Source organism: Thalia democratica, chromosome 8 (assembly GCF_965202585.1).
Source record: "Thalia democratica chromosome 8, ktThaDemo2.hap1.1, whole genome shotgun sequence".
Taxonomy (NCBI): Eukaryota; Metazoa; Chordata; class Thaliacea; order Salpida; family Salpidae; genus Thalia; species Thalia democratica.
In genome coordinates, this window is record NC_139172.1 from 23,694,062 (window position 1) to 23,838,240 (window position 144,179).

Here is a 144,179-nt window from a genome sequence, read left to right on the forward strand (position 1 = left end):
TTTATTTGTTTTTGAACTCGTTTATTTTTATTTTTTGCCAAATGCTAAACATCAATTGTACGAACTTTCAAAGGTATAAAATCAGTGAACACCAACACAATTTAACTTGATTGCTTACATTATATCATGCTTTATTCAAAAATGCCAAATTAATGTTCTTTCAGCCAAAAATAACATAAATTTAAAATAAAGACCGACACAAATGTGTGTTACAGAAAGAGTTTGTGCCTCTAATTTTATAATTTCGTCATTATTAATCTGTGTTTGGGTGACTTTTTGACTTGAACTGGTTCGTGGTTGTACAAGTGCCGAAAAAATGTTTCAAATTAATTTGATTTTAATCATTTCCGTATACAAACCAAAATATTGTTTTGACAAAATTGAACTTTTCTAGCTTTAACCATTTTTGTTCGTGTACCCAAAGTTTTTACATACAAGCTTTAATCGTCGAGTTTTTGCGCCTTTTTGTTTGTGAAGGCCTTTTTGTTAAACAACACTTTTTTTAAATGTTGTTGTTTTGATAATCTCTCTTTTTTCAAGTTTAAAATTAATTTGAACTAACACCTGACTTAATTTTACAAAATAGTTTTGTGAACTAAATTTATGCTTTGAAAAAAAGAGTAAATTTTTATGTCTAAGTTTTTGTACAGCTTTTAATCGTTTTTCATATTAATACTATTTCATTTAAGGTTTTTTTATTTTTTTTATTGCAAAATTTTAGCTGCCCATAAAGTAAAAATTAACGCTTAATAACGTTCGAACTACCCTCTACAAATCAGGTTCTATTTTTACATCTATCAAAAATTACATTTCATTTCTTTTTTTTTTTGTTTTTCCAAAAGAAAAAGTTATGTATTTTTTGTTTTAATTTTAATTTTAGTTTAATTTTTCAGACGTTTAAATTGTCATTTCACTTAAAGTTTCAAGAATAATGTGGACATTTTAGTTTTTAAAGCTGCTGCTTTTTCCTTTTAAAAACTATGGAGCTAAAATAATTTTAACTGTGTTTAGATACAAAATTTAGGAAGTTATTAAAGTTATACTATCAGGCTTTCAACATTAACTTTTATTTAATTGCTTAAAACAAAACCATAGTACAAAACAGGCTTTTCAATTGAACAGTCTAATAAACCACAGGTTTTCTTAAAGGTGCTTGAATTGCGTCCCATTAGTTTCGTTGTGTTAATTTTCTTTTTTCATTTCGTTTTCATTACCGTTATTTTCGTTTAAGTTTTATGAATAAAATGGTGTTTACACAAAAAATGGTGTTTAGTGTTGACAATTTCAAATAAACTCCCGTGGGGAGTGTTTAGAAATAAAATAGCTTTGGATATTACTAAGTTAGTGTTTTTCATATTTAACGAAATTAAACTACTTTAAAAATATTTTTGCTGCGAACATATAATATGTGCAGGGTTGCCACAAAATCAAGAAAAAATGACAAAAGTCAGGAAAAAATTGAGGTTCTAGAAAAAGTGTCAGGAATAGTCAGGAAATTTTACATAAAAATGCTTTAAATAAGAAAATTTATTGTCACTATAAACTGCATTTTGCTAATGTTAAAATTTTTTCAGGGTCTAATTGAATTTTTGGAATAAATTGAAATATTTTATGATCTCACGTGTGTATTTACGATGTGGTAAAGATACAAGTATTTTGCTTATAGATCTCTTTTTTGCATATACATCGACCGTACACAGATGGTTCAAATGGTGCAACAAAAGTTATATTATTGAATCAGCAAAACAACTTGTTATAACCTGTATAAAATTATGATTTAAAATTTAACATAATTTCAAGTTCTTTGTTTATGTATTTTTGAATCGGTTTTAATCAAGAATTAGATCAAAAAGTAAAAAATCAAAGTCTGGAAATTTATTTCAGCTCGGTCTGTGGCAGCCCTGTATACGTGTAGTTTCTTTTAAACATAATACTTATTTTTTTAAAGATGGCTAAACTTGGACCTCTGTTTGAAAAAAATGAGTTTGAGTTTTAGCAATCAAGTTTGCAAATTTAAAAACAAATTTTAAATACAGTTAACTCTCGCGAATCTACGCTCATTTTGTCCACAGCAAAAGTGCGTAACTAAACAACAGGCAGAAAATATACCTACTGTATTGGGTGTTTTCTTATAATGCATTTGGTTAAATACAGTTTGGAGGTTTTTCCATTTTTTGTGTTTATAAAAATAGTTTTTTTTTTCAAGTTGTGCATAAATACGAAAAATTTGAAAATAAAAATTGATTATGTGTACAAAAAGTTTTATTTCTAATTTTTTACTTAACCACCTAAAAATAAACTTGTTTTGCATAACAACAAAAGTTTAATCTTTGGTTGGAAAACAACAAATTAGTTAAAAGTTAGAGATTTATTGAGTTGAAGTAAAACTTTATGCCATTGATATTGTGAGGAATTGAACATTGAACCTTATTTGACTTTAAAGTATAAAGACGGACTAAGACGCCTAAAATTTAAAGAGGAAAGTCATAAAGTTCAATAGATGTCTTATAGAAGGCACAAACTGAAAGTGCAAAAATGACAACTTTATTAAAAAACTATATTTTTAATCCTTCTATATTTTTAAAAATTTATATTTTAAATTTTATATTCATTGTTGTTGCCAAAAAGCCACGAATCATATAAAACTCTGTAAATACCTAAAAGTTAAAACAACACTTGTTTTCAGTTGATATAATAACTTTTTATAATTCTAAAATGCGTAACTAAACGAGAGTACGTAACCAAACGAGTGTGTAGATTCGCGGTGGTGACAGTGTACTAGAGTGAAAATTAGTTTTCATAGTGTTTATTTTCACTTATAAAAAGTAACAGTGTGACATAATTGAAATAGTTACTTGCTTATATTCGACTTTTAATAATTATCATTAACTACATTATATATATCTGGAAGAAAAGTATTAGTAGTTTTATTAAATGTTTTAATAAATAACTTGAACTGACAGCTTAGAGCAAACGTGCGCATAAGTATTGCCTTTTAATAAGTAAATGACTAAATTTACTAAAAAATTCTTCACGGCAAGGATTTTGAGAAATTAAGTCTTTTCGGAATGAGAAAATTTTGAAAAGTTACTAAAAAATCCTTTTAGAACAAAAATGTATAATAGAGTGATTAGTAAATAGCAAAACTGTTAATTCAATTTCACACTAATATAACATTTGTAAGTCTTTATTACAAAAAGCTCAATTTGGACTGTTTTCCACAAGTTGTTTTCAAGCTAAGATTTCGTCGCGGGCAAAAGCACTTTGTTTGGCGGATTGTAGTTTTCCTACCGTATCTTAGATTAGTAGTTTTATTACCAAGTTTAGTTCAATATTAAGCCTACTGATATAAACAGTATTTGTGAAATTGTCAGTGTACTTAACCTGTAAAAGTTTTGTTTTGAAGTTTATTTTTAGATGACCATTTTTAGCTTTTAAAACAGTAATTTGATTAAAGTAAGTTGACATACTTACAAATCAATACAAAATAGTTTATAGTATTGTAATTTTTAAAAACTAAATTGAATGTGTAAAGTAATAAACTACTTTATACATGCAGCTTTTAATAAAAAACACTTTTTAATTTTGTAAAGTTTGACTATGTTTAAATAAAATATATTTGTATTAGAAATTAAAGTATACGAAACTAAAGGTAAAAACTTTTAGTAATTTTAAGCTGATACTAATAAAGTATGTTTTTACAAATTGAGAAAACTGAGTAAATAAGTCTAAACACTTGAACTTAATTAAATTGAAACAGTTATCGATACAGCTGAAAAGCATTAAAATTATTGAAAAGCTCAAATCATATCCAAACATCTTGTAGTTGGTGATCTACCGGTTACTCTCAATTAAACTTTTATCATACTTGTAAATACTTTTAGTTTATTTTCGTCAATTTATTTTCTTAGTACAAAATTTTGTTAAAATAAATTTAATTGCGGTCGGATCCTACCCGAAAGCCATAATTTATTCATCCTATACCCTAACGAAGTCGATTAAATGGACTGTAATAAAAAACGAATTTGTTTTTCTAAGTTCATATATTTGTTATTATTGTTAATTTAACGACAAAAAAAAGCGCTCAAAACGTTTTATCCAAAGACCTGGTTACAAAAAATCTTTAGGTTATCGAGTCATAAACAAGGACTAATTTATTGACAAGGACAAGTTAGCCATCAAAAAAATTAGCTTTTATGTTATCAACAAAAACTATATTCAAAGTATAATTAAACCTTATCATTTATCTAATCATGATCTGGCTGGACCTTGATTGAAAAAACAAGAAAATTTTTATTTGTTGATCCTGTAGATCACTTATTGCTAAATACTTTAAAGCAAAATGTTTGAGTTAAAATAAACTCTAAAATTCTTATTTTAAGGTACTTTTAAAATGATAAAACTTATCTAATATTTCTAAAGTAAAAACAGAACAAAATTTCAGTAGTAAAGATAATTTAATATTTGCATTTTTACCATACTAAACAACTACAAATTTTTTGTACACGGTAGTTAAAAAACTATGTTAAAATCAGTTTAAACTAGTTTTAAAAACTGAAAAAAGTACAAATGGTTGATACTCTGGTAGATTAGAGGATTTATTTTTGTTTTTTTTTTTGTTAAAAGGTGGGTAGTAAATAATTTATTTTAAAGATCTGGTTAAAGAATATGTACTTTATCTAAAATTTTAGAATAACAGCTAAGTTAATGGTAAAAACTTATCTTTCAATATTTACATGTGATTATAAGAACGTATAAACTACAATTCACATATTAAACTACGCATCATAAAAAAATAAATAAAATGAAACAAATATTTTAGTTAGTTAGTTTATTTTTGATGTTTTTCTTTCTAATAATATTTTGAAAAACTGTGTAAACATTCTAGCTATAACATTTGTTTTATAAAAAAATGTTTAAATGTTTTGTCTTTTTTTCATAAATTCAAAATTTATTTTATCTTCAAGGACCAAAATGATTATGTTTTACTAACATTTTTAATAAGTTAATATTACTTTACGTTTATTTCCATTAACAAACAGTAAAATGTAGTCTTAATATTAGAGTTTTGACCATCAAGGCCCATTTAAAAGAAGTTTAATACCGACTTTTCGACAAATGACTACATTGCTATTAATGAAATTTTCTTAAATCAATGTTATAAAAGAGTTGAACTTTAATATCATTTGTCATAGTACAGACGTTTCAATTAACCACTTTTAGAGCGGTTATGTTTTAGATTTTTACTTTTCAATGTTTTTCTGCTATTGCTGCTAGTTTACACTTAAACAACGAGGAAGAAAAACTGTGGCTGAACAACATTTTATCGGCTGAGACCTTCTAAGCGTATAGTAGGGCGTTGGTTATTCAGTGAAAATCAAAGATTATTTTTACTGGATATATTGTATATTGAACGGCAAAAAACGCTCAAAAAGTTTGGTATAAGGACCTGGTGCACGAAAAAACCTTTCGGTTATCGAATCATACACCAGAACAGTTTAAGGTCATGTCCAGGACATAGTTTAGTACTGCTGTTTATTATTGTTTGATTTGGTAAGTAGAAATCGATTTTTTTTTTAATAAACATTTGCTACTTTCAAAGCCATCTATAGTACTGTAAAGTACTTCCACAGCAACACAAAAGCTCCAGTACAATGGTTATTTTTCTGATTCGTATAAAATTCAGTAAATCAAGACTGTGTTTTTGCACCAACTTTTCTAGAATTTACAATTTATATTATTAAAACATGTTTTATATTTATCAACTATATCCTGGACAAGACTTTAAAAAGTATGCAAGTAGTATGATGCTAGACCATTTTAAGCGTTTTATTTTATTGTCGTTTAATAAACAACACTAATATAGACGTTTAGCTTTGAAGAAGAATTGTCGCACACCAAACAAGTCTAAAAGCAAAGCAATTTTGCAACGAAATACATTTCTTATCAACCTAATTGCTCTAAGATTATTAGAAAATGAACTAATCCAATGGTTAACGTTCGATTTAAAAAACTTTCTACCAATGAAAAGTGTTTAATAGTATAAAAACTTCGTATAATTAGCCATTATTTAAGAGTGAAATAGTAAATTAAAATAATTTGTACTCAAATCTATTGTAACTTAAGATAAAAAAAAGATCAAGAGACTTATCTATATCAAGCAGCTTTCTACAAACTAGTAGAAACTAAAATTGATAATTATTTTTTTTAACTCATTAAAATCATTTCCAAAAGGTTAATAAACTAAACAATGTGTTCTACAAAATCACATTTAAAGTTTTTTATAGTTCTATGCCAAACATAATACGTTTTATTAGTCCGCATAACAATAAAATGCTAAATGCTATAGATATATCTCCATTTAGCTTCAGCTACACAAAAAAAACCGATATGTCTATTTGATAACGAATGTCTTTATAAAGTCCCTGATTTCTGTGAAAAGAGTGTAGCGTATCAACTCTTGTATCGTTCAAAGTTAAGTATAAAAACTTTAAATAAAAACAGCATCACAAACGTCAGTTGATCAGTTTTGCTTGAACTTCAACATAATTCATTAAGTAAAACTGGTATGTGCTTAATTTGTAATCTTAAAAGGATGTTTACAGCCGAAACTAAAAATAATAGATCGCTGAAACTGTTTGCCTGCATAAAAAGTCTAGTTATTTATAATTTTTTGATATGTATATATTTTGTGTTGACTTGTATTTCTTTTTGTTGTGTGTTTTTTAATATTATAAAGTTTTTTAATTAGGTTGTTGAAGTTAATTATAACTGTTTTATTTAAAATCTAAAGCAGAGTTCCCAAAAGTAGGCATATGACCCTCTTAGAGACTATTCGATAAATGTAAGGGACCATAAGCTACAAAGAGGGGGTGCAACTATTAAAAGAGTCATAGGGGGAACTATGATCTAAAATTTACACTAGATATTCTGGTGTTCATGATGAAAAGCAAAAAATAATAAAAAAAAGTTTAAAACACACACTAAATCAGGGTTTCCAAAAGTGGGCCGTTTTAGAAAGTTAACTGCAAAGGGATGGGCTTATGGTCATAATTTAAATCTTACACAAAATAATCTGGAGCTCATGATCAAGAGAAAAAAGGTCTTGAAATAATATTGGAGGAGGTCTTTGTTTTTTAATTTTTTCAAAGGACGCTTTATAAATATTTTTTTAGGAAACCCTGATCTAAAGATTAATACTTTTTTGATAAACAATTATAAATTTAATTAATTAAATTTTTGATTGAAGAGTGCTTATAAAATTGCGACCTTTAATTTTGAATCTATAAAGACTTTTTTTTGAGGTATCATAATAAACCTTGTAAAAACTTTAGCCGATTTAAAAAGTTTTTTTAGAGGACATTTATGATTTTATGAAAACAATCTCAATGTAAACTGGGGACGGGTTTACATTTTATTATCAAATATGCACAAAGGATCATTCTTCACGAGAGTACAATGAAAAAATAATTAATGAAAAAACATACCAAAAACAATAAATTACTGACCAAGGGTAAGGGGTAACAGTCAAGGTAGAAAAAATAATAATAAAAAAAAACGATAATAAAAAAAAAACTACAGAGGGTAACAACGATACCAATTGTAAGGGTAACAGTGAAAAAGACAAAATTTTAAGAACAAATTAGTTTCCAACCCGTGCAAAAATGTCCCTTCGTGCATGAATATTTGACACCTACCCACGTAAACTTTATGGGTACCAATTATACGGCCTTGGAACTTTAAGCTGAAAAATGTTTTACATGTCTCAATCATAACATGCAACGTGTATAATAATTACCATTATATATTTATATTGCGCAGAATATTTAAAGAAAGTTTCACGGAGACACTTATTGTAAATTTCGATGATGTTTCTTGAATTTTAAGATTTATTCAAAATAACGAGAATTGCCTCCGTTAAATTTTTTTTACGTTTATACTTTTACACAAAATGTTTATATGATAATTGCCACATGTTCAACACTTTTCAGCTAAAAACCTTAACGTCTCTGCATAAAATTACTATGGGTCCATGCATAAACTTTTCCAATTGATAAAATCAATAAAAACATATATAAAGTGAAAAAATATTGGTTTAATTAGTTTTGTTTAATATTTGCTCTTTTATTTTAATAACATGCAATTTATTTTAAAGTAATGAATAAGATATATTATTAAATTACTATGAGCACAACTAAAATTAATTATAATTGTTTAATATACTTCCATATATTGGTACTGAATCGAAATTAATTGAGAAGAAAATAGTGGATATATTAAGTGAAACATACCATGCGGTGAATCCTAGGGTTCTCTTCATGTCCAAACCAATACTTCAACGTTCGGGAAAAGACCTAATGACACCAGAAGAAAAAGTCTTGTAGTTTACAAGTTTAAATGCTGCTGTGACAGCAGCTACATTGGTCAAACTTCTCGACACCTCACAACTAGAATAAAGGAACATGTTCCCAAGTGTATCACTTCGTATATTAAAGACAAAAAAGACGAAAAGAGTGTTGCAGTCAAAAATGCAATAAAAAAATCTGCGATAGCAGAACACCTTGTGAATAATCCAAATTGTGGAAAAAAATTTGCATTATCTAATTTCAGTGTAATGCGACAATGTTCAAATACATTGGAATTAATTAGACTTGAAGCCATTTTAATACATTTAAATAAACCAAGTTTATGTAAAAAGAAAAAATTTGACTACACTTTAGCCTTATTTAGTTAAGACCATTTTGTGTTGATTTTTAAAGTTTTTGTTGATTACAATTTTGTTGATTACATTTACGTTTACTAAATCGATTAGTTAATTAATTTGTAAAATTTTTGTATATATACTTGTTGTGTTTTATTGTATTGTTTCAATTGTAATTTCCCTGAATAGAATTTGACGAAATATATTGGGAAGAAAAAAATTTGAGTGCTCCTTTATTCATAAAAATTTATAATTGTTTTGTATATGTAAGCAAGAATACTACTTTATTTTTCAACTAACAAAATAAATTAAAACCTTCTTAACAACAATTTACTCTTTCGTTTATACGTATTCATCTATAAAATTGCTAAGAAAAATCATTAAGCTTTAATTAGAGTTTCATTAATAAATTGAATTTTTTAAAAATTATAAAATATAGAATAAAAAATAAGACACTTTCAAAAAAGAAAACTCATATAAATGAAACTATAAATGCCTAAATACATTTGGAACTTTTTCTTGAAATATCTTAATATTAATTGAAATAAAAATATACTTAAAAACAAGTTTAGCATTACCAATTAGAATTCCATCGAGTATTGTATCGAGTATCGAGCAAAGAATTTTGTAAAACTAGTTGAAGAAGTATATCAGCTTGTTTTCCATAGAAAACCTCTGCTTATACATTTCACTAAATGTCTATAAAGCAACTAATACAAGTAAACTTTTAGTACTTTTAAAAATTAAACGATATCAAAGTACAAAAACAACATTAGTATACTAACTCAAATAAGGGGTTTAATAGTTTTGTTTATACAACTATTTCTAACATTTTATTAAATCGGGTCAACTTTCAAAAATTCTACAAAAGACTGCAGTACGAAAAATAGTCCAATAAATGAGCTTGCGAATAAAAAACATATTGCTAACATAAAACAGTTTTAGTAAACACGATGTTAAAAAAAAAGGAAAATAGCAGATACTATGAACTGTAGAAGTTATTAAAGTTAAGTCTAATCAAGAAGTCATCTAAGTGAGGCTGGTATCCTTTTTCCACAAGACTGCTTACAACTGAAAAAATATAACTTCAAAATATAAAACTTTGTGAAAGTACCTTATATTAATAGTTTCATAAGCTTTACAAGTATCTTACATTTAACTAGATGGAAATTATACTAATTATATCTTTAATAAAACTTTGTACTCTATTAATTTTGATAAGGGTTGCCAGAATTCCAGCAAACACAATTCTGAATACTTGCTAGTTTTAACTTAAACTGTCATTCTCGAATAATTTTTGGCTATGCGATTATCGCCATAATGGCAACTACGCTTCTAACTGTATTTAACAAAATTTAAATACAGTGTCAAGTATAACCAAAACAAACTTTTAAACAGAAAGTGTGAAACGTTTTTGAAGTCTTGGTAAATGTTGTTCAAACGAACGAGAACATCTTTGTTAGGTGAGGCCAGTTGCTTGCGGAACAACAATATTTGTTCCAGAACTTTCTTTATTACGTCCATGACTTTTTTGGCCTTATTAGTTAACAAGCACCTAAATTTTGATAACAAAATTTTATCTAACTCCGCTGCATATATACAATTTTAAGAAAGAAAATTCCAAATTTAAGTTTTTTAAATAGTTATAATAAACAAACTTTTAAGAACAACAGTTTCGAACCATGTTAAATTAACTTTAAAATTAAGTTTTTTAATTGATCAAAATATACCTTAACAAGCATTTATTGACGTATTCTCCATGTGTTAAATGTAAATCTTCCAAATTGTTAACTTTTGTTTTGATGTTTTCGCAAAACTCTTCCCAGCAAACGTGTAAAATCTTATCAAAAATTATTTTAATGAAAAAGTTTTTACTCATTTTACAGTAAGTATTTTTAGTAAAAGAAAGAATTAAATATTATTTTATACAAGAGTCTCATCGTTAAGAAACGTCAATGAACCAGCATTTTAGAATATAGAATTTATTTTACAAACATTTTCTAATACCAGTGTTTAGTTATGAAACATTTGAACTATACTCTTTTCAAAATAAAGCAGTTGTACAGTATTACATGAAAAATATATACATATATTAACAAAATATATGTTATCACTAAACAGTCTTAGGCAAGAGTAATAGTTACCAGGGTTGCCAGCTGTTTTTGGAAAATTTTCTCCAGGTTTTCTAAATTTCCTCCAGGTTTTTAAAAGTACATAATTTTGGGTCTATTTCTAGTTTAAAGTTGAGTTTAAGGTAAAAAACTGTGTAAATTCATTGAAAGATACCGTAAAGCTACTTCAAATGTGTTTTTTAATAAAAAATATTTAGACGATAACAAAAATGTTTTATTTATATGATAGATTTTTGTGTCAAATCAAAATTTTTCTACTTAAAATGTAAAAATTGTTTAAAATTCTGGTTTTTTAGTTATTTTTGTTCAAAATTCCAGGTTTTTTAGCCTAAATTGTCAAATTCCAGATTTTTCCAAGTTTCCAAGTTTTTTGCCAACCCTGAGTTACTGTATAAAGCATTACAGCATTATTGTCATTTTTAATTTTGTTTCAGAAACAGAGACCAATAGCTCAAAATAAGGAAAACAATTGAACTAAGACTAACTTGCGTGGAAACGTATCCTTGCATTGTTTTGACAAAATTGTGCATTTCATGGCGGTAGATGTGCAGTAGTTTTATGTTCTTGCTGCCAAAATTGTGTTCAGGGCACAATCCTTTAGCTTATTTGTTTGTTTAAAGGTAATATGAAGTTTAAAATTTACTATTTAAAAACACCTTATAATCATGTTTAAAAATTAACTAAAATTGTGGTCCATATTTTGTTAATAATATTTTCAATCAAGAACCATTCTTGTCAAAAATTTATATAGTTAATGCTTACCGATGTTTTCTAATGTAGTTCTGATATCACGCAAGGCCCAAACAGAGTACTTAAGCTTCAGAAAAAAAGTGTTGAGTTTCGCGTACTTAGCTTTTGCGCTTGCTGTTACTATGATGTTGCACGGCCACTTTACACTGTACACAAGCTGCGTTCCTTCTAACGAACTTAAACCTGCGACAAAATAATGTTGATGTATTTATAAATACTTTATCATAAAAAAACTTAAATATGATAACTTAATTTCCATATTGGACTTAAAATTTAGTGTAAAACAAAGCAACAATTTGAATCTTGGTTTACTATTTTTGTTGATGTATACTCTTGAAAAAATCTACAAAGTAGTTGAATTTTAGTTTGCAGAAAAAAAAAACCTTTGAGTTTTTTAATGATTTAGTGTTTTTAACTATTCAGGAATTTATTAATTAGATACTGTTTATTAAGTCATAAAAAATACATTAGAAAGTCTCTTTTTTATTTTAACGCCAGTGTAATAGGAATATATTTGCTTGAATAAAAATTTACAAGCATAAAAGGTTACTTATAAAACTAGCTAAATATTCTTTAATTTGAAAAATTAGAAAGTGAATGTTAATTTGATGGTTGGAAAAACTTACTAGTTTCGTTGAAAGTAGTCTTTAAGGATTTTGTAGCGATCAACACTAAATTGAACATGGTCTTGGCTTTGTAATCACAGCATGAAGTAGCTCGATTTAACAAGGACTCTAAAGCGACTGGATTAAACACGTTTTTCAAATTTCCTCTTCTATGATACTAAAACATAAAAACATCAGGTTGAGCTAACTATCAAATTTCAAAATTTGTTATCTGTCCAAAAAAAACTACTTATATATGCTATCTACCTAAGCTTGTTAAAACTTAAAAAAAAAATTTTATAACCTTAATATTTATATTGCTCTTTCAATAACTTTACAAAAAAAAATCAAATAGCTTTACAGTTTAACGCTGGGATTGGCAGTTTTACGCAAGTTAAGGACGAGATTTCTTAATAAGAAATTTGTGGGTCCCACAACTTAGAAAAAAATAGATTGAAAAATTCATTTTTATGAAAAGCTTAATACTGGTTATATTTCACAAGTTATTTTGAGTCAAAAAGTACGTTGGGGGGTTCTGCTAATTGGCTGGATCTGACCTACGGGTCTTAGTTTGCTGACATCTGGTTTTTAGCCTATTTACTTCTACTGCCAACACATAAACTTAATTAAATGTAAACAGATCCATTTTAAAACTATCTACAATAAATAGCGTCATAAATCTGAATTTTTAGTAATCAGTAACGCTTCAAAAATGAGATATTTGTAAAAGAAAAACAACCTAAAAGCAAACACATCAAACTAACCATTTCAAACAGACCGTCGCTTAACACTTGTGAAAATTGTCCGTCTTTCATCAGCACGAAGCTCCGCAAACACTTGAGATGCGACATCAGTTTCAGGTCAGTCATGAAGTAATTGACAGCACACCTGAGGTTAATGATACCAAAAAATAAACTTAAGTATGTACTGTACATATACGGAACATCTATATGTTAAATCAAAACAAAAGAATATTAAGGCAACTCGTTATCCTTTAAATTGTATTTTTAAATTAAAAGTAATATAAAAACTAATAATTTAAAAATAGTAGTAGTTTTTCTATTCTACTATAATTTATAAACATTGAAACTTTAAAGATTAATCACTAGAAGTATAATACTATTTTTAGTTAACTTAACTAAATTACTTAAAATCCAAAATCCGTTAAAAACTGTAAATTACTTTGACTTCCAAAAACTAAAAATATATAATTTAAAATAATAAACAGTATAAACTAAGAAGCTCTCACCAAAAGAATCCATTACAGACAGTTTTTTAATTGCCTGAATCTATCATTAAAAATAACAAAAGTATCTAATAAAATGAAACGAAAATCGAGCTTAACATGAAATTTTAATTAAACATTAGTTACTCATTCTGGAGTTACTTATAAACACGAACAAAAACCTGTTAACAAGTTGGGTCTGCTGTACAATGGGACGAAGTATGCAATTTCTCATGGCTATGGGCAGCGAATAAAAATCGTCCAAATCCCCACTCAATTCTGATTTATCTTCTTCGTCGAAACAATTTGCTAATAGCGGCCTATTTTCTTCAAAATCTACAAAAAAAAACTAATATAATTCATATATTCATGATAACAATGTTCAGTGACTGATAAACTTTTTGAAAAGTTAAATAGATTAATGTATAAGAGCTATTATAGCGTAGATAAATAAATTGAAACTGCTTACAAACTAGTTTTCAACAAATGTACATTACATTACTAAGGATTACAACCTTAGAGAAATATAAGAAAATATCATTTAAAACATAGGAAAATTACATTACCAATTTTTAAGTTATTTGATATTTTCTTCGAAATAAAATATAATTTAAAATTTATAAAACATTTTACATTTGAAGTTTGTGAAACACTCAAATTTTTAGAAAGTACTTCAATTATTATATTAACTAAAAGCAAAATAGTTCCTGTAAGCTCAAATTTTGTAAAACTATGCAAGAAGAACATACTTAAAACTTTGTTTTCATAAGAAGTGTTCATTTCCTCGTAAGCACTCAACTGTGGTATGTTCAACTGGAAGTCTACAGGTTCTTGCTTATTTAAGTCTGAAAATTTAAACATAAGTAATGATACAAATCGATATTATTCACAAAAAAAAATAGGACCACATAAGGAGCTTAAGCAATATACAAGTATCAACATATCATTTTCAAATAAAAAGGCTTTTAAAGAAATTGTATACTTACGAAAATAAAATACCTATTTTTCTTTTTTCAGGACAACTTTTCGGATACAGAAGATTTTCTATTGTTGACTGCGAACATTTAGGTTTATTTTGAAAACTTTTCGTCATGACGTGAGCATCATTTAGAACATTTCTTTCCTCATTTTTCTTTAAACTCTGTAGTTTTTATAGTTAAAAATTTCAGCAAATTCAAAAAACAAAAAATTCATAATAATAATATAAATTATAAAAAATAAATCAAGCAGACCTGTACAGAGTCTCCACAGGCAATGTTGTCTTCAGTATTAAAATCAGTATGTGTAAAATAATCTATAAATTTTTTTTGTATAAATAAATATTATAAAAAGTATACAACCAAGCACTTTAGATAATTTTTATTAAAATCAACAGTAAAGAGAAAAACGAAATAATTTTTTGGATTAACTTATATTCAGCTCAAATAAATCTTTCAGAATTAGAATATATGTAAATATAATATATATAAATAACTTAAAAGTAGTTGAAAATTACAAAGTATACATTTTATAATTTACATAAACTTTCTTGTAATAAGACCCTTAAAGAAAAAGTATAAAAAGAATTGAAACTAAAAATACTGTACTTAACATAAAAACAATAAAATTTATTTTTTCAAACTTTTACCAAATATTATACTCTATACCAAATAAAATTACTTAAATACAGGTAGAATGTTAAGATTTATAATATATATTAGTAAAGGAAGTCAGGCGTTAGTATAATATTTTAATTGAAACTTAGATTTTATGTTAAAGTAAACTGTAACTTAGTATAAGTTCAATGTTAAACTAAAAACTCATTCATTTTAAATAATAAAAACTAAACTTTAATTATAAGTTTATAACTTTGTTCCAAACATTATTTTATACTATAATATTTGTTTTCAAACCTTTGTTTTATTATTTTACACTAAAAACTAACAAAACGCTTAGTTGTTTTAAAATATACTATATTGAAACTTTAAAACTTCAAATTTATAAAAAACATCTAAAAAAAAACTATTGTACCTGAAGGCCTCTCAGGAGACTCAAAAGTTACATGCTTGTTTATTTCTTGTTTTTTGTGCGAAAGTTGATTATCACCTTGCGCAAACGAGTCAGGTTGATGATAATAAATGAGGTTTTGAACACAAGAATCGGATGTGTGAGGTTTTAAACGAGGATTTTCAACAGAATCTGATAGTAACTTCGGATGTTTTTCACTTGCTGTATTTCATAAATGACTTATAATATTTAAAAACTATGTAGTTTTGTAAAAGCATATTGAAAAAAATTTTACAGAGCAATCTTTATGATGTTTTAATTAAAAATAGAGTTTTTTTAAACAATTGAGTAAAAAATAGTTTAGACATCAAGCTAGCCTGACGTAAAAAAAATTGCTCTGAAATAAATTCTAATAGAAGTCAGTCTAAGTTTTAAAATTTAAATAAATTAAAATAAGCTCAATATTTTTAAATTATAATGTAACTAGCATAATTCTTACACCGTTCAATTATAAATATTAATATTATTCACCGAAAACCTATCACTAATGCAGGATCACTGTTTAATTTCAAAACACAAAATAAGTAAATAACTAAAGTTCCAACATTTATGTTAACTTAGAGTTTATATAAAAATTTGAATACAAATATATTACAAACTTACGCTTCCTCAGAGACATCGCAGCAACATTTGGTTCTGGATTTTTCAACTCATTTTTAACAACTGAATTAGGATTATCTCCTTGCGCAAACGAGTCAGGTTGCTGATAATAAATGAGGTTTTGAACACAAGAATCGGACGTGTGAGGTTTTAAATCAGGTATTTCAACTGGGTCTAAAGGTAAATTCTTGTGTACTTCACTTGCTGTATTTTAAAGCCAATGTAAATTAAAATGTAGTTTTGTCTAAGATTAATGATATTTATGACTAATGAAAATTATAATGTTTGAATTCAAAACAAGGTTATCTTTCGAAAACAGCTGAGTAACAACACACTAGCCTGGAATTCAAATTAGCCTAAGGTAATTTGTTAAACTATTAAAGTATCAATATAATATTTATAAAAAAAATACTTCAAATAACTCTTTTATAAAACAATGTTTCGCCCTGTAGGCTCTTGAGTTATCATCAAGTTCTTGTTCAAACAGTATATTCTATTTGAACGAAAACTTAATGATGAATGAAGAGCCCTAAACTGCAAAACATTGATTGCATGATAAAAGAATACTTTTAAATATCAAATTTATATTTATCTCCTTGAACTCAAGTTAATCATTCTAATTTTTGCTCTTAAAACAAACTAAGAGTATACAGTTTAATTTATATACGTAGTGGTAGTAAGTTTAATTCATTAATGAGCTTTAATAATATAAAATTTATAAAAACTAAACAAAGAAACTTAAAATAATCAAAAAACATCAAAAAAAAGTTGCATGATAAAAAGTGACCTTTAAAAAATAACTAGGAGTCAGTCTGAGTTTTTTTATTTAAGTAAATTTGAATGAGATCAATTTTTTAGCTATAATGTAACTAAAGTAAAAAGCAGTACTCTAATTGTCCAGGGTTGCCAAAGATCGGGCTGAAAAAAAATTCCTGACTTTTTGATCAAACTCTTATTTAAAATCGATTCAAAAATACATAAACAAAGACTTGAATTGACTTATGTAAAGTTTTAAATTATTACTTTATACAGGTTAAAACAACAGTTCTTTTGCTGGATAAAATTATCTAACTTCCATTGCACTATGTATGATCGATGTATATGCAATAAACAGCTCTACGGGCAAAATACTTGTATCTCTACCATAGTAAATACACACGTGAGATATTTGAATACTTCAGTTCATTCAAAAGAATCAATTAGACTGTGAAAAAAAAAAGAATTGCAAAAGTTTTTTTTTGATAATAACATGAGCAAAATGTAGTATATAGTGATGATTAATTTTCTTATAAAGAGCATCCTACATAAAATTTCTTAACTTTTCCCGACATTTTTTCAAAAACCCCTATTTTTCCTGACTTTGTGGCAACCCTGATTGTCACACTCTACAATCATAAACGTTTATATTATTCAACGAAAACCTATTACTAGTGCAGTATCAAATTATAAAACTTTAAAATACAAAATTAATACACGGAAGTTTAACCTTCAAGTAAACTTAGATTTTATAAAAATTTGAATACAAATATATTACAAACTAACGCTTCCTCAGAGACATCGCAGCAACATTTGGTTCTGGATTTTTTATCTCATTTTTAACAACTGAATTAGGATTATCACCTTGCGCAAACGAGTCAGGTTGCTGATAATAAATGAGGTTTTGAACACAAGAATCAGATGTGTGAGGTTTCAAATGAGGAACTGATTCTGACGATATACTCTCGTGTGTTTCACTTGCTGTATTTTAATAGTTTTATTTTCGGTGAAAATTTTTAGAGAAAATAAAACTATTAAAACTGTTTTGTATTACATAAACCAATTTATACACAAAAACACATTTAAAAAAGCAGAAATTTAACAGTAAAAACTCACTTTGAAGAACACTGCAATTTTATACAACGTTAAACTAAAAGTCACTTAGTAGACTAAAAACAAAACAAAACTTTTAAAAACTTACGCTTCGCTAAAGGAAGTTCATCAAGTTCTTTTGGTTTAAACTCAGATTTAAGTGAGTCCATTTTGTTTTCGAGTGAACTAGTTAGTGTTTCGGGTAACTCATCATTTGAAGACAATCGTTCCAGCTTGGTGTTTGCATAACTTTTTCTCTTGTTCGCATTCTCAGTGAGCAGATTGTACTTGGCAATAATTTCTTTTCTGAAAACAATTAATAAAACATACTTATGTTACTTATTTAGAGATTACTTATTTATTATGTTAGTTACTACATACACTGTTTTAGAAACTACAATTTACAAAAACTTAAAAAACATTAAACAAGTACATAATCCAAAAAACTCTTACTTTGCTTCTTCGTGAAATTTATTTTTTTCTTCGTTCGGATGAAACAGTGTGGTATGGGAATATTTTTTATCAGACTCTTTTTCTTTCAACCTTTCATCAGCTTTTCTGCGGTAAATGAATATAATTTATTGTTGATTAAAATTTTATATGTTTTTAGAATTTAAACTGTTCTGCTATAACTTTATGTGGCACTTGCAGGTATGAAGTTTTAATGAATGAGATATAAATCATTATTTTACTTACAAGCAGTAAATAACTTATTAACAAAATATTTATATTTAAAGCATATAAAATATACTTTTTTTTAATTCCAAATAGTCACTTTTGTAAAGATGTGTACATATTAAGCTTTTAAAAACATATTTTTATATTATTTTTCATGTAAGGAAAGAATTTTACTTTATAAATTTGTTAGCAGATTAGCAAAATAACCATTTGTTGTTTTTTGAGTAGAACTTTAGTTATTAATTTTTTTTCTTTAATTAAACTTTTTCATAACTATTTAATTAACTTATTTTAATATTCTTTTATAATTTTATTTAATTTTTATTATCTAGCTGTTTATCGACTAAATTTAAAATACGTAAAGAAGCATAAACTTCAAAAATTTTACTAAATTTTTTGATTTCAGTTATCTTTATATTTAAAAAATATAAGATACATCAAAAATAAAAACTAAACTTAAAACATAAAAAAGTATTTCAAAATATGATAAATTTCTTAATATAGCACAATTTAAATTTATTTCAAACTATGAGTGCTTTATTAAAACTTAAATGAATCGGAATCTAATTATATTGTTTTTATTAGTTTAACAACAAATGTTTTTTTTTATAAATTAACTTAGTTTATTAAAACCTTAACCTTTTATATATTTTAGTAATTTAAACTGTTTTACTACAACTTTATGATAGTTCTTATAGGTATGAAGTTTTAAAGACTTTATTAAAATAAACAGCTTGTATTTAGAATATCTATTTATTTCATTTGAGAACATTTAAAGTAAACCTTCTATCTAAAAAAAATCGTCATTTTTGTAAAAACTTGACCATACAAATTTATAAAAACAAATTAGTTTGCTTTTAATGTAAGTAAAACATTTAACTCTATAAACTTATCAAAAAAATTTAAAAAATAAATATTTGTACTTTTTAAGTACAACATTTTTTTTGTCTTTATCTAAATTTTCCCATAATCAATATTATTATTTATCTAGCTATTTATCAACTAAATTACAATACTTGAAGAAGCATAAACTTCAACAATTTTACTGACTTAGTTTTTTGTTATCTTTGTGATTAAAAAATCTACAACATATCAAATAAATATATATTCAAAACTATAATTATAGAACTCTTAATGTAGCAAAATATTAATTAGTTTTTAATTTTGAGTGTTTTAAAATATACTAACTTTTTTGAAATTCAATTAATGTTTTTTTATTAGATTAGCCCAAAAGTATAAATTCATTGATTGACTTAGTTTATCAAAACCAGATTTAAACATCATAATAACTACCAAGAATTATTGAAAAACTTAAATGAAAGGTTAAAACACTAAACTTTTACATGTAAACTTAACGGTAGAAAAATTATTTCAATGATTCATAACACGATTATATTTTGTTTTGTGTAATTCGACTTATCAAAACCTCTGTTTGGACTCAACAGCCTGCTTTCTCAGACGATCGTACTCAATTTTTTTGTTTTTCACAAATTTCTGACGGTCTTCTTCAACTGCCTGCTCTATTTTTCCGACTTCTTCATCGTACAACTTCTGCTTCAACTTCAGCTTTTGTTTTCGATGCTTATTTTCTTCTGCTTCCTTGAAAATTTATACACTAAACTTTTTATATTACACTTTGAATTAAGTAAACTAGTTTATGAATTATGTCGTAAAGTCGTAAAAGGTTAGAGTTACAAGCAAGGTTTAATTTTTAAAATTTAAAAAAAAGATTTTTACTCTGTGTTTAAAAGCAAACATTTATTTATTGCCTACTTTAAGATTTTCTTGAACTTCTTCAATTTTCATTGATATTTCTTGGATAATTACTAACTTCTATTTAACTATGTGTATATAATGATCTTAATTGATAAATATTTGTAAGCCTATTTCTACACGTAGTAATTTTTTTTTAAATACTTCAAAATATCACAAAATAAAAATATAAATAACTTCTGATCTACTGGATCCACCCGGATCTTGATCAAAAAAAAATTATAAATAAGTAGTTTTTTGCAAAAATTAAGTATTCAAAAATCTAATCAAATGGTAGGTTTTTTTATAAAACGATTAATAATAATCTTAAAAACTTGTCGTTTTGGAAAATTAAGAAGAGATTCTAAAAAAAAGATTTCTGTCTATTTCTGGTAGATAATCATTTGTAACTGAGTTTATAAAAGTCCTGATTATTACCAGAATAAAATCTGGATTAATATATACTATTTATGAGATTAATTTAATGGACGATATTTTATTTTTATTTGAACTCATATTAAGTCAGCATAATAACTTTTTCAGAATTCAGAGTTAATTTTATGTCTTCTTTTAAAACAACTTTTTTAGAAATAAACTTAAACACTTTTTTTCGTTTCTTCATTATAAGTTGAACAGAACACTATAAAACTCTAATTGTAAATATAATTAAGGGCATAGGGGAGTTAAGTACTTTTTACATGTTGGTCTTGTTTTAAGATCTTTAACTTAGCTAACAGCTGCTTTTTACCGTTTCGTAAAATTTAATTAGTTTTTGAAATATAAGGAGACAAAGTCGGAGAGTTTAATAGAATCCTTTTGGAAGAGCCAAGTTTAAAAGGCAATAAAAAACTACTTTTTCACTAAAAATCTATCTTCTAGTTTTAAGCTGTTTTTCTTAAACTGTTTGGCTACAATCTTAACTTAAATAAAGCAGTCTTATTAAATAAATTTTGATTTTTTTTTCTTTAAAAATAAAAATTAAATGTTTTTTTTTTCTTATTTTGGTCATAAAATTCTTATTACTTCCACAATATTTAATTTAAATCGTTACAATACGATTTTTCTTATAATGCAAAGAAAATTTCCTTAAAGTTTGAGTTCAAAAGCTTAGAAATTAAAGAAGAAAAAGTTATATATTTAGTGATTATTTAAATTTTCGAGTAAAATGAACACGATTTTACATTTCATAAAAACAGAGTGATAGTTTATAGTTTAAATTTTCATATATAAGTCAATTTAATTTAAGTAAAACAAAATCTCCTGCCTTCAAGATAAGGATGGTGGTCGGACTTTACAACATGCCACGTGGTGGTGATAAGTTAGGTTGCACTTTTTAACACACAATATACTACTAATGCCTTACTTTTTTGGGAGAACACAATCTTGTAAAAGTATACTTAGAGTCTGAATATATTATTTTAAAACTATGCAATATTTGATTATAATAGCGAAAATTATAAGCATAGTATAACAAAAAAATGTTCTAAAGAAGTTAAATACTGCATAAAAACTAACTTTTTTAGTTTTTAAGGTAACAACTTCATTTTCCATAGCAATCATATAACGGTTGTAATCAAACCAACTTTTGTAAAGTTTGCTGGTTTTAGTCTTGGTAAATAGTATTTCTAACTCCGGAACTTCACTAATGCTTGTGCATATAAAATGCTGTAAAATAGATTATTTTTAATGGTACTTCTATAATCATGTTTAAAACTTATAAGGATTCGTGAGTAAAAACATAGCTATTAAAATTAAAAAATCCATTACTTACATGGAAATATATACATTTTCACAAAATAACTTATTTTACATAGTAATTAATATAAAAAGTTTATAATTTACCTGATAAAGTCTTGTTAAAAATTTTAGTATAATTTGCTTGAAAAATATGTTTTATAATTAATAACTCTTAACTTGAACGTTTTCCCAAGTTTGGTAATATTCATAGCAGCAGTCATACATAATTCTTTAACAAATTAAAATTTCAAAAACAGAAACAGCTCTACACTTTGACCATATCGAAACAAAAAAAAACCTGCGGGCAAAGCAGCTTCAAAAGTTCAACGGTCTTGCCGCACACGAACACTTGGTGGGCGAAGGGGGCGAAGAAGCGGGGCATGTACCGGTTCAACAGGCCCTCCTTCATGCTGATGTACGCGGTCCACCGCTCCCTCGCCCTCACGTGCCGGTACTTCTCCTTCACCTCGAACATGAACTCGTGCTGCCCGAACTGGCAGCACTCGCCGCTGAACACCCAAGCCTGCGTGGGAAATTGGCAAGTATTAAATGCACAACATCATTTTTGCACTATGCGAAAAAGTCTGACCCTTAATGTCTCCATAAAAATTTATTTTGATTTTTAGATATTTATTTTAATTGAGAATGTCATTAATTTTGTTATTTGAGTGAAACAATGTTCTACTGATAAATTCGTGAATCAATAAGTTTGTAATAATATGGCTTTATAACAAACTAGTTAACAAAAAACAATACAGTATAAACTATATACTTTCAAGAAGAAAAAATACAAACTCTCAACAACTGCAGGTAGGGTTGAATGGATTTCTTCAGCAGGTAGAGCAGCAGCCGGTGGTGGTCACGTGACTCGCTGGCTTCGTCGTGCAAGTAGTCGAGCAGCTCAACTCCCACCGGAAAGTCATCGTTCGGGTCTTCGAGTTTGCACAGCTTTGCCAAGTAGCTGCGTGTTTGATTTTTTTCCATTATTATGTTTGATATGTAATGAAGTTTTTTTAAGTACTGAAAGTTCGAGCGCACACCTTTCTTTCCAAATATTTTTCTTGCAATGTTTTAGATGTACTATGCATATTGGAACTGAACAGGCAAACAACTAGTTTATTAGAATGAATGGTCAAGGTATTCTATGTTTGTAAATAGGTAGAACTAGTACAAAATCAATGAGGTTTCGATATATATTGTCTACTTTTCTAGTTATTTAAACAGCTTTTATAAAATTACCAAAGTGTAATTCACAATTAAAAACAATCTAATTACTAACTTTATTGTTACGATTTTAACAAAACAGGTGGTAAACATTTAACAAATTAAAAATTCAGTAAAGTATACAGTGATATTGTTACATTAAAGTTAGTTTTACTAAAAATTAAATATGTACCTTATTTGATTTCCAAGTGGTTGTAACAATAGAGAAAAGTTAGTCAAAGTACAACAGTCAGAAACGTTATCTGAAATAATTTTTTGGTATCCGCACAAATATTCCTGTATGCCTTCACAAAATGACTGTAAAAATTCTGTATTAGTAAGAACTTAAAGTTTATCTCGAATATAAGCTATTAAAAGTGTGCTAAATTGCTATAATCAAACATAAATCAAATGTTATACATTGAAAGTTCTAAAAAGTAGAATAATTGTTTTAATAGAGAAATACTATGATAAGTTTGGTATTTCTATGATTCATTGATAATTTTTTTTATTTAAAAAATTTTAATAAACTTGTATTTAACTTTATAGAAACAAATAAAACATAAACTATGACATTACCAAAAAACAAACATAAACCTTGTGAATGACACCTTTTACAGGACTGCTCAGCATGGAACCAAGTGCATTGGAGCTGGACATTTGAAACAACTTCCAGTAGCAAGTGCCCCACTGAGCGAACGTCGACAGCAAGCTGTGAGTTGTCTCGGCTGTTATGCCTTTCAAGTGCACCGATGAGCTTGCTTGCATGCGGGACGCTTCCTAATAGTTAAAATCATGTTGTCGACATAAACGACAGAAAGATGCGAGAAGAAAGCACTTAGTATGTAAAGATGCAAAGTAATAAAACTTTAAGACAAGCATCAAAACATCCGTGAATCAAAAAAGAACTGACCTGATCGAAATAAAAGCACTCGGATTGAATTCCGATGCAGGCCAGTGCGGCGTGGGATATGAGAGTCTTTTCGTCGACTTCAGTCCAAACAACTTGAATGCTGGTGCTTTTGTAAGAAAGTTCTAGCGCGCACCTTTCCTTCCAAATTTCATCGTAAACTTGGCTGGCGCAGTCGGTCATGTAATACTTCCGCTTGATTTCACACGGAGGCCTGGTGACAGTTTTGTTCTTTTACATTTGGTAAAAAATGTATCACTAAGAGCAGACATATGGTGACTAAATTAAGTTTAAAACTATGTAAACTTACAGGCAAAAATATGCAGTTTAAGTGAAGTAACTAAGTTTTATCAAAATTAAATACTTCTGATAACTTCTTTGATCAATTTATTTCTACTAGTACTATTAGCTACTTAAAACAATTGATGCTTGACAAAGTGTAATAAAAAACATTAAAAAATAACCATTAAATTTAAAAATAGACAATTATAAAGTTAATATTACTTTTTATCAGAAAATACTTTAAACTTCATTCAATAAAATGTATTTTACCAGAAAAAAATAGTGATACCTTTGTTTAAGCATATTTTGTGTATTATTACAAAGGCAGTGTGTTAAGAACGCGTAACTTACATGCCAACCCTCTCCCATGACCTATATTTGACATCTGGCATATTTACAGTTTCACTCCAAACAGACACATCGTAGTTAGGCACTCTGTAATGAATTGTGCTAGTTAAACTTGTTTTAAAAAGAACTTAAATTGATTAAAAATGTTTAAAGTAGTTTATTGACAACGTACATGTAAACTTTTTTTTTAGAAATAAAGCTGCATTGTATTTACTTCATATATAATATACTTTACAATAAAGTATTAGGTTATAACTTTTTAGAATAATTATACTTAAGGATTTATTTAGTTAAACAGCATAATCTATTTAAAATAAAATCTAATGATTACTAATAATTTGAAACTTTATAAAAACAGCTATATATAAGCTATAAACCTGTATCCAATGTAAGGTTGATCGTCTTCAAATTGTAAGCCGCGTAATGAGTTTTCAAGTTGCTTTGGAATTGAACTTGTCGATGAATTTGCAGAAACAAAACCTTCATCTTCACTCGCCTGTGATCAATACAAATATGGATATTCTATACATAAAAAAAGTATTAATGTTGTACTTAAATTTTGACATATAGTCATAAGATAATTTTAAGTTGTAATATTGAAAAAAAAAAGACTTTAAAGCTATAAAAACTAACCTGAATCAGTCTTAGTTTTTTATGCTGAAGACCAAGAGTTTTAATATAGCCTGACTTATCCTGAGTAGCCTGGTTGTGTGGCAACCTCTCATATTTTAGAAGTTTTCTCTATTAACAAAATTATTTTTTCTTTGTTTGTTTATAAAATACTGTTTTAACAAATATAAAAGATTTGTTTTGTTATGCAAGTAAAACTTGCTGAAAAAATTGAAGTCAATTGTTTAAAAAATGAAAGATAAATTATAAGGTAAAAATACTTTAATGAATTTTTTAAACACCAACATAATTGACAATAAGAAATTTCCTGCATACGTTTATATTGGAAACGTTTTACAAAAACTACTGTGTATCAAAAGTCATTTAATTACTCTATTCTATAGAAACTGACTAATAATTCATGTTTAAATCTGTCATAAAAAAGACACAGTTAATTTTTGTAATAAATCGTCCTTTACACAAAGCAATAAATTAAATACTTATTAAAATTGCTAAATCATTTTCCAACCGACTTGTTTTGCTTGGACATACTATTAGAAAACATCATTTAACAACTGATATTCTAAGATTTATATTTTATGTATTTAACTGTTTACTAATTAAACTTTGATTTTATATATTTTGTGCATTAGTACTTTTGATATTTTATAAAAATTGTAAGTAGATTTTAGTAAAACAAACTTGTAAAGCTGGTTTTTTGTTCTGAGAAAGTAGAGAAAACGCAGAAACGTTAGAGTTGAAGAAAATAGAAGATTCCTTATTGTGATAACTTGGTGCTGTCAATATTTTGTTATTATTTAGTGTTTAGATACTAAGAAATTAAAATTAACATTTATTACCATTTGAAAAAGAAACAAATCCACTCGTGTCAGTATGGTTGTTTGAATTGCTTGAGTTTTCATTATGTAAATTATACCTGTAAAAAATAACTTCTAGCATTAAAAAAACTGTGAGTATTTAATAACTTTGACTAACCTCGAGTTAAACTCATACTGTAAGCTAATTGATGGATAGGAAAAACTCCCACACTCACTGGCTTTACTAAAACAATCTGATGAGTTTATGCTCTTTTCATCTGGTTGTAACTGAGCAAGGCTGAGAAGAACATGCAACATCTTCATGCAGGTTGGATTGTCTAAAAACATTTTAACTTTGATCTACTATAGAGAAACAACAGACAAAATTAATAAACCAATATTATCAGTTACAAAAGTATGAGAAACAAAACGTTAAAACTTTTAAAATCAAAAGTTTAATAATTAATGAAAAAATATATAGTACAATACTTTTTTTTCAATATTGCTTTTATTTATAAGCGTAATAATTTGTACAGGAAGTTAAAAAAAAACTGTGAAGTGCTCCTAATAATTTATAATTAGAGTTTATTGATTCATGAATTTATGAATAAAACAATTTTTCACTCAATTAATACTAATCAGATCCTCAGTTGTAATAAATATTTACTGAAAACTAAATCTTAGTCTAAGTTTAGAAACTATACTTAAAATCAATAAAAAAAAATGAAAACTGTTGAAAATGCTTAAGGCTACTATGAATTAAACTATTTGAAGAAACTGTTTAAGAGTTATTAAGTTAAATTAAACGTAATAGACAACCATTCAACAACTAAGCTTATATAACAAAATTGAAAAAAAAAAACACAATATAAATAGTCATATTACAAATCATAAGAAAACTGTTTTTACTTTTAGGAAGAGATTTGACCACATTTTTTATTTTACTCGAATTTTCGCTTTGACCCATTTCTAGATCAAGTTTCAAGCAAAAGCATTGTGCTACAGTAAAAGGATCCCATTCTTCTGATAAAAGCTTAGATAAAAATGATTGTTTGAGATGCTTTTCTTGTATTCTCCTAATAAATGAATGTTGTTGAATATGTTTAAACATTTTTAGATGAAAAGTAATCAAACTACTTTTGTAGTCCCAAAAAATAGCTAGCTAGCTAAAAATACATTTTTTTTAATTAAATAAATGTTTAGCATGTTGAACTATTAATCTAAGGTATTTCAATATGTAAATAACTAAACATAACATGGACTACAAGGTTTTGTATCAAATTGATCAAAATATACCTGCTCTCAAGAGAACTTATGAGACAAATAAATATGTAAACTTTTTTTTAATTCATATTAGTTATACATTAAATACAAAAATGCAGCATTTTAGAACAAATAAATTTAATAACCAAAGTAAAATTAAATTCAACAAACTTTGCAAAATTTAAAGTCAAATCAGAGAGTTAATTAAAAAATAACTTTTAAAATCAAATTTACATATATATGAATTTTAAACATTGAAAATAAAAATGTTGTTATGACAGATTATTCTAAATATTGCACAAAAAAATTCTTTAAAATTTGAGGTATTTATCTAAAAATAATGGGAGGTGATATATTTTTAAAGATTTTGATTCATTTGCCATTTTAGTTTTCTTCTCCCATAAGGAACTTTAACGATCTTTATCTCAATTTCAATTTGCTTATTATTTTTGAATTTTAAAAATCTGTAAAAGGTGATTTGTAGCTTAGTTAAGACTCTAAAAAATAAGATTGAGTTGTGAAAAAAAGTAATTTTACCCCCTATGCCCTTAACTAATTAAAAAATTAATACAAGAAAATAAAACCAAATAATTCTTTCCAAAGTTATTATGCAAACAGTGTTTTGAATGAGCTCATATGTTTAATTGAAACACTGTTTGCAAAACAAAATTTAGAAAGGATTATATTGTATTTTTTCTCCTTGTTTAAGTAGAGATCTTTGATTATAAATTTTTTCAAACATCAAAACACATAATAAGAACAAATAAAACAAAACACTATAACAACATATACTTTAACATGTGTATTTTTGAAAAATACTAGCTTGAATTAATTAATATATGTTTATCTGTGTCAGGGGTTGGTAACCTTATATAAATAACAAGCCGATTTTCCTAGAAAAACTTTTTTTGAGTAACTTTGTATATAAAAATTTTCTTCCATGGGCTATAGCTATTTAAATTATTTTTTATGTAGTCTATAAAAAACCCTAAAATATCATACAATATGCAACTACAAATCACAAGTAGTTATTAGTTATTAAGTTAGGTCTTATTATAAGGTTTTAACACAAAACTTTGTTTTTGTTGCTTTAAAAATATACTTTTGGCTGAAAAGTACATTATGGGTCACAAACTTTTGCTATACAGGCCACATTTAGTTTATCAACCCCTTATCTACATCATAAGTTTAGTTATTTTTTTTTACAATTTAAGTTAAACGATTACTAGTTAACTATACTTTCTTTGAAAAACATGCAAAAGTAATCAAAACAAAAAATGTCAGAAACATTCAAAAATAGTTGTTTTGATGTAAATATTTATACATATTTGAATACATTTAGTTAAATTTTTTTGTTTAAATTTTAAGTGTAGAGAAGATGAGAGAATGTTAATAAATAACATTATTTATAGTTTAAATTGTAAGTAATGTATAAAAACTTAATATACTATCTAATTTAGATTTAACTTCAAGCTAAAAAATATTCAAACCTGTCAAATAAAGCATTGTATATAACTTTTTTGAGCATTTCTTCATCTTTTCTTGGTTCTCTTTTTTCATCAAAGCTATACAATTCATGTTTTTTTAAATGTTTTGCATTTATTTTCACCAACTTTTTTGCCACTGCAATCAAGCTTACTTCACTTACATCTGAGTAATTCATTTTTTTATTTTTAAACCAATGTACAGTTGTGAAAAAACTTTATTTTACTAGCTGTGGAAAAACTTCATTTAATAACTATATAATAATAACAGTAATAAAATTTTAAAAATTAGTACTATTATTTTACCCATTACAATTTTGCAGCTATTACAGTTTTTATTAAAACACTCAAAACATACAAAAATAATTAAACAAAATATACAAAACTAAAAAACATCATTTATAAATATTTTTGAGTTTTGTGCAAAGTTTTTAATGCAAAACGTTTTCAATATTGAATAACAAGTCTTACACAAAATTTTTAAAGATTAAAACATTTTATAATGTTTGACTAAATTTAAATAAGTTGATAAATCTCAAACAAATTTTTGATAGGAACATGTCAATTACTTTATTTATAACAGATAAAGTTCATAATTTGCCTCACACTAAACAAAACGTTGCTTACAAACACGCCTGTTATACACTGAAATAGCTGTACAAGGTATAAAACTAATTTTGTATAGTAGTTATATTTTTTTTATTTATAAACATCATAAAAGTTTTTAAAACAGTATACTATGAGTTACAGTATACTTTTTTAAGGTCAAAAACTACAAAAAAATGGTAAACTATATATCACTTCATTAAACTACTTGAATTACTTGTAACTTACTTCTACCTTTTTTTCTAAAGTTGAATTATATATTACAGGGTTGCCTTTTTTTAAAGCAAAAAAAACAAGCATGGGTGAACAAAAACTAGCCTGAGTTTAATATAAATTTATAACAAAAGTGGAAAAGTCAATAAATTCCATAGTTTTAAGGACTTACTATCATGAAGAAAATACCTAAACACTAAAAAAAAAATTGATAACTTAGAAACTAGTTTTAGATTAAAGAGAAAATTCTAAATAAGCCTGATTTTTCAACAGAATAAACAAGCTAGTATCAGTCTGTGCATTTTATACCATTGAAAAAAAAATAAACTAGCCTGGATTTGCCTGAAGTTGGGAGACTGAGATATAATTTAATATACAAAAACAAAGTAAAAATAAACTTTGTACTGACCTAGGGCTTTACATACGTCTAGAAAAAATACAAATTTTGAATACTTATGGTGCGCAATTCAATAACAAAAGGCTTTTTTGTGCGCTGGGCCTTTTGACCTAATATTTTGAGCGCTTTTTTGTTGTTCAATAAACAATAATTATAGAAACTTTCCAATAATTAAGCATGTGTTTGTTTAAACTTAAAGAGTAATAAACTAATTAAATAGCTCGAATGATTTTTGGATAGACACTAATTGCCACAATGATAACTAAATAGTTTGAAAAGTAAGTCATAAAGGAAATATTCTAATAACTTTTAGCATCAATACTTATATCAAAATTATTGCTTCAAAAAACAGCAGTGGTTGTCAGGTTGTGCACACTGCACAGTAGTGTTATTATAAATAAAAAGTTTAGTAAGGTAAAAACATATTCTTAAACAATGTTATTTATTCTTTAAAAATTCAGATTTTGACATAAATTAATAGTAATTTGTGTTATTGATATGTTAAGACAATAGTATCATAAAAAATAAATAAAAACTTGTACTTTATCTACTCTAGTGTGCATGTAATTTATTTTCTGGTAACTTATTGTGCACAGTTTTTAAGTTTTTTGACAATTACTGCTTGAAAGAATCAGGAAACTATTTAACCGAAGTTTTAGATCACATTATTTACAAACAACAAAATAAATTTTACTAAGAGCTTTTATTTGAGTTTCATTATATATATTATTTCTTTAGTAATCTAGCAAATCTTATGTCATTAGAAACACTAGTTTTCGTTTATTATTAAACTGTCTTTAATTAATTTTTAAACTTATCAAATTCTATTTAATTGTGGTTTTTATTATAAAAGGCCATTATTTAGACAAAAGTTTTTAAGCAAGTATATGCTGATGTTGCAAAAAAAACATAAAGGCCATAAGCAATTCAATCATAGTTTTTACAAGTTGATCTTATTTTGTAGAGTTTTATCTGAGCTATTAGCCATTTTTAACTGTTTAAAAAAAAATTAAAGTAACTTTTGAAAACTATGCAATCAATGTTGGTGTGCTTGACAAGTATAGAAGCACAAACGAAAAACTTGAGAAAAAAACTGTTTAACTAAAACTTTATTTTCTCCTTCAATTTAAAACTATTCTTCTTTAAGTTTTTACAGAAAGTCCATAACTAATATTTAAACTGATTCTTCAAGCCACCTTTTTTTTGTCTAAAATTTTATTTTTAATATTTTTGAAAATGTAAAATTGAAAGTTTTTTAATCTAAAAAAGGAATCCTTACTAAAAGTGTGAGGTCTCTAGCTCCAAAAATGAAGGAGAAGACAGATTTTTAGTGGTTTTTGATAATTTTCTAGAAGTTGACCCTGAAAAACTTTCAGCTTTTTTTACAAAAATTAAAATATCTCAAAAGCAAAATAAAATTCTAAATTCTTAAAAAACTGGCATGTAGTTTGTACTTAATGCTTTTATATAAAAAACCATCATTATTATTTAATGTTGGACAATCCGCTATGGCCTTTGCAATCCATTTGTGTGGTCACAATAGCTAGGTAATAGAAACTTACTTGAAACATTTGATTTAACATTGAGAAAATATCATCATTTAAAAAAAAAAAGTATTTCTTCCAAACTTACATAAAAACTCTAATTATTATCTCATTTTTTTATATACCATACAATACATATTTAATAATAAATATCCATATCAATAGGTATACAAAAAGTCTGTGACTCAATAACCAAAAAGTTCTTTGTGCACCAGGTCCTAAGACCAAAGGTTTGAGTGTTTTTTTTTGTTGTGTTTAATTTTATAGTTTATTTAACAAAAAAAAAAACTTTTAGCATATTTGATCCTAGGACCTGTTGCAGCAAAAACCTACGTTTATTGAGTCGCACAACGAGGATATCTTTTTACGTCTTGTCCAGGACAATATACGTACATAATAAAGTTTTTTTTTAACTCAGAAAATACAGCTTTTAGTTTTCCCTCTAAAAGTTAAATGTGACCCAAAATCAAACCAAGCAATAAATTCAAATGTTACAAACATTATATTACAATAAGCTAAATAACTTATTTAAGAAAAAGATAGTATAAACATTATTTAATTCATTTCCAAAAACAGTTATAAATTCATAAGTTTAAAAAGTTTGAAAGAAACCAGGAAACAGCAATACTAGTGGATTAAATTTTTAAGATAACAAAAAATATTTTTATTTCTTTAAGAAGTCATTAATTTTAATGTTGACATACAAACAAGATTTGTTTAAGCACAACTACTAGTGTTTTTTCTTACCTACCGTGTCGTGTTGTTTTTTTTTTCGATAAACTTATGTTTTAGTTTTTTTGTTTTAACATTGTTTAACTTGTTTTCCAAAAATCAAGGATATCTTTAGTTAGGGCAACCAAAGGACATATTTGGATAAGCACACTGGTTTAAAGATATTTTCGCTTAAACCACAAACCCCTATTTGAGGTTGTTTAATACACAATGTCTTTTTTATAGTAACTCAGTAATTTTTTTCTTAATTAGAGGCAACATTTGGTTTAAAACGCTTTTTTAACTTTTAGTTTAGTTTTTTGAGGATAAGGATTTATTAAGGACAGACGACTTGCTTAAAAATAAACTTGAAGAAAATTAACAAAAAACCTGTTTGTTTGAATATATAAGATCCTTAATATTATATACTTTGTGGTTTATATGTTTAGAGTGTAAAGTGAGCCGCATTATAAATGATTAGACTTTTGGGGTGTTTCCCAAAGACATGTTCAAAGAGTTTTTTTTTTAATGTTTGTTTTTTGAAAAAGTAATTCTAATTACTAAAAAAGCAAGTAGAAAAACGTGGTTAAACTAAGTTTATTTACCTGATTTTTAAAAGTGTTGGTAAAAAAGTTTTGAATAAGAAGAAGTACCAAATGCTAAAAAAAATAAAACTTTAATTCAGAACTTTCATCTTGTGCGAGGTAATCTCCTAAGCATTATCTTACCTAAATGTAAGCTAAACATAAAGTAAATAACTTTTTTATATCTCTATTAGGACTACCAGTTTATTTTTAAGATATCTTACATCAAATAATAACTAGTGATCTACAGGATTCGGTTCTCGACAGACCCTAACTTTTTGGTTCTGGTGGTCACAAATTTTGGCATATGATAAACAAAATTTGACCTGTATCCTATTGACGATAACTAAAAGGTTTAACCAAAAGATTTTTTCGTGCATCGGGTCCTAACACAAAATACATGAGCTCTTTTTTGTCAATTAATAAACTATAATATTATTTGTAACGACCTAGAGTCAGTTTTTTAAATCTGTTCGTTAAAAGATAAATTTTCTATTTAATGTTTACGGGCATATGTTTACCCCCCTTACTCTATCAAAAAACTTGTTGATTGATGATTAATAAATTAGTTTCTTTTGTTTTATGACAAACCAATACTTTTTTTATTTAGTGTTTTAAATTATATGTTTTGTTTTTGAAATCTTTTTTAAAGAAGTTTTTCTATTTTTTAGGCAACTTCTCTAGTCAGTAGACCTGACAAGACAACCCATCGTTTTGTACCGAAATTTTCAGACAAAGACTTTTGCGGAACGCTTTACTTTTGTTAGACTGCTAATTTTGTAAATCATTTATGTCAAAAAAAACTCTACTTATAGTTTGTAGTTTATTGAACAAAAAAACTATTCGAAGTATTTTGTCCTATACCTACGACCTTATGCACGAAGGAACTTTTTGGTTTCTAAGTCGAACATCACTTGAATATCTTTAAACGTCTAGTCCACAACAATAGGAGCAAAACGATAAAAATTCTACTTTTACACTTAGAGTTTATTAAAACAAATACTGTTTTAAGCATTCGATAATGTTTAAAACAAATAACAGTAAAAATCTTAATAGAAAATTTGGTTTTTATTTTGAAAATTATTGATCAAAACACAAATTTTATCATAGTCCGTCATTTATTTGTAAATTATAGTTTTCGTTTGTGTCAGTATTTTATAATAATCAGAGGCGTGTCTAAGTACTTTTCAGTGGGGTTGCACAGTTTTTTTATTTAATAAATAGATTATTTTCTATAGTACTTCTTAGTTTTACACTTTAAAAAATTGCATAACGGTCTGCTACATAAATTTCTAAATAATTTTCAAAAGATAAAAAAAATAATGTTGAACAGTTTTAAAAAACTAGCAAGCAGATAGAAAAACCTTAATAAATAGTACAATTCTTTAATTTTTAATTAAATAATTAAATTATAAATTTAATTCCTGAAAATTTCTCCTTACATTGTGGAGCTAGCATGTGTAACGAAAACATTTAAACATAAAAAACTAAAAGCAAAATACTAATTTAAATTAGTATTTAACTTGTTCTATGAAAAAAAGCATACTTAATTATATGTAAATAAAATACTTAGTCAAACAAAAATAAAATATATATAAACTGTATAAAAAGTTTATAAATATAAAACTACACATTTTAAAATGAAAGCCTTTGAGCTGTAAAATAATTCAAAAAAAGCTTTTTAAAACACTTTAATGGCTTATTTTAAATCAAAAGTTTCCTTTCCAAAATGTGCAATTTTCTTTAATTAAATATTTTTAAATAGTTTATAGTTTTAACTAGATAGCAGTAAGTTAACAGCTAGATATGAACTTTTTATAAAGTATTTCAAAATAAAGCCATACTCAAATGCTTTTTAATCACACTTATTTCAGGTTTTTTAGGGGTTGCACAGGAAACCAGTCAAAACACGCCTCTGATACTATAAAAGCAATACCTATGTTTTTTTTTTTGTGTTTAAATACGTGATAATATTGCTATTGTATTAGTTATTTTTCTATATGATAACTTCAAATGAAAAATACTTATTTATATGAGTCTTAAATAAAATAGTAGAAATTAAAATGTAGTGTAATATAAAATATTTTTACTTCACCATTTCAGAAAAAACTGAGTACCTGAATAACTTTTATTTTTTCTTAAACTCGGTGCTCGAGTAATTTTAAGCCGATTAGCTAATATAAATGAAACAATAAGTAAATTTTTGCTTGCTTGATAGCTGATAGTTTTATTTTTTCAATGTTGAATGTATGCATACAGCATCTAATTTGCCTATAATGTTTTTTAGTTATGTTGAAAAATTGACAGTAGAATGTTTTTATTATGTAGTTATTTAGTACAAATTTAATTTACTTGTGCTTTTAAATGTGTATTAAAACACAGCTTTAATTCTTTTACTTTAAAACTTACGTTTCTAATATATTCACGAGTATTTTTAGTATAGTAAGATATTGTGGATTGAGTTGTAAATATAAATCAAGTTCAAAAATATAAATATAATGCTCCCTTCTTTAATATTTATGCTGAACCACAGCTCAAAAATATTTATTAGATAAAGAATTATTATTTAAAAATTTGAATAAATTTTAGTATTATAAGAAGTTGATGAAAACTTATCTGGAAAAAAACTTTTTACTAATTTTCATAGAGTTTTAAATTTAGGGCTACTACAAAACCTTGAATTTGAGTAATTTAAAAAAATTCATTGAATTTAAAAAATATTGAAAAAAGTATGTTAGATTTATCATATAGAAATTTTTTTGTGTCATTTATAAAATTTTTATTATAAAAATTATTTAAAGTAGCATTACATTTTATTTAAAGTTTTTATACTTTTTAAACAAAACTTTATTTTGATAAATATTGGTACATATAAAAAACTTATGCTCAAGCACTACAACTCAGGGGTGTGTCTAGACTTTTTAAGTGAGGTAACACAATTTTTTTGTTCAAAAGTGAAGTATTTTTTGTGGTGAATTGAATATTACATTATAGAAAATGACTTAAATATATGTTATTATGTTAGATACTTGTTTTTATTAATGTCAGTTAAGTATGTTTTAATATATATAAGGGCATTTTTTTAAGATTTTCTGATTTTTTTTTTACTTCACTCAATTTTACTCTATAAAAAGTTAGCCTTTAAGTTAGTAAAATATGCTTTTAGGTTATTAAAGCTATAATAATTGTTTATAGATTTTATTTAAGTTATTGAAAGTTTAAAGATATTATTTTAGAAAGTGAGTGTCCTTTCAACATGTTTTTAAAATTTGAGTTTTAATTTTCTTTGCATTTAAATATATTTTGATAGTAAAATAATTTGTTTTATGTAACTTAATTTATAAAGGCTGAAATGTAACTTGAAAAAAAGTTTTAACATTTAAAACATTTTTAAATATTTATTAAATATGTGGCCTGATGTTGTAGAGACCCTAATGATGGTTTTAAAAACTCTTTGAGTTGAAGATTTTAACAACCAACCCAGTTGTCAAAAAATATTTATTTAAAAAGATTTGATAGAATATGTTGAAATGTCACTATATTAATTTCGTGGTCAAGTAGTTAAAATGACATGGTCAGGTTTGAGAAAACTATAACAATTGAAAATTTTTGTGCATGTGTTATGCATTTATTGTTTTTGACCTTGCAACATTAAACTCAATTTTCAATTGCTATATAGTTTAAAGTAATTTGCTTACATAAATTTACTTTATACAAAACTTAGTCTAATTAAACTTGACCTATAAAGTTGAACATTTTTGAAGTGCAATTATTTTTTCTACTCAAAAGCAATGCACATTTATCATTTATTTACATTGAATAGCATTTTTATTGAAAACTTTATGCAAATTAGTAAAAAATTTCCTCAAAAAAATAGAATTGTTAATTCTTTATGAAATCATTATCAAACTTTGTTTTTTTTAGCTGACACTAAAAAAAACAGAACCGAATAAAATTAGTTAACTTTTTTATTTACTTTTCTTAAGTTCAACACTCACTAAAAATGTTTTCAAAAAAGCATTATCAAATATATCGAAGTATGTCAAGTTTCTTACTCAACTACGCTTTTTAAAATAAATATTCTAAGCTTCTTTTTTTTCTTTTTTTCTTCTTATGTTCAGGGAACAGGAAGCTAGTCAAAAAACGCCCCTCTTACAACTCATCTATTCACTGCTACTTTATTTCTAAAATGTTAAATGTCATATTATTATTGTTGTTATTCATGTAATACAAAATTAAATCACTTGTAATTTTTTTTTAAATTATTTACACAACATTAAATATAGGTTGTATTAAAACAGTTTTTGTCATTTTTTAGGATGATATTTTGTTTCTACGTTTGCTTCTTTAAAATCTTTACTCATGTGACTGTTTATTTTTTTAATAACTTTAGAACAATAATAAAGGTAACATTTAAGAGTCAAATATCAACAATGTCAAGTGACCCAAAACCTGCACCTGAAGGTTGTCCAGGGCTGGATTCTAAAGAGGCAGGGAAAGCACCTGGTTGTAAGGATTGTCCAAACCTGAAAAAATGCAAAGAGGCTAGAAAACCAGATCCAGACATTCCTCTAATCAAAGAAGCTCTTTCTAAAGTAAGAAATAAAATAATTATATTATCAGGAAAAGGTGGTGTAGGAAAAAGTACCTTAACAACGAATTTGGCACTAGCTCTAGCTCAAGATGAATGTATTGACATTGGAGTGTTTGACATTGATATCTGTGGTCCGTCCATTCCTCGAATGCTTGGTGTTATGAACGAGGAATCTTACGTTAGCTCTTCTGGGTACTCGCCAATATATAAGGAAAACATTGCCGTGATGTCTAGTGGGTTTCTTATCGACGAAAACAGCGACATAAGTTATAGAGGCGAAAGAAAAGATAAGCTCATTAAATTACTGTTGAAAAAAGTGAACTGGGATGCCATAGACTATCTGCTTATTGACACCCCTCCAGGCACTTCGAATGAACATATCACCATTACAAGCATACTTGGCGACATTGGAGTTAACGGTGCGGTTATAGTGACAACTCCACAGGAAGTTTCTCTTTTAGATGTAAGAAAACAAATAGCATTTCTTAAAAGAGTGAACGTTCCTGTAATTGGTATGGTTGAAAAAATGAGCACGTTTTGTTGTGGAAATTGCGGAAAATCCAGCCAGATTTTTCCTCACTCTGTCCAACAAAGCGTAGTTCAAACTTGCGATGAAATGCAAATAAAACTACTCGCCACCATTCCTATCGACCAGAAAGTCGCGAGATGCTGTGACGAAGGCAAGTCGTTGTTTGACGAATTTCCAGAAAGTTCTGTTGCTAAATCCTACCAAGGTGTAGCAGAATATATAGTTGAATACTGCAAGAAGAATGTTCCTTATCAAAAAGAAGTATAGTCCTAGACAAATCGTTAAAATGTGTACGACCTGATAACCTAAAGGTTTTTTCGTGCACCAGGTTTTAAGACCAAATTAATTTGAGCGCTCTTTTTTTTTCGTTCAATAAACAGTATGCAAAAAAAAATTTTAATCTACTTTTATACAATTTTGAAATTATACACTTGACTACTTAAAAATTAAAATCTTATAATTTTGATGTAGAAGCTTACTTAAGTTTATTCATATATAATTGTTAAACATCATGTATTAAACATGGATTATATTATTATAAGTGTTCAAATAGTAGTTACGTTTTGTATTGTAATCTCAAATTAACTACTTACCTATGTTTAATTATGATATAAGAAAGGCTGCATTGATAAAATTAAAATAACTGAATCAAATAAAATTTATAATTTTGATAAGTTAAAGCCTACTTGAAAGGATTCTCAGCAATTTTGATCTTTTTATGATGACTTAAGTTGTAAAAACCTTAAAAATAAACATTCAGAAACTTAAGGCTCTGTTGGTAAACTTTAATGTTAATTATTTTAATAGATTTGAATTCAAAAACATATATTGTGACATTCAAGCATAACTACATTATATTTTAGCTTAGTTTGTTAATAGAAATAGTCTTACGTAGCATATATGTGTTGTTTAATTAAAACTGGTTTTGTAACTTTAACTTTGTTTTTAAAGCACAAATACTATTCTCAACCAACTAGGTAAAGATTAAAATACGGAATCTGAGTAGTCGTCAATTAAAATTTGTTAACTGTTTTTATTTAAACTTTCTCTTATTAATCATAACCATTTTGTAATTTATGTAAAAGTAGTAGAAAACAATTCAGATACATATATATACAAATTTGGAAAATTTTTACTAAACTTAAAACTTTAAGATATAGTCTAGTTTGTATAAGCCAAGGATGTCCGGTCTACTTATAAGTCACATTTTAAATATTAATATTCAATATTGCTATAGATTACTTGAATAGTTCAGTAATTTATTTAAATATAAAAACATTTTAATAACCGTTTATTTATTGTATTGTAGGTTATGAACAAAAGTATAACTAAGGAATTATTTTAAATATGGCAATAATTTTAAGTTTTGGTATTAAATTTATTAGACTATAAATAGTTAACTAAAAATGTTAATGTTGAACACACCTAATTTAAACCAACAACATTATATATATCGCTAAAAATGTTACAAACAAACAAAAATAGCTTAGTCGAAAACTTTGAGTTGAACAATTTTAAAATTGTTTGTCAACCCTTTAACTCCGATTACAAGTAGCTTGCTTCGCATAACAACTAAACTGTGATACTGCCTGCAATGCACAATATTCGGCATGAAAGTCCACGCATCCACCACATGGTCGCAAGCCTCGATGCTTTTCAACTGACCTGAGGTCCGTTCTTCAACCCACCGCTCACAACGATCCTGGCCTAAAAAACGGCGCTTGCCAACACCTCACGAGTCTTCCACGTCCGATCTTTCGTGTTGAACTGAACATAGGAGCCTGTTTCTCGATATCTTTGGAAGCCCCCCATGAGAAAGACCTTGTCTGTGAAAGTGCATGCGGAAATCAAATGACGATCGTCGTACCTTTTACAAACGTTTGTCCAGCAACTTGTGCGGGTTGAACATTTCACAACAGTACTTTTTAAACACCTAGAGCTGTCTAACCCGCCAAATACATAAAGTTACCTTAAAACGCAAACTACTTCTGCACCTGACCGCTCTTTTGTCTTTTAAGAAATTTTAAATTTTTTAATTTTACTTGATTGGTGTTTATACAGCATACATTTTTCAAATGAAGGTTGTTTGACCTTTCTCTACAAACGACCATGTAGAGGCCATGCTGGTTGTAGTACTTGCTTGTACTAAACTTGCTAAACTCAATTTGGTAACCACATACGTTCTTGTCTAAAAAGTCTAAAACTACTTTTTTGCATTCTTTATCGTTGCAAACTAGCGGGATTGTGGTCAAAACATACCTCAGAGCGTGTTTCGACAAAATAGAAAGGCGAGCTTTCAACAAAAGTTATTTTGAAAATATGCGACGTTTTCTGCTCGTCCAGCACTCCACCGAGTTCAAAACCTCAAATTTCGTGTCAACGTAAAGCTTTTAGCTCGAAAGTTGCGCATTTTTTTAAAAATTCAACTCTAAAAACCTTGGGACGCGGCAACGTTGGTGAAGAAGCACTCCATGAAACGAAGAGAGTAGTCAATTGAGGTTGGCAGGCTGAACACCGCCTATGCTTGTTAGAACAGCACTGCGGTTTCGAGCCGGATTGAACATTTAAATCATTGGAAGATGCTTTCGTTTTGTTTTGCATCAAGAGGAAGTTTGTTTGCCTTTACAGCTGACATGAGTGTGCTTGTGTTCTTTGTTTCACATCCTAAATACTTGAACTTTGCTAATAAGTTCTTAAAAAAAGGTACAAAAGTTAAAACTAAACTTATAGTTTGCAGAAAATTTGTTTAGAATATAAATCAAGACCATTTATAAAAGCTAAACTTTTAGGAGTGAACTTGTTTAACTATTTTAATTTGAACTTTTAAGTTGTTTTTTATAGCTTTAGCGTAGTTTCAATTTTATATGAAATTAAGTAAGTAAAAAATTTGAGTTTAGGTTGATAAAAAGCGAAAATATTTTCTCAGAATAAATAGATGAATAAGTGTTAGTAGAAATATTTTAAATTTCCAGAAACTAGCGTGTTTAGTTTTGGTTATTTTGTTTCAATTAGCATTGATTCCAAACTACTAAGCTCACCTAGGGCATTATTAATTTTTATTTTACTAAAATTTGCATTACAACTCATTTGTATTAAAAAAATAAATCTTGTAGATTTTAAACGCTTTAAACTTTACAATTTTTTAGAAATGAAAAATATATTCTTGTAAAGTTGCAAGTGGTATTTGTTTACAACAAATTTTCTTTTTAATAATATAACTTTTAACTAGCCTGTTAAATTTTATTTAAGGTGTAGAATATGATTTGATATTTATATAGAAATAGCTAGAAGAGGAACATCGTGTTTGAGCAAATGAAGGTTTGCAAAGAAACCATTACTGCAACTTTTAGAATAGTTTCTTTTTTGATGAGAATTAAGTATTTGTGCTATGGGGATTTTATACTTTAAATAGTAAAGCATGCAAGTTTGTGATGCTAAAATTAAAATCATGTAACTTAAGAATAAAACTTGATACTTAATACAGTTTATTAAACACAAACAATCTGTTTTAAAAACATGAACATAATAAATCATACAAATAGATATGAATTATAGACATGATGTGATGGAAGAACATTCGGTCATGAGTTTTACATCAATTATTTGTTTTTAATTTTTTGAAATATTTGATTAATTTACAAAAATTATTTTATTTAATTAATTAGCAATATTAATTATGCTTAAGCTATAAATAGCTCTAATTAGTTTCCAATCGCAAATAGCTTGATATCCAAAAGGTCTTTTTCTACACCAATCCACTATTAGTGTAAGTATTAACCTTTTGTTCTATCAATATATTATATATTTTTTTTTATAACAGTAAAAAACATCAGTTTAAAATTTAAAAAATATATATAAATTTATCACTATTTTTTAAGTTAAATTTCTGAGGAAAAGACCACCCTTCAATAATAAAATTTAATTTAACAATCAAAAAAGATTAAAATAATACAAAATGAATAATTCAAATTAAACAAAACAAAGGGGAAGGAGGCAAGTACTATTAAGATTTTCACTGCAATTTATTCAATTTTTTCACAATTTGATCTTATTTTGTTGAGTTTTAACTCAGCTACAAGTTGCTTATTACAGATTTTTAAAACTCAAAATAATTTTTGAGATATAACAGGTCAAAGTAGGAGACTATAATAGGTTTCCTATGTGAGGCGCAAACTAAAGCAAAGAATAATAACTAAAAAGCACTAAAATATAAATTTCCTACGTTTTTTAAGATAATTATCTCAAACCTATATGAAATGTTCCCTACAATAATTAGAAAAATTATGTCAAAAAAAAAATTTAAATATTAAAAAATAAAGATTTTAAGACTAAAAAAGAGGAAAAAACTTTTTTTTGTGTATTTTTTTATAAAGTTTTATATAAAATTCTTTTTTAAATTTTGTTGCAATAGAAATTTTTAATATTGCAAGGGACACTTCCTAAAATTTTCATGTAATTATCTCATAAAACCTGCAGTTTCGAACAAAATCACTAAATTACCTGGAGAAACCTAGAATTTTAAACAATTGTTACACTTTAAGTAATAAATATTGAATTAAAACGAAAAATATATCATGAAGATGAAATTTTTTTGACATTATCAATTTTTTTTCATTAAAAACACATTTAAAGTATGTTATTAATGTTATTTAACTAACTTATACTAACAATATAATTATATATTGCTAACACAGTTTTTTGGCTTAAACTTAATTTTAAACCAGAAATGGACCCAAAACTGTGTACTTTCAAAAACCTGGAAGAAATTCAGAAAACCTGGAAGAATTTTCTCAAAGACCAGTAACAACCCTGCAAAAGGAACTGATTGTAGTTTCTGGCTTTAATCAGTTATATCTCATAAGTTTTTTGAATTTTAAAAATATGTAAAAAGGGACTTGTAACTTAATTAAAACTCACCAAAATAAGATCAAGATGTGAAAAAAGTGTTTTACCCCCATGTTGTATGAAACAACAGGGTAAATTTTTTGTCAAAAAAGTGTTTGGTATCACTAGTTTTGCAACATGTAGGTGCTAAATTATGTTTTAAAAGAAGCATTAAAAAATCACAAAAAATAGCTAAACAAAGATTAGTTTACACTTTTAATCTGTCTTAGTCCTAAATAAACTTAGGTTGGTCAATTAATAATTATTAACTAGAATCAAGAAGTATGTTTCAAAAATTTCTAAATCATGTTAATAATCACTTAAAATCTCTTATTTTTTCAACTATGTATGCTTTAAATATATTATCAGTAGCTGAAAAATTGATAAAGAGTTTTTTTTGAAAAAGAAGTTACCTAAACTATTTCCATAATCACCCACTAGACATAAATTTAATAACTAATTTCTATCAGCTAGAAGATATTTTCCGTTTACTAGTTTTTTATCTATTTACATTTTGCTCCCTACTAGTCATTGCCCACTGATAGCCAAAATTGAGGCGGTGTTGCAGATTTTTGGAAACCCTGAAGTTTTAGTAAATAATGTTTTACCATATTTGTGAAATGAACTTTTATGTTTCGTCTCATAAAAGTTGAAGCTACATTTATTACAAGCCAAAGTTATGCCAACAAAAAGAAAGATTACACAATTTCTTCAACTTATTAAGCCAACTTAGCTGTATTTTCAAATTTAATTGCGCTCCTTATTTTGTTGATTATTTGTTAGTACTTAATTTAACAATATATTTTATTTTGGTTGTTATTAAAGGTTTATAAGTTAAAAGTTTATTCCTAATCATTTCAATTGTGTACACCCAAGGTGAAAAATTAAAAAATATCTGTGTTTAAAAAGAGATGTTTAGATAACTATTCAAACTCAGAATTTTAAAAAAACTTCTTTAATTCTGTATTTAACAAGTAAACAATAAAACAAAAGTTAAATTGAGTTTATTACTTAACAATTGTTTCACGCTAGAGCAATGATCACAAGTAAAAAAGTAAACAAACTAACAAGTTGCAATGGACAAACGCTTTATATAGTTTTAGATGAGTAATTAGTTGATTAGGCAATTAGTTTAATTAATTTTTAGTAATTTTCAGCAAGATAAATTATCATTAACGTAAAATACAGTAATAACAAAAAATAAAATATAAAAGACAAAACAAAATTATATAATGAAAACAAAGGTAGATAAATTGAACTTAAATTTAGTAAACTAAGACTTCAAATAAAATTTTGTGAAATGTCTACATTTTCCCACCAATTCTGATCTCAAATATAAAAGTTTGTTGTTGTCTGTAAATGCAATTTCAAGTCTCTCCAAATTACAGAGGGTTCAAACTTTACTAGGTTTATTTTGGTTACTGCAATGAATAATCTCCCATTTTATAATTTTTCTCCAATCAGCATTGCCATTTTTGATTTTGTCAATAAATCTACTTAATTTTGTACTTTCTTAATTTTTTCATTTCTAAAGGATTGCATATGTTAATAAAATCTGCTTTTGAATTGTCTTCCAGTTGAACCAATGTAAATATTTTTCTTATTGTTGTGCATAACTGTTGCTTTGTAAATGACTTCTTTAGTGAGGCATTCACCGTTAACTGGACAATTAGTTTTTAATCTACAACAGCTTAACAAGTAAATGTATAGCTTTGCTGTCTTTATGTTTACAAAGCATGAATTGAGTTTAAAAAATAAGGAAAGTTACAAATTATACAAATAAAAAAGTTAACCCACATATTTACTTTAAAAGCAAAAAATCTGTGGTTTGTTTGGGAATATTCTCTCTGTTTTCTTCAAAGCTTATACTAAACTTATTGAAAGTATAATTCATTTCTTGTACGTTAAATTCTTGAAAACACTCATACACTACCATTTCATGGTATATTTTGTTTGTTGTTTTTTTAACGTTATATTCTTAAACATTATGTGTTTTAGAGAATTAAAAACAATCATTTAAAAATTGTTGAGTTAGTTAAATATATTTGTGTAAAATAAATAAGTGCTATAATAAATATTTTTTGTGAAGTAACTAAGCCTAATTTATTGCTTGCTACTTTTTTATGATTAAAAAAATGTTTTACTTTTTAACTGTTTTTAAGTAAAACTTTGGGGAATCATGAGGTAATTGTGCATACATATGAAAAAAAAAAGAAAAAAAGTATGATTATAAATAATTTATTATAGATAAATAAAAGTAGTTTGAAATAATTACTGTAAAAGTACTTGTAAATAATATATTTTTTGAAAAGTAGAGCATTTTAATATCTTATAAGTCTTAAAAACTAACATATTTAATTTTTATTTATGTTTATATTTGTGTTTTCAGTATTTTTCTTGTAGTAATTTTTTAGTAGTCAAGTTTTATTTAAAACTTGTGTATCTAGAATCATAGTTTACCTTTGAAACAATAGAGTTTTATTAGCTAAAAACTAGTTTATATATATAAAATTTAACTCTAACTATTTGTTAGACAATTAACACATCATTTATATGGCAAACTTTGGCTCACTTCCAAGGTCAAGAAAGCTAAATGGCTACAAAAGTCAAAATTCACAACACTTAGGCTTGAAGTCTAAAAAAAGTCTTTCTGAATTTAAAGTTAGCTAGTTAAATTTACCGATACTAACTTTTTTTAGTAATCCTATCTTTAAGATCAATCAAAAAAATTAAGTAATTGGTTTTAGTTAAGTTTTACATAAACTTAAAAAAAAAAATATTGTGGCTATACTAGCTTCTACCTTGTTTTTGATATTTTTTCCTTTATTTGCTACAAGATATTTTAAATAAATTATAAACAGTAACAATATTATAACATTTAGAATTCTCAAATTGTCCTTAGGTATGTCAATTATTCTTTGTAATTTTTTTTCATTATCTTAATACTATATATAAAAACAATTAAATTTTAAAATAAAGTTTTTATTTTATACTTATATTGTTTGAAGTACTTTCAGGTTCTTCTTCAGCAAAAACTTTGATTATAAACAAGTTTAAATATGATGAGTATAAATTAAAAACTTTGTTTTTTTTTGAAATATTAAAGTTTGTATATATAGTAAAAAATTATCAAAAAAGAGAATTTTTAGAGTGATAAAACATTTAAAAGAAAGAATTCTTGTGAAGTTTCAAACATAATTGACAAACTTTAGTCAATCATTACCTATTAAGATTATTTACTAGTTATCTTATTAGATGTTTTAAAGCAATATACTTCAAGTTTTTAGAGTATTTAGAAATTGATATGAAATCATTTAGATGGAATAATTAATTGAAACTGATAAAAATATTTTGTGAGAATTTTATACAGAAATTTTAAATTTTTAAATTTACAGCATCAAAATATTTTAAAACTAATTAAATACTATCTTTAAAATTTAACTTTATAAGCTTAAAACATTAGAGAGAACTGTTTTTTAACTTATTTTAATATTGGTTTCTAAAAAAAAATTTGCTTTTGATGTATTTGTAGAAATTTTTATGTCTCAATTTATGTACTTTGTAGTTTATATCTAGAGATTTAAGATATAAGTTACTATTTATTTTGTTATCTTATTGTAATCCCAGTTTAAACTCAAAACACTTAAAGTTTTAAATGCATTTTTAACAACAAAATTAAGCAACAGAATTGTATTTCAAAAAAAAATATTATTATATTTTTTTAAATTGAAAAAAATAATCCAGACATATCTAAAATCAATGGACAGCCAAGAAAGAGAGTCAATATCTGACATTCTTCAAGAGTACAAGCTGAATAGAAATGTTTTTTATTTGGCTCAGGCATTGAAAACAACTTGTGACAACGAATCATTTTATGTTATTGTTCCACTTTTAAAAGAGGTTATTTTCATAATATTTTTTCAGTGTAATTACTAGATTTATACTTTTTAGATAACTTTTGAATGTTTGACTTTTTTGAGATATTGTTAAGTGTTTACAAATACTATTGTCAAGTAGGGTTGCAATAATTTGTCATAGCTAGAGTTTTATAAACCTAGTGGTTGTATTTGCAGAGCTTTCTTAAATTGTGAAGCATTTACCTTTAACAAACCAAGCAAATTGCAAAATTTATAACTGTCTAGATTTTTGATAGGCCCTACTAACTACTGAAGTTGATAAAGTTTACAGAACTGAAAATAGTTATTTATTTTTAAATTTTGTATTATATTACCATGGTAAAAAGGTTTTCTAGTACATATTAACTATAAAGTATTACTTTTTTAAGATTATTGTGAACCCTTGCTAAAGTAGTACTAACAAATATAACTAGAATACAAAGAAAACTTTTCTGTAATTTGTTTTTATTCTATTGTTATCATTATTTTAGCATTGTTATCATTTCCTGCTTTTTTGTTATCCTAAAATGATTTGTGTAATTTAAAACTTTTTGATTATTTTTTTATTGGCTTTTAATACTTCTAACCAGCGGTGTCACGTAGGGCTGAGCGTTGGAACATATGCTCTACCTATAAAATAAAATACTTTTTTTAGTAACTGTTAGAACTATAATTTTTAAAATAAACTGTTTTTTAAAATGATTTGTTATAATTGTATTTCTTTTATCTTACTATATAAGTTAAAAAAAATAATAAAAAGAATTTTTTAAAGTTTAGTAAAAACGTACCATACACTACCACTGGTTCTACAAAGTTTACTAAAAAATAGCTTATCAATTCAATTATTTTAATAATCATGACTTGATATAAACTCTTTCTACTACTCATTTAATGAAGAAAACTAATCATAACAACCGTTTTTGGACGCAAATACTCTATTGACTTTTGTATGCACTTTAAGCTGTTCATATATTTAAAAGGCAGCAACAAGTTTTAAATCATTAAAGTTTTTTTAATTTTCCAATGAGTTTTGAATGTGTGTATCTCTAGAATTTAGCACCTTTACGTTATATTGTTAAAACTTATATCATAATTATTCTAAATCATATTTCTGAACACTTTTCTAAAACCTGTACAAATTAGGTAGATTTTTTCAAATTTTACTAAGTTAAGACTTTTATATTTTCTCAAAAAAGTATAATTTTTTTCAGATTATACCTTTGTCTGACCGAGCAGCTTTTGACCAGTTTACATTTGATGAGTCTTTACTAGAACCATTATCAAAGTACAAAAAGAATAAATTAGCAAAATCCAATTTAAAGTTAGTATTTTTACTCATATAGTTATTTTAAGTGTCTGGGACTTTTAGTTGAATAGAAATTTTTAGATATGCATATAATATATTCTTTACAACTAAAGAATGATCTTTGGTTTATATTTTGTAAAGAAATTGATTGAAGTCTATTTTTAAGCTCACTAATTACGTAATAGTTGCAGATATCTGTGTGTACATTTAAAAAAAAACTTAGCTGAGAACTTGAAATGTAACAATACTAACTGTTTGATATTGATAAAATTTGAAACTTTCAATAATACTTAACAGAATTAATGATAGTTGAAGAATAATTACAATAAATCATAATAAATCTTTCAGATTATAGAAAAAAAAACAGTTAAAATGAAAAGCAACTTTTATAACTATTTCGTTTTTTGATTTGATAAGTCTAAATTAGGGGTCTACAAGAAGTTGGTGCTTGTGGGCCAAATTTCAAGTTTTAAAGTTTTTGCAGGCCACAGTTCTATTTTTAGTGACTTCAAATACGCCTAAGGTCTTTTTTTTTCTTTTCATCATGAACTTGAGAATATCTTGTGTAAGTATGAAAACTTTCTCATAATATCGAGTTTAAGTTTTAAAAGTACGTTAAAGTACATCTAAAACTTTTTTTTTGCTCTTCATCATGAACTCCAGAAAATCTAGTGTTATTTTCTAAACTACTCTTGACTTTGCTTGACCCTTTTATTGTTTTTCATCATAAACTCTAAAACATCTAGTGTAAGTTTCAAATTATGGCCTTATAACTTTACTAGTCACATCCCTCCCTTTGGCCCTTTTCAGCTTATGGCCCATCTGACTCGTTTTGGGAAACCTGATCTAAACTGATAAAAAACACTGCTAGAATGCTTATCTGTCTTTTTCACATTTTTAAGAGTAAACAGTTTTTTTATTGGTTTTAAAGTGTTATACAGGAACTTGAAACGAAATTAATGGAGTTACTGCAAATTAAAAAAAAAAAACTTAAAATTCAGTTTTGTTTAGCGGGCCACATTTAAATGTCTCGCCTGCTGCAGACTTTTCTTTTGAGGGCTGCATTTAATTAAAAAAAAAAGCTTGCAGGCTTCAGTTTTCTGACCTTTAGTCTAATCTGATAAAAAACTTTGTTTTTAAGTCTAATAAATACATAAACTAGGCTTTAAAAATGGTGAAAATAAAGCTTATATAATATGAAGCTAAAAATTTTTTCAGTTTTCATTATACTTAAAATGTCCTAATCCTTTTAACCCCTCTACTTGTTTCAATATTTAACTTTAAAAATAAAGCTCAACATTCAAAACTCCTAAATGTTAAATTTTTACAAAACAAAAACTTTTGCATTTGACATTAAACCTGATAATACAGTACCCTTAAGAAATCTCTACAACTTGTACTACTAGAGTGTTAGTAAACAAACTTTTTATTTTACAGAACCATGTACTTTTTTACCTATAAAATCAGCTTAACATCTTAACAAACTGAAAGGAGTTTTTACTTCATGGTTTCGAATTTTATTTAAAATAGGTGCAAGATGTTAGAAAAAAAAGTAGAGCGAAAAGTTTTGTTGTGAACCTACCATTTATAAAGTTGGTCTAAATGGCAACTCTTTTTATGCAAGATGTAAAGTTTTGGGCGTTAAGAACATACATATCTATTTGAGTTATAGATTGTTTAAATAATAGTTTAATGTTTGTAGTAACATAAAGTTTTTCTTCTATACGAAAGTTTAGTTCTCGCTGTAAAATCTTAATATTTTACACAACTCATATATGTTTGAATCCTGTACAACCGCTTAATACATTTTAAAATCTATTGGCATAATTCATAGGATTTAAAATAACTACACATAAACCTTTATCAGTGTTAACCATATAGATAATTAACCATATAGTGTTTAAAAAATTATTATGCATTCTTTAATCATCTTAAAATCACCTCAAAGCAAACAACTTAGATCAGTTTTTTACCACTGTAACAATGCACAGAGTCTCAATAATTGACATTTAAACTGTTATGAGTTTCGGTTCTATTTGGTGCATAGTAATTTGGTTTTGACGATGAAGGTTCGAACTGCTAAGACTACTTCTCGCGATATATGTTTCATTTTTATTGAAAACTTAAAACCTAACTTAAAGACGTTTTATTAGATAAGTTAAGGATGTTGCCAATATACTACATCAAATATTTCTCTTAACTTTTTTATCTTAAAAAAAAAATTTACTTAAATGATTTAAAAATCATAAATTGTGAAGTGTTGAATTCCGTAAATAAACATTTTTAAAGTCTACTTGGTTTTCTTGATTATGAGACTACACTTTAGCTTTAAGTTTCTTAATCTGTAGTTATTAAAATAAGGGATTACCTAAACTAAAAAATATGGAACGCTAAGGAGTGTTTAGTTATATTAAGTTTGTTTTTATAACACTTATAATATTATTATTTTTATCTTATGTTACTTTTCTTTTCTAATTATTAAGAAAAAAAATTAAACACTTAATAGTTGTGTTGTTTGAATACTTAGTTAACTTAAAAATTTTAACTTAAACTATACAAACAAATTTCAACAAATTATATCATCATTTTGTAAGCTTAAATTCAAAACTTTTATTTGAACATAGTTTAGTTTATTTTTGTTTTGGTTTTAATTATATTATACTGACGAGACTTGGTTTAACATTTTTTATGAAAAGTTTAATCAGTTATGTAACGAGTTTTTTAATTTTTTTTAAAGTTATGCACTGAAAATAAGTTTATTTATCATACTATATTTTTTAGATATTCATCTATAAATTAATTTTGAATAATTAAACCATTCAAATCTTGAAACAACTAAAATACATGACTTCAAGCGTTTTTAAATTAAATGGAAATTTTTACCTATGTACTTTTTTATATAACAGGGTTGCCACAAATCCTGAAATCCTGGAAAAACCTGTAAATTGTAAAATTTTGAAAAAAACCTGGAAAAACATGGAGTTTTGAACAAAAATTACTATAAAACTTGGAAAAACCTAGAACTTTAAACAATTTTTACATATTAAGTAGTAAAATTTTGGTTTGACATGAAAAATCTATCATATAGATAAAAACTTTTTGTCATCATCAAAATTTTAATTTGTTAAAAAACACATTTAGTTTAAACTTTAAAGTAGCTTTACATTATCTTTTCAATGTTCTTATGCTACTTATCACGGTTTCTAACCTTAAAATTAATATTAAACTAAAAATAGACCCAAAAACGTGTACTTTCAAAAACATGAAAGAAATTTATAAATTTCTCAAAAACCAGTGTTAACCTTGTATAAGCGAAACCTTCTAGTATCAATAATAAAATAAAAATATGTATTGAATTAAAAAATAAAATTGATATGCATTTGTTTGTGTCTTATTACAGTAATCTTAACACTATTTTTTTAGTTTTGATCACTGTTAAATTGAAAATAGACATGGTTAATAGTTTCAATATACTTTCGAACAGCATAAACCAACCAACTTTTTCAAAGTCACCAAAGGATCAATTAATGAGCAGTTCTAACGAAAAACATTCATCTAATAAAAAGGTACAAATTAGACACAGGTCATACACAGTGCCAAGAATAAAAAAGAGAAAGTACTCAAAGAATAAAAAGTACGTTTAATAAGGTTTATTACAAAAAATAATGAATAAAATTTTTATTACTATTACAGACATTATAAAAACAAAGTTAAGAAGGTCAAGTTAAGCAAGCGCAGAAGTGAAGGGTACGGTTTTGTTATTGAAGGCGGAAAAGAAGTTAATACTGGTAAGTTTAATTAATATTTTAAGTTTTTAACGAAACTGTTAGTTAATTTTTGTTTTCTTTAGCTATTCACATAAAATTTATAAGGCTTTTGGTAAGTGTTTTTTAAAATTAAGCCTTTATGAATGTTTTATAACCAATATTTAGGTATGTACAAGCTATTTGTGCACAATTTATCACACAGATTAGTTTGCAAAGTTTATAAGTGCCAGTTTTATTATTGTGCATCAAGGTTTAGTTTTTACATAATTACCTTTTTCGTTTACTACCCAATGATTCAAACACATCATAAGTTTTGCTATGCTTTCAAAGTTTTTAAGAAATAGTGTTTGAAATTACTACTAAAACAGTGGAATTAAACAGTTGCTCTTGCAAGACAAGTTTACTTTTACTAAAATAGTAATAAAGTTGTTTAAGTATTGGAATTTTTTTTTCCTTAATGCAATGCTTAGTTTTACCCAAAGGGCTTAATGAATATGATTTCTGATTGAATTGAATATGATTTTGTTACTCATGAGTTTTTTGGGTCAAACCAAGTATTGCCTTTGACTTTGATAAAATAAATTTTGGTTTTTATCTTCTTAAATTTATTTAAATTAGAAACTTAAACATTATAAACTAATACAAAAGGCTTATTATAAATAACTGATAACACAAACATACTTTATCTTTAACTATGGATTTAATGAATTTTTTTTAAATACTTTGATCAATTTAGAATGCGTAAACTTACTCATTTTGATATTTTTTAAAAATAATTTAAACTAAGTTGTTAGAATAACATAATCTTAAATAAACTTCTTAGTACATAGACTAAAGTTTTCCGGAATATTACAGTTCCAGTTTGACTACTTATTTTTTAAGAAAGCTTTTGGACTTTATTATAATTGAATAAGTATTGTATATGTTTTAATAATAAATCTGTTTAATATTTCAAGCATTATCGATATTCTTTTATGCTTTTTAAATCTGGAAGATTGAAAAAGTAGAAATATCTAAAGATACGACTTATGTTTCTTAAGCATGAGATTAATAAGCTTATCTTATAGTTTAAGACCATAATTGGTCCACCTAGTTTTTATAAGTTAGTCTTATTTTGTGATTTTTTTTCTTTGCTACCAAATTTTCTTAAACCTTAACTAAATTCATATTATATTTTTAGAGATATGAGATCAAAGTTGATGAATTTAATATTTATGCAAAAGACAAAAAAGACTATTTTATTTAAATTTATCTCATCCTTCCTTTCATAAAAGTTATTCTTCAAAATTATAAACTTTACTCATTATTAATTATTCTTTAAATTACTTGTGGAGAGTTTTATAATTATATTTATTTTTTAGTTTCTATTAGCATTATTAATTTATTAATATTTAATTTTTCGGTATTTTTGAGAACTTTAGTATATATATTTTTAAATTTTATACACATAAAAGTCAACACCCCACATACAAAAGTTTTAACAACATTAAAAGAATTTTTCCGAAAAAAGTTCAAGTCTTCAGCTCAAAAAACAAACTAGTAGACACACTTTCAGTAAAAGTAGGTCAATACGTTTGTAAAAGAAACTTTTTAAACATAAATAACTATACCCTAATTTATAATTTTCTATAAAAAGTGCCTTATTTTTCATAGTTTTGAGTTTCATATTAGTCTAATGTTATTTTATTAGAATTAATTTCTTAGCCACCCTTAGCATTAACATTAACTTTGGAAATATCTAAATCTTGATTTACTTTGTACTACAATAAAATTTTTGTTTTGTTTTTTAAAGGGCTATAATATTTTTTTTGTTCTTTACTTTATTCTCCATCAAACTAGGTTCTTAGTTATTTGTAAACTTAACTGTTTAAAGTAGCTGTTAAATTTTATTTCATACAAAACTTTCTTGTTAGGAATTTTCGTCTCAGAAGTGGACAGGTTTTCTGCGGCGCACAAACAGGGTTTGTCCAGAGGAGACAGAATATTAGAAGTTAATGGGATTTCATTGAACAAAAAGACTTCTCACAACGAAGCTGTAAAGGTAATTTAATATTTTTGTAACCTACAATAGTTCATTATTTTTTTTAAATTGTGCTGTATTTAACTACTTCTATTTAAAGTAAGTTGTAATTAAAAAAAAATTGTTAAAAATTTAAAAAATAGTGTATTCAAAATGAATATTTGAAAAAACAATAATGACAAAGGTGTGCAAATTTTTCTCTTTTTTAGTTATTGTATTGATATAGTTTTGTTTTAAAATTGCTTTTAATACCTTGAGTTTAAGTAGAATCAAAAATGTCTAATTTTTTGTCATTTTTTAGTAAATATAGTAGTTTATACTGAATCATGTTTTGAAAAGTGTCAAAAGCTTTGTTATTACGATAAACATTTATTAGACTTTTTTCTAAAACAAAAAAAAAATACTTCATTATTTTATGGTTAGCACAAAACTCATGTTATCAAATGCTATTTTGCTTGTTAGAAATATTTGAATGTTTAAAAATAGCTAAAATTATTAGTAAAACAACAATTTATGAAGTACTTGAATAATTGAAAAATGACTCATACTTTGTGTTGGACTAATAACACACTTCCACTAAGTTTTAAAATATAGGTAATTCAAGTAATAGAAAAAGTTAAACGATAAATTTCTGCTTTCTATAACTTATTTTAACCCAGAGAACCGTACTTCACGTTTTAGTAAATTCAATACTTTACAAACTTTTGATTTTATTATTTATTTGTTTTATTCATTCATTTGTTTATTTATTTTGTATAAACGAACTTGTTTTGTATGGAACGCCAATATAACCAGTTTATAATCATTGAACATGTATAAATATTAATAAAAAAGCAACAAAAAACTTGAACTTTTAATAAATTTTAGAATATTCCTAAACTTGTAGCATAAAAACAAAGTTTAAATTACAATTGACTTCAAAAGTACCTTATTTGTAAACTGTTTTGCAACTTTTTTATATATTAAATTAATTTTAAATTGTAGATTAAGATTATGTAAGTTTTTAGTGTATTACAAATATACGTTTATAAATTTGGAAAGGATTTCAATTTTATTAGGTTATATTTATCGAAACATATTTATTTGTAACAAATAAAGTTATCCATTAATATGAATGTATTTTACAAAGCAAATATGTTTTGTTATTTTGTACTTAAACAGAATTTTTTAAAAGTCTATTCAAAACTAAAGTATAAATTTTTATAGTTTTTAAAAGTAATAAATCTTCCAGGTAAAAAAAATATTTATAAAACGTTGCTGTATTTAAAGTTAATGTTACTAAAATTACTGTTTGATATTTTTAATTTAATATTAAGTAGATAGTTATTTATCGCGTAGTAAAAAAAAATTGTGAGTACAACAGTTTTCTTTCAAAAAACTATACCATAGAACTTGTTTTGAACTATAACTTTACACACACTAAATAATTTATAACATCAAAACTTCCCGTACAAAGATACACAATAAATTATTAATGCTATAACTATTTTGTTTTACTTTTTACTACTTGCGTAGGACGCTAGCAACATACTTTAGCTTAGTTGACTTTTTTGAAAACTTAGGTTGAAAACTTTTTTGTTTTTTACATAGAATACGTCGTATAATATACTTATTAAATTTTTATTTTGATTTTTTTTAAATATAAACTAACTGAAATTACAATTGAAGAAAAACATGACAATGTTTTGAAGTAAGGGGCATTCTTTTATTAATTAATTTAGTTTCATTAAGTATAAAAACATGTTCAGAACTTCATTAAGAATTTAATAACAGTCTAAATCAAAATTATTGTTCCCGCCTCAAACATTTAGACATTGATAAAAGAAAATTAGAACATTTTATCAACCTTATATTTGTTCCAGCTCCTAAAAAGTTTTAAAAGGATTGAACTGAAAGTTGTGGTTGGAACTTCTTTTGAAAATTTTGAAAAAAGATCTAAATGTAAACAAGATTTTGAAGATGAAATTAAGGGAGCCAAGTCTTTGACTAATGGTAACGAATCTACAGACATTGAAAAACAAGTTTGTAAATAAAGTATAAATGTTCAAAACTTAAGTTTTTGCTACTAAATAATTTTAACTGTTGCTATTCTGTTTTTTGAAAGAAATATTTTTTTAGACTTTTATAGATTATTGCTGATAAAAGTCCTTTTTTATTTTTGTCTTACAAATTCCAGGTGACTTTAACGCCGTTGGAAGGCCAGCAGCTGGGTTTTATGATCAGGGGAGGGAGTGAGTTCGGCGTGGGAATTTTCATAACTGGCGTCGAGCAAGGTTCAATCGCTCAAAAGAACGGATTGAAGGTGGCGTTTGATCGATTTTTAATTAAGTAATCTAGTTTAAAAAAAGTGTTACATCAACAAAATTATGTTGTCTATGATTTTTTTAAAATTTAAACTTATTATCATGGTATGTTTTTAAATTTTTTAAGGCTTTGTTATGCAAACTAAGTTTCGGTCATAGACCTCGTCAGATTTTTTATTTGACCGAAACTTAGTTTGCATAATAAAGTCTTGAAAGAAAAAATATATTAATCAACCTCTAGTAGTTGAGATCTCTTTATTTGTTTTCTTAAAATCAAAGCATATAATGTTATTATTGTTTTAGGTTGGTGACCAAATAATTGAGATAAACGGAATTAATTTTGAAAACAACTCGCACAAGAAATGCGTTGAAGTGGTTAAAAACTCTGCAAAATTGCAAATGATAGTCAAGTATAGAGGTAGAGTGCCGCAAGTAAGTACCATAAACAATCTTGAGTTTCTTATTTTCTATCGGTTTCTTTTATCCTAAGAACACTATTTGTAGTTAACATGCTTTATTTTATTTGTGTTTAGTTATTTAAAAAAATGTTTTTTAAAACAGCTTGTTAAATTTTAAAAGTAGTATGCTCAGACTAGGGGTCGGAAAACCTGCAAAGCAAAAAGTTTTATCCTGCGACGTGCTTTATAGCCTTAAAATAACTAGTTTTGTAGAAGCAATGTTCAGGCTTTTTATAATAAAAGTTTACAAATATACACTTTTTTGGTTATAAATAAACAGCTCCCTATTTTATATTTATTTTATTATACGTTTGCTCTTAAATATAATTTTTTTTATTAAAATATTAATATTTTAAATTGTATCATTTAAAAAAAATACTGTGACCCACGAACCTGGCTTAGACACATGTTTAAGTTTGAGTAGGTTGATTTTTAAAGATATTGAGCTTTATTTTCAAATATTAAATTTTTTTAATTTTTAGTTTTTTATGTTTATAGTCTATACTTGTTCTAATGTTATTTTTCAATGAGACCGGATTGTTGAAGTTTTAGTGTTATTCTAGTACTTCTTCAGTTTTATCTTAAACTTTAAGGTATGAATTTAAAGATTGTTCTTTTGAACTACACTGTTTTGAATATTTAGATTTTTTTCTTTAGAATATCTTTTGTATCAACAAAACTTGGATAAGTTTTATAAATATAAAAGTTTGAAAATTGTATATTTCAAAAAAAAAAACAAAGCTAAATTTACTTTTAATTTTTAATGTTAGTATATCAAAGTTTACACTTACTACTCTTTATGTTCAAAACACCATTGACTAAGAACTAGTTTTGTAAAGTAGTTGTTATAAAACTTTAAGTTTAACTTACAGGAAGTTCAGAGAAAAAGATGTTCAAACAATAAAACAACCCACCATAAACAAAACGACAATAATAACGTCATAGACTCGTTAGCAAATCGGCTACATAACAGCTTAACCATGGATGGTGTGACTTTAGACGACAGAAAAATAAGTGAAACAACTGATATTTTACATAGCTATAATATTGGTGAAACCGACGTTTACGCATTAGCAGAATTCGTTTGCAAGTTGCAAAATGAAAAAGTTGGTTAAAAAAGTTTAACATCATTAACTTGGTAGAACTAGTTTTTCGTAGTTTTGAAATTGTAACTGGTTAATAATCTAATTTTTGTTAAATAATTTGTTTACTTTTGTTTTTATTTTATTTTTTTATGTGATCAGTAATATTGCAGGTTAATATAAGGGATTTAAAAGAATCAAAAAATAAATTTAGCAATTTGATGAAAGGTATACGAGATAACTTTTCAAAAAATTTTAGTTTCTTTTTAGATATACTCAGTAAAAAAATTGTCAAACTGCATTTAACCATTAAGGCCATAGGGGGGGTCCACTTTGTTTTTTACAACTTGATCTTATTTTGTAGAATTTAATCTGAGCTATCAGACACTTTTAACCGCTTAAAAAAACTCAAAGTAATTTTTGAGATATAAGCGATCAAAGAAAGGGCGTTCAATAGGTTCCTTATGGAAGGCAAAAACTAAAAATGCGAAAAAAGACTATTTCACTAAAAATCTATCTCCTCCTTCATTTTTTGAGTAATCTTTCTCAAATTTTTACAGAATGTGTATCATTAAACTTTAAAGAGATCTATTGTAGGAATTTTTTTAATTTTTAGTAAAAAAAAAACTATTGTCAAAAAACTACCCTTTTTTTTAGTTTTTTGTGGATAAAATTTTTATTTTTCAAAATTAAAAAAATTCCAACATTCAGATTCTTCAAAATATAAAAAGGAACATTTCCTAAAAATTTTAAGTCTCTAGGTCAAAAAATGAAGGAGGAGATAGGTTTTTAGTGAATTTTAAAATTTCCGAGAAAATTGACCCCAAAAAATTTGCGGTCCATACGTTTATATTGGAAAATTTTTACAAAAAATTAAATATCTCAAAAGATAAATGATATTTTTGAATTCTATAAAAACTGGCTTATAGTTTGTACTTTAAGCTTTCATATAAAAGCCAAAGTTAATTTTAGTAAAAAAAATGTTGGACCCCCCCCCCCCCCCCCCTATGGCCTTAAAGTACATTATAAATGTTATGAATAGTTATAAATGTTTTACAACAAAAATTTTACCAGAATTAAGTTAAAAATCTCTAAAAATATGTCTCTATTAAGCTTTTAGGCAAAAGATCTCAAAAGTTTACGATTAACTTTTATTTTATTCACCACCTAGGTTTACTTCTTGATTTCATTTTTGATAAGTTGTTTGTTTTCATGTGAATATATAAGTATTTTATAATCTAAAAACTAGTTTGTATACTTAACCAAAACTAGGTCGTTTGTTTGTAAAAAATATGTAAAAAAAAAATTGAAATTCAGTTTAAGTATTATGATGAGTTAAGAAATGTTGTAAGCATAATAAATTTAATAGCTTAGATTCTTTTAAACATACTAAATCAGAGTAGTTGTTTAATTTATATCTCAGTTTTTAGTAAAAATTAAATTAACTTTAAAAGAATCAATAGCTTCATCTTAAATAAACTATACACTCAAAAGTGCTTTTACACTAAGAACTTTACTTTCATTAGTAAGAATAAATATCAAAACGTACAAATTTCAGGTTGTTTCAGCCGTGCGAGGGCAAGTGAGAAACTGCGATGCTGCGAAATTTAACAAGGCTTTGTCGAACTTCCGACAAAGCAACCAGACGCTCAGCACTTCGTTTACAAGTTCCAACGAAGAGTTTCGCGGCGATGCGACGAGCAACATGCAGAGCGCGCCGATAATCCAGTTTCAATCTCACCGCGATGAGCTGCTGGAAAAAATTAGATCGATTGGAAGCTGCAGAGAAAAGTTTGAAACTGAGTTTTCAGATTCTTCTCAAAATTTTCCTTCCAACTCGGGAAAGTCTAGAGTTTCAAGCGTGTACAACGTTGTATCGTTTGTCGATGAAGAAAGTATTAATTTTGAGAGAAATAAAAACGTTTTTGAAAGAATTCCCAAGCCAGCCGAAAGAAAAATGAACAGAATCAGTATCAACAAGCGAAAGATGTCGCATTTCAATGGTAACAAGATTCAACCTGTAAATTATGGTGTTTTTGAGATTAATTCTAATAATTACCCAACGTCCGTCAACAATAACAATTCAAACGAATGCAAAATCTTGCAAAACGAACCAGATATGGATCTTTTACATTTTGATGATGAAACACAGGAGCCAAGTTTGAATTGCAGGTAATACTTACATAAATATTTTAAAGTGTTATAGTATATTAGACCTCACGGTGAGCACCTGTGCACAGTAGTTTAAAAAAAATTGTTTCACTGTGCACAGAAAATTTACCAAGGTTAAAAAAAGATTACAAGTGACGTTTATTCTGTCCTTTTGCGTTATAAAAAGATAATGATAACATAAATTAACAGTTATTTGCACGTTGTTTGTATGTTAAGAAACTTTAAATATAAAAAAGTGTTTATCAATTTTAGTTTGCATATTTTATAGTTTAGTGTGCTCAGCTTTTGAAATTGTTGATAACCACTCATATAGACTATGTGATTTTTCAAATTTAGCAAAGTTATAAATGATTTCTTAAAATGTTTTAATTTTGTATTTGTTTTAAGGAAATGTGGTAGCTTTTATTGAAAAATATATAGCACAATAGCTTAAGTAGGTTGTCTAGATTTATTTACTTTCTAAGTCAATATTGATTTAAGTTTTTTTTTAAGTTAAACTACTCAATTTACTGATAATCAAGTTAATTTTATAATTTTTTACCATTATTTTTTAACTTCTTATAGTCAATATATATATTAACTTGAAAATTAAAAGGTATTCAAACTACCCAAAAAGTGTTAGCTGCAGAAGAATGAATTGTTCTGAATATGTACAGGTTTCTATTTTTAATTGTTTACTTCATTGAATAACTTTTTTTACACCCAATCGATTAAATTTTCTAACTGATTATCTATAAGCTTTTTTCAGCAACTAGTTTGTTTTAAGATTACTAATTTCTTTTTAAAGCTAATGAAGCATAGTTAAAGAAATTTTTGTAGTATAGTCTTTCATTCAGAAAACATTTTCAAACTACGAGAAATTATAAATTGCAATACTATACATCAAGTCTTTTGAAACTCAAGTATTAACTTGTAATTCTAAATTTTTACTGTACATAAATAAAGCTTATTAAATATGGTATTTTTTTAAATACTACTATTTTATAGCTAGTCTAGAAATTAGAATTTTTATTTTATGTTGCAAGTTTGTTCTACCAATAAAAAATTTCTAAGTATAAACATTAACAGTTTTTTCAAAACAACAGGGTGGCCACTTAACCTGGAATCGTGGAAAAACCTGGAATTTGACTTAAAAAGCTTAAAAAACCTGGAATTTGATAAAATAAATTTTTTTTTGGAAAAACCTGGAGTTTTGAACAAAAATCAGTAAAAAACTTGGAATTTCAAACTGATTTGACGTGTTTAGTTGTGAAATATCGATTTTTCTTACAAATATAAGGACAAAAAATACAGATAAAAAATTTTTGTCATCATCAAACATTTATTTTATTTAAAACATATATAAAGGAGCTTTACAGTATATTTTTAATGTTGTTATACTATTTTACACAGTTTTTTTTTTAGATTTAATTTTTAAACTTTTTAATTTAAACTAAAAATTGACCCAAAAACGTCTACTTTCAAATACCTGGAAGAAATTTAAAAAAAACTAGTGGCCACCCTGAAACAATCAAAGATTATCTAACAGTTTTTCTAGTATTTTATAACTTTGGTAGCAAGTGAAAAACTAAAAAAAGTTCAACTAACTACTGACAGCACACAACTTAGTTACCTAAACGTTTTAATCATCTTTTCAAACGAGATCTATAGACTTAAACAGTAATTCAGGATGGTACAGTATTGAAATAATAAAATATAATCCTTAATTCCTTTTGATCCTAAACGTACTTATCTAACCCACCAACGACTTTATATAAAATACCTTTAGAAAATTTAACCAGAGCATTCATCACTTTAAATTTATGCCGATTTAGCATCTAGTTAGCTTTAGCTCAATTATATTACAAGCATTGTATAATTGGAACTCAAAAGACAAATCTAATAACTGGTATAATAAACCTTTATAGCTGATGTAGTAAAGTATACTTAATGTTACTAGTATTTTTTATAAATAAAACTTGAAATCAAAAACTTTTATTGTTAAACTGATTAAAAAGAAGTCAATTTTTTAAATTTGTAAGTTTATTTTTCTCTTACTTATAATTGAAATATAAAATACCTTCAGACTCCTAATTTAGACGAAAAAGAAAAACTGACTGTGTTTAAAACATCGAGGAATTTAGGAATCAGCATTAAAGGTGGCACTCGACACAGACTTCCAATAATTGCAAATATACAAGTTTGATTGTTACGAAAATTTTATAACCAGTTTTATTAACTCGTGTGCAGTTATTTGACTATACCATTAAACTACTGATGTAGTGTTAAAAAAAGAAGTAGTTTTAGAAAATTCACAAAAGTATAGAGCTTTTAATGTTCACATAATAGTACAATAAGTCTGATTAACGTTTCAACCAATTTAAAAGTAAAATGGGAACATTAAAACTTTTTTTTTTAGATTTTAGTTTTTAGCTAGCTATTTACAAAACTACCCTTGTTTGATGGGTGAATACTTTTCACAGACTAGTAAATTAAAACATGACACATAGTTGTAACCTTGAATTATATATAATTTCCTCTACGAACCTGTGTAATATTTGTTTTTGAATAACATTTTATTAACAATGTTTTTTTATCAGACTTTTTTTTTAATGAGGTAACTTATCATCGTAACAGCCTGGAAGTTGTGCTGACAAATGTTCTCAGCTGAAGGTCGGACAGATCTTGCACGAGGTAAACGAGAAGTCTCTCGAAGGTTTGCGGCATGAAAGTGTTGTTTTGACCATCGCTGAAGAGTTCACAAACACTGAGAAGGACTTTATACAACTTGTTGTGAGTTAAAGCTGAATATAGAACTGTGAAATTATGTTCAAATTGATTTTATTTTATTTTTAAATTTTTATGCTGTTGAAGTTCTATGCTACTATTGATTTTTGTTCAAAAGAAAAAACTGAAGTATAAAACATTGTGTTTAATTGATTCTACTTTAAAAAATCAAATCTTTAAATCATTGTGTAAAAATTACTATAACCATTTAGTTTTACTATTTTTATACCGATACCATTTTTAAAAGCTTTGGGGGTTTTACCAAAAGTACATTTAAATATAGTACATTTTAATCTTTTATAGGAAGATACTTTCGAATTTTCTGATTGATCAGTTACTTTTTCTCTATTAATACATATGCTTCAATATGTTTTTATATTTGTTATTGATTTCTAATTTTTAGTTTATTAATTATAGAGTAACAACTTTAGTTGTTAAACTTAATGAGACTGTCATTCAAAATAGCTTTGCATTTACTTACTCAATGTAAAAATCTAATTGATATAAATTACCTTTCTAAAATATCATCCGCATTACAATTTACACTGTTCATTTAAAAGTTTTAAAATATTGTATATTATTTAGGTTTAATACTAAGTTTAAAGCATACAAATAGTTTGTTGTAAATATCAATTTGGTCAAGAAAATTTTCTTTATGTTGTTCAGTTTTTATATTTTTAAACATGTATTCAGAATGATTTCAGACTTCAAGCTGCAATTATTCTTAACCTATTTTATTTCGTCCATTAATTTGCATGTTTTTTATCTAATTTACGTTTTTAATGTGTCTCAAAAATTTTAACTTTTCATTTAAAGTTATTTTGAATACTGTAATGTTGTATTTTTTTAATTTTTAGTATTGTCTGAAAATTTATGGTACTATAACAATTTTAAAGTAAGCGTAGAGTTTACTTTTTTTAAATGATAAATTTTTGTTGTTAACTATTTCGAACTTTGTTTTTCTTAATAATGTTTACATGTAAGCTTTTGTTTGGTTGCTACAATTCAGGTAAAATCAAAGTTTGTTTCAAATAACAAGGTTTCAAATAAAGTATAGATTATAATTTCTTTTTAATGATTGCAACTAAAAGTTCTTTTTGTATATTGAAATAGTTACCATTATCTATAACAATTATCTATTAAATATATTTAATCAATGTAAAGTATGAATTGTTAATAATGTTTTTTAAACAAACGAAACGAAGTTTGCTGTAATATAACATCAAAAATTTAAAGTACTCAGTTTGTTGAAGTTATATACGCATTCATTCCGCAGAAAAACGTCGTTAGTTTTTTAATTAACTGAGTATTTTTCAAAATTGTTGTCTTATGTAGCCTTGATTTGAAGAAGGAGTGGGCAACTTTTTGATTTGGCGAAATTACTAAAATAAATCTTTTGCGCGCTAAATTTCTTAAAAATAAGTCTTAGCTGGCAGCTTAATTTTTAAAAGTAATGTATTATGAATAAAATTGCAATGTAGCAATCTAGTTTAATAAGCACTATTGTGCATTAAAAACAAAACTAAGAGCATATTTAAATATACTACTTTAAAAAGTCAAAGCTATTAATTTTTCACTAGATTTTTAAATTTAATAAATACGTTTCGGCCCACTAACCGTACATTGCTCACTCCTACTTTAAAGACTTATTTGATTTGTTTTAAGATTTTTTGAAGGTTTTTATCTTTAAATACTTGATGTAGAAAAACTTAATTTTATACAGTCACCTCTCGCGAATCTATGCAAATTGTGTCCACACTAAAAGTGCTTAACTAAACGAGAGGAAGAAAATAAACTTACTATGTTGGCTATTTTCTTATGATGAATTTAGTTATATACAGTATAGTGACTTTCCCACTGCTTTTATTCAAGCTGTACGTATATGTGAAAAGCTTTTTAGTAAATCAAAACTATCAAAGATTGAACTTGTCTTGCATGTTGTTAAAGGAAGATCTTTCTTTAATACCATGATAGACAAGTTTAATCTTAGTTGGGCAAGAAACAAATTAGTAGAAATATGAGATTTGTTGAGTTGATATGAAACTCTATGTCATAAATAATTTATTTGAGGAATTGAAAATAGTATTTTGTTTGATTTAAAGGTATGAAGAAGTATTAAGATACCTAAAATATAAGTAGCAAAACCATAGAGTTCAATAGGTTTTTATGGAAGGCACAGACTAAAAACTTAACATCTCTATTTTATTAAAAATCTATCTTCTACATCTTAGAAAGTTTAATTGAAAAAAAAACACATTGTTTACTTAATCATGCAATAAACTTACAATATGAATTTTTTTTTTCAAATTATTACTTAGTATTTTTTGAAAATTCTAAAAAATGTAGTTAAACGAGAGTGCGTAGATTCGTGAGAGGTGACTATAATGTGTAATTTTATGTTTTTGTTTCTAAATGAATTTTCTAATTAAAATTGTTTGCATAAAAAGGCTCGCTCTTTTGCTTATTCTGCCAATTGATAAAATGCTGCTTGTTTTGCTGCAATAATTTTTAAGTTATTTATGTAGATTGTAAAAAAAATCAAAATACTGTGTAATTTTAAAAGTTTTTAATTAGTTATATAAGAAATCATATGTTCAAAAATTAAAATAGAACTTTATGACTTATAATGTTTTCACTCAAGTAATATTTTTGTTCTAACTTATAAAGGGAACTTTTAAGTAATGTTACTCTAGTAAGGTCAGGAAAATACAGTTTAATGTTATGTGGTAACCTTGCAATAGCTTGTATATCGTACTAAGATTTTGTACCAATGTTGATTAAACAGAGAATTTATAAACACTTTTGATCTACCATGCATATTAATGTGTTTTTGCTTTACATTTATGATTTTTAAAGTATGTGAAACATTTTTAAAATTAATTTTACGTGTTACAAGTTTTGGATTGTTTTTTATGTGTAAAAATTAATAAAATACAAAAAATAATAAAAGGAGTGTTTTTTTTACTAAATATAAAATGTATAAAAAACTAAATTATAAAGAAACTATTATGTAAGCTAAAAGACATAAAGTTAATGCTTTATAGCAGTTTTCTAAGCTTCTGATTATTTTTTTACCATATTTCACTTGTAGAAAAAACCTCAATTTTCATGTTTTGCTTTCTGTGTAGTGTTTTTTCTTAAAAAGTTACAAAAAATATAAGCACATATTTAATTGTTAATAATTTCAATATGGTTTTAAAAATGTTAACTTAACTGTAAGTATAACATCGTATAACTCTTTTTTTGTTTAGCCAAAAGATTATACCTTAAATTCAAATTAGTAGATTAAATCTAAATTTTCACAGTAAGAAAAAAGTAAACAAATTAATATCTTAAAATAAAGTAAATAATTTTATAAGCAAAATTATGTTCTGTTTGTATAGTTTAAAATATATTAAACTTTTTTAAAAAATTTAGGACTATATTGTTAACTTTTTTATTAATATCAGTTTTACTTTACTTTTAACTTACACACTTAGTAAATACTTTATGTCACGAAGTTTAAAAGTTGTTTGTAAATAAGATTAAAATGTAAGATTTAGGCAAATTAATTTTCTGGTAAACACAGAAAAAAAATCTATACTAAATATTATTTTAAATAAAAAATTTAGTTAAATGTCGATAGTAAAAATAGTAATATATAAGTAGATCACAGTGAAAGACAGCTTCATTAATCTAAGTACATTTGTAAAAAACTAAGCTTCAAGAGTAAAAACAAAACATGCATATTAGGACCAAGCTTAAACTCGAAATTAAGAGACTACAAGTTAAAGATCATAAAATTAAATTGGCTGCTAAGTAAAAATAAAAATCATAATAATAGATACATATGAGTATGGTGACATAAAGTGATATCAATTTTTATAACTGTATTAAACAGTAAAAACACTTTTAGTGTAGACCAGGGGTCGGAAACTGGCCCTGAAAGCCAAAATATGCGGCCCGCGAATTACTTTTCAGCTCAAAAAACTAATTAGAAATGTTTCTGTGGTGAAAGCATAAAGTTAGACTTACAATTTAATAGTTACTACTTCTCTATTTATGCTTGTTTGATCATGTTTTGGTGTAAAATAGTATTCTTATGTTGATTACTACAAATATTTTGAAATAACTGCGGCCCACACAAGACTTTTTTTAAACAGTGCGGTATGCGAGCAGCTTTTTCTCGGAAAGTAGACCCGTCACTTAAAAAAGGCTTCCGACCCATGGTGTAGACACATGACAAACACAAAAGGTTCATAGTTATCATCTTTTGTATGATTTTTGATAAAACTAGTATAAGTAAGTGTTAAACTTCTATACGATTTTTATTTATAAGTAAGATTAGTTTTATTCTTATATTTATAGTGACCAAATAGTGTTTTCTTACACCAGGTCCTTTGACCAAACCTTTAACCTTTGATTTCTTTGGCGCGTTAATCTTACTAGCACTTATAAGTTAAAAAAAGCTACTATTTTTGTGATTTAACTGAAAAATGTTATTGTAAATTGAAAAGTTAAAGAATATTCTCTCGTAATTAGACTTTAGCAACAAAAATAAGTTTAAAAAAATATTACAATTAGGGACTTAATAAAAAAAGTTTGTTATTACTCTAAGTTTTTCGATCTTATTAAAACTTGTAATAATAATTAGTGGTTATATAAAGAAACGCGATACTTTTAAATTTTTTTAATCAGTGCTGCCAAAAAACCTGGAATTTGAGAAACTTTGAAGAAAAAAAAAAGATAGTCTGGAATTCTTCACAAAAATCTCTTAAAATCCTGGATTTTTAAACAGTTTTTTGACTGTAAAACAGTGAATTTTTGATTAGGTAAGAAATATCTATTATAATTAATATTTTTTTAAACATTAAAAATTTTATTTACTATGAAACACTTTTAAAGTAGATTACAATATCTTTTTGGCATTTTTATACTCTTCCAAGAAGGTTTTTACCTTCTATTTAATTTAACGCTAAAAATGGACAAAAAACTTGTACTTTCAAAAATCTTGAAAATTTTAGAAAACTTTGAAAAAAGTCTTCGACGCAACCCTGTTTATAAAAATATATTTTTAAGTTAGTAAAAATAACTTATGAATTCCAAATGTTTAAAATTGCTCTTTGAATCCTTATTGTGAGTTTTTTAAAATAAAAGCTGACTAAAACTAAATATTACAAATTTTTAGTTGCTGAGTCTAAAAGATGAAAAGTTTTAATATTTTTACAGATAATACTAGACCAGAATATTGAGACTAAGTAAATCCAAACAAACTTATGATAAGCATTGTATGTCTTACTAGTACTTTTTTTAGATAAATTATACATCATTTACAACAAAACTTGATATTATAATTGGATGGATATTTAGTTATAGTTTAAATTATACATTATTTATTACAGCGTTTTTATTTATCTTATGACTTTAAAAACGATCTTAGCTCAATAGTAATGCTATAAAAAAGAACAAACTCTTTAAAGTAATAATAAAATAAGAATAAAAAACTAATTTTATGTTGAAAATAAGTAATGAAAGACAAAATAGCTTTAAATATTTATTTAAGATTTTGAAAATATTAAACTGTTTTGGTTCTGTTTACAAAAAATACTATTGGGGTTGATTCTGGGTGAATTCAACGTTGTATGAAGTCCAGATTTGACTAAGACCGAAAGTATACTTAGTAGAATACTTAGTTCAAATTGTTTAAGAAATTTGATTGTTCACTGTTTGTTTTAATTCTGCTAGAAACTTTCAATAAGAAAATAACAAAAAATTAGAATAAAATTCGGCAATTTTTAAACAATAAGTTAAACAATAGTATTTTTTAATTTTAAGTCTTTGAAATTAAATATTTTCTCACTTCTGTCGACAAAATCTTAGTAACTTTAGAAACTAAAGTCAATATTACTAATGAAGTAAAAGTAATTTAAAACAAGTCTTACTTCATTACAAATAGCGAATAAGGCTAGCCTAATTTGTTCATACTTTTTTTATAAGGATTCAGCACAATGTTTTTAGAGACTTACTAAAATCTTGGTTGTTTTGTTCTTTCTTTTTTTTTGTCATGAGCACATAGCTTGGGGGACTTTTGATTATAACGAATGTGATGAAAGTTTCAGTAAATAAAAGTACAAGTCTGAAAACATAAAATTAATCAGGAAAATTTTGTATAGACAAAATAGGATGAAATTAGGAAAATTAATATATAAATAATATATGTTAAAAGAGGTTGAATTTATATAACAAAGGCATCAAAAGCTATAAAATGATCAAACATTTATACTAAACTTTATTATTTTGTGTTAACAGTTACTGTGTTTTTATTTATTTTTAAATAAATATTTACAGTAAATACATTTTCACGGCTGTTAGCTTGTTTTTAATATAGTCGTTTACTACTTTTAAAATATTATGCCTTATACATAAATGTAACAAAGTTCTTAAAAACGTAAATAATATGTAACAAAAAGATATAATACAGAATTAGTTTTAAAAAATAAAACTATTAATTACTTTAAAACGCTCTATACATTTAATTAATGAAATTAAGTTGTAAAATATTTTTAGTAAAACTTTAGATATTTGTTAGAGATTATATTCTTACTCTCCATACTTTACTTTTTCAGGACTCTTAGCATAAATAACTTTAAACAAGTATCAATATAATAAAAAAGACTGTGAAACAAAAAAAAAACTGTATTCTTTATATAATGTCAAAGTTTTTATACTAATACTTTTTTCCCTTGCTCACAGGTGCTAGGTAAGTTTAAATGGAAATGGGTTTTATGATAGTAATACTTAGACACACACTATTTTCTTTTTTTATTGTAGTTTTATTCTTATATAAGTTTTTTTACATACGTAAGTTAACTTTATCGAACGAGTTTTTAAGTTGATAAAGTATTAAACATCATAAGTGTAACTAAAACTTTTGAGCTATTTTTATATTTGTAGAATACTGAAGTAATTGTTTAACGCAAACTATACATCAGTGTAAGTGTTTGTATGAAACTTTTAAAATTTTATTTACATTAAATTGGTTTTTTCATTTGAGGTTATTAAATCTATTAATACTAACTTGACGAGCAAAACCATAATGAGAATTAAATAAATTTACATTATATTCAAATATCCTATATCTACCAAATAAGAAAGGAAAAATTAAGACGTTTAGAAAAATTTCAGTTATAACTAATAAATATAAACAATACTAAAAATATTATTGTTAAATAAATATTCACAACTGTTTAAGTTAGAAACTAGGATATTCATAAAAATTTTTTTTTAATAATTTTAAAAAGAAAATACCACTTAAAAGGATGTATTTAATATTCAATTATTTTCTTGAACATTTTTTTATTTGGAAAAATAACAACTGACTTTAGTTTATAAAGATTAACTCAAGAAAAAAAAAAAAGAAAAAAAAAAATAAAAATGCGAAGGTTAAGAAAAAATGCCTTTAATTTTAGTAGTTAAATATAATTTTTGCTTTAATTTTTGCAAAAAAAAAACTATTTTAAAAGTTTAAAATTAAGTTTAGTATAACGAATTTATTCCAATAATTGTTTTAGTCTAAGAACTTTTTGAATTATCAAAAAAATTACGGTTTAAAAAAGATAAACGTGTTTTTTAAAGTAATTTTCTTAAACCGACATGAGTAAAACATCTTTATGTAAAGTTTGACAGTTATTTCTTAAAATAGAAAGCTACATAAAATATAAAATTCAAGGACTTCTTCTAAAAAAAACTTCTACGATTGACATTTGTGACTACACATAAACACGCAAGTTAGTATCGGCTAATTGTAGATCGTTACCATTGATTTTTTGATACTTATTCAAAATCATCTCTTCATTGATTGTTCGTTATGATCAAAATAATAGAAGTTCAACTTAAAAGAAAAATTGGATGGAACTACAATCTACTCAGTAGTTCAACGTCTTTTATTAATTTGTTGTATTTGTTAAGTTACAAAAAGCTTTATATGTATAAATTATTAATTTGAAGTTTTTTTCTTTAAGCTAAAGTTAGCATTTACTTTGGTAATGTTGAATATATAATATTTCGATACGTCCCAAATGACATGTAAAAAGTTTTTGTAGTTATAAGCTTTATTTCCTATGAAGGGAATTAGTTGAAACATTAGTTTTAAAAACCTTTTTAAGATATGCAAAATTGAGATTTTATACTATTAGGTAATTTTATAAATGAATAAAAGTTTTATTTTTAATATGGGTTTTAAAAAGTACAAATATCTACATACACATAATCTAGAGCTATTATTCAAATATTAATTTTTAACAAAACAAAAAACTTTAGATAGTTTTATTTATCAAACTTTCTTTATTTATCTACAAAGTTTGTTTTATTATGTTAAAACATGTTTCTTTATTAAATCTAAAAAATCTGACTAAAATATATTCATGTAAAAATTTTATAATACGTGACTAATTTATGTAAGAACTTATTTAAAATAACCAACAGATTTGATTTTAACTAAAAATTTAATAAAAAGTAGTTTACTGCAACGTAGTACATGTAAGTTATGTCTACAAAATATTTAAAACAAAAAGGATAGTTAAAAAAATGATACAAAAAGTAAACTGTTTTAAAAAAACACAGTTTACTTGCTTGTTATACATCTTTTTTTATTTGATTGTATCTGATTATTCGTTCTCACCTCATGTCATTTGATGCCAACAAATTAATGAATAATTAATTTTTTATGATCTTATTACTAGCGAAATCACAACATAAGGTTTTATGACTAACATATGAGGAAACAAAGAACTTTTACAGTTGGATTTTGAAAATTTTGTTAGCTTTATGTGTGATTAAGTTTTAAGCTACACTATCTATAAAAACAAAGAAAAACAAACTATTTAATTACAAACTTTCAAGTTTCGCCTGAGTTTATTAATTTAGGTTATAAATATTCGCTTTATACAACATTGCTTTTTGTTTATAGTTTTTGGTTTAAGAACGGAATATTGTTTTTTTGATTAGGTCTTACTTTAAAGACAAAGTATTAAGAAAAGTAAAATTACTTAAACTAGTTGAAATTTTGTTATAGTTATTAAAAATACTCTTTTAACATTTAACTAAACAAAATAGTAATTTGGTAATTTAGTATTACGGAGTTACAAAAAGTTTAGAGTAGTTTAAAAAGCTAGTGATTTCTAAGATTCTTGTTTTGAATTTTTACAGAAAAACAAAGCAAAAAGCAACCCAATTTCAATTTTTACAGTGTTTAGATTTGCATTTTCACCCTTAAAATTGGTTAAAAAATCAATGATAAGTCTGTTAACTTCGAGTGATGTTTGTGAGTTAAATTTTCGAAAAAACAATGGCGTGCGAGAGAAATTCAATTTAGTGTTTCGGGGTTTTTTTCTTCGCATACGAAATTGTACGTTTTTTGTAATACAGTTTTTGACAGTCTTAAGCTTTTCAAAGTAATTAAATTTGACTTAATCTTAAATGCAAGGTAGTTTTAGAGAGGATTTTTCTATTGCATTTAGCTTTTTTTAGATAAGTATATAGTTATGTTTTAATGACATAAATCAAAGTCTATAAAGTTATTTAAACTACTCTATATTATTCAGATTTTTTAAATGTGTACCAAATAAACTATTTATGAAAAAAAAAAGTTTTGCTTCACATAGGCTAGTTTCCAGTATCTTTATAACTTACTCATAAAAAATTCAAAGTTAATTTTGAAAGATTTAGAAGTTCAATGACATGAAAGCAGCAATCTTCGCAGTATTTTTTTGTTATTTTGTCGAAGTAAAATCAATTTGCATTCTAGCTGGTAAGTCTAATTTTAATTAATTTCTTTAGATTATAAGTGCTTGCATGAGTATATAAATTTTGGTTTTTGAACTTATTTAATTTTTATGAGAGTAAAAAATGTTTTTAGAATATTAACCAAATCAAGTATTTAACCATTAACGTAGTGAAATCTGAAGTTTAGTATTTCTTATTTAACGTAAACATTGCAATACTATTATACTTTGTAGATCTTATTTCAACTTAAAGTTTATAGTTTTTTGAAAACAAAATAATGCTCTGAATATTAAAATCTTTACAAAAGATAAAGTTAAGTTTAATAAAAGTTAAATCAAAAAGCAAAACTTTAGCAAAAATGATTTATAAAAAACTTTTTAATATAAAATTGTAGTCTATGCAACTCTTAAAAATATTTTTTGTTTGTGTTGATTTTTAAATGTTTACTTAAATCAAGACCAACTATTTAAAACTATGAATGGCATGTTAATCTTAACTTCTTTTGGTATTTATAAATTTAATACTTATAACTAAAAATCTATATTGCTTATTTATGATAAAGTCATCTTCAAAAATTTCTCTAACATCAGTTCATGAATTTAATATCTTATACTAAAATTGGTAAAATGCATAAATGTAAAATACTTAGGTTTGCGGCTTAACTTTAAAAACTCATAGAAGTTTAGTTGATGACTAAGGTTAAATTCATACATGTAATAATAAAACTCTAAAAGTAAGAAATTTCTGGACAAAAAAACAGTTTCTGATAAAATGAAAGTTTTAAAGTTTTAATATGCCAAACAATGTAATAACTCTTAAGAAGGTTAATAGACTATAACTCAAATTTAACTACTTTTCACAACTACTCTTTAATGCTATTTACGAAATAGAGATCTATAATTATTAAATAATTGTTATTTAATAGAAACTAACTTTATCATACTAAACAAACAACTAAGTAGTCTAACTAGAGAATAAAAAAAAACATAAAGAAGTTTAAAATTTACTTTTTTTATTGCTAGTTTTATGTTTTTTTATTTGTTTTGTCGTTTATTAAATTTTATTTATTTATTTTTATTTATATAAATGTTTACATAACTTTACTATGTTAATAACACTAAGAAGCAGTTGTGAAATAAACTTATGATTTATTCAAATCTGTTAACAAAATTAAAGTTTATAGCAGATTAGCTTTTACATATCTAAAGTAAAAGAAAGCAACCTACGGCCCGCCGAGCAAAAATGCTCAGCCCCTTGACCTATTTTTTAGCTCAAAGATAACTTTTGCAAATAGTTGAAACTGAGTTATTTATACAAATTGTTTTTTCAGTGTAATAAAATATGTTGAAAATTTAGTTTCAATGCACAGTAGCGTATATAAAAGTTTTGTTTTTTAGAGTTACAAAACAATATTGCATAAGTTTTCATAATTATGTGACCTATTAAGAATTGTCTGAAAATTTTACTCACCAGAGACTTTTTCTGATGATCTGCCCGCCGACTTGTAAATTTCTCAACCCTCATCTAAAGCATAAAATATTTTTGTTTTTCACAACTTTTACTAGAAACTAAATTGCATAAAAAGTATTGATTAAATATTGAAGAAAAGTGATACCATTGAATGTCTTTTAGTGTTGTTATTTTGTTAAATACAAATAAAAAAATTGTTAATATACTCATTTATAGCCTATATTGAAACTTTTATAACCAAAATAATCACTATTCTGTGTAATATAATTAATAGATACACGGGCCTATAATAAGAAATATGGCGGAATTATTCTAAACAGTATATTAAACTAACCAATATTAAAACTATGCTACAAAAGTAGTTTTATTCTTTTTAAAATGTAAAATCTTTATGCTAAAAACCAGGGTATTAATATTTGCATCCAAATCACGTTTAAGCATAGATACTTTAACCATTAAAAACTACATTCGTCCAAAGTATTAAAAAAATTCTACTTTTAAAAGAAAACAGTGGCGCTAATAATAACTAGCGTAGAGATAAAATTAAAGCAAAATAAATTGTTTACTAATAAAATATAAACATTAAATTGCAATTGATCAATGTTTTAATTTGGCACTATACGTGTTCATAGATCAACATTTTCATTAAATGTATAACGTTTTTTGATTATAATACTAAATAAAAGTTTTATTTAGAACTTGAATTTTACTTAGTTCTATGTTTAATATGAATATGTTCTAATATGACTATTTAAAATATAAATTTAAGTATTTGTTAACAAAAAATCGTAGTGAAACAAGTTCACTGGAATATAATAAAAACAAATTATACAGTAATCTTCCTATATTGTACCAAATATGTTTCTGTGTGTTAACGGATTAACACATTTCAACTGGGAAATGTTTTTCCTTTCTATTCATAACCCAGTTGAAGTGTGTTAATCCGTTAACACACAGAAACATATGTTGGTACAATATAGGAAGATTACTGCTCAATTTGTTTTTATGTTCTAATATGTTAATACAAAACCGTATTACCTACTTGTATTCACATAAAGTACAAACTAATGAAATTAAATTTACACTGTGCATATGTGCCTTTTAGTTAACATGCAACTAAACTTTTTTCAGCTTACCTAAGAAAAACTTGATTTAAATACTTTAGATTTTTTTAAGGTATCAAAAAAGCAAACAAACTATATTTACAACATCCAGACCATTTTATTAAAATAGTATTATTTCATTCATGATAAAGAAATCAAATAGTAAAATTTTAAATCAAACTTACTTTCTACTTGTTTAAGATCTTAAAAAACTATAATTAACTACGTTACTCCTATTATTGTTAACATGATAATATGAAGAAAAAAAAAATTGAACTAATGTAAACATATTATATAAAAGAAAGACTAACGGACAGTTATAAAGCTTGATATCATTTTAACTTACATAGAATACTTATTATTTTGATACGGTCGTTACTCTTTTACTAGGTGAAAAAAACAACAAAAAGCGTTTGACTGATGCTAGTTCAGAAAATCAACATGTGCGAAGACTACGTCAGCTGTACAACTCCGACGTGTCCGAGATTCTGTCTTCCTACTTTCTGAGTGAAAAGTGCACGTATGAGCGAACTATGGCGAGTTTGAGAGACTGCGAGTCACAATTTTACACGGACTTGCGAATGAACCCTAGCATAAACTGCGAGTGAGTTATGAGTGATACAAATGTTTAACTAAAAATTTGCAATCCTAATCTCTGTGGAAATTATGTGATACTTTTTGTCTTTGTGATAAAAACTCTTAGTTAGCCTTTTATTTATTTTGAATATCTTTTTTTAACACTATTGTTTTCTAGTACTTTAGCTAGTCATATAAGTTACTAGTATAGTTACTATAGCGTACTATAAGTTTTACTTTTTTTTTAATGTGAATGTTAAGTGAGTGTTAAAGTATTATGTGGAAATACTTTTGCTTGATAAAAAATAATTGCTTACCTACTAATACTTAAAAAAAATTATATTACAAAAACAAACAGCTAGATTTTTTTTTTTAGTAAAATATTATAAATATAAAACGCTCATAAAGGTTTGTATGTCATTTTTATTTTACTTATAACTTTAAACCTATTTTTTGTACAAAACTTATTAAAGTATAAAACAATAAAATTATGTTTTAAAATCTTAAAATTATGTTGATTGTATAAAAAAAATTAATTCACGTACTTTAAAGTTTTTTAAAGTAAGAATGAATAAGTTTTCTTACACAAAAAAAAAGTATACAAAAAGAGTAGGTTTGGCTTCATGTTTAAAAAATAATTAACTCGTAATACTGTCTAACAGACAAACACTGAAATGCTCAAGTTTAGATCTAAAATTTATCTATTTATTTTAAATTTATTTACGTATAAAACTTGTCTTGAGGAATATTTAGGTTAATCGAATTATATATTTTAATGTTTAAACCTTTTTTTTTTGTAATCCAGAGTTTACATGACATGAATAACAGTTTCATTTTTACTAAAATCGCTTATATAATTGTATCATTCCATATCAATAAAAACTATGAATTCATTTATTAATATTTTTGTAAATAACGTTTTTTTCTGTCTTACTTGTTAATTTTTAGTTTCTTTAACTTTAAAACTTGTTTTTAGGAATATTTATATTAATAGAATTATATCTTTTAATGTTTAAACTATTTTTTTTGTAATCCAGAGTTTACATAACATGAATTATAGTTTCATTTTTACTAAAATCACTTATATAATTGTATCATTCCATAATAATAATAACTTATAGTTTAATTATTTATATTTCTTAAATAAAGTTTTTTTCTATTTCCACTATTAAAAACACTAAGGAATGTAAGGTTTTTTTTTTCAAAAAAAAATAAATTAAAAAAGTTTATAATAAACTAGTACATACTTTTATTTAAAAAGTATTGCGTATTTTAATGAGAATATATACTAGACAGCACGTTGAAGTTATGGAAAACTGCAAAATAACAAAAATGCTAAACTGTACGGGTGGTCTTGGTGGACCAGATGTAACAGGTCCAGTAACAGAACCTACAAAAGAAATAGTAGATTCATACTGCAAGCATGGCTCTTTGTACATTGGAAAGTTTGTTGTTTTTAAACATGTATTTTGTTTTCTGCAATATCATTAGTTTCTGATAGTTTCTTTTAGCAACTTAAAGTAAGTTTGAAGAGTAAAATATAAAATTTATTTGTTTTACTAAGTTCACTGCTAGTAATGTAAAATAGAAGTACAATTAATTTTTGATTTTAGTATTTTAATAATACATCTTTAAAAAAAAACTCTACATTGTTGAAAAAAAAAGTGAACACAGATGTCTACATACGTTAAAAGTTTGCAAAACACGTATCTTAAAACTTTTCTCTACTGCAAATTTATATGTAAAACAGTTAAAATCAATATAACAGTGTTTATTTACCAATAAAAACTGCTTCTATTTTCTTGAAACAAACACTAAAGCTAATAAATTTGTATTTATAAATAAGATTACTTGTAAAAATCACTACTAACCCTTACAACTTATAAGTATTCAATTAAACTAATAGATCTGGCTTTCATGAACTTTACATCAATATTCAAAAACGAATGCTAAGTAAAAACAGTTAACATATCTTTATGACTAACAACAAAGCAGATATAAATGTAGAATTGTACTTTTTGGTTTAGTTTTTCAAATGCTGTCTAAATCTTCCTTGTTTATATTAGTTTTTAAACGTTGCACTAACTAGCGTAAAGACTTTAATAAACGACTATTGTGAGAAAAGTTTTTAAACAATGTGAAATAAAAGTTATAAACTTAGATACTTAGATATAAGTATTTACGAGATGGCTACTTCGATAAATTTATAATCTTTTAATAGGTTAGATTTTGAAAACAAATTTATTTTTAATTACTTTTAAAATTAAAACAAACAAAAGCTTAACTTATCGTAAAAAAAGTTATGTGTTTAAAACTGATAAAACCCCTTTTTGGGCAGTTGTAGTAAGTCGGATGCAATAACTAGTAAGGGGCAAAAGAGAGCAGTTTTAAGTTTTGGACAGTAAGGTGACAGCAACTAACTTATACCAATCCTGTTTTAACTCAATGCTTTAACTTTAAGATTTAATTTATTGTTTACGTTTTCTAATTTTTGTTAAAAGGAACATTTAAGCTTAGTTAGAATAGTTTTTATCGTGTTTACAGTATTCGAAATAATTTTACTAGTTGTTTTTTTGTTAATTAAAAACAATGAACATTTTACGTTTACAAACAATCAAAAAATGTATAATAATTATAAAAAGATTACAAAATATTACATCAAACTGTTAACCTATTTAATTTATCCTGAATTTCTAAAACCTTTTTTTTCTTATCTTAGCGATAACAGAGGAGGTTGCACCAAAAACTACGAAAAAAAGTCACGTGACTGCACGGTCGAGTTCACACGGCGATTCCTCGAAGACATGTACGATGATCGGTTGTGCGATTTGTACGAAAGATCGCGCAATTGCGTGTATGACGTAGAAGAACTGGAGTGTTACGACGACGACAGGAACATAGTCAGCGCAAAGTTCGCCCACAAGTACATTTATCGGTAAGATGCTCTTCTGTACTAAAATATAATTGTTTTAAAATGTATACTTTATATCGAACAAAAATAAGTTAAATTAAGTTCTTAGAGTATTTTGTGTTTAATAAACATATTTTGTTGTAGTTGAAATGGAGCTAAGTAACTGTTGTTGATGATTAACTTAAATAATAATTTTTATGTGACTAAGTACTTAAATATAGAATACTAATAAAATTGTACATTTGTTTTAAATACGCTATTAAGGACTAGGACAAAAATATTACAAACAATTTTAAGCTACAAGCAATAAAATTGAACTTGAAAATCAAAATTAAGCTGTAAAACGCAATTATTACACAAGTTTAACGATTTATCAAGGTCTTTTTTTTTGCTTTTGAAGATTTAAAAGGAAACCAGTGTACTTTAGGTAAGGATAAAGACTTTTTGAAAAACAAAATTAAGAAAATGTAATTAATTATAGTATGGCAATGATTTTACTAAATCAATACAGCGAAAACGAAAACTTACCAGAGTTTTGATAAATTTCATTTTTTGAGTTAATCTTAACCAAAAAGCAGTAGATAAAATTGATTGTTTTTTTTTATACTTTTGAATGCTTTACCTGTTTATATTTCACTGTTTTTAAAGTTAACATCTATAGGACTATGATAAAAAAATAATGCTTTAAAACAGTTACATATTTTCGATTAACTTTTTGACTAAGGCAGTAAAGTAATTCAAACGCCTTAAAACGGCGCATTTAATTTTCCCAACCGCAGTATATTCATTAGCTCAAGCAAGGCTTATAATTGCCAGCCACCCACGAGGTTCTGCGCCTTTTTAATCGCTGAGTTGAAAATTTATTTGACTTTTTGTCGATATCGCTACAGCACCTAACACCTCGCTTCCTCTCTATTTTCCCAAGCCTCTGTGTGCATGTTGAATCGATTACAATTGCGCCTGGGGAAAGTTGTTGGAAGGACCAGTTAGCGAGCGTGTTGCAGAGGTGCTAAGTGTCACTCCCGTGCTCGGGCTAATTGCTGTTTATCCGTTTACTGTTTGTTAAGCTGTTAAGTGTGGAAGCGATTTTTGGCATGACGTCATGCATCTTTTGAGAGTATGTTTCTGAGACGTTTGAGTTTTAAATAGTTAACTAAACTTGCATTATTGGAACATTTTGAAAAAATTCACTGAGTATCGTAACATGAATGTTTATAAATTTAATGCAAAATATAAAACATTTTACTTTTTACTAACTAAAAAAAACTGGAACTTTGCTGGTGGATATTTAAAATAAGTTTTTGAGTTAATGCATCTTTTTATTATAATTTTACACTTGTTATAGTGTAACTAAATAACAACAAAATTGTTTAATGTAGAGCGAGCAACTTTATAAATTATTTACTAAAGCTAAACAATTTTTCTTTTTTGACATTTTCAGTCAAAACCGTTACTATAGTTAATTTAATCATAATAAGCTTAGCGTTAATATTCAAAAAATAGCTTTTATATGAAGTGAAACATATTTTACATCTTAAATAGCATTTGTTTTAAAAATGAGAATAGTTATTCACTATATATAAAAGCTACTTAAACATTAAAATGCAAAGCATAAAACTATTACTAGTTTTAATATAATTACTTACTTTTACTAATATGAAATATATAAACATTAAAATTATAGTTTAACACATAAAGAAATGTAAGGTTATTTAAATTTATAAGTTTGAAAAATATTAAATTAATAATCAATAAAACAATCAGATTTTTAAAGAAAAATTTTTATTAAAAAACAAATTAATTTTTATTAAAACTTGGTATTCATGAATTGATCTGTTTATTAAGCTGTCCTCAAAGATATTCAGAAAACTTTAACTCTGAGAGCAAAATGCTTATTTTTAAAATATAAGTCTAAAAACTTGAATATGCAGCAGTATCTGTTCAGTAACTAGGTACTCAACAATGATGTTTTATATATTTTTTTAGTATTGAAAATATACAAAGTTAAAATGTATACGCTTGTTTTATTTAAAAGAATAACTAAAGTACATTATGTATGTAACTGTTAGAAAATTGAATGTGTTTTTATTTATAACTTAGTTTCATTAGCAAAAAGTAATAAACTTATATCGAAAAACAATTTCTAAAATTAAAAAAAAAAACTCGTCAGTAATTAAGAGTTTTATATATAACTTTTTATTTAACGTTGAAAACATTATAACCTTCAGGACTTTCATAAATAAAAATTGATTATCAACTTAAAACAACTTTTTGATTGTCTAAAAATTTGAGGTAATTAACATTTTATAATTATTATTCTAATACTTCTTGCGCTAACTAGTTAAATAATTAATTTAAAATGTAAGCAAAAGTAAATAATTATTTAAGGCAGATGTAAATTAGTTGTTATGGTGTTAAAGTTTTGAAAAACAATAATATAAATGATATTAAAACGCCACAAAATAATTTGAAAATAAACTATTTACAAAATTTCTTCCAAAACATTATTTAATACTAACATTAAAAAATTAAAAATGTTCAAAAAAAATACGTTTAATGTTTGCTAAACTTTTTTTCGATAAAAGTTTCAATCAAGTAAAATACTATTACTTGTTTTATTTTAATATTTTACGTTTAAAACACTTACATAGATTACTAGGAATTTTTCTACCTCATATCATTAAAAAGTTATATTTGTTTACTATATTGGATTAACCTTCTTTTTAAAATAAGTTATAGAAGACTTTAAAAAGAATTATTACAACTTAATTTTTTTTTATTATAACATATTACATAATAATTATATATATAATAGATGTTAAAATTCGTGTGATGTTCTTATTTGTAAGTGTTGAGACTTGCTTAGAAAATAGTTAGTATAAAACATACTAATCTTGAAATTGAGGCTGTTTTTGATTTTTATAGTGATTTAAAAATGAGGATTTTTGTAAAAAATGAACGTTTTAACATAAGTTTTTTCAAAGTATAAAGCTTATTTGTATTTAAACTTTTCATACCAAAAGTTAATCGGTTTCAAATCTTGCTTTGAACATATTTGGTTTGTTTTGAACATTTCAAACACAGCTTTTTTGAACACATATATTTAGCACATTAGCTATAAACACAAATAGTAAATAGCTGACTTTTTTCAATTTTTTTACAGTTTGTTAAGTCAGAAGTTTTCAAGAAAGCACGTTGTCTTATTTTACCGCATAAAATTTCCTAGTATTAGACTGTTTGTGTTAATTTGTATGAAGTAAGTAAAAAATTTATCATTGTTGATATATTATATATTTCATTTTCAAAAATTATAAATCGTTATAATTTTTTTAAACAATACAACAATTTTGTATTTGTTTTAACAAACTTATTTTCTACAAGATAATAACTTATTTGTTAAAAAAACTTATATTATGATATTTTTTGTTAATTATTAGGGTAAATCTCATTAAATTAAAAAATATCTTTTTTTTTGAGGAAATCAAAGAAAAAAAAACCTTTTTTTTATGTTTGCAAAGTTGTTTGCTTTCTATTATTACAATTTTAGACTTGGACAATTATTCAAGAAAAAATATATTTTAAAATAGAAGGAAATTTTTTGTTGTTAATATCAGTATTGTTAAAATTATTATTGTTTTTTTCTGATTAAAAGCACAAAATTTACAATACTTATATTCATGTTTTCATTTTTAAAGGTTAAGTTCAGTTATTGTAAAAATCTCTTCTTTAAAATTCTTAAAAATTTTTTACAATAGTTTATTTAACTATTCAAGTGTAAAACTATTTTAACTGCTCAAGTTAAATTATTAGATAAAATGAAAATTACGTTTTTAGCACAAAATACTTATAAAAAAATTTCGTAAAAATATATCTGCGTATTACATTTTACTTTCTTTGAAAAGGTAATTCAAGTATTTATACGTTTGTTATTAGTGTTGTTTATCTCCTTTTAAAAGTTAGTTCAAAGTTATATATATTTTTTAGTTCTTATGTTACTAAAAAAAAGATTAATAGTACATTATAAAACACAAAATTTAGTTAATTTTCGTTTAGTTTTATTTTCTTTTATTTTTCATTACCTTAAACTGATTGTTTTACTACTAAAGATTTAAATATTTAAATAATAAAAAAATATGTGTAAAAGCTCGTGAGAAAATTTATAAGCATGTGGTGTACGACTCAAAAACCGAAAGGTTTCTTTGTGCACCAGGTCTTTAGACCAAACTTTTTGAGCGCTTTTTTTAACCGTTCAATAAACAATACTAAATCGAGTTACGTAGCCAAAGAAAACATTAATTACAATACTTTAGTAACAGAAAAAAACTGATCATTTTCTTAATATTAAAAAAACTATTATAAGATGAGAATACTGAACTCAATTTTTTAAACTTACAAAAGTTTAATATAAAGTTTTAGAGGTAATTATTAATAGTTAAAAAACTCTTTTTATTCTAGTTGTTTAAATTTGTCACGTCAAAAAAAGATTTATTTTGCTGTTTAATTATTGTGTTTATAAAACAATGTTTCTTTTTTGATCTTTACGAAAGATTAGCTAACATTTATTAAAACATTTATAAGACCAGTAATCTAAATAAGTTGAGAAATAACATCGAGAGTTTTGCAAATCTGAGGTCCAAATTTAAAGCTCATTTTTTCACAGCTGTTGGAACCCACACTGCTTTATAATAACTGACAAGAAAACGAACTACGACGATTTGTTGAGGGGAATATCAGATAACTGCTCCGTCAACACGGCATACGAGTTTTTTCCTCAATTCATATCGAAACCAAGCACCACCACTACTACTGCTATGATGACTTTACTCAAAACTAAAAAGACAAAACTGGCGTCACTTGCTGCAGAAACAGAAAACTTGTCCACGTCAATAAGCTTCTCTTTTAAAACACTGTTTTTTATTTTGATGATACAAACTTTTATTTTATAGTAAAGACTAAAAAAATTTTTTTAAACATTAAAAGCCTATGGATCTAAGTTTAAGTTACATTGTTTGTCTGAAAGATGTTAAGCAAAACTTTTAATTTAACTGTTACATATATAACAAATATACTGATGTTAGTTAGTTTTAAACATCTTGTTTATCTTATATGTTTAAGGCAATATTTTCTAGATGATATAGTTTTAAGAGGATCGTTTTAGTTTCAGAATGAAATTTTTTCTAAATAAAAAAATCAAACTGCAACATCTTAAATTTTATCAAATTATTTTTTTCTCTTGTTTTAGAACTTCAATTTAAATTTTTTATCTTACAGTACATATTTTCAATCAAACGTTTTCTTTTTGTTTTTTTTTTTACTAAAAAACGGATTTACCATAAGTGGCAACAACATTTTTTATATAGCTTAGCAATAAGTGAATGAAAAAAAAAAATGATTAAAGTGTTTATTAATTAAATTAGATTTATTTCAAAACAGGCTTTTTGAAATATAGACTTGCCTACGCCCAAACTAAACTTTATGAAACAATTTTAGTTAATTCGTATCAATTACTTCAATTTTAATTATACCTCAATTAAAAGAAATATTAAAGTAAAGCATGCTAAACTATTTTTAAAATTCAAAATTGTAAAATCTGCTAATCAATATAATTTACTTAAAGATAAACAAGGTGGTGAGCTAAATAAAGCTAATGTGTCAAGTTACATTCGCTTTTGTTGGGAAAAGTTTTTATAAATATGTTTTAACAGCTCTTTAATTGTTAACAGATCCCACATTCTTATTTATCACTTTATATACTAGTGGTTGACGATAAGGTTAGATATTGCGCGGCCGAATAAACCGCTTTACCACATGTAACCGACTTATTTTAAAGTTTTTTTTGCTACCAGTAATAAATATTTTTTTCTAAATTAGACATTTTTGTTAAAAAACTAAAAAGTTTTTATAGTTGTACTGATTAACATTTATTTATTAAAAAAACCTTGATATAATATGTTGTTTACTTTAATTGTTAATTTTTAGTATATATCTTAACTTATAAGATGAATTCTAGTAAAAAAACCATTAAGAAGTTCTGAAAACATAAATATTTTTGAAAGCAATTTTAACTTTTTTTATTGTAAGATATTAAAAACATTTTAACATAAAGAAAGACCTATAAACCTTTAAACCTTTAAAAAACTAAGTAAAATCTTAAAAAACTTAACCTTAAGTTAAATTATCGAACAAATAGGTTGCATTTATTCATATTTAAAAAGCAATAAACAGTTTTTGTTAGTTTATCAACAATTAAGTAAACACTGAGTTCATAACTGTTTTACTCAACAATACATTTAAAGCTTATATTTACTTTTTTATAATCGAATGCTTCTAAAGTCATATAAACTAGTATATGAAACAAGATAGCTAGGTTCTTTTTAAGCAAAGTGTCATCATTAACAAAGCTGACAAAATATTTATGTGTATGTAGTTATTATAATAAGTTTAAACACTTAAATTTAAACCTAACTCAATCTTTTTTTTTAGTTTACATTGCTGCCTTACTTTAAAAGAAAAAATTATATCTATTTCAAGCTGTTGTACAAGCATTTTTATCAGTAAATATAAAATGTTTCATTTATACAAAATTAACATAAACACAATGTTACACTTCAGACGTACTTTTTACTGAATTTCTTAATCATTTACTCAAATTAAAAAATACTTAAACACAATAGCGTAAATGAAGTTTTGATAAATGGCAAACTTATATTCTTTAATATTTTTAGAGTATTGTTTTACTTTTAAAAGTATTCGTGATAAATATTGAGAATCTCTAATAAATATTGTAGCAACAAGAGCAACAAAAAAAAACAAAAGCAGTCTTTACAAAAAAAAAAAAGTTTTAACTATTTACATAGTGTGCTCAGAATTTAGTATCAGTTAATTTGATTTCCACTGTGTTTAAAACATTTAAGAAAAACTAAACAATTGGTTTTTGTGTGCCTATGTACAAAGTAGTGTGCAGAGACCAATTGCTTGTCTACATAAACTGATAGAAGTAGTTAAGTGTTTTTTAAACTGGTAAACAGATATATTTCTAAAATCTTTTTTTGCTAACTTTAGGAAGTTATAACATATTCCATTTTATCTGCAAATGCCATTAAACTGTAATAGCTATGATTTTTTGTTAGAAATATGTAAACAAATAACGAGCCCAAAATCTTTTTATTCATTTATCTACGGTGTAAAGTTTTTAAAAGCTAGTAAAGTTAAGGTTTAAATAACGAATAAGTATAAATAAAAATATATACTTAATATTATAAGTTTTAAATTTAACAAAATATATTCATATATAAAGTTACTAGCGACAAAAACACTGTTTAATGACATGTTAAGTAGCTAGTAAATAAAATTACGTTCGAAGCCAATAAAGAAATTACTTAAAGTTTTTTATAAGGTTGAACAACAAGTAATGTTCGGAAAAAACAAAACATTTATCCTTAACTATATGTTCAAATCGAACTAGCTCTATTTTGTATTTCAAAACATTTTTATTTGGATAGAACATTTGTTAACTTTGCATTAGTTGAATTACCTTTTTCTTTTATTGTCTGACTTAAACTTTAAAAAAACTATTTTAAATGATTTAGATGAAGAAGTTATTAAATGTATATAAATAATAATGATGAAGTTGTCGCATGCTTTTTTATGATGTATCAATTTAATTAGATGTTGAAACTTAACTTTTAGATAATAGTTTAACAACAAGTTAATTTTAGTTTGATAACTGTAGTTAAGTATAAAAGTATATAAACAGACTACTGGCTTGATTGATTGAAAATTACAGTGTCAGTTTATTAAACAGAGAAAAATTACGCCATCATTTAAAGTATGATGCAATAGCAATGACGGAACGAAAGAGACAGTGATAGAGAGGTAATGCTTCCGTGGTGACCCATGGAGTCACACGTTAAAAAACGATAAATTAACAAAAAAAATTAAAAGGAATCAATTAAAATTCAGTCGGTGAGTTTTTAGGTAGTACGTCAACGAAAAGCCACGATGATCATTTCTGGCAAACAGTTTCCGGTTCACCGGTTTCCTCGTTCATCCGACAGGTGCAGCTTTGAGAGTTGACGTTTTTGATGTTGGCGGACATGTAGGTGGTCATGTGGGTGACTAGCTCACCGGATTTCTAAATTAAAAAGTGAATATGAGTTAAAAATACGAGTCAGTTAAAACATTGTTCAAAACACGAGTTAAAGTAAAGTTAAAAAATTTGCAGTTGTCAAAGTTGTGCAACTGTAATTATTTAACATGTATTTTATGCTTGCACCTTAGTTTGTTGAATTTTGTAAAGCTTTAAAACTCTTACCATGTCTTTACCGCTCCAAACAGATCCGTTCGAGTTGATAGCCATGTCTGCGCAACTGTCTTCGCTCGCCTCCACAATTGAGCTTCTGTCTGTTTGTTTGGATTTTTTGGCGAACACATCACCGGAGCTGTAACCGTAAACCTGAAGGAAACATCGAATAGTTAGACTTGAGAAAGAAATCAAAACTTTGAAAAAGGCTTAAAAACATAAATTTTATATGGAGTTTGCTTTATAACAAATAGACGAAATGTTTGGTCAATAGTCCGCGTAAAACATCCAAGTGTTTTATAGATTAAGTCTTTTGACAGTTAGAATCTAAGGACAAAAAAGATAAAAGACTTACCTTGTTGTCTGATGTGCTCTCAATTGATTGAATAGGCATGTGATGGAACTGAACTTTTTTGCTCACAAGGTTGCTTTGAACTTGGCTCGACTAAAGAAAGATAAAAAAATAAAGTTAAAAAACAAATAGACAAACAAGTTCCTTAAAAAATACTATGCAATTGTGGTTGTTTTTTGTTTGTTTTAACGCTATAAACAATGTAATTTACTTTTTTTAAAGTATAAACTTTATTAATATTTTTACAAAATAAGAATTACCATTGGGTTAGATCCGCACATGTCACAGGACAAATGGAGGATTACTTGCTGAGATCCGGCTCTGAAAGGAAGCTTGCTTGCAAAATTAATCGCATCAACTCCGTTGGCTGATACATCGTTTGAACTCAAGTCTATTCTTCTGATCACTTTAGATATGTCACCCTGTTTGAAGTTGAAATGTTATTTTTGTGTAAAGTACTACGTTTATTTTTATATTGTTTTTACACAGCTAGATTCAAGCAAAGGTTTTACATAGTAGCTAATTTGAAAATGTTAATTTATAGCAGGTCAACACCAAGTATTTTTTTAAAAAGTTTATTTTTCAGAAAATTACAACTTTTGTAACTAATGTCAAGTCATTTTACAATAACTTTCAACCTTTAATGTTAGTCTTTATCTCAGCATTGAAAATATGGCTCGCTATTTATTGATTTAAAAAGTTTAAACTTACTCTTCTGCTAGATGAAATCTTTCCTCTCATAGTGAATGAATGAGGCTCATTGTTGGCACCTGGACCTCCATACCCAACAACATAATATTTAGTGTTTGGTAATTCCACAGATGAGAAAGACTGTGAAGACTGCTTCAAGAATTTTCTCAAAAACTTGCTCAAAGAGCGAGAGTGCTTTCTAAAGAAAAAAAATGTATGTTTAAGTATTTAAATGAACACTAACAAACAAAACATAAAAGTTATATGTAACTTAATAAGAAAACTTTAAAATAGAAAAGAAACGAGTCAAATTTAAATTTAACAATTAAAATATTTTACCAAACAAAATAGTTTCAAAAAAGGTAAGCTATTTGAGTATATTAAGTAAAAATTGAAGCAAATAATTGTGTAAACAGATCTTTAAATCAATTTAGGTTGTCTATTTATATAGATTTTTAAAGTTTTCAAAAACCTTAGACAGCTGGATTCTTGAATGACAAGTACAACGTCAACTGATCCAGTTTCCGCCTTAGTTGATTCTCCAACTGCAAGCGACATTCCTGTAGATTCATCAATACACCTCAAGCAGTCGTTTGGCATAGCAATATCCACGCCTTGCAGCTTACAAGTGAGCTGGTAGGCCTTAGCAACGTTGCACATCTGGGCAGCTTCGACATGGCACATTTCTTCAAAGGCAGCTGCAGAAACAACAGGGAAGCAAGACACAAATGGAGATGTCATAGAAGTAAAGAGTGATGAGCAGGCACTTGATGGTTCCGAAGTGTACCTCACCGTGCTAGCAGACATACACATTGACGATGTAACCTGTTTACGTTTTAGTTTTTTGTTAGTAAATACATACTTTTAGCTGTTTATACAAAATAGATCTAAAGTCTACAAACATTAAATGTTCGATTTTAAAGTTATTGTAGAAGTGTTTTTCGTTTATGTTTATAGTTTATTGTTTTACTAGTACACAAACAAAGTAAAACTTGTATAATTGTTTTTTCTCAAAACAAAAGAATAATTTTTACCTCCCAAGATCTCGCAAAGTCTTCAACACTTCTCTCCAGTTCACCGTCGGGATTGACAAAGTCGAAGGCTGGCTCGTTATCGAAGACACCGAGAAGACCTCCAGTTGAAGCAAAGTAGAACGGATTGATTTCAACAGAAAGTAGACCAGTATTTTTGTGGTATTCAACATTCAGGTCATCGTTGAATGTCAGTTTGATTACGCTACCAACTTGTTTGACGTTCTGTAATAATAATAATTCTTTAAATTTTATGTAAACAACTTAAAACTAAAACATTTTTTTTATCAAAGTAACTGTTTCTTAACTACTCAAGAATAAAATAATTGTAATCAAGACAGTAAAACTATTGTATATAATAAATTGTAAATTTAATAAGAAAGATTTTTGTGTACAGTTATTATTAGTATATTAAATATCAAAACTTACAAGTCCCTTTTCTGAAATGATTGGAAGAATAGCATTTTGGTTGTTGTACGCTACATTTCCATTAGAGGTAATGATAACGCTTTCACTTCCGATTCTAATATCGTAGGACGGTGTATCTTCTTTGTAGTTGATAAGGATGGTGAAGTTTCCACTGCTACCATCAGTTGCTAGTATGTGGCTACTTTCACAATCACTCTCAAAGTCAAAGTGACGTCCATCAAAAGTACGGAAGTTCTTAAAGTCCGATACAAATGCTCGTCCCTATTTAAAACAACCATAAGCCATTAATAAGATAGAACTACTTTTATTGAGACGAAAAATAGTTATAGAAAAATTTGAACTGTTGTTTTTTTACTTAACAAAAAATTAATAAACCTTGAATGGAGGAATGTGCTCGATGATTGGCAAGTTCAAGAACGCCTTGGCTCTGTAGTAGTTGTTCACGTAAAGCTGCACGACCGGCACGAACTTGGTGAGTTGATCGATCATCGCGGTGTCTCTCACCCACTCATTGATGTTCGACGGCTCAGGTGAGCTCAAAAAGTCGACGTCGGTCAGCTGTAAAAAAATTTGCTCGCCATCAAATTCGTTTTCTCTACCAGCTGTATTTACGGTCAATGACTTTTTAAAACTCACAAATTCGACGTTAAATAAAAATGATATTTTAAAGTTTTTGCTGAAAACCAAAAAAAAATTGTGCTTTTAAATTTTTATAACGTTTTTTACTTAAACATAATTTGCACGAAATATACTTTCATTAATTTAATCACCGACCTTGATAGAGAGCGGAATCGTGATAACAACGTTGTCGTTCGTCACAAGCACCAAGTCTTCCAACGGAATGCGAATCAGCTTGAACATGTCGCTGATGCAGCTTGAGACGTACTCTCCAGCTCTCTCCACTCCGTCTTCGATGATTTCAACCATGACGTCGCCAGCGTTGAAGCAATCGAGAGCCAGCTTGACTGCGTTGAGCTTTTCCTTGATCACTTGGTTTATGCTTTCAACCGTTTGTGACTTGTAGTGCTCAATGACGCTGTCCAGCGGTTGTGCCAAGAAGTTGTTGAGAACTTCGATGTAGCTAAGGAGATCAACAACAGTTTCTTTTACGAGCTCTCTAAGATCTGATTCTGACTCTTCAACAGTGTCCAAAAGATCACTCACATATTCTTGACTTTGATCTTTCATGTTGTTAACTAATAAGACCATCTTTTTGAAAACGACCAGGACGTTTTCGTCGACTTGATTGCTTCCAGATACGAAGCTTGAAATCGAGTTCACAATATCAATGACGTTGTTAGCAAAACTTTCGGTGTAAGTGTCAAATCTGGCTGTAACCACGCTCAATACATTTTTGAAGAAGCTTGAAAACTCTGGGTTGGCGTTCAACTCGATCTTTATGAATTTTTCGTCTACGATGCTGATGACAGCTTCTGCTATTTGAGTTTCAACGTCGGATAAAGTACTAGACAAAGTCAAACTTGCCTTGTTTTCGTTGACGGCTGCTGCAAGGTTCAAGGTGAAAACACCTTGACTTCCAGAGTCAACTCCTACAAATGCAACGAAACTTTGGCTGCTTTCCTCAACTCCGTACAACAGTTTTACATCTGAAATACTTTCCTTCAAAAGGTTGTGCACTATGTTGCTGATCTCGCTGAGAATTTGTTTCGCGTCAACGGTAACAGATACAGGAGCTTTACCAGGTTGCAACCAAGTCAGCGAGATTGTTCCGTCTTCAGTGTTGTAAATGGTATCCAGCTCCCAGTTTTCGTTGTCAGCTCCCTTGACGTTTGTCAACGATGCTTTGAATCCCTTTTCTTGTCCTTCCTGGACGATCACAAAAGAAGCTTGGAACTCAGTTTCAGTTGACGGGCAGTGGACTTCAACGGAGAAGGCGTTGTTGGCGACGCTGTACTTGCTTTCGAACAAGGGACTTTCCATTGTTGAGCACTCGACGACGAGCGAACCGTCAAACGAATCCGATCCCTTCTTCCAGCTCTTTCTGACGGAGACGGGCGCTTGGAGGAACTCGTTGTCGAAGGTGGTCGTCACTCTTACGCCGTTGCGCCTCTGCAGCACGTTGACCTGCATCTCGTTGCGCTTCGGCAGCTGCACTCCGAAAAGGCTGACGTCGTGGGGATGCGCGACCTCCACGCCCATGTCGAAGCGGTCGGTCCTGGAAGAGCTGGCCGCGTTCGTTTTCACGGCGAGCTTGTACTGGTCGAACTCGTCCACGGTGAGCGTGTAGCTGCACGACGGGTAGGAGAAGTCGCCCGCTTGCCACGCGCTCAACACCAAAGAACGAACGTTGAAGAACTCGGACAGCGGTCCCGTTCGAATGACGCTTTCGGTTGTGTAGTTGTAGCTCGTCGGAGTGTCGTCGCGCGTCATTTTCATTCCGAACACCACGGCTGGGTAGCTGTTGATCTGGACAGATGTTTTGGTGTCCACCATGTTTTCGTTGGATGCGAATCCGTTTTCAAAGTCAAAGTAAACTGGTTTGCTGAGATAGTAGTAGAAAGGCAGCGCTGAAACGAACTTAGCTTTAACCTTATAGCCTTCGCTGTTTTGTTTGAGGCTGAAAGAGCTTTCAATTTTAGTATAGCCCTTATCCTCAAATGCAACTGCTAACGCAGGATTTCTCAAATCGAAAGTAGTGTTCAAGGAAACCAAAAATTTACCACGAATTACATATGGAACGTAACGAAATTGTACCACAGAAGTCATTTCTCCTGTCTCATCGTTGTAGCCAAAGTTTATTAAAACAGCATCACGGTTTTTCACTTGAGCAGTTATTTTTGTTTCAAACGCATTTTCGTTTTCATGTTCTACACCGTAACTTAAATAAAACAATTCATCGGAAATTCCATCGGTTTCTTCGTTAATGACCAACTTCCATCCTTCCTCGAAAGGTTGAACGCTTGCTGTATATTTCTTGTTTTCTGTTCTGTATTCTAAACCATACCTGTCTTGATCTACGTTTTCTAGTGTGTACACACTTACACGGCCACCGTATCCATAATGGACAATGATACGTTCACTATAACTTAGATTTATTTCCGATTCAATGCCGTTGAACTTTGTTTCAACGTAAGTATCGGAAACGTTCGCTTTAATCATGACATCCAAGTTTACTAGTTCAGAGTTTACATTAATAATAGCTGTTCTTGAGTCTTCGGAGCTATCGTATGAAACTGAAGATGCAAAGTCAAAGGTGTACAGTGTTCTAATTATTCTAAGAGGTCCATTAACATTAACTGAAGTAGCAAAGTGACCTAGGTCAAATTCTGTGACAGCCTCAAAGGTGAAATTTTTGTTGATGTTTCCAGTTGTTTGAATACCATTTTCAATGCTAGTAAGTTCTACTTCGAAGTTATAGATTCTTGGGATGTCTAGCATGCAGGATACTTTATTTTCAGAAGTTTCAAACTTGAAAATTTCATCTTCATCCGCTTGCAGAAGAATAGAAGTATAAGGTGTTCGGGTATACTTAAAATTGACAGTGTCTTGATAAATGAACGGTAAGTTTTTAGCTTCAAGGGTGACTTTTGTGCCTGAAACTTCAGCATCAGCTGACATAGGTATTCCATATCTTACTAAAGCTGCTTTGGCAACATAACTATCTGAATCGTGTACATAGTTTATTTCCATGTCTCCTTCTACGTATTTTCCGAAGTTAGTTGAAGACTTAAACGACTCGAGGAAACCGTTGACATCATTTTCTAGGTAAAAGTCAAAACTTACGTCACTGTTCGGTATAAAGCTTTGTTTAAGCAGAAGCTTGTAGTCCAGTGATTTTTCGTCGATGTAAAAAGTTGACTGCATGTCTACGCTGGAATCATCCGTCGAAACCTTCAATGAGTGGGAGTTTTTGTTGGTGTCCTCATCGTATGAAGCAGTGTACGACAACTTGTAGTTTTGCGGGTAGTCTCTTACTCGTCTGGGTAAGTCGAGCTCCACGTTCACACTTCCGTGTTTTGCTTCAAAAACGAAAAGTGACTGTTTGTTTAAGTCGACCTCAAAAGAAGCTTCTGCTACGTAGCCTTGATAAGTAGCGTATTTGGGGACGGCATCTATTTTCATGTCGAAAAACTTAACTACCATAGGGTAACTGTACTGGTAGACTTTGTACATAGAATCTTCAACTTCATCAGTGCTTGTAATTTCTCCGAGGTTAAAAGCGAATGCGTTCTCTTCGTTGACAGTGTATTCGACCTTGAGAGCCGCAGGGTGGTTGTTGTAATAAAAGTTAAAGTCGTTGACTTCCGAATCTCCGAGTTTGAAGTTCACCTTGAGCTCAGCGCTTTCTCGTTTTTTGATCATGAGCGAACCGGTGAAGTAGTTGTTTTTGTCATGCTGAGAGCCTTCGCTGAAGTTCACTTCGTAAGTGGTGGAAAGGTCGTCGTTGGCTTTGTTGCCCGACAGCACGACCAGCCTTCGCTCGCCGTTGTAGTTTTCCGTGATGCTGAGCTTGGCTTCTTGCGAGTTTGACTCGGAATCGGCCGTGAGCGCGTACCTCATGTAGTTGCCGTTGTTGACGGCAGCTTCAAGCCTTCGGTAGTAGTCGTACAGTTTGAAGCTGACGGTAGACGTCGTTGACGGATCGATGAACTCTCTCAAAAACTCGTTGTTGTGGTTGAAGTCGAGTTTGAAAGCGACGGAGCCTTGTTCGTGGTTGACGTTGTAGAACGATCGAACGTTGTAGTACATGTCGTTCACGCTGTAACGCCCGGTAAAGTTTTTAGAAGCCATGTCTAAACCAGCGTCAAAGTTAAGGTTTAGTGGGGTTGTGTAGTGAGTTACAAAGTTGTTGACACTCACAACTATTCTCGGTGTTTCTGAAAAGACGTCGTAATCGAAGCTAATGACAGACTCACCTTGCTTTTTAGTTGTGAATCTTAAGTCAAAGTTTCCGAAATTTCTGTTGAGACGAGTTGTTAAAGAAACAGCGGTTGGTACATACATTTCTAGTTCAGGAATGCTGTGAGATAGGCTGAGAGTGGAATCGCTGTTTTCGTAAGTAAGAGTTCTTTCATCGCTGTCAATTTTCAATGAAACTTCAAAATCTCTTGAAGAACCTCTGAAAGATAGTGAGACCGTACTGGGGAAGTCTTTGAGCTCAGGGAGTTCTTGTCTTGCTGTATAAATGTGGTTTTCAGTGTCAAAGTCAAAGCTTATCAGTCTTTTAACGTCGTCAACTGAAACTGAAAGTTCACCGTTTGTTGTCGGCAAGAGTCCACCGGTGACACGCACCTCTACGTCATAAGGTATGAAGTATGGAGTCAGTGCTTCGAAGTTGTGCTGGAAGCTCAATGTACGGTTTTCAACATCGACGGCTGCGTTCAGCGATCCTCTGAATTCGCTGACCAAAACCGTCAAGTCCGCTTGATAAGGAGACTCGAGGAAAACTTTAGTAGAAAGGCCGAGCGGAGAATAAATCATGGAACCCGAGCGGAAAATGTTGTGCTCAATATTGATATCAAAATCGAAATTTCCCTGCATGTCTGTTTTCCTGCTGGTCTTTACGATCAAAAACAGGTCGTTAAAGTTAAGCGTGAGCTCTACATCAGCCAAGCTCTTGTATTCAACTTGAACGTTCATTGATTTAGGAATGAAGTCAATTGGAAGATCGTGTTCCAGTGAAAATTTAAGCTGCTTAACGTCAGCTTCAACGGTCAGTGTGCGGGTATTCTCGTCGAGTTTCAAAGAAGATGTCATCTTAGGATTTTCGTACCCTCCCTCGAAAGAAGCTTCGAACGAAGCTGACTTGGGGATTTCGTCGACGATGCTTTGCTCGACCGTGACAGAAATGCTTCCCTGTTCAGCAGCGAGCGAGCCGATGAGCTCAAGCGCATTTTCTCCGTTCAGCTCAACGCTCAAAACACTTTCGCTTGCGGACGGTTTGAAGGAAATAGCAACGGTCGACGCTTTTCCTTTCACAACCTCGATGTCAACATTAACTTCGTTGTCTGGAGACTTTGTTAGCTTAAAGCTCAGTTCTGAAGGCAGAACTTCAGTTTCAAAAAGCTGGTGGATTTTTAAGTCTACCTCATCAACGGTGATTAAGCCCTGCACAGAAGCGTGTTTCTCTCCGTTTATTAGCAGCTTTATTTCGTTGTCTTCTTTGTTAAATGAAAACTCGGCTTGACTTTCAAAGTTTAGTCTCGCTGATTTGATATCTGCAGAAGCCTTGAGCTTTGGTATTGGACCTAATTCAAAAGCTACTGACGCTGTCTCTTCGCCGTAAGACGCAGCTAGAGAGGCAGATGTTTCTCCTACACCGTAGTTACTAACGAATTTAAATCCCATCGAGTTTGGAATGTCCATAGCGTTTAGAAGCGAGTTTTCATGTACAAAGGATGCACTAAAAATTAAGTCGGAAGGCGAATATCTCTTGTATAAGTTCAAAGTGTGAGAAAGTACTTCTTCACCAAAAGTGACGTTGGCGCTGATCAAAACGCTGCCTCTATCACATTCACCGAACATACGTCCTTGCAGATAGTTTGGAACTTCGTAGGCCTCTAGCTCCTCGATATCGTGAGACAAAGATCCTGACACAGTAACAGATTTATCGGTGAGTTCCCAGCCGAGGTTCAAAGCGACGGTGTTTTGAACATCGTCTCTGTTGAAGACCAGAGTAAGGTCTTTTCCGTCTAATTGCGCTTCAGCCCTCAAACTGAACGGAACTTGTAAGCTCTTCCATTGCTCATTGTCGTGTTTCAACTCTGCATAGACGACTTTCTCATCACTGTTTATACCGTTTTTGAAAACAAAAGTCAAATCATCCGAGGTTGTTACTTCCATTGTGGTGTCTATCACAAGAGGCTTGTTGGCATCACCGTTGTAAGTCATAGTTATTGAAATGTCTTCTAACAAATCCGGATTCCATTCTTGTTTCAACTCTGCATTGATGACGTGAGTGTAGGAACTGTCCTCTCTCTCGGTTACAAGATCTGCATCGAAGTTTACCATAGTTTTTCTTCCAAGTATGAACTTGTACGACACCTGAGGATCGACAGTGTCTACTTTACCGGACAACTTTACTCTTCTAGGGAAGTTCGGAGAATCTTTGACAAAGCTTTGAGTCATTGCAAATTCTGTCGCGTAGAGGCCGTCTTCAGCTTCAATTTCGTAGCCAATTTTAGCGTCTTTGTTGTCCACGCTCAGACGAACTCCTGCTTTCAACCAGTTTTCTTCCCTAAATATCTTTACCTTCATTTTTTTAGGAAGATATTCTGCAAACAAAGATTGTTCGTGCTTGTAAATAATTTCAGTAAATTGGGAGATAGAATCTCCATCGTAGCTGAGTTCAATTTCGACTTCTTCTTCTCTTTCTCCCCACAGACCGGTCGCAGTAAGGAAGAATTCCGAGGGCAACAACTCATACTTTCCTTCAATTCCCATCACAGTCGGGATTCCGTACTCTTCCAAGATGACGAAACTGTGTTCAACTTTGAAGATGAGCTTTTTGGAAGCGGTGATGAAGTCGAAAGTCACGTCAATGCTTTTTCTTTCCGTGTCGTACAGCACGCTGATGTCGAAGTCGGATCCGGTTTGAACAACTTTGACAGACATGTTCGCAGGAACACCGTAATCGAGCATTAGACCAACGTTGTGTTCAAGCGAAGTGTAGAACGAACTGTCGTACGGGTTTTTGGTCAACGCAAAAGCCACGTGCTGCTTTTCCTGCCCGTAAGTCCAACGAAGCGTAATTGACTTGTAAACAATGTCTGATTGCTCATCGGATCCTGAAATGTCGATGCCATAGCTGAAGTTCTTTGGCAGCCACTCTTCTTCGAAATCGTGCTCTCCTCCAAGCTGGAAGTTCCAGTTGAACAACTCAGCTCTCAAAGAAATTTCAGCGTTGTTAACAAAAGTAACGTCTTCTGCGTTGAGCCTAGGGTACTTTCTTGTGACTGTCGTTACGAGTTTTGTTTGAGTCGACGCGTCGTTAAGATTGAGATGAATCAAGTTTCGTGACTCGAGCTGAACAAACGACGGAACCTTCAAAAACATTCCGGTTTCTGGGTTGTTGAGATTGTTTTCAACAGTAATGACAAGTATGTAGTTGTCATCATACAGTTGCGGAGCTACTTTAATAGAAGCAGTGTATGGTCTCAAACCATCCGTATCTAGAGATCCAGAAATTTGTGTGTACTGTCTGGGAACATTCTTGAACTCAATACCTAGATCGAAGTTCGGCTCGCCCATTGAATAGGCGACAATACCGCTATTTACTCTTGCACTCGTTGTGAGAACTCCTTCGCTAGTAATTTTTAAACCAGCATCTAGGCTTAGGCAAAGAACATCTCTCACATGACCCAGATTTAGAGATGCTGCAAGGTATCTTGTGCTGCTAAAAGAAGAAGCTTCTAGATTAAAGCTTATATCTTTTGGAATATAGAGACTATCATAGTCGTTACTGTATGTATATTCGTACAATTCTGTAGAAAGACCCACTTTATCGTTGTAAGAAGGTTTTCCAATAACCATTCTTAGTTTTTCATTATGGACCGGTCCATCGTCACCTTTGTAAGACGACACATATTCGTTGGTGTACGCGTCAACAGTAATAAAAGACGTGTTCACTTCTAAGTTAGTGTAAAACTGAGCAAAGATGTTTTGATAGTACTTATCTTGGAATCTAAACTCGTTAGGTTGAGGATAAAATCTTGTTTGTTCGTGCACATACTTGTATTCATCGTACTGTACGATCATCAAGCTTTTCACGTCACCAATCGAAAACTTGAAAGAAAGTACTTGTGGCAACAGTTCATTGAAGTTTTGGTTGAACACGATGTTTAACTTGGTGAACGGGTTTGCATCTAGATCGAAAACTGCCGTGGCGAGTTTATCGTTTGCTTTACTTTCGAGTATGATAAGCGAGGGCTCAAACTTGAATTTAAGATTGTATTTTCCGTACATTATTTCGCAGTCTGAAGAATAATCAATGAGCATATCCACATAGTAAGGGGAAGTAATAGTGTGGTGGAAGTCAACCGAGGTTGTTGATTCGTTCCAAACAAGTTTCAGGCTTTGGGTCGACTGATCGTCAGCTTTTCCAAAAAGTTGGTAAACTTGGTCCTGATACTGGACTTTAAAATTAAACAAACCCATGTATCCTTCTACGTTTTCAATATTAAACTGATTTGTGTCAACATCAACACCTGCAATAACTTGGACATTTGCTGGGTCCAAATTAACAGCTACTTTAGTGTGGGGTATGTCTGCACCTACTATTTGTTTATCTCCGCCAAGAACAGCTACGCAGTAAGGATACTTGTCTGTGTTCTCACAATGTGCATCGAGAAAAACCTGTTCCTCGTTTATTTCCAAAGCAGTGGAAAGTTTGTTGTTTTCAGAATCTAGCTCAACCAATAATGAAGTTTGTCTTGGAACAACAGCAAACTGCGGGATGTCGTTGCTTAAAGTAGCAACAAATCTGCCTTCGCCGATTTCGACTTTCGTTGAAATCTTTTTGTCATCAACATTCATTTCTCCTTGAACTCCGTCAGAAGTTTTAGACAAAGTAACCGCGAAAGACTCTGGCAGTTCGTTAAACTTGTCGTTGTCTACCACAAACTCAATTTTGTCCGCTGCGTTTGTAATTTTAACCAGTATGACGTCAACGTAGTTAACTACGTACTTGTTATCTCCTATAGAAAGAATCATGCTGTTTTCTTCGGGTATAAATTCAGTCAACATTTGGTTCATCGAAAGCGTTACTTCTTTGTTGTAGCTTTCGACGTTATCGTCATACGATAGACCGAATTCAAATGCCTTGCGGTTATCTTGCTCGTAAAAAGAGTTAAATTTAATCATAGAACCTTCAGTAGTGTAAACCGTTTTAGCTTCAACATGTTGGAAGTAGGGCAATGCGGTGGTAGATATTTCAATACCAGCTTCAAATCTCGAGTCCTCGTTGTTTTGGATGTTTGTGCTGTGGGTAGTAACTAGTTCAAAAAACCTGTTTTGACTCCACTGGTCGGCAAACTCAACCCTCGTTCTAAAGCGACTGCTTTTATCCAAGTTTTCTAAGTCAACATTAGCCGAGTACTTGTTACCTAAGGCCATGAACACTACTTCACTTTCAAACCCTTCTTCTGAAAACGAATGGTCCAAGTTTAGTATTGCCGGGTCTCTTATATAACTGGATCTCAGCGTGTTAGTGCTTGTGAAACCGTCTCCTGGGTAAGTGTGCACTGAACGTAAGTCCAAAATGATCTCGTCCCCTCCCCTTACCTGAACCTCAACGGCTTTTTTGTTGACAAGATTTTGTATTTGGGCGTTGGTGTCAAACTGCATGCCGCGACCGCCATCCAGTTTACCCGAAACTCTGTACACGCCTGCAGCCGTCTGCTGAATGTCGTTGATGAGCTTCAGCTTCAACCAGGGCGTCGGGATGAGAAGAACCATCGACTTGTGCAGCAGGCCGTTTTCCTCGGTGCTATCTTGGAACAACACTTTCAAGTAATCGTCGTTGTCGACTGAGAGGCTCATCAGCACGTTTTCGGGGTCGAAAGCGAGTTTCCAGTCGAGCGACTTTCTGTAGTCGAGCTCGCTCAAGTCCAGCTGAAACTCTCCGCCGACCGACGTTCTCGAGTCGGAGGATCCCTGCGTGCTGAAGACGTTTTTCACGCTCACGTACTTGCCGTTGCTCTTGTCCAGCGCGTTTTCTCCGTACGCGAACGACGCCGTCGTGGTGACGGCTTCCTCGGTGACGGCGTTGTCGGTGCTGAACTGCGCGTTCAAGCTCGGGTACTGCGACGAGACGAACTTGAAAGCCATGCTCTGCTCCTCGTCGGATATCTTTCGCTTGTGCACGAACTTCACGCTGATAAAATGAATTTGTAATAAAACATTTCTTTCTTAAAAAAAGTACTTATTGTTTATATTATAAGCAAAAAATCAAAAAACCTTTCTTCGTCTTGACCCATTGTTGAGTATTTAAGAGTAGCCGCCCAGTTGTCTGGTTTGTTTTTGACATACAGCGCAACGTCTGCGCTGTTTTGGTAAACCCCCGGAATTGCAACTAGAGCGCCTCCTCTAACTAAGAATCGCTTGCCTCCTTCGTTTGATTCGTCGTAAAGACCAACTAGAAAAAGTTGCTTGTAAATACAATTGTATAAATAAATTTTTAACTTTACTGATAAAAATAATTCGGTTTATCTATGAACAAATAACGTATTACAAACCTTTGAATTCAACTGGCTCGCTTAGGAACCCGATGAAGGACGAGTTGAACGAAATGATCTCTGACGGTTTGTAAGCTCCGGCAACGTGAACTTCAAAATTTTCACCGAAACCAGTGGAAATGGTCGAGTCCAACTTCAAGCTCGGTGTTTCTTCGAGCGTACCGTCGACGAATGTAGTCTAAGTTACATATTTATAAGCTAAGTAGATTAAACTTAAAAAAAAAATTAAGTTGTTTTCAAAACCAAGTACAAGGCGAATTTTAAATAACATAAAGTAATAAACATCAAAATAAAACACGAGTCTACTAACTTTCATTAACTGTTGCTCAGTTCCATTGTTGTTCATGTTTACGACAACTTCATGACTGTTTCCAACTTTGTTAAACTGCGCGCTAAGCTCCTGGCTGAAAGTTTCTCTTCTTTCCCACGGATACGTGATCGATGACGTAAGCCTCCCTTCGTCTTTGCTCATCTCAAACCTCATCTGATGACGTAAGTTACTGTACTCGTCTGACGTATCAAACACGATGTCTCCCATCAAGTAGGCGGGCACGACGCTGTCTTCGTCAGCAACGTAGTCGTAGCTCATGTCCAAAGAGTAGTATTCGCGACCGGGTGCTGAGTTGAAGTATACCTGGTAGAACGTCACTCCGTTTTGAGGAAATAATGAGTTTTCTGAAGATTTTATTTCACAAATTTCTTCACCAAGGAAAAGATCGAAGCAATTTCGTTGTACGTCAACGTCTTCATAGTAATAGTAACGATAATCATCAACTTCTTTAAACTGGTTTTCAACCGTCTTAAGCTTGTGAGAAAACTTGAAAACAGGGAAGTAATGTTCTGGTGTTCCAATTCTCATAGAAAACCTTCTTGAGCTGGTTAAGTCAGCAACTGCAGAAAGCTTCCACGAGTTAAGAGCGCTAGATTCGGTTTGAATTCCTGTAGTTGTGATATGAGAATCAACTGTCATTGCTGCATTGAAAACGACTGATGCTCTCGGATAAAACTCTGCATTGACTGACAGCTTAGGACTTGTGCTTAGGAGAGCGCTTAGGTCCATTTTACCAGTTCCGTAAAAAGAAAGGTTGGCCGTTCCGTTAACTACCATTTTTAATGGTAGACCAATCATTGTTGGCAAAGTAACATCTGTGCTAATCAACATCATATCTTTGTGGTATCTGAACTCACGGCCACTAGCAATGTCACTGACAATAGATGACACTTCGTCATTTACCTGTTGGTAAAAATTTGGGTATTTGCTGTTTCCGTATTTCATTTCATTTCCAAACATTCTCATGTACCAGGAAGCGCTGAACTGATCCTTTTGCACGTTTGACTTGTACTTGTTAGTGGCTGCTTTAACGTTTGAGTCAGAAGCGAAACTGTCTATTTCCTCATCTGCTTCGGCATTCTCATCTTCTTCCTCAGGCTCGTTGGAACCGAAAATTTTACCGATCCCGGTGTTTTGTAAGAAAGTTTTTTCTTTCATAATGTCTTGCAGAATATTCTCAACTCCTTCAACACGACCTCCAATTTCGAAAATGTTCACAGCTTGCCCGAACAGTTCAAGAGTTAGGTTTAGGGACGCAGCTCTTGGAACAAATGACTTTGGTGAAAAAACTATGTTGGCATCACCATTAATACCAGCATTGAGTACTTCCGAAAAGTAAGACGTTTCATAGTTGTGAGAGTATTTTCTTGGGTCGAGGTCGTGAACTTTCATAAACTCAGCTTCAACTAGGTACGGTTTAAGATAACCTTTGAGAGGATCGCTTGAAGAAATAAGATTTCTTATGTGGGTTGATACAAAACTAGACATTTGCAAGCTAGGCTCATCATCCATCATTACAATGAGATTTGACATAAAGTTTGTAGTTGGGCACTTCATGCTGGTTAAGTATGCGTTTATGCGTATCTCTGAATCTTGGTTAGAATCAAAAACGAGATTTTCAAAAAACTTAGTGGATCCACAAGGCATTCTTCTCAGAGCTTGGATGGCAGCAACCCTTGTTTCGACGTCGTTACGGTCTTCGGTTGCACAGGATGCAACAGTACTGACAGAGTTTGCGGTACCAGCGTTACCAATAGCTCTCAATGCAAGAATTATTTCTTGCTTTCGTTGGTCGTTAGGTGTGAAGCAGTTGTTACCCAGCTTCTTTTCAAAAAAACTCAGGGCATCGTTTACTGAGGTATGTCTAATACAATTTTTTTGTGAGTTGCAGATTCCGTAAATAACTGATCCAGTTGTCAAGTATGATTCTTCCTTCAATCTACCAGATTCCAACACATCCTAAGAAAAATATTTATTAATATGATTATTAATTAGTTTTGTTGAAATAGTTTTTTATCATAGAAATTATTTATTTATACTTCTTTAGCAATTGAAGTACATATAGTCATGTTTATTATATCGCTCTAATCACAGCAATGACTAACTACGAGTCCTTCCAACATTATAGGTGTTGGGTTTGAAACCAAGTTGATGCTAATAAGCCAGTCAAGGGAAGCTGAATCGTCCAATACGCCTTGAGCAATCAGTTTCGCACCAAACTGCACACATCCTTCTTCGCCGCAGTACTTGAGTGCATCCGTGAATACGTGCCTGATGAAAACAAAACTCTTTTAAATTGTATTTTCTTTAATTGTATAACTAGCTCTAGTTTGTGTTTTCAACTAAGCTAGCGTATCTTAAAATATGTGAAAATGTTTTTTGTGTGCACATTTTCAACTTTTACTAACTACATAAAATAGCTCTAAAAGCTCATACTTGATGACGTCATTATGAGTAGGACAAACGCCTTCAAGTGATTCGTACGCTTGAGCGATTGCCGCACCATCCAATTGTCTCAAGTGATAAACCATATGATTGAACTTTCTGCTCATCTTATTGTAATCATAGAAATGTTGATGGAGGAATTCACACATTTCAAAAAGGTAGCTTTTGATTTGAGAAATGTCATTTTGCTTTTCAGAGGTAGATTCTTCTTCGAATTTTAAATCACTTTGACGTGTTTTGTATCCGGAGTTAACTGTAATATTTTAGCTTATTCAAAAATTCTTAGTTTAACTGTTTACCAAAAAAAGATTTAAATAAATATCAACTTAATTAAAATTTTATATGATAGCTGATTTTTGTTATATATTTGGACTTACTATTGTTAGACATGATTGGTTCTCTATCAACAAATTCAACAGTTTTAGTAGCACTAGTTCTAGCTCCGTTTTGTTCCGAGCTGAAAGGGCGGAACACGTGCTCTTCATGACAGTTTACTTCAGTAATGACGTCATTCTTGATTGTTTGAACACACCTTTGTTCTTGGTGCATGAGACGCTGACGTTCCTAAAAATATATCGTTTTTGATGAACATTGATAAATTTATAAACAGTATATAAGTTAATGGCGTTTTAAAGAAAATTTAAAACAGGTTAAATTATTACAAAAAATAATTGTTATTTTTACTTTAAATTTTTAAGAAAGCTATAAAAGTTTTGTTTTACTGATATTTAATTTAACGCTCAAAAAAAACTATTTATTTTTAAATTTAGAAAAATTACAAAAAGCATACTGAATCGCTGTCGTAGGAAGTAAATTGAGAAAATAGCAGCATTTTACTCTGTTCTTGGCAAGTTTCAAATTGTTTAGTTTTAGTTACTTCCCTTGTGTTGGAATCCAAGTAGTTAACATCATAACTAGATAAACATTCACCACTGATATCAGTCTAAACAAAAAATACTTGTGAGTAATTTTTATTTGTATTTTTCAATGTAATAAATTTGTTAAATGATAACATTACGTAAAATTAAGTAATAAGTCATTTTTTAGAAATATCTGAAAAATAGTATAACTAAAATAAGCTAAAATAGAATAAACAGCTCACTTCTTTGTACATTCCAGAATCATGGGACGAAGAACTCTGTAAGGAGGACAAAATACCCTTCTTAATGTTCAATGCCCACTCTGGGTCCTCGTTGGACGCACAAAGCTTACCAATTTTGCCATCATTGAAAGCATAGGTGAGAGACTCAAGTTGTAAAGTCCTCGACCAATCTAAATAGTCCAAATATGGCTGATCTGGATTGCTCATGTTTGCAAACAATATCTGTGAAAGTTTAAAGCTTTAACAACTTGATGCCAACAGTTTTTAAATATATATTTATTAACTTACGCGCAATGTATGCTCACAAGGACTTATTATGTCCAACGCACACTTGGCTTGGATTGTTACTTCACTGAGTTCATTGAAATTTTCTTTTGATTGAAAAAACGATGATTGGACATTTGCTCTGTAGTTGTAGTTGTAGGTGTAGCCAACTTCGTAGTTGAAGTTTGAGCTCAATGTTTCTAAAAATGTTTTTGGTCGATAAGTAATACATTGCGTAAGTACTTTCACATTTAAATGAAATATAAACTGAACTAAAAAACTTTAGTAACAGATTTTTATAAATGTAATAAATATGTTTACTAATCAAGTATGTTATTTAAATAGTTGTAACAAAATTATATTGAATTTCGTAAGAAATGTTTTGATTGCTTTAAAAAATGGTGTTTGTACATAAATTAGGTTTAGAATAACAAAAATGTAGAAATATTTTTAAAGCTTAAGATTTTGTATGACTGACCTGGACATGTTATTGAGCATTCTTTATCCACTGATTCTGTAAATTTTTAAAAATAGTATTAGTAAAAAAATTATAGACAAATGTTATAAAATCTCAAAATCTTTTTTGTAAAGTCAAGATATTTTAATATATTTCGACTATTTAATTAATGCTAAACTAATAAATACTCTATAGAAATGTCGCTATTAAAATACTTATAAACTTTTAAATAGATTTCATTTCTATATTGTTTTGCTCAAGTTTATTACGTTTTTTGTGGTTTTTATTTACATGATATTTCAAAATTTAAGCACAAGTTTGTTGAAGAGAACGAAAACTAATTAAGATAAATATTTTTTCATTTGTAATATTTGTTTTACGGCAGCGTTTTCTCTCACAGCAACCTTTGCTCCGAACGCACTTTCAGATAAGCAAAAGTTCATATCTACGAAAAACAAACAGATGCGTCAAAACAAGTTTGATTTGCGATAACAAAATAAACTTTGTTATTTGTGCAATTTTGAACTTAACCTTGTAAACATTCGTTTAATTATCAAATGTCATCAAATTTATTTTTATACAGTGTTTCAGTTATGAACAAAGTGTTATGAAATTTTTCAATCACCATAAACTTGTTTACAGAGCAAAGACCAAAACAACTGTAAGAAAAAACACAGTTGCAATTAAATTAGTTATGTAAAATGGTTTTTGTTGATTTATATAAATTTTTAAAATATTTATTTTAAAATAATAGTCGAAATTATTTTTATGAGAAAAGTAATACTTTAGTTTAAAAATAATTGTTTGTTATGATTTTTAATTTCCAGTAACATCATGATGTAATTGTTCAATAAAACAGCTGAATACAAATCTTACAAAAATTTAAATCTATCAAATTTTTGCATATTGCTTAAAACAAGTCTGGTTTGCGAGTGAAAAACAATCTTTGATATTATTTTTTTGTATTTTTTAAACTTAAGCTTATAAACAATCATTTAATTGCTAAAACTCATCATTTTTAAGCTTATCTTTTAAACTAGACTTCATTATCAACTATATGTACAACTTTTAAAGACTCTCTTAAATGTTTTTAAATAAAGCTAAAACATTAAAACATTACGACAAAGTTTAGCGATTTTAAGTTAATGTATTTTTTACACGCTTGTACTTTTTCTTTTTTTATTTTAGTTTTTGGTTGATATAAAAGTTTAAAGCTAAAACTCAAAAAATATATTTATAAGCTAGCTAGTTACTTAAATTTCTATTTTTTTTTTATGTTTCAGAGTAGTTGTATATTTAGAAACTTTAATTTGAATTATTAAAACAAGCTGTCATTGTTTTAAGAAAAATAGCTAAAAAACAAAAACCCTTAGAATGCTATATATAAATATATATTAAAACTTTAAAAAGTTTCTGCAAACAAGTTTAATTTTCAAAAACAAAATAATAATTGATATTTGCGTAATTCTGAACCTAACCTTGTAAACAGTCGTTTAATTACTAATTCTCATTAAAACATTTTTTTTTCTACGTACTTTAAAAAAAAAATATGTACAAACTTTATAACTTATATCTAAGGATTTTTTTTTTATTTAGAAAATAATAACTTCTAATTTTGACCTTTTTATTTACTAATTAAAAATATAAGTTTATAGCAGTAAAATTGAAACAGTTAACTTCTAAAACAAAAAAAGGGTATTCAATTTTTTTTTAGTTAGGTTTCACTTTAATTTAGTTAATTTTCTATAAAACTTAACAAATTATAAACATAAAACACTGAGTCTTCTACCCAAATAATATTTAAAACATGTTTCAAATTTGTTGCAAAATATAAAAAAACATTAATTTTTTATAAAGTAAAACTTTAATCATGAAAGCTTAAGATAACTTAAAATTGTATATTTTACTTTAATAAATAAAAAAATGCTTACTGGCTAGCCCTCTACTTATTAGCACTCCTAAAACGAGTAGACTAATTGTTAAGGCGTGAACTCTCATTCTTTTTGTTCAGTTCTTCTTGAATTTAAATACTTTATATTCACTTGTTTTCTATAAAATGAACTGATCAACTTTGTAAAACTTGTGTTTGACTTGGAACAGATTTTATTCCTTATATACGGTGAAATTGAACTTTGATACAGAGCATGTGACTTAAAATAATGTTTTGAGAGAGAAGTCGCAGCTTCAAAAAAAAATACAACCGTAATTGCATAATGCGGAGCAACTAAATCAATTTCGAGAACATTAAAAAAATGTTTTTTATTTATATGTTTTAAAGTCTATGGACTTTGAAACGCATGAAATTGTATATACGTACGTATGAAGATATAAATAAAATATATTAATATAAAACAATTATTTATAATTTATGTGTTTGTTCTTTTTTAAAACAAGATAAATTATCACACAAAGCTTTTTTTACTAGTAAAATTGGTGTAAACCATTATATAGACTTTTTTTGTCTTGATCGTATTAAGTCAAATAAGTTGTTTATGTTTATGGAGCTTATATAAAAGAAGTTTAACTGTTTAATTATTTGGAAACGTTAAAATTATAATTTCACAGATTTTAGTCTTAAAAAGGTCATAATAAATTTAAAAGAGTAATAAACTTTTTGTTTAAACTAGAACAAACATTTTATAACAAATTTGTTAAAAACATGTACATTTGAAAACTATTTTTTTTGTGGAATATTTATGTAAAAAACTTAGTATGTATAACTTTTTTATTAATTTTTTTTTTAATTATGTGAGTAAGCTATATTATACAAAATTAAATAACTGGATTAAGAAATAAACTAACAACAAAACGTTCAAAATTTGTTATGTCACAACTATAAAAATAAACTCAAAAAGTTATGAAAACGTGACAATCATAACACATTAACAGTTAAATATTTTTAATTTAAAATGTTAAAAAGAATTGTTTAGCTTATGTATTCTATTAAAACTATTCAATTAAAAAAAATTTTAAAGCTTGTGGTCGTAAAACTGGTTAGTTTAATTAAATTTTTAGAACTGAAACTTTTTTAATTATATGTAAATAAAAACCGTAGAGTAGAACAATTATACTTAGAAATTTGTAGATAATAAATAAATAATAGACAGATATTTTTAACCTTTATCAAATAAAAACAAATACTTTTGTTAAAATTAATGCATTTGTGTACTAACCTTGTTGCTAAAGCAAATAAATCAAAGTACAAACTAATAATTGTAAAATATTTTCAATGGGTAAACAATTAGGTGATTATTTGTTCAACTATTACTTAATTCTATTTTGTCGTTCACTTAACAAGGTAATTTAAGTATGATAGCTTCTAGATACTTCCTGATTCGCTCAACATCAACAATTTCACTTATCGTTTAAAGCAATTCTCCTAGGAAATATTACCTCATTAATTTTTATTTGTCATTTATTTAGCAATAGTCTCATATAAACAAACATGTTTTAAAATGTATATCTAAATGAAAAAACATATTATGTGTCTGTAAACAAAAACTCGATTGAAAACGCAAAAAAAAAAAGATATTGTTGTATCTTATAAAGGTATATAACTTTAAAACTCAAAACTTTTAACATTTTGGAGTAAAATTAAAGCTGATATGATACTTGAAATTTAAGTTTTAATTACTACTTAAAATAAAATATTTTATAAACTATTTAGGCTAACTATGTAATGTACTACATTTTATCCTAATTAGTCTGCCAACTGCCATAAACTGGTTTCTAAACTATAATAATTTTAAAGTTTGATAAATAGTTTCTGACCTAAAAATATAAACTATTAAAATAATTTTATTATAATAATAAATAACAAGCTCTTTATAACTGTAAAGACGAAATTGATTAATAAATAATTGGTTTGTATTTTTTCTGAATTGAAAATTAAATAAATCTTAATTTATAACTATTTTTATTAACAATTTTATCATTTTTTCATATTTCTACTATCTATATAAAAAGAATTCTTAATATATTAAACTTATTTAAGTAATTTTCAACTTTTAAATAGTGTTTATATATTTCACTCATTGCGTTAATTTTTACATGATTTTCGGTTGTAAGTTAAAGTTTTAATTAAAATATATTTATTGTATACAGCTAAACATGAAGCTTAAAGTATGTTTTATAGATAAAGGAAGCAAAAGTAAATTAAATGCAACAAAACGTTGAAAAAAAGATATAGATCTAAACTTTTATACTAATTCTATTGCTTCATTAGTGTAGTAAATATTTTGTATTAGATAAACTTATGTTATACAATTTAAAAGTATATAGATAAAAAATATCTAACTTTATTTAAAAAATTTAACTTGTTTCATTTTTTTAGTAATCAGAAAAATATTTCCAGTTTTCCACAACAGTTTATTAAACGACAAAAAAATACGCTCAAAATATTTGGTCCTAGGACCTAATGCATGAAAAAACCTTTCGGTTATAGAGTCCTACACCACGGTTACCTTTAAACGTCTTGTCAAGGCTTTACAAAGCATTTTATCATTGATCTTTGTCATTTTTTGTTAAAAAATTTAAATAGATCCTTTAAAGTATAGTGCACTCTTTTTAGTTTAGAAGTTAATTAATAAAAAACTATATACAACAATAGTTAAGTACAAAAACATTACATATTAACACCAAGTAAGAACAGTTTTTTTTTCATCGAATAATAGTTGAGTGAAATTTTCAAATATGATTGATCACCATATATATTTATTAAAAAATACTCGCTTTAAAACCTTAAAAAAATTATATTTTATGTAAGACAAAAACTTTACTTAGTTTAAAATGTTCGATGTAATTTGAAATACGCACGTTGCACAAGTAAAAATCTTTATTAGCAAAAATCGTAAGTTCCACGCAGATATTGATTAAGATTAATTGTAAAAAAAAATATAATAAAAAAAGAAAAAACTTATTTTTTTTAATTTAGGTTGCATAAAAACCATTGTAATTAATTTATTAGAAAATTTATATAAATATTTAATACAAGTTTACAGAATTTTTTAGAACATGTGTAAATACGCATGGTTTTGTTTATGTAGAAAAAGGAGGTAGAGATAATTAGAAAATCAATAGAAAATAATTATTGCTTACCTTTGTATAATATGCTTATAGTTTGGTCTAAAATTTTGAAAATAAGTATAATTTTACAAATAGTTTTAGATTTTATTAAGATAGTTATAGTATATTATGAAACAATGCTAAAATTAATAAAAAACTATACTAGCACTTTATATTTCTCTATAGATTTCTATAGTTGTTCATTTAACCTTTGTACGACTACTATACCGAGATTTTTCGTTGAACAAAAGTTATTCAAAAAAAACTCATAAAACGGTTATTTTTATTTACAATAAATAATCTTTGAAGAATTTTTTTTGTTTAAAAGTACTTTAACTTCAGTAGATAACGTAGGGATTTTAAGAAATAGTATGCTTACTAAACAAACTGTATAAAATGTATACACCTATATTAACAAAAAAGCTGTTTGTTTGATCACCGGTATATGTTATAAAGTTTTAATACTTAAATACAAAACAGTTTTTTAGCATTACTTAAATCCAATCTGTTTCAAAATTTACTCTTGCCTTAAAGTACAATTTTAAAGATGATTTTTCTATTTCGATCATTTGGACAAAACTAACCTTTGCAAAAACAATTAAACAATAAATGTTACTTTTATTGCTTTACCACATTGAAAACTATAACTGATTGACTGAAAACTAGTATTATAAAAAAGAGTAAAGGTTTAATAAAATGTTGTTTGTGATATATCAAGATCATTAAAAAAGTATTTTGGAGTATCAACTTTATAAATATTATAGATAAATAACTAATTTAAGCTCAGTTGTTGTTTAATACAAGTGTTTGTTAAAAACATGAGATAAGAAGTTAAGAAATATATATTGTTTTTGAAATAAACAACTACTTTCTTTTTATTTTAGAAAGTTATATATTTTAAACACAAGTTATTATTTGGTTACAATATTTATAGAAAAATATAGTTTATGACTTAACCTTAATTGTATCATATACTAAGTTAGCTATCAATTTAAAAAGCAAAAAATTTCAAAAGTTTTGTATTTGTTCTGCCATGAAAAACAGCTATTGCTGCAACAAAGTTAATTTGTGAAGTTAATTTAGAAACGCAAAAAAAAGAAGAAACTATCAGAAATGTTTATAAGTTATACAAAAAGTATTTCTTAAAGACTATAAAATTTTTAAAATAGTGGAAAACTAAAGAAGTCTGCAAATACATGATTTCGGGTAAACAAGCATTTTGCTTATTTGCATATATTTATAAAAAATAATATTCCAATGACTGGAAGTCGTTGGAAAAAGTAAAAAGAGCAAACAGGAGTTAAAACCAATATGAACTCTAAAATTTTTTAAGGTAACTTACTGCTGAGATTTTAACCACAAAAGTTAAGCGAGTACACTGTATTACGCTTTGTGGTATTTTTAAGATTGCAGGCTTATTGGTTGTTTGCAGTTGTATTTAACTTTTATTTTATGCACTAGTCTAATTTTAAGGTATTAAACATCATGTTTGTTATTTAAAATAGTCGAACTTATCATCTTAATTTTTTTTTTATAAAAAACTTGTAGTATAACTTTTAAAACAAAAAAGTTTTAATAGTACGAAATTATGGTTTAGAACTTTTATTTTGTTAGTTTGAATTTTTTTAACGTATCATTTTTAAAACTTTAACGTATTTGTATTGGTCACTAACTATGAAACATGGCTTTATTAAAACATGGCTTTATTTAAAGTAAGGGCTTTTGTAATAACAACCAAAAAATTTAGAAAATAAATTTTTTATGTAAAAAATACTCTATCCTAATGATTTATTACCTTCAAACCAAGTTAGTAAACGCATTACAAAAAACAGGCTTAGGCATGTAGAAAACATTTAATAACAAAATAATCATTTTTTTTTTCTTTTTAATAGCAGTTTTAAAAGTTTTTTTTTTTTTTTATAAACTATTTAAAAATTATTTCAAAATTTCCACTTTTCTTTTATTTACTCATCTATATAAACATAGCTGTTTTGTGACTAAACAAGTATATAATAATTTTCTATAAAAAATTATCAAGTTTGAATTAACGTTAGCGTAAAAAATATTTTTTTAAGCGAATTGAATATAGTTATTTAAACTTATACTTAACTAGAACAAAAAAATTCTGATTGATTTATTCTATAAAGTTAGTAAAGTAAACAACTTAATAAAAGAAGTTCAACTACTTTTATTTCTTTAAATTGTTGGTGTATTTAAATTTTGCAGTATTAGTTATTAATATTACACCATGTAATTTTGTTAGTAGCATTTAAAATGTTTTATACAGACTAAGATAGGTTTACTTTTTTAAGCAATGAAACAGACTAGTCTAACAAATAAAAATAAAGTTGTTACCATTTTAATATTTCTAAGTATATCAATAAAATACGTAATAAGTACGTTATAACAAAAAAAATTTCGTTTTACTTGATTTTCTCTTTTTTGTATTAACCATATAAAAACATTATATTAATTAAGTCTTACAGTTTTATAAAAATAATTCGTAAAAGTTTGTTCTAGTTTAGTATAAAGTAAATCTTTAACTTTGATAAAACTTTGTACGATAATAAGAAAGACTATTAATCAATTATTTGAGAAAAAATTGTTCAAGTTTTTCATAAGTAGAGATTTTTCATTTTTCGGATTTTTTAAGTTAAAAATACTACATAGCTTTTATTATTAAATGTATAAATATAATGCAAAAACTATCATAAAAAAAAAAACTACCATACTTACTTTTCTATAACAATACAATATCATAATAATTTAATAGAGTAGCAAAGTTTAAACATATGGTAAGCACAGAATTAAGAAAAATAAAATATCTTAAAATGTTAACAATTTTACCTTAATTTTTTATAACTTTATTTAGTCACTTTTAATCTATTTATCGTCTTACTTTGCGCTAAAATATATAAACTGTTTTAAAAGTTTACCTATATGAACTTAGCTTGTACTAAAAAACTGAACAACTTTTGGTATATAAAAGATAAAATACGTTTTTAATTCTATATAAAGTTTTATTATTTTCTTTTTTAAAGAATAATCATTTTTTTTTTTTATTTAAAAAACATCAGTTGTATGTATCACGATTAAAACAATGCTTATACAAATAAGAAAACAACATAAAATTCGTTTAAAAAAAATTGCGGTTAAAAACACAAGTAACAAATTTAACAAACTACTACTCGAGCCGTAAAAACTAAATAAACTTTCAGCTTCAGTTTCTCGGAAGCAGGGTGGCGGTGTGGATGACGACCCCCTGCGAAGTGACGAACTCGACCTTCATCTCCCGCTCACCCACCTCGCAGTACGTGAACGCCGCCTTGCCGTGGTCCAGGTAGTTGGTCCAGAAGAACTTGGTGTCCTTGTACACGCCGTCCAGGTGCTGCAGCTTGTCCTCGACCGGCGACGTGGCTCCGGTGACAAAGTAGTGGACGCCGCCCGACCCGGGCGACTTTATGTGCTGCGGAAGAAGTAAGGGTGTTAGCTGAGTGTCATTTCAACTTGAACGCAGAAACGTGTACGAATGTCATTTCAACTTGATCACTTAGCGGTTGTTGTAATATACGTTTGAACTTGTGTGAGTTATTTCGATACAGTCGATTGAAGTAAAATGAGTTCAAAACTTACCTTTGTGGTAATGTATTGCATAACAAAATAAATGAGTACAAATATTAGTTTTATGTGTAATTTTTGTTTCTATTTCAAGTTTAGTAGCTTTATGTGTTTATTTTTTAATATGATTATAAGTTGCTTTTGTTTATGAAGCATTTTTGTATGTAAGAAATTCTTTACTACAATTAAAGGTTTATTGATAGTAAAAATCTAAACTGTTTAAAAATTACTTTTTACTAAAATGTAAAAAAATGGTTTAGCTGCTTTAAAGTATTTTTATAACTTTAAAAAAAATTCAAACATAAGTTATAAACATTATATTAAAACAAAAAAATTAAACTTAAAAATCTATTATCTAATAAAAGATACAAATACACAATTAAATGTATTTTAAAAGCTTGTTAAGTTTAATATAGGCAAACAAAACAGAAGTTTTGTAGCATAAGCGTTTTTAGTTTACTTAAATAGGTAAGTATTTTAATATGGCAACTTTGCTTTTGATATGTATTTATATGCATTAAACAAGTTGATATACATTTTTATGCAAAAATTTTCCTGTTAATAAGTGAATAAGAAACGTTTTATTTACAAAAAGTAATTAATACTACAGCCAAGCTAAATGCTAACAAAAAATTTTTTTTTATGGTTCTAGTTGAATTTTTTTAACAAAAACAAACCCTTAACTAATATAGCAACAATAATAATTTTTTTTATTGTGATAACATAGTTTTTTTTATCAGAACATATAAACTTTTATATCATCAGAGTGTATGAAACCCAGCGAAACGTGAAGTTGTCAAAAAATCAACGCTTACTGTTTAATAATCAATTTCAAAATACTGCTACTGTTGCACAACCTGCATGCTGTGATCATGGCCGCTCATGTAAGCCGAAACCCGATATCTTTCTAGTAAGGGTTGCAACCGTTCCTGCAAGCACTTTGTACTTCCGTGCATGCCGCCAGAGTAGACTGGGTAGTGACCGGCTACTATCAGATAATCTGAACTGTTTGCCAAAAGTTAAAAAAAGTTGTTTATTTTTTAAAATAATACCACAAATTAAGTGAGTAAAAGTTATGAGAAGCATTGTTGTTATTGTTTATTGAACGAAAAAAAGCGCTCAAAAAGTTTGGTCTAAGGACCTAATGTACGAAAAAGTCTTTCGGTTATCGAGTCATACATCAGGATGCAGTTTAACGTTATTATTAAAGCTTAATAGTTGTTATCTTGCATACAATTAACAATTTTTAGAAATATTTTTAGTTAATTTTTATAAAAAACATAAACAAATGGTATATTAACTTTTAGTTTGCTTATTATATTATGAGTCTTATAACGGACCTAAAATAAAAATAATGTAATCATTTTCGCTGTATAGCTTTTAAAGTTAGCCATTGTAATTGATTTTAAAAGCATACGCTTATTTTAGAAATAATTTTAATATTTATAATTTAAACAATTTCTTACTATAAACTAAGCGATTATATGCAAAATAGATAATTTATACAAACAAGGTTTCTTACAGTTAACTACAAAAGTTTTAAATTTACTATTTAAGAGCAAAGTTTAATATTAAAAAGTTTGTTGTACAATAATTTTTAGTTTAAATACCAGTTGGAAATTTTAAATAAAAATAATTTTGAAAAAGTTCTGAACAGTGTAAAAGTTTCATGTAAACAAATCGTTAACATGTGCGTGTTTTCTATTTTTAAATTACTTTTTAATTTTATTTCAACACATGTTGTTGTTTAAGTATTGCTGACTTTATTTTAAAATAACAAGTGAAAACCTTCAACATAACATTAAGCTTTTGGCTTTGAATAAAACAACTGTAGTTTTAAATTTAAATAAAATTTAAAGAGATAAACTTTTAATCGAAGATACTAGGCGAAATAAAATATAACATTATCGCATAAGTGTGTGTGTGTACAAAAACAAACATCTTGTTTTCATCTTAATTTCACGGAAAGCGAAATGTCACATGAGCAGGCGCGCGCTTGAATGAAAACAGCGTTTCGTGTGTAAAAAAATCAAAATAAAAACACTTGGAGCAGGTACGAGATTGATATCACGTGCAGCAGTGCAACCCGCACGTCATTAAGAAAGTCCAAGTGGAAGAAAGTTCTTCAAAGTTGGACTTTGGATCAGAAAAGGAATTTGTTTTTGTCTGCCGCGCTCGCAAACATGAGTTCTAGCGGTTTTGCAGCGACATGTTTTTCCTAAGGAAATTCACTTTTTTGCACGCCCGAATGACTTTGTGATTTATGTCTGCAAACGAGGAGATCGAAGTCCAACAAACAAGCTGCTAAAAAATCAACGCAGCGAAATCATTTGAACTCAATACACACTTTTTTATTGGCCAATAATCATTCAAAGCAAAGTTTGAGGTTATCCAATAGAATCACTTGTTTGTTACACAGCTTCAGCTTAATAATATTATGCAAACATATGTCAAATACGTTTTTTTTATCAGATAGTAAAAAAATCATACGGAAGTTTCATAGAATGTGTTTTTATTTCTGTTCGAATATGTTGTAAAATAGTTTTTACGTATGCTAAAATAAAAAACAGATGACTTAATTAAATTTCATGCAAAAACAAAGCCATAGAAGAAAAGTAAATTTCGTAATTTTTATTCATGAATGTACTTTGTAAGCAATTATTATAAAACATGTAGATTTTTGATTAAACCTCGTTAAAACTCATAAAATTTCGGACTAACTTAGTTTATGACTAGCTGCTTAATTTTTACTTTTTAGAAAATTTGTTTAAATTTTATTCGCTGAAATGATTTTAACAGTATTTATTACAATAAATTTTCTTTAGAACTTCAGTTTTAACGTTTATGATAGTTTTATTAAAACGTTGGCAAAAAAGTTGCTCAATACTTTATCTTATAACACTTTAAAGCTTCAATTTTTCTAGCTATGTTCAAAGTAATATTTTATTATTAGAACTGCTCAGTTTTTTTTTAATCATTTTTATACAAAATATCCAAGAAAACAATTAAAACAAAATTTGATTTCTTGGAATTGTATCATTAAAAAACGTTAGTAATTATGAAAATAAAAAAGCTTAAATTTTAAAGAACGGTAAAAGCTAAGCAACTTTTACAGGTATTTTTAACATTAATAACATATCGCAGTAAACAGTAGTTTATCATCAAAAATAAAAATATTTTATTTTATTGTTTAACATTGCCTTTGAACTTATTGTCAAACGAAAACACTACTAAGAATAAATAGTTAAAATATAAGTACGCGTTTAAACTCTAGCAACAAACCAACTCGCTTGTACTTAGTTTTTTTTCAATCCATTTCCAAATTTCTTCGGCTTCTGTAATATTTTCTGGACCTTGTGGTTTTAACCTGCCATCTAGTGACAATTTCCCACACAATTGAACTGTGTCTATCATGACAATTTCTATTGTCAAGCCGTTATTACCGGGTAACTGTCCAGATAAGACATAGTTGGTTTTCGGAAAGTTCCACCGTCTAAAAATCGTATTACGCATTTGTTTTAAATTAAATTTATTTAATTTTTTAAAAAGAGATACATAATATTTTTTTATATGTCTAAAAATTAAAATAATAAATTCGTTTGTTTAATTTTATAGAAATTTAAGTTTTTATAGAAGTTAATTTATACAACGTTGATTATATACTTGTTTTGGATAAAACAGCTAGTTGCTTATTCAATACGTAATACAAAGTTAAATACCAAAAACCTCTTAAAACTTTGTTTTATAAACTAAATGCATGATTTTGAATTGTTGAAAGTTAAGTTGCACTTTAATTCTGTTGAATTTAATTTGATATTTAAATGTTATACACACGTTAAAATTTTACGTTTAAAAACAAAATTTTGCTTTTAATTTAAATACTATGGTTAAGCAGTGATTTTCAAGTCCTTTTACTGAAGTTAGATGTAACAAATTTACAAAGCTAAATTTAGCCGAAAGTATCATTTTTTAATTTAAATCTTGACGAATTACTTATTGAGTTTGTCAATTAAGCTTTTTTAATTTAATTAATTATGTGCATACATTTAGTAAAACAAAACTATACTTTACAAACACTTACTGTGAAACTTGGCTGTACTGCATTTCAGCCGAAATGTTTCCTCTGTAGTCGTCATTGCCCGCCACAATGTACCATGGTACTTGCAACCCGGGCAACCCGAACGGGTCTTCAAATGTGTCCTTACAATACAAAAAAAAATACTAGTTGAGTAAATTTAAAAAAATTTTTACTTGAATACTTAGTATTAACAAAGCATAGGGTAGACCAGTGGCAAATCCTTAGTACAGCTTGAATAGAAGTATTAATTGTGTAGAAATTACAAAAGAAAACTTAATATTAGAACATGGACTGACGATAGCTTGAAAAAACTTATATAACTATTATAAGTGTTAAATATAATAATAAATAGTGATAATTTTTAACAAAAAACAAGTTCGTTGAACTGTTATACCAACAATTTTACAGTTACTTTTTTATAACAACTAAAAACGTTTATCTATGTTAATTAAACAAAACTATTCGAAGGGGTTCTAAAAGAGTAGATATTTATAAAGAAGTTATGTACAAATGTTTCTATAAGAATTATGAATAAAAAGATATAAGAGTTTAAAATACACAATATGAATAAGTAATTATAACCATACACTTTATGTAAAATGTTAAGGTAAAAAAAAATAAAAGTTCCGGGATCAAAACTGTTAAATATATTAATTTTTTTTTTGTGCATGATTAATCAATATAAATACAACAGAAATACAGCGCAATAAAAAATATTCAAACATCGCAGTAAATTAAAGTTTATTTTGACTATCAATATACTCTAGTATTAAAGTAAATTAAAAAATTTCAATTACTTTTTTTAATCCGTAAGTTTGTCATCTCACAAGTTTTTTTTAGTCAATCATTTATTTTTAAAGTAACCTATTTAATTTCTAGACGACAAAAACAATATTTATTTCAAAGTACAAAAGTATTTGATTAGTAAAACAAACATTTAAGCTTTAAAACAACTTCTTCATTGTGCACAAGGTTCATTAGATTTAAATTTATTTTAAAAAGCTTGCAACCTTTTCTATATTCAAACTACATTCAAATGTGTTATTTATTATGTTTGCTTCGTTGTTGTAAAATCGATAATCTACTTCTTATTTGGTTAAAAAAATGTTTTGTGAGACTAATGAATTATTAGTTATATTTAAGAGAAGAAAATATAAATGAATAACGGAAATTCAAATACTATTAAACACAAGTAATGCAATGTATTTATACAAAGTTTTTATTGTGTTCGCGTTGTCAATATTAGTAAGCTTAGCTTAATTTTTTTCGATTTTGATAAAAACATGACTTTGCTATTTAAGTATAATTATAATGAAAAATTTATTCTAAACACTGACTATTCAAATTTGCTTTAATATGTTTCAAAAACTGGTAAAAAAGCTGAATAGTTGTTCTGTGAGACTTAAAGAATGTTTACAACAGTATAGGCACAATTTGAACATTTCTCATTGGTTTGCACAGAGGCAGTGAAGTTTGGTCAAAACCTGAGCATGTGATTTTGTTACTACATAAAATTAAATTGTATTTTACAAAAACAGTTTTAATAAACCTCGAGCGATATTACGATTAAAACATTTTACTAAAGTGGTGCAGCTGCTAAAAAGTCATCATTTCTTCAAAGTTTTAATTAAAAGATTTCTTAAAACCGAAGTTCATTTTGTAAACAGTATTGTTGAAATATTCTACTTTTTTATTATAGCATTGTGTTATTTGTTGTTGTACTCAAACATCTTGTTTTGACAATCGTTTATAAATTTGTTACTAATAACTTTAAAAAAAACTATCAAATTTGTTCTAGAGTAGTATTTTTAACAATAATGGCTATTAATCGTGCTTTAAAACCATGTTTATGTACGTTTTATGAAAACTTAGCAACTGTTTAATACTATTATTTCTTCAAAATGCAAAAATTTTGTTGAACTACGAAAAGTTATAACTAAAATTCAAAAAGAAACAACGCATTAATTAATGTGGCTTTGTAGTAAGTTTAGGTAATGATAAACTTTTAATTTTTTTTATGTTTGGTATACATTTTAGAGGCTAAAACAAATACTTTTGCTTTTAAACTATTTTCATATTTATTAACGTCTTTTCTTTTAAAGCTCTCTAAACTACATGTTATAAAACATATAATAAATTAGAACACCATATAATATATCGCTTTTAAAATGTTTTAAACTTAGTGTAGAAATTTGGATTCGTTTTTCATTTTTAATCTTAGAAAACAACTAATTAAGTTTTATTTTTAATATAATTGAAAGTTCTAGAGTTTTAAAACTTAAAGAAACATTTTAAAATATAAAATTTGATTTGTTTTAGTTTGTGAACATAAACGCTTCCTTATTAAAACGACTAAAGATTTTACTTAATGACTGTTTCAATATAAACTTTACTTTTTTTTGTATTCATTGGATAATTTAAAGGTTATTGAGCTAATTTTTTCAAAACTTTTGAGACTTCTAATAGCCTTTGATAAAATAAAATAACTAACTACTAACGGATAGAATAAAGTAAATTTAACATATCATTCATTTTCAGTATATTTAACTTATCAAGTTTTTTCTTTTTTTTTAACTCTACTTTTTCTGTATTCTGGTTATTCTAAAAACTAGTTTAACTACTCCTTGAAAAAAAATTATCGTCAAAACCACATAGTTTACAGCTAAAATAATACTAAAATTAATAACAAGATGTTTTACTTGTTTTCCAACATAAAAGCTTTAAGATTTAAGTGTACAAGTTTATGTTTAAGCAGCTAAAATTTTAAAGAAGTGTCAAAAACAACTTACAACGAATCTCCTGTCGTTCAAGTCCGTAACTCCTGCCGGTGAGAAATTGTCACCGAGGGAGAGAATGAAGCTGGAACCGGCTCGTTGCGAGTAGGCGTCCATTGCGCGTGCCAGCTTCATCTGAGCTTCCGTGTAGAACGGAGGAGTCGCAACTCCTCCGCAATCCGCGATCACCAAGAACCTCACTCCGTGCCCACCTTTGAACAAATTGTTTTGTTTTCGCAGTGTTTGAAGTTAATAGATTTGCACACTTTAAATTTTTTTTATGTTCTTTAAAAACTGAATTTGAATAGTTATTTTTTTAAGTTGATACGTTTTGGTTTAAATACAAAAGTATAATTCAAAAGTGTATATGTATACATACTTAAAAGTTATTGCGGTTTTTTCTTTGAGTTTTTTTGATATTTAGTTGTTTTGCAATGAAATAAGTCTTAATCTAATGAATCTGTATAGGAATAAGGCTTCTTAAGTAAACTAGTTGAGCATAATAAATTAAAAAAAACAAAAACTACATTTTTCTTTTTATTTTAAGTATTGATCTTTAATTGCTGTACTATTAAGAAAAACTAAAGATTCATAAGTAAAACAAAAAAGGACAAACTTTACTATTTCCATTCAAATTATAACATATTTTTCAGTAAAAACTACCTTTGTCGGAGATCTTTAACAAAATCTTGTCACCTGTGAGTTTGCCAGTGGAATCTTTTACATTCCCCACTTCTCCTATTTTCAAATCGTCAAACAAACCAGGTTTATTTTCAACCTCGGGTATTTTACTAGTGCTTGCATCAGCCTCACTCTTTTTACTGAGACTGATAATCACAATTAACAAAACAAAAACGATTAAAACTATCAAAGCTTTTTTGTAAATACCTTTTCTATGTGGGTAACTTTTTTCGTAAGGAATCAAAAATTCCATTTAGAATATACTGCTAAAATTGTTTAAAGTTATTGCTACGTTTGGATAAAATTTATCGCTATAATGTAAAAGTTGTTTGCTTTCAAGTGCTTTGAGGACGTTTCATGAGTAATGACGCTGTTTGTAAATTCGAATATTTATTGATTTATAATTTTCGATTTTCTAATGCGCATGTTTTAATTGGTGAACAATATTTTAAAATAAAACTTAATTTTTACTATTTTCAAATGTATAGAGTTTTTTATATAAGTTTTTTTTTTGATAATTCTCTTTAACTGGTTTAATACTATACTAAAATGCAAATTCTAAACGAATAGATTTATTAACTTTATTTTGAAATTAAAAACTAATGACTACAATTTGTTGCTCAATTTACTAGCTGTAAAGAACTGATTAGAAAACGAAAAAGATGCAAACTTGATACTGCTTAATTTTATTACTTAGTTTTAGTGGTGGGTTGAACCGACGTTTTTAAACAACAACAAGCAGTACAAGTAAAGTATCAAAACAATGAAACACTTTTATACTTATGACTAATTGGTTTTTTTTTTAAGTATTTTTACAAACCTTAAATGTTAAATGAATTTAACCAACAAGCTTTTGAGAAACCGAAGTATAAAATAATGTCTAAATTACATTTGAATACAAATAATTAATTGAAAATAAAAACTCTTACTTTTTTACTTGAAGCCTTTTGTTAACTTATTAATTAATAAAATGACATTGTGAAATATGCGAGTTTACATATAGTCAATAGCAGCATCATCATTACCTCACTTGAATTTATTCAACTTTCCTTATATCTTTTGTGATGAGTAGAGTAGTTTTACGCTTTGTGCCTTATTGGTATTAGAATTTAAGGGTTTCGCTTGTACGCTGGTTGTTTCTGAGGATATAAACAAGCTTGATGTTTGTTGATCTGGTTTTTTTTTTTCTACAAAAATGTTGGAGTTGTAAAGCCATCACTTATAATTTAGAAACTATAATAAGACTAATTTCTTATAAATGATTTAGCAAGTTGTAATAAAAGATTTTTGTAAGCATAACACATAATTTATGACGATATTGTGAAGAGCATTTGCTAACAGAATAATCTTTTAGTATACTTTGCATAAAGAGCAGAGTTTTACCAAGATTGCAATATCGCCTAGTTTTTGGCAATTTTATTAAACCAGAAGCAGTAGCTAATAAAGGGGGTGGAGCAATTTTGAAATTTTAGGCAGTCGTATAACTTTTAGTTTCTTGCCTGTTATTTTACTAATTTTAGCTGGCTTTTCAATACTTTGTCCTTCGGTAAAATTTAAGCTAAAATTTTCTTAAAGTGGACGATATCAAGGAGCAATAAGCAGTTAAGAAACAAAAAATAAACGGGTAACAAAGTAATAATGGGTAAATAAGTAATAATTGGGCGATTTCTAATAAACGGGAGCAATTAAATTAAATTTCTACCAAAAGGTTGTTTATGGAGATGAGTTTGGAAAACCCTGATATTAGGGCTTTACTAAAATCAACAAAAAAATTAGTAAGTTTTTGCATTTTTTTTAACTTTTGTAAATTAAAACATACATATTATTAGCTTTTAAAGACTACTATATTTTAAGTTAATTGTCTTTTAACATTGTATTTATTTTATTAGTTAAAAGGACTACTAAAGTTAGATTTAAAAACTGAATTTTAATATTTTTGTTAAGTTTTAGCTGTTTATTATTTTACTAAATAAGGCATAATGACAAAATTTAGAGTAGTTTTGGACAACAGACTTAAAGGCTTCGAATATAAACAAGAGTCAACGCTAAAGTAAAATTAATAAAAACTTTAGTACTTAAGTTTTTGTTTCGTAGGGTATAAATTGGATTTCGTGATATTAATCTATACATGACCGGTTTTACATAAATTGAGAAAAATTCTTTTATAACAGCTTGAAGTATATACGGATCGCTCTAAAAGTAAAGTAGCGATGTAAATTAAAAAAGTATTGAGTTATCGATAAAATTTAAATCTTTCTACTTATATTAGTAGTTCCACAAAGAAGTTTGTAAACTTTTTGCTAACATTGTGATATTTTGCTAACTGAGAACACTAGCTATCTTGTTTAATATACTACCTTTGGAAGCATTCGGTTTAAAAGTAGTTTTAATAAGCTTTAAGCATATTGTAAATTAAAACAAATTACAATTCAGTGTTAATATAACTAGTTAATCTTACTATAACTTTTACTGAGCTTCAGACCTTTAAAAACAAATTTTGTAATCAAATTTTTAGTTATTCTCTTAGTATTTAAATATGCAAATTAAACATTTTAAGTTGAGTTTTAAAAATACGATCATAACTATTATATAGTTGAATTTTTAATAACTTTTGTATGATGTTCTATAACATTAATTAGCTTATTAGTTTTTGATCATTTACTTTTTTCTTAACAGACATTTAAAGACAACAAGGTAGTAATTTTTTTAAAAACAAGGTAGTAACAATAGTTTAAAAAATTAAAGATCTCAACTTGCTTCTTTTTGAATAAGATATTTATTATAACTGAGGATCTCATTAAAGTTATTTTTAGTTTAGCGGTACATTGTTAAACAATTTAAACCATAATTTTAATTACTTTTTTAATTATCTATTTTTAAATAAAAAAAGATGATATTTCATGATTTTATTGAAATGATAAGTTTAAAAATAAAGAAAACAAAATTTAATATTAGTTTTTTCAAAAATATGTAAAAAATTTTAAAATTATTATTAATAAAAGACTCATCAAAATAATATATTGGCTTCTTACCGTGTGAAGGCAGTGAACTCTTTCCAAACTAGTACTTTAAATTCAACTTATACTCAGAATTTTTTGCTTCAATTCTACTTATTGTCACATATAAGTTCTAATGAACCTTGTTTAGGCAAAACAATATTAACTGTGTGACATACAGATTAATAAAATTCTATTTATCTAGCTCTCCGATATTATAATGACAACTTTACTTCATATAGTTTTTTAGTTTTCATTTACGCAAAAAAATCAAAACTAACTGTTAAAGTTGTTTAAAAAAATTCAAGAAGCTTAAGTAAACAGTTCAATAAAGAAAAGTTTATAAAAAAATCTTAGTAGATACCTGGTAAATTTTAATTCAAAATATTAGACATTTCAAATACAAAGTCTCTATTTTTGTACTTTTTATTCGATGCTTTTAGCTTTTTATATGATTTTGTTTATTAAACTTAAATTTTATTTAAGTAACTTAAGTTTTAATATAAAAAACAAATGAAATCGTTTTTACAAAAGTCTCGAACAATACAAAATAATATCCTTAGAATTAATAAACTGTAATTTAATGAACTAAAACTAAAGAACTTTGTATTTAAAACAAAAATGTTTTACATAGTATATGATAGTTTAAACCTTATTTATTTGAAAACATGAACTAAGAAAAGTAATATCTTATTTTACTTTTACACTTAAAATTTTTTATATTTTAAGTATTTTTATATTAATATTTGTAGTAAATTATTTAAATATTGTTAAGTGTTTCACAACTTGTTAGAAGTTTTATAAAGCAAAAAAGAATATTTTTTTAACTTCAACAAACTTAGACCGGCTGTTTAACAACTTTCTTGCTATTTTTGTTTGGTAAACAAATGCTGACCTGTTGTCCTTATCCTGGACAAGACGTTAAAAGGCATCCGTGGTGTTCGACTCAATAATCGAAAGGTTCTTCGTGCACCAGGTTTTAGAACCAAGTATTTTAAGCGTTTTTTCGTTCAATAAAAAATGTATTTGCCGTCGTAGGCACTGAAAGTTTTCTACAAAAAACTACTACTGGTGTACCTAAATTGCAACTAAATCAGTTTTTTAACGTACTTTGCTACAGTAACAAGTATTAATTGTTAAAAGAATGATTTTTTGTTTGTGTAGTACTAAAATTACTTTTAACTAAAGTAACCATTTTGGTAACATTTATCAAAAACATATTTTTTAATGTTTTATTAATAACTTTGCTTTTTTTATTTATTTATTCTGTTATTAATTAAAAAAACATCTTATGAAATCTTTTTTTTTTCAACTTAAAAATTTATTTTATTATATTTTACAATTTCAAAACTTTAATTTATAATTTTTCAATTATTTACGGGTAGACTGTTTTCTTTTCTTCTATATAATTAGCTAAAAATTTAAAGTTTCAAAGCAACTTTTAAACTAAAAAAATATCAGTTTTAATACTTAAGACTAAAGAATAATAAGTATAAATAAAAAAATATTTATAGTTGTAGTTTAAAAAACTCAACACCACATTTTAAATTTTATTTTTTAATGAAGAATGAAAATAATAACTCAAACAATAAATTTTAGTTAAATTTTTTTCATGTTGTGGTATGTAGTATTTAATTTTGTTTTGCATTGAACTATGGCTATACTATTTAACTTAAAAAACAAGTAACTAAACAACTTTATTACATTTAATCTAACTGCATAAAAATATTCATATTACCATAATACTTTAACTGCTTAAAAAAAACCTATTAAAACAGTACACAAACAGATATCATTAATAGTTTATTGAAAACAAATAAGTACACAGAAGTACAGCTCGTCCACTCAACTTTTGGTTAAAAATTGCTGTAATAAAATTAACTAGTGATTACTAAGAAATTTGAATCCTTCAAACAATAATAAATTGTTACGCAACTATAATGATAAACTGAATTGTAAAAACATTAAATTAGTGAAATAAAATGTAAAATAGCTATAATAATTAACTGTTCAAAATGTAGTTTTAATCGTTTGTTAACAAAAGATCCTAGTGTTATCTTTCCCATTTACAACCCAGTTGAAGTGTGTTGATTCGTTGACACACAGAAACATATGTTGGTAGAATAAAGGAAGATTACTGTATAATTTGTTTTTATAATAATTAACTAAATAGAGCACACAATTGGTTTATGTAAAATTGAAGAAATAAACAATACAGTCGAACAGAAAAATTTTATTTGGTTGCAGAGCAAAATAATTTCTCTGTTCAACCGTAATGCTTACTTCGTTAAATTTACACTGGCTAACTGTGTGCTTTTTAAAGGTTTTTTTTTACATTTGTGTTACATTTTCATTTCACTGATAAGGCGTTTGCTTTTTTAGTTATATGTTGTAGTTGTGATATGTTTTGTTAAATCTAAAAGATTTAAATTCCTTAGTAATTACCACTTAATGTAATTATAGTTATTTTTAACGACGAGTTAAATACTGATGGTTGTTGACTAAATGTTCATCTGTTTATCTGTTTATTTAACAAACCTTTAACTATCTGTATACCATTTGCAACTAAGTATGTAGAAGTTACTCATTTTGTTTTACTTCACAAACGTTTTCAAAACTATACTTCATTCTCAAGTGGTAAATTAATTAAAAAAATCTGGTTAGTAAAACAGTTTAAAAAATAAGTTGAAATTATGAAGCATGAAAAAATCAAAATAAGTTCAAACGTCATAATTTAGACTTATTTTTTAAACTGTTAACAAAGTTTAACCTACGCAAATAAAGACTAATTTCTTGCTTGTTAACAAAGTCTGTGTTTACTTGCAATTAATATACTTTTTTAACTTTTTTATTTATTACTTTATATTTGAAACGTTTTAAATAGCATTGACGACTTATCGATATTTTGAATATATAAATAGTTAAAATATTATCGGAAGGTTTTCAAAACTATACAAGCTTCATTCTCAAGTGGTAAATGTTAATTGAAATTGAAAAAAAATTGGTTAGTAAAAACTAGCTAAACTTAACAAACTTTATCTAATGCATCTAACTACTAACTTTTATACCTTAGTTATTATGTTTAATGAGTTTATCTTTTTTTTTGATTAAATTGTTTAAATTTTAATTTAGAATTTTTTTTTGTTTTTAAGACGTAAAATGAAAATTACTTTGAGTTCTTTAAAAACAGTATGTTTTTCAAAGCCTATTAATTGCTGAAAACAGGTAGATGTATATTGATGTAACAAAATACAACATTTAGTCTTTTATAATTAGTCTAAAAATAAGTTAGTTGTCCGTACAAAAAGTTCTATAAGCTAACTTAACTTATCTTTTAATGTAATCTCTGTTTACAGCGTAAAACATACACACAAATATATTCTTATGGATAGAAGGAACAAAGTGGAGTGTTAAACTATTAAAAAGTTCAAAGGTTTTTCAATTTCTAATTAACTCAAAAAATGACACATCATAAATTTGGAAGTTTCGATTTGATTTTGTTTATAGGTTTGTTTTAAATTTGTTTATCGCTTGGTGTAAGTTTTATTTGTATAACAATTTAGCTTCTTGTTGTATAACTTTTTTTTTTTTCCGTGATAAACTTTTTAATGATTTCTTCAAAATTTTTAACTTTATAGCTATAAAGTTGTAAACTGTTTTTAATTAATGATATTGATTTTTTTCCAAGGTTTTTCTTAGTTAGCATGATATCGAAACCGCGTTTTTTTTTATTTTTACAAGCTTTAAAATTTACTGTAAGTAATAAAAACTTTTCACAGGTTCACTTTTAGTTGCAATTATTGTTGGAATATATCATGGTTACGATGAAAGAAACAAACAAAACCTTGATAATTAGTTTTTTCAAAAGCAAGAAGATTTCACCTGTAAGCAAAATTTTTAGCTTAATATTTTGTATTCAAATTTATCATAGATTAGTTTTACATAAGTATGTATATGTATGTAGATGTATTTAGAAAAAGTGCAAAGTAGTAACACAAAAGTTAAGCTATTTTTTATAAAGTGATCTACCGGATCCAAAAGATTCGGATACGGATCTTTATTTTTACATTAGATCAATCGGGATCCAGATCCAGACCTTCATTTCAAACTTAGACACTGCTAAGTCTGGAACCGTATCCAGCTGATCTAAGTTTTAGTGATAAATTAAACTTCGATTTTTATTTGTTCGTCATTAAAGGACTTCTCAAAGAAGTCCATATAGACTTATTATTAGTAAGATTTGTAGATGCTTGATAGTTTTTTAGTAACTTTTCAGAGTTTAAATGCATAACAGATATATGAAACACTCTCCCAAGTTTTTATGTGATAGTTTATACGTATTACACTACTTTTTGTCAGAACTTAACAGTATAACAAATTTAAAATAATGAATAGTTTCTAAACAAAAACACAAAAAGTTAAAACTAACAAAGTAATAAGCGCAATAAATAATCAGTGTAAATTAATAAATAATTAAACTAAAATACTAGTAATGGAAAAATAATGGATAATTTAACTAAATAAAGACTCTTTGTAATCGAATTCCTTTTGTTTGCACAATTCTGATTTCTCCTAAAGTATGGAGATAGTCTCCAACTTCACGATATCAAATACACTATTGCATGATGGGTTATTCTAAATCTGGATATGTCATATTTCCTAGCACAATCTTTATCATTAATTAGATCTTCTGCAACTGAAAATCTTTTTGCTGCGTTTTTTGTTGCTGTTGTCTTAATTTTAGGTTCTTTTTCAATGAATTTCAAAACACAAGCAGGTAGATGTTCTTTTATCCTGTTTTTTAAGTGCCTTGAAGTCTGACCGATATAGCTCTTTTCGCAAGAGCAATTAAACTTGTACACTATACAACTTTTGTCTTGGTCTGGTATCGGGTCCTTCAACTGTATTTTTTTGTTAAGTCTTTTACTTTGCTCTCAAATACACGTGTATTTGAGAGCCAAGTAAAATACTTAACAAAAACATCTTACAATCAAGTGTGTCCAAGAGTTGTATTTCTTTCAAAACCTTAACTAAAAGTACAGTTGAAGGACCTGATACCAGACCAAGACAAAAGTTATATGTTTGTATTAATTTTTAAAGGAAACACACAAGTATTTTTTTCGTTGAACTATAACCATTTTTCAAAACACATCAAATTATGCTATGCGTATTACAGAGAAACGTTAGTTTTAATAGTTTGAGTAGTTTCCAAATTTATGGTTGTGATATAAATATTTTTTTATTTACAAAGAGTAGCTATTTAATTGTTCAAACTGGAAATATCGATCATAATATTTATGTAACCTTTTTCTAGTAGTATTTTGTGTTTATTCACTTTAGCTTTTTCTTTCAAAAATGCTTTTATAATAAACATTATTGTTTAAAGGGCACCAAAAATCCAAAGATGCAAACGTCAGTCTTTTTGTTCTGATTATAAGCATTAAAAAGTTTTCCTCATCCGTAAGAAAGTTTTTCAGATTTGGAGTTTCTGAAAAGATTCAAACTGAAGAAGAAATATCGCATCATAAGTAACAAACAAATAGGGAAATAATATTCTAGTTTTTAAAGTTTGAGTTTTAACTTGATATTAATATGTCCTAATAGTAGACTCTTAAAACAAATATAAATAGTTTTAATTTACGAAGTAATTTAGGTTAGTTTTGTAACTTAATTTTTTTTTTACTACATAAAAAACACAAGCTATGTTTTTATCAATTCTGAAGTTGTATTAAAATAATGTTTTCGAAACCAAACATTTTAAATACTAAAGAATATTTTCTGTAAAATTATTCAAGTACTAATTATGAATACTAAAATGTTTTTAAAAAGCGTGAAGTATATGTTTTTCTAAAATTTTAACGTTTTATATTTCTATATTTCTTTATACATTTATACAACACTTAATAACAACATATACAGATATACAGTCTACATGCAATCATTTCATTTTTACTTAGACGTTAAAAATCCATCAAATATAACTGAAGCAACATGACTTTCATTAGTTTTTAAATCTTAAATGTTGTCTATTTTAAAACTAATTATAATTCTGTGTTTTAGTATTTCAACAAGCAGTAACATTTAAAAATTATTTAACGTTATAATTAATTTTAAAACATTGTTGAATAGTATTTTATTTGTGTTTTTTTTTTGATATATACACAAGATCACAGACTTGTGTCAAAATATTTTTACACACATAACCTAACAAAAATGATAGATAGTTTATGAGGTGTTTAGTGGTTTTATAACTAGTCTATTGTTATTAAACCTTTTAACATTCTATGTAATCATTTCCGTTATTGCTAGACTTGTAGTGTATTACAGCTATGCCTTTTTATTTTTTAACTGTTTTCAGAAACATAATAGGTTTTGTTAGACTTTATTACAATCCAGTTTTTTGTTTTAATCAATCTACGAATTACATTACTTTGGTGTTTAAAAAATGCATCTATTAGTATCTAAAATAAAAGTTTCCTAAATATTCTTATAAAAACATTTCAAAATAAAGTTACACGTTTTATGCACAACTAATATTTACATTTTCTACAGCTTTAGTTTCACTTGGAATGAAACTAATTGTTTTAGAAACTTAGAAATTTTACAGTTGTTCCACCAGTTTTAGATTTAAAAGAAATACGTACTTTACACAAAATATTTTTACTTACATATGTATCATAAGTTACAAATTAGTACTTACGGTTTTAATACAAAACATTAAACTTAATACTTAACAAAAGTTGAGAAGATTTACAAACCTCAGTACATTTATCAAGCTTGTATGCATTACTTTCTGTAAAAATAAACAATAAACTGAGTAATTTTGAACGTATTCTAACTCTTGGTATGATTTTCAGTTTTCCAATCATTATTTTATGTGTGAATGTAGTTGTTGTATACTTTATATATACTATTGTATAAAGACTGTTTTGTCTTTATTTAAAATTATCTGTACCTACTGAAACATGTAGTAAAAAAACATTTTATTTGTATATAAATGTTTTCAAAAAATTATTTTGCAAAACAATAAAAGTAGGCTATTTTTCAACAAGATTCGGAAACATGCTAATAATTTTGTTTTTAGCAGACATTTACGGAGCTTACACGTTCCAAATTTTTGTAAATATGTAAGTAAATGGTTATAGTTTTGACGAATAAAGTGCAAAATTAACTATAACTTACTACTAAAACCATAATCCTTTTAAACCCCTGATGGTATATTAAGATAGTAGTGCCTAATTAGTTAATATTTTGCTACTACTTTGGCCTTATTGTATTTACTATTAGTAAAATATTTCAAAACTGTCAAAGCCAGAAAAAGACATTTGCTACTTAAGTTAGTCCGATGTTTATTAAGGGTTACCGACCCCTGGCATATACAGATAGGTATGATATTTCTTGCAATAGTTAAAACCTAATCATATGTACTGTTTCACTAAAATTATAATCGAACGAAAACAGTTCAACATATAGCAAAATGGTATATGATGTATGTTACAAAGTAAAATAAGTCTAAGACAAAACAAAACTTGATACTCTTGTTTAAATCTGCTTAAAAAAACGTTATTTGTAATTTTTTTAGATAAGTAAAAAGTATTAGTTCGTTTATGAAACTCTAGGTTTCAAGTAATTTTTGTAGATAATACAAAGATATTTTTTAAATAAGAATGGTAGTTTTAAAACATATTCTCCTAGATACCAAAAAAAATGATTAAGTATTAATTTAATATCATACTTTAAGTTTTTTATAAAAGTTTACATAGGCAGTAAAGAGCTTAAATTGTTAACAACTGGTGCAAGCATTTTAAAACTTTAAATTTTTATAAAGAATTATCAACCAAAGAGTAAATTAAAGGTTCTGATTCTATTGATACTTTTTTAAATTAGAGTTGATTTTTTTAAAATATAGTACACCCTTAGAAACAAAATAAAAATATGAATTCACACATATACATTTTCAAATAAATAAAATCTTGAAAAAGTTGATTTAAGTATAAAAACTTGAATATTAATAGCTTTTGTTTTGTGGGCAAAAGTCTTTTTCACTTAAAATTTTAGCACTTAAATAACTTATGGCTTAACATCATATACAACTTATTTAAGAACTCAACAATATCAATTTTTTACTTGCCTTACACTGAATTGAAATGGACTTATAATATAGTTTAACAATTAATTCAAATATGTTCTGTCAATTTCTCCTGAGAAAAATGACAATAACAACGAGAAATAATAAAATAAAATTGTATTTTATACAAAATAAACTACTTGTTTTAGTATCATAAAAAAAAACATTACGTTAAAAAACGAACAGGTTTAAACTTATTTCCTGGTAAAATTTTTTTTTAATAATTTACGTCTAAAAACAAAGTTTAATTGAAAAAAGAATTGTAGTTTTTACAGAACTCTTGTTTTAACAATTACGTATGGAACAAACTTACTAAAGTTAAAGTTTGTTTAAATCATTTTAATACGATTATTTGAAAAAAATTGTTTATATAAAAGTCTCGAACAATACAAACTCATATCCAAAATGTTTTACGCAGTTATGATAATATTAAAACTTATATAAATAATATATATTAAAACTAATATTAATATGTATTAGTTAACAACATTTTAGATATTTTATGCAAATATTACTATAATTAAATAAGTATTTTACAACATATTCATTACTCACATGGTGTTTTTAAATTAATAAACTATTCATTTTTTACGAGCTTCAGCATATGTTTTATAAAATCACTGTTTTCTTTACTTGGTTATGATTTTAAAAGTGTATAGTATATATTTCACATTTAGCTTTTAAGTATTATACAACTGTATTTTATAAACTTACTGTAAGTAAACTCAAAAAGTTGTTTGAAGTTTTTGAAAAAAAAGTATTGAAAACTAGAGTGTACAAAAAAACACTACATACAAAATATATATATATTCTCAAAAATCGTATTGTTTCTGTCAAAAAAGTTAAAGCTGCTTAAGTTTGAATAAACATTTTTGCTTATCTGTAAAAAAGTTGAAATACAATGAAAAACAATCTATTAAATTAATGAGTTAATCACACTGCTCAGTTACCGTCAGGAAACAAAATTTTATTTTTTGTTGAAACTTTCAACTATTTTTTTATTGCTAATCATCTACTTTTAAACAAAATCAACAGAACTTTATTACATTTTTCGATTTTAAATAATAACTGGTTGTGGTTATCCATTAGTAATTGTTGCCAATAAGTTAGCAAAAGAATTCAATTACGACTTGCAATGTATATAAAATTTCCTGAAGCCGGATCATTGTTGAATTAAATCTTCTATGACTAAAAAAATCCTTATTTAAAAACTTACTATTCTGTGTGTTTAACGTTACTATACGTTCAACTACCATTAGTTCATAACTCATATAAACTACTTCTAAGCAAAAAAAATGTTTAATAAAATAAGGCCAAAGCATTATTATGCAAAGTTGTTAGAAAATTAACCTTGAGTAACTTTCTTCAGATAGTTTACGAAAATTTGGTAAGGTGCACAATAATTGATACTTGGCAACTGTTCTTGTTAATACCTTTCACGATTTAAAGTTTTTTGTTATGCTTTTTTCAATACTTTATAACTGTCAAACCAGTTGGTAGTAAACATAATATATTGAACATAATATGACAACTTCAGGTTCTCAGGAAAATTTATCTTTATCTATATAAGCATAATAGATTAGTTTTAGTTATCAAAGATTAATTAAAATCAAAGATTTGTATTTAAGCTTTAAAAAATACTACTTTTTATTTCATTATATTAAATTTAAAACTAGATAACTTTATAGTATCGACATGACAAAAATTTATATAATAACTTCGGTAAATTCAGTTTAATATTTTTTAAACTAAAGATTTATGATTTTTTTTTCCCTTAATAAAAATTAATTACCAGGTATAAAAAACAACAATACGGATAAACCATTAAAAGAAAGTTTTTTTTAACGTTATGTTAAATATACTTGTTTATGTTTTTTTTTATTGAATAATTTTTGTTTAGACTTTTTCTTAAAATTTTTTCAAAATTCGTGTTATAAAGTATTTGTTTCAAAAACCTCACGTTTTATAAGTTAATGTAAAGTTAAAACACCAGCATTAAAAAATTAGATTCAAATAAAGTTTTTCTTCGTATTGCATTTAGTTGTGTTCATGCTAATTTAGTTTTTATAACACAATATATTATACAATATTTTGTTACTTTTTTATAAAATAAACTTTTTAGTCCAAATTTATGAAAAAGTTCACATTATGAGAAAGTAAAATAACCAAGTTAATATTTTCAATTTATTCAAGTTCAAATTTGTATTTTTTCAATAGAAAAAATTCTAGTCATTATTAAAGTTTGAAATATAAGCAACGCCTTTTATAAACATTCACGAAGAAAATACAATAGAAATATTTTACTTAGTTTTAGAGCCACTACTGTATATTACAATAGCATTGTTTTTAAACACTGAATAAAATCTGACCTTGTTAGAACTTGTTTGGCTGTAAATTCTAAAGCATACAATAAACAAAAACAACTTTTTTAATGTTTGACCTACCTTTTAACTTATATGCATTAAATATGGGGTGAAAAAGAGTTTGGTAACTATTTAACTAACATATTGAGTTTAGTTGTTAAAAGTTTTTTTTAACTTATTTTTCTGGTTTGTGTTAATCTTATGTGAAAAAATAAACAAATTTTATAAAGTTCACATTTTAGAATTAGAACATATATTTGGTATTGTAAAGTTTTAAGCTGCTACTTTTTTGTTAGTTGTGCAAAATAAAAGAATACGGTAAGTCTTTTAAACAACTCAGCACATGGGTTTTCTTAATTTCTTAAACGAGCTTAAGAAAAATTAACAACGTTTAAAAAGTTTAACTTAATGTCTAGCACAATAACTTGAGGAACGTTTTTTTTTGCAAAGCATTATTATCGTAGCCTTTCTGGTTTTTTTTACTTTAGAAAATCGAAATTACATCTGATGTAAAATTAAACAGAGATGAAAAACTTTTTTTCATGTAATCGTTAATTATCAGAATTGTTTAAAAACTGAGTAATACTTATTTGTTATATGCATTAAGAACATTAGTAACTACTTAAAAGTGAAAAAAGGAATAAAATGCAAAAAAATCAAGTCTCAGTAGAAGTTGATAAAACAGAAAAGAAAAATGACAACAAATTTTACGATTTTGATGTCATTCTAAAAGAAATAGGTAGTTTAGAAAAGTACCAGTTGTTTTTATTTTTGGTCGTGTTTTGGATTTCAATACCATCAGGTAAGTCACAGTAAACCTTGCTTGTTAAATCAACCTTTTTTTTAACTATTATGTATGTATTTCAATTTTAGGATTCATTGCTGTTTCGCCAGTGTTCCTTCAAGCAACACCAAATTACAGGTTTTTTTCGTATTTCTATTACTACTTATAAGTCTTTATTCATCTAATCTTATTTTAATTTAATTTGTTTTAATATATGTTCAGGTGTGATTTGTCACCTTTGGACAACCAAGAAGTTTATAATCTCACTGAAAACAATTTAAAAGAGAAGCTGTTACCTATGAACTCGATAACTAAAGTTAGTTTTAATGTTGTGTGTGACTTAGATATTTAAGTTGAGTAATACTTATAACCAAATATACTTTTAAGACTTATTAGCAATAAACAGAAGATTTTGGAGAAAAAAATCAGCAAAAGTTATTTATAAAATCTAGTTAAAAAATGTTGTATAATTTAGTTTGTCGTTTGTTTGTTCAAAAAGCACAACTGACGTAAATACCTTCTATGTGTAAAAAGCAAGAAAAAATAAAGTTAAAGTCTGAAACTGTACAAGAGAAGTTCTTACTAACACTTTTTTAAACTTAAAAGATAATATATAAAAATAAAGCTTATTAGTGAAATAGCACGTATACTTATTTTATGAAATGTTTTAACCTGTTAAGAACAGTTTTTACTGGAAAAATACACTTATTTTTTTAAGCTTGAGTTTAAAAGCTGTATTTCTAGGTTAATCTTAAAAAAGAACGTAGCACTTGTTTGTTATAGAAAAATAAAAGGATATTTTAACTAAATAAACAGGATTATGATAAATGTAGTAGATACAACTATGATTTATCATCTTGCGATGCTACACTCAGTTGCATTCAACCAACAAATGTTTCTTCTACTATTTCGTGCGATCAAGGAATATGGTTTGATGAGTCTGTATACCAAAGCACTGTTATTACTGAGGTAAGAGTTAGGGAGATTCGTTTATTACCTACTTTAATTTTTTGTACCTAGTCAACTCAAAAGAAGTTGCGAGTATTTACTTTAATTATAATAGCCAACCATGTTATAAAGAAACAATAAGAGTAATAAGTCAAACAGTTTAGCTTAATGTTTGAACAAATTAAGATTAACGTTTTTTTAAGTTGTTTAATGTATCTCTCATCAGTTATTTTACAAATTCAATCGATAATCGAAATGTTCTATATGCACCAGGTCCTATGACCATAAATTTAAAAAGGTTTTTTTTTTGACGTTCAATAAACTATATTTTTTTTTATAAAATAATAATATATAAACTTTTAATCAAACTGTTGAAAATAACACGTTTATTGAAGAACAAAAATATTTCTAAGACGGCTATGTACGGTGGTGTACGACTCAATAACCGAAAGTTTTTTTGTACACCAGGTCCACAAACAAAACTTTTTGAGCGCTGTTTCTAAACTTTGATTTTTGTTAAGAATAAAAATTATATTTAAAATAGTTATACTTTTTACAAACATGCATGTAGAAATTTTTTACAGTTTGGACTAGTATGTGATAAAACAACTATAGCTTCGTTACTTACCTCTTTGTTTTTTGTTGGAAAACTGGTCGGTTCGCTGTTTGGAGGAAACATAATTGATAGGTTAGATAATAAGTTTGTTTAGCTTTTAACCAGCTATGTAACTTTTTGTTTTAAACATAGTAATTCACAAAAATTAAAAAAATAGATTAAGTAAGTATATAATTCAATAACACTTTTCGTCAATAGAATTTTTAACGTCAATGTCATTAATGAAAGTTTGTCAAAAGTTGTTTAGTAAAACACATACTTTAACACATAATTCAAATTTAATTAACTTCTACCCATTTTAAATATTTTTAAAATAATTACAAATTACGATTACAGAGTAAAATTCTTAAAACTAAAGTATATTTCTGAAAAACAAAAGACTAAAAGTCAAAATTATTTCAGAACCACATAGTTTATCTTTAAATCGTTCGATGTTTAAAATAATATGACTTACTAACGACCTAAAAATTTTATGTAGACAAAAGTTTAAACAAATAAATTGAATTAGGTATTTAATATTTAAATCTTTTTAATAATTTTACTTTACAAACTATTTGTTTAAAAAAGAGAAGTACAAAAAAAAACTGTTAAACCGGAAAATTTAAAACGAAATTTGTAGTAATCAAACTGTATTGTTACTATCTAAAATGCATTTAAGTTTTAACTTTTATTAAACTAACTATTGTAACAATAGAAAGTAAATACAAATAAATCAAAGCAATTTTATATATGTTACACAATTTTTTCTTTAGTTTTTATACATTTTCGTATCGTAAAGTTCTATAATAAATTAAAAGTATCATTATTTGTAAAAATCAATTTAGAATCAAGACTAAACTGTCGTAAACAAGTTAAACTTTTATACTAGACTTAACAACAAAAGTAGTTTTGAAAGAATTTATTTTATTATAATTTTTATACTTCTAACTGCTTAGATTTTTTATTCAATTTAAAACTTGTAGGGTCGGAAGAAGTCCAGTTATGCTAGTTACTCAAATAGCATTAGTTGGGATATGTATTGGTACTTCGTATTCAACAAGTGTAACCATGTATGCTGCATTGAGACTCGTCACAGCATTGTTTCAGACAACTGGTTACATTGCAGCTTTTGTTTTCGGTTAGAATTAAACTTTAATCGAAATTTTATTGAGTTTCAAATACAGTTTGTAGTTATACACTTTTTAGAATAAGGTACTGTAGTTCATTATAATATAACTATAGTATTAAAATGTTTTTTTTCTATTCTTTTACTTCATAAAAGTTTTGGTTTTTACCTAGAACTCATCTTTATTTAAATTGAATTAGTTATAACTTTTTTAAGTGTTTTTTTACATTTATTTGGATATAGAGAAATATATAAGTTTATGTAAACTTGTTTATAACTTTTTTTTTCAAGCTTAGAACAATTGTCGTCTCAAATGTACCAAAATTTTAGTGATTGAAATATGTGGTGAGAAATGGAGGTCTGTCATGGGCATTATTTTCAACATGGGTTTTGCGATCGGATACAGCTGTTTAAGCGGATTCGCATACAAGTGGCGAAATTGGAGAAACCTGCAACTTGCAATCTCATTTGTACCAGTTCCTTTTATATTGATGTGGTATTTTGTTCCTGAATCACCAAGGTAAGGTTTTTTTATAAGGCTAGTTAAACTAACAAAATAATAAATAAAAACCTATTGGTAAACATAACTTTTTTTAACTTATAAACTAATGTACAAAAATTTTAATATTAGTATTAGATAAGCAATCTAGAATATATATGTATATAAGTTGAATAAAAATATATTATTTGATAGATTTAACTCTGAAACATATATGATTTTTTAGGTGGCTGTTTAGCAAGAGCAAGAATGGCAAAGCAATTAAAATTAGTAAGCAACTGGCATCGAAAAATGGAAAAGAATTTTCAAAATCTGTTTTTGAAAGAGCTGCTGATAGTGGTGAAAAGTTAAAAGTAAAAACTATTAGTTCAGTAAAATTAAAACTGAAGCATTCATTTGCTTTTTTTTTCTTTATGTAATTCTTTGTCATGTTGATTTACTAGAAATATGTTTTATAAAAATAGATTATACACTAGACAACTACATTTTAAAATAACTTAAGCTCTTTTTAAATTAATAGTCTACAGATTAAAAACGTTTAATAAAACCTAGTTGAGCTAGTTAAATTTAGTTTTGCTTCATACTAGTTAAATAACATGTTTATACAATTAGAAAGTAAGAATTGTTTAAAATTATAAATTGTTGTAACTCGATTCCTTTTAATAAATGCATTAAGGCTAACATGCTTTGTGTTTAGTGAGTCATTAATTGACTTGTAACACAACTGTGTTCCAAAAAGTAATGGCTTAATAAACTATATGCTTAACATTTACACACAACTTAAACAAAGCTTTTACTCCGTGTTAAGTAAACTGTTGAGTGTTTTCATTTTAAATCAAACCATTTAATGTTAGGCATAACTTCCACAGGCTTCTTCGAACACATTCAAAAGCTATTCCCAATATGAGCTTTTCAAAAGACCGAAAATGAGGATGATTACAATCAATTTGATGTTTAACTGGTTTGTAGTATCACTCGTTTATTACGGGCTGTCCCTCAATTCTGGCGCTCTTGCAGGTAGCTTTATGCAATAAGTACATGCTTAAACTGTTTAAAAATATGGTTAGCTATTTTATGAAGTTAAAGCATATACACATTTAAAAACCTATGTAGTATATTAACTTTACAAAAGTTTTTTTTTGTGACTTTATATTTTTAAGGTAAAACTTAAAACTGCACAATTTGGTATTTGTGAAGAATTATCAGCGCTTTAAACTTGATAAAAAATTACATTTCAGTAAGTTGTAACATTTCTAATCTCTTTACTTTTTATTAAAAAAAATTAAATTAAATTTCAGGCTCGACTTTTTTGAATAACTTTCTCGGAGGAGTAGTAGAGCTTGCAATCTACATTGTTCTAATTTTTACTATTGACAAGTTTAGTAGAAAACAGTCCCTAGGGTATAGTTTGCTTATTGGCGGAGTTGCTTGCTTGGCTTCGACAGTCTGCAACCATTATTCTGACACCAACGAAAGTAAATTTATTAGTAGCTAAGAACACAGTTGATAACTCAACCGAAAAATTTTAGCCAGTCATACCAACTAGCTATTTTAAAGCATACTTTATCTAAAGCTATTGAAATATTCTTGGTAGTAGTAATAAAAAACTATGTTGCTTGTTGAACAGTATTTTTAGTTATTGGAAGTAAATTTCTAAGCATTTTACTCAAACTTTAGTACTACTTTAGTATTGATAGAAACGTTGTTTTAGCTAGTTTTTGTTTAATAATATCTTTTGATTAAAAATAATCTAGTTATGTATGTAAAAGTTAAAAGATAACCTTTGTAGCTTAATGCTATTTTTAAATTACAAAAATTTTAAGTACGTTTATTAAGGTACTTATCTTAAAATCCATATTTCATCATTACAAACTTGTAAAGTGAAACTTACTTAATTTTGTTAATATAGAATATAAATTAACCCTTTCTAAAAACTTTTAATATAACAAATATGTTAGATTATTACAAGTCAATATAGAAATTAGATTTTTGACAAAATTTTTATCAATAAACTTTTCTTCAGAACTCTCTACAGCAGCAACAGTTTTTGCGTTGATGGGAAAAATGGCAATATCCGGTTCATTCGCAATAGTTTACAATTACAGTGCTGAAGTTTATCCAACTTGCGTCAGGTAATTTTTCCCACCTATTGCTGATGAGCTCGTTAGTACTGTTAAGTTGATTAGCGAAAGTTTTATTTTTGTTTATTCTGACTTTTTCAATTTTTCAACTTACCTTTTTTAAGATGGTAAAAAGTGTAATTAAGATATCAACTCTAAATGAAATGTGTTGAAGATATAAACATAGATGTCATTACTGTAATTGTCAGTTCAAAAGTTGACAACTACTATATTTTTATATATAAAAGAAATCTAAACGGTACATGTAATTAAAACCGCACTTGTAGACCAACACTATATTTCGTTTTCAGTTTATCTCTCTTGATTAATTAAACTAACTTATAAAAAAATGTTGTACCAAAAATCAATTGAAGGTACTGTTTATTACCAATTTTTTAATTATTGTATCTATCTTTCGTGTAAATAAATAACAGAAGTACTGGTATGGGAGTGGTTTCAATGGCCTCAAGAATTGGAGGTATTGCTACCCCTTTCACCCTGCAACTCCAGTACAGCATACCCTGGCTTACTAGCGTTTGTTTATTAAATCTAAAATGTTTATCTGCGAAATTTTAATTTAATGCATCAGTACTTGAAAGTCTTGGGTTGAAAGTATGTTATATGGTTAAATTTAAAAACGTTGTTAAATGAGAGTTCATCACAATAAAAACTTATAAAGATGTTTGAGTAGTTTTAAATAAAATAAATTATCTTTTAAGTACTAAACTGATATATTTTGTTATTTCATTTAAAAACTTTAAAGTTTCTTTTTGTACTTATCAATAACTTATCAAGCTCGTCAAAAAAAAATTTAGGTAATATTTGGAATATTTGCACTAGCAGCCGGCTTTCTTTCGTTTTTTCTTCCAGAAACAAAAGATAAAAAGATGCCAACCACTCTAGATGAAGCTGAAAAATTTTATAGAGGAGAATTGTAAGTTATTATATAATTTGAAATTTTTTTTTTAAATATACTGACGAATAACATGACAAAGCTAAATTAGTGGTGTTTTACTTAAAAATTTAACAGAGTAGAAATTTAAGTTGATAAAAAATTCTGAACAATAATGGTCAAGTAATACTGACTAATATAACAAAGCTAAACTAATGGTGTTTATTAAAGATGTATTTAAAACAAAGAGCTTTTTTAAACTAATTTTGAAAATTTATGAACCAACTTGATATAGTTAAAATGATAGCACAGAAACGCAATTGAACAATCATGTTAAGTTATATTAATTCATATACATTAATTTTATTTTTAGACACGAACTTATTGAAGAAAAGGAAGTCAAACTTTAAAAAGACTTTATTTTTACTTGAGTTTTGTACGAATATGCAAAAGGTGTCTTCAAAATATCTAAAAGCGCATTTTACATGATTATTTTTCGTGATTCTTATTTTGTTGAAGTTTACTTTTTCTAATAAAGTTTTTAAAAAGCTATTAATTGTATATACTATATGACGTATAAATCATAGGAAAACTTAATTCATTAAAAAAGATAAAAAGCTTGAACGGTATATAGTTTAAAAAAAAATTAATAAAAAAGAACGATGTTTGAATTATGTATATTAATTATTTTATAGTTAATTAAACACAAAAAAGAAATCGACGCTCAAAAAAATGATCAAACAAAATGACGCACAAAAAGACCTCGCGGTAATCGAGCTGCATATTACTAATGTTAACTAACACTAGTTAAATAAGCAGATTTCGTATGTTATGACTTACTGTTTATCCTCAGAAATGAATAAAACTCCTTATGCATTTATTTTACATCATTAACTAAATTCAACGCTTTTTTTAATTCTTAAAAGTTCACAGTTTTACTTTATTAACATAAATATTGCTTTCATGCTGAATAAACAAAAATAAAAAAGTCTATAGTTGCTTAAGTACATAAGGAATGATACAAGTACAAAAATTGATTTTGTGCAAGTTTTACTTTGACTAATAATTTTAAAATATAATTTAAAGATCGTTTTTTTAATTTTGTAAGATAAAAAAATCTAGTTAAGTATTTGTATTTTTTCTAAGTTTTAATTTGGTATAGTTTTAAAATTTCTACCTCTTTTCGCAATAAAAAAGTTACACTACAAAATGCTTTTTCTTCAGTTTAAGTTGTCCAAAATAAGCATTCTAGAATAACTGTTTTAACTATTTTTTTTAGTATTGTTTCTTTTAGAACTTTAGGGATATGTTTTATTTAGTTGAAATAACTAAAAGTGTTTGTTTTAAAGGGAAACCTAGTTCTAAAAATCTCCAAAAAAAACTAAATTTGTTAAATATCCTTTTATTTTGTATAGAACTCTATGACTACAAAATCTTTCAATATATTTCAAAAATTAGTTGTATCAAACTTTAAAAATAAAAAAGTTTTAACTGTTTATTTTTTTTAATAAAGATAGTTTCAATAAACTTTTTTTGAATCTAATTATGTAAAACTGAGGAAATTTATGTGTTTCACAAATATAAAAAGCATCTTATTTAAAAGTTTTAAAAGATTATAATTTTTAGTTTACAAATAAAATCTCAAAAATTTCTATCAAAGTATATCTTAATAAAATGTGACTTATTAGTATTATTTTATCAAAACTAAATAATTTTTTTTATACACTAAATAATATTTTTAAACTAAACTTGTTTGAGATCTATTCACGGCCAATAACAAAGCAAATATTGATAAATGTGATAACCTCGATTTTTTTAACCTTTCATGTTTTATTTTATTTAAAAATAATACTATTAGATTGCCTTTATTGATGTTAAAAATTTTTCTTTAAATTTTAAATAAAGGTTTATAAACATGTTAAAATTATATTAAAAATTATTTTTACTGTGCTTTAATTGAACAACTGTAGTGTTTTTGTATGTACTACATCTTTTATTTTATATAAAACAAAAAAAAAAGTTTAAACTAAAGTTTTTTTTATTTAGTACTTGTGAAATAAGTTTATAATAAATTATTTGTAAATAAGAACATATAAATAAAATATTATAACCAATATGTACAAACTCTTTGAATTAAAACTTTAATTATTTTAGACACTTTCAAAATAGTTCAAAGTTATGTTGTTTCAAAGTATACATTTCCGTACTAAATTAAGTTTTTAGTTCTTAAATTATCTACATGCTAACTTAATATTAGTTTATTATAAATT

The 144,179-nt window shown here is 27.0% G+C and overlaps 4 protein-coding genes and 1 pseudogene across 7 annotated transcripts; 2 read left to right on the forward strand and 3 right to left on the reverse strand.

The window, feature by feature from the left end:
• Positions 1 to 9,308: 9,308 nt before the first annotated feature.
• Positions 9,309 to 29,217, reverse strand: LOC145842065 (gamma-tubulin complex component 6-like). Of its 3 annotated transcripts, none has more exons than XM_082949437.1 (30): positions 28,998 to 29,217; positions 27,154 to 27,320; positions 26,423 to 26,582; positions 26,287 to 26,363; positions 26,129 to 26,223; positions 25,195 to 25,313; positions 24,821 to 24,904; positions 24,191 to 24,401; positions 23,875 to 24,057; positions 23,471 to 23,595; positions 22,870 to 23,035; positions 22,373 to 22,597; positions 21,853 to 22,002; positions 20,012 to 20,184; positions 18,361 to 18,465; positions 18,017 to 18,213; positions 17,602 to 17,796; positions 16,063 to 16,233; positions 15,424 to 15,621; positions 14,646 to 14,707; positions 14,413 to 14,554; positions 14,163 to 14,258; positions 13,596 to 13,749; positions 12,953 to 13,076; positions 12,210 to 12,366; positions 11,596 to 11,766; positions 11,319 to 11,434; positions 10,432 to 10,541; positions 10,090 to 10,256; positions 9,309 to 9,772 (listed from the first exon to the last, which is right to left on the reverse strand). In XM_082949437.1, the coding sequence occupies exons 1-30, from the start codon at positions 29,168 to 29,170 to the stop codon at positions 9,684 to 9,686; spliced, it is 4,362 nt and encodes a 1,453-aa protein (XP_082805563.1). In that variant the 5' UTR covers positions 29,171 to 29,217; the 3' UTR covers positions 9,309 to 9,683. The 3 variants fall into 3 exon arrangements, with proteins under 3 accessions (XP_082805563.1, XP_082805562.1, XP_082805561.1); XM_082949436.1 differs by having other exon boundaries at positions 14,413 to 14,545; positions 16,063 to 16,263; XM_082949435.1 differs by having other exon boundaries at positions 16,063 to 16,263.
• Positions 29,218 to 37,479: 8,262 nt separating this feature from the next.
• Positions 37,480 to 38,436, forward strand: LOC145843040 (cytosolic Fe-S cluster assembly factor NUBP1 homolog pseudogene; annotated as a pseudogene).
• A 7,262-nt stretch (positions 38,437 to 45,698) lies between these two features.
• Positions 45,699 to 85,273, forward strand: LOC145843042 (uncharacterized). The gene is made up of 20 exons (XM_082950509.1): positions 45,699 to 45,714; positions 46,798 to 46,953; positions 48,161 to 48,270; positions 51,740 to 51,889; positions 51,949 to 52,043; positions 53,936 to 54,063; positions 55,905 to 56,063; positions 56,219 to 56,344; positions 56,649 to 56,777; positions 57,676 to 57,909; positions 59,444 to 60,057; positions 60,653 to 60,713; positions 62,123 to 62,236; positions 62,674 to 62,829; positions 69,556 to 69,562; positions 75,549 to 75,762; positions 77,027 to 77,179; positions 78,454 to 78,669; positions 83,306 to 83,554; positions 85,258 to 85,273. Exons 2-20 carry the CDS (start codon positions 46,813 to 46,815, stop codon positions 85,271 to 85,273), a joined length of 3,072 nt encoding a protein of 1,023 aa, XP_082806635.1. The 5' UTR covers positions 45,699 to 45,714; positions 46,798 to 46,812.
• Positions 85,274 to 86,418: 1,145 nt separating this feature from the next.
• Positions 86,419 to 107,317, reverse strand: LOC145842739 (uncharacterized). The gene is made up of 21 exons (XM_082950218.1): positions 107,175 to 107,317; positions 105,265 to 105,300; positions 104,811 to 104,986; positions 104,523 to 104,744; positions 104,211 to 104,363; positions 103,798 to 103,984; positions 103,412 to 103,673; positions 103,081 to 103,246; positions 100,955 to 102,934; positions 100,645 to 100,822; positions 100,367 to 100,544; positions 90,224 to 100,283; positions 89,825 to 90,007; positions 89,450 to 89,710; positions 89,024 to 89,245; positions 88,462 to 88,814; positions 88,011 to 88,188; positions 87,560 to 87,721; positions 87,303 to 87,392; positions 86,960 to 87,100; positions 86,419 to 86,779 (listed from the first exon to the last, which is right to left on the reverse strand). Exons 1-21 carry the CDS (start codon positions 107,239 to 107,241, stop codon positions 86,651 to 86,653), a joined length of 15,384 nt encoding a protein of 5,127 aa, XP_082806344.1. The 5' UTR covers positions 107,242 to 107,317; the 3' UTR covers positions 86,419 to 86,650.
• Positions 107,318 to 113,203: 5,886 nt separating this feature from the next.
• LOC145842395 (tartrate-resistant acid phosphatase type 5-like) lies at positions 113,204 to 121,760 on the reverse strand. 2 transcript variants are annotated; one of them, XM_082949826.1, is made up of 6 exons: positions 121,474 to 121,760; positions 120,793 to 120,989; positions 118,007 to 118,125; positions 117,212 to 117,418; positions 114,783 to 114,930; positions 113,204 to 113,773 (listed from the first exon to the last, which is right to left on the reverse strand). In XM_082949826.1, the coding sequence occupies exons 1-6, from the start codon at positions 121,709 to 121,711 to the stop codon at positions 113,528 to 113,530; spliced, it is 1,155 nt and encodes a 384-aa protein (XP_082805952.1). In that variant the 5' UTR covers positions 121,712 to 121,760; the 3' UTR covers positions 113,204 to 113,527. The 2 variants fall into 2 exon arrangements, with proteins under 2 accessions (XP_082805952.1, XP_082805951.1); XM_082949825.1 differs by having other exon boundaries at positions 121,441 to 121,760.
• Positions 121,761 to 144,179: the final 22,419 nt, after the last annotated feature.

Coding starts and splice junctions, on each gene's coding strand:
- LOC145842065 (XM_082949435.1), bottom strand. CDS start 29,170: ATGAATTACTCAGATGTAAGTGAAGTAAGCTTGATTGCAGTGGCAAAA. Junction 23,596..23,874: donor TAAAAGGTGTCATTCACAAG/GTTTATGTTTGT, acceptor GAATTTTTACAG/TCATTTTGTGAAGGCATACA. Junction 13,750..14,162: donor TTATGAAAACAAAGTTTTAA/GTATGTTCTTCT, acceptor TTTTTTTTGTAG/ATTTTGAAGAAAATAGGCCG.
- LOC145843042 (XM_082950509.1), top strand. CDS start 46,813: ATGGACAGCCAAGAAAGAGAGTCAATATCTGACATTCTTCAAGAGTAC. Junction 51,890..51,948: donor AAGTACTCAAAGAATAAAAA/GTACGTTTAATA, acceptor TTACTATTACAG/ACATTATAAAAACAAAGTTA. Junction 77,180..78,453: donor GGCTCTTTGTACATTGGAAA/GTTTGTTGTTTT, acceptor TTCTTATCTTAG/CGATAACAGAGGAGGTTGCA.
- LOC145842739 (XM_082950218.1), bottom strand. CDS start 107,241: ATGAGAGTTCACGCCTTAACAATTAGTCTACTCGTTTTAGGAGTGCTA. Junction 100,545..100,644: donor CGAGCCAGTTGAATTCAAAG/GTTTGTAATACG, acceptor AACTTTTTCTAG/TTGGTCTTTACGACGAATCA. Junction 100,284..100,366: donor ATGGGTCAAGACGAAGAAAG/GTTTTTTGATTT, acceptor TCATTTTATCAG/CGTGAAGTTCGTGCACAAGC.
- LOC145842395 (XM_082949825.1), bottom strand. CDS start 121,711: ATGGAATTTTTGATTCCTTACGAAAAAAGTTACCCACATAGAAAAGGT. Junction 118,126..120,792: donor TGAACGACAGGAGATTCGTT/GTAAGTTGTTTT, acceptor TTGTATTGTAAG/GACACATTTGAAGACCCGTT. Junction 114,931..117,211: donor AAAAAACTAAGTACAAGCGA/GTTGGTTTGTTG, acceptor TTTGGCAAACAG/TTCAGATTATCTGATAGTAG.